The sequence below is a fragment of the Lactuca virosa genome, chromosome 5 (assembly GCF_052849685.1).
Source record: "Lactuca virosa cultivar CGN04683 chromosome 5, Lactuca_virosa_CGN04683_v6, whole genome shotgun sequence".
NCBI lineage: Eukaryota > Viridiplantae > Streptophyta > Magnoliopsida > Asterales > Asteraceae > Lactuca > Lactuca virosa.
Window position 1 is genome coordinate 201,478,914 of NC_136430.1, and position 141,049 is coordinate 201,619,962.

At 39.1% G+C, this 141,049-nt stretch overlaps 1 protein-coding gene and 2 pseudogenes across 2 annotated transcripts; all 3 read left to right on the forward strand.

Annotated features, from left to right (window-relative positions):
• Positions 1–7,124: 7,124 nt before the first annotated feature.
• Positions 7,125–8,090, forward strand: LOC145111108 (G-type lectin S-receptor-like serine/threonine-protein kinase CES101). The gene has a single exon (XM_079047405.1). It carries the CDS (start codon positions 7,151–7,153, stop codon positions 8,075–8,077), a length of 927 nt encoding a protein of 308 aa, XP_078903531.1. The 5' UTR covers positions 7,125–7,150; the 3' UTR covers positions 8,078–8,090.
• A 156-nt stretch (positions 8,091–8,246) lies between these two features.
• LOC145111109 (cysteine-rich receptor-like protein kinase 10) lies at positions 8,247–9,897 on the forward strand (annotated as a pseudogene). The gene is made up of 6 exons (XR_013710171.1): positions 8,247–8,328; positions 8,411–8,613; positions 8,712–8,922; positions 9,018–9,255; positions 9,434–9,584; positions 9,697–9,897. The product of XR_013710171.1 is annotated as a cysteine-rich receptor-like protein kinase 10 (transcript).
• Positions 9,898–38,451: 28,554 nt separating this feature from the next.
• Positions 38,452–95,980, forward strand: LOC145112238 (G-type lectin S-receptor-like serine/threonine-protein kinase At1g67520; annotated as a pseudogene).
• Positions 95,981–141,049: the final 45,069 nt, after the last annotated feature.

Genomic DNA, 141,049 nt, shown 5'->3' on the forward strand with positions numbered 1-141,049 from the left:
CCTACAACCCTTAGATGCAATCCTTGGTACTTATAGTACTTGAATCAAAGTGTTTTCCATGTTCTAGGGTGTCTTAACTTGGTAAATTAGTTTCTAGAAGACTAATTGGATACATATATGTGTTATTATATGTAAATTAGGATCTGTGTGTGTGCTCAAGTCTTCACTTGACACTTAGCATCCTATACCATCCGTTCATCCAAACCACTCACTATAGGTGAGTTCATACCCCTTAATCAACCTTTTAAATGATTTTAAATACTTTTATGGAGGGGGATACAAGTTGAACTATTATAGTTATTATATCAATCACATGTGATTAATAACTACCAAACAAGTAGATTTCTTACTTTTCAAACTGTGTTATCAAACAAACTACTTCAAACTGTTTTACAAACTCTTTTACATGTCAAATACTTTTATTAAACTCTTTTAAACTTATATTCTGTTAAATGTGTATCTATATAGATATAGTTATATAAGTAGGATTGAAAGGACTTAGGACTGATAGCTCACCTTATCTCCTGTTCCTTGTTTGGTTGTGGACTCAGGGTATCGGTTGTTTGTCCGAAGGCCGTTTGAATCCTAGTTATATATTATGTATATGTATATAGATATAAAAGTTCCTTCTTTCAATTCAATACCTTTGGGTAGCAAAGGTATACAAACATGTTCATACATACAAACAACATTGCTAGTAAACTATAATAGGTATAGTTTAGGAAGTTACTAATACTATTACTAGAACAATGAAACATACAAGGAGTCAGTTCATACATACATACTAGCCAGAGAGAGAACATACAATACAGCTAGTACATACTATACATTACAATACAGCTAGTACATACTATACATTACAATACAGCTAGTACATACTATAAATTATACAAGAAAACATACTATTATGAAAAACAGAGAGAACATACATACATACTAGACAGAGAGAGAACACACAATACAGCTAGTACACACAATACATATACAAGAACACTACTACAATTATGTGAGCCACGTAACGGGGCATGGCATCACCTGTCATTGCTCGTTTTGTATCCATAATCTCCTTAAGTGGAGAGCGTTGAGTTTGTGTATAGATCTATACTGGATTGACTATCCTACACCTTGCTGCTCGCTACAGTGGGACTTGCAAGTCTACGGGTGCCAAACGTCATTCCTTCCGACGTCTTTCATCGTCGTGTTTTTAGTCGGTAGTATGGTACAGGCATATCACATGGTACTTTAAATAATAATTGGTTTAAGGTAGTTAGTACAGCAGTAGTTACTTAATACAACACTACAGTACTATTTTATTTCCCCATTGCATTCACTTTGTGATCTTCACACAATGAACAGTAATGTAAAAACTATATTTTTGGTTAATAATAGTCAGATTTGGGAAAATAGATACTCTTACAAGAGACTTACATACACACATTTGATGCCTTGGTAGAAGGTTACTTTTAGTAGAAAACATAGGGTTTTCTAGGAGAGTTCAAACAATTACAAACAATTACAAACATTTGATGCCTTGGTAGAAGGCTACTTTTAGTAGAAAACATAGGGTTTTCTAGGAGAGTTGAAACATTTACAAACATTTACAAACATTTACAAACTTATACATCACATACTTACAAACACTTTCATACAAACACAAAAACACTAAAATACTTATGATCTCACCAGATTTAAAGCTGATAAACTCTTTCAAAATAACTTGTATTCTCAGGTCACCAGTAGACAGGTACCGGTGCCAGGTTTTGAGAAGATGGAGCTCGTTCAAGACTCATCTTTTATTTTGTTTCATATTTTTGGTGTCTATTAAACTTAACAGAACACACTTGTATTAAATTATATTATCAATGCAATGGATGATGTTGTTGCTTGTTTACTACTATGCATTGTTGCGATACTGTACATGACGTCCTCCACCCCGAACGATTCCATCGTTCCAGTTTTGGGGTGTGACAGTAGCACCTGGTTCTTGGTATGTAATTTATTTAAGTGTTTTGCATTTTTGGCCTGGGACTCGGTGAGTTGAAGGACCAACTCGCCGAGTAGAAGCTGGATGGGACGCGGGATTTAAGTAGTGGACTCGTCGAGTCGGGTCCCGGACTCGACGAGTAGGCTCTGACTGGACAAAAACCCTAATCTGAGGGTTTGCACCCTATTTAATCATCTCTTTCAGCAACCAATCGTCCCTAATGCTCCCAGAAACCCTCCATAGCAAACCCTAAGTGTTTTGGTGCAAGATCTAAGGCTTTTGAGTGATTTTTGTGGGTTTTGACCACAAGGAAGAAGGAAGAGCATAGAAGGATCAAGAGGAGACTGAAGGATTCGAGTTTGGTTCATCATTTGCAGTCTTTGAAAGGTATAAAGTTTGTACCTTGCTTGTTCATTTGTTAGATCCCTTTTGGGGAAGATTTAGGGCTTTTTAAGCCATATGAGGTGGCCAACCATGATTGCAAACATGGTTGGGGGTCAAGACTTCAGATCTAAGTCTTGGGAGGAGTCACAAGGCAGATTTGGGTTGCTTTTGCACTCAAGGAAGGTCCAATGCAACATAAGAGCCATTTTAGAGCCTTTTAGGCTCAAAAGTCCCATGCATGCACGTAAAGTTCGTAACTTTACGTGCTAGATCGAGCTTAGGGGCTTGGATCTATCATTTGGTCAAAGGTTGTACATCAGAAATCGAGGATTTAGGGTGTGGACGTTATCGACTCGACGAGTCCAAGGCTTAAAGTCCCATATCTGTTGAGGGTCAAAAGAACTCAGTTGCGTGTTAGAAGGGTTGTAGAAGGTCCGAAGGAGTAACCCAACGTATTGGACTTAGCCTTAGACCTGGAGTTCATGGGACTCGACGAGTGCTAGAACAGACTCGGCGAGTCCAAGGCAATCTCCCAAAACATGAAGACGAGCTCGACAAGTTGTTCATACAACTCGGCGAGTCAAGGACATGACTTGTTCATCAGATGAAGGTGAACTCGACGAGTTATTCATACAACTCGGCGAGTCGGATGAAGGTTCATTCGATGTTCATATAGAAGAGGAACTCGTCGATTCGTTGCCAAACTCAACGAGTCGAGTCGTGGACAAGGACGGGTAAAGGGTTAGGGACTCGACGAGTTGACGGCCCAACTCGGCGAGTCGGGTCAACTGGAAGTTGACTTTGACTTGGACTTGGTTGGGGGTAAAATAGTCATTTTACCCTAAGAGTAGATATCAGATTCTGACTGAGTGTTTTTTGGGGATTATAGCTGGAGGATTTCCGGAGCAGCAGCAGACAGAGGTTTCCCGCACAGATTATCAGCAGATACTCGTACGAGGTGAGTTACCTTCCAGTAGCGGTGGGTCTACGGCCACAATGTCGGCCCATGAGTAGGAGTTGTATGTTAGATGATTGTCTTTGTGATATCATCTAGGTTTGCTACTACCTGATATGTTATATGCTGGCATGATATGTTATATGTGATAGTAGTAGAGTTCGGTTGTTAGGACCGAAGGGTAGGTCAGACACCCCAGATATGTCTGACAGTATGTGATGATATGTTTATATGCTGACATGATATGTTATATGTGATAGTGGTAGTAGGAGGGGAATAGTCCCCAAGTTCGGTTGTTAGGATCGAAGGGTAGTTCGAACACCCCAGATATGTCTGATAATATGTTTATGATATGATATATATGATAGTAGCAGTAGGGGTGGAATAGTCCCTGAGGGTCGGTTGTTAGGACTGACGGGTAGGTCAGCACCCCAGAATGGCTTGACATGGGTAGGTCAGCACCCCAAAATGGCTTGACACGGGTAGGACGGCACCCCAGAATGGCCGTACGGGTAGGTCGGCACCCCAGAATGGTCGTACCGGGTAGGTCGGGCACCCCAGAATTGCCCGATAGTATGTATGCTATGTGATTGTATGGTATGTGGTATGATGGGGGGACTCACTAAGCTTCGTGCTTACAGTTTACAGTTTTGGTTTCAGGTACCTCTTCAGCGAAGGGGAAGGAGCTGGCGCGGTAGCGGCACATCATACACACACTCTTTGTTTTCCGCACTATGGATATTCTGGGATTGTACTCTGACATGTTACTAATTTTATGACTTGGGTTTTCAGACATGATACATTGTTTTATGAGATGATGTGATTTCACAGTATTTTCTTATGAATGTTTTTATGAGTCAGTTAATTAAAATGAAATTTTTGGACTTGAAAGTTGGGTCGTTACAAATACATATAGCCGTACACTATTTTCTTAAACAATGACAATAAATTACTTATATTCACATGTTTTTCCTTTAGCATCAATATCGTTACTTTTCGACACACATAATCAATTAATGTATTTCGATTAGGGATGAGTGTAGGTGGGTACCCGCCTTAATTATCTGGAAACGAAACCAGCGGTTCCTAAAATGTTGGAACCGAAACCGGCGGGTAGCAGTTCCACTAGCGGGTACCCGATTCGTTAAATTTGTTGAATTTTAAAACATTTAAAACTATATCTATGAGTTAGCATTCAAAGAATTGAAGTCCATAACTAAACAAATATTTCTATGAGTTAGAATTTAACTTGAAACTAATAGCAACTTATGTCTACTATCTATAAATTCATTTTAAAAATTGATAGTTCATTTTTAAAGTGAAAATTATATAAGGACATTTAAAGGTTCAAAACAAATTATTTAAAATTCTAGACTTTTAAATGATGTTATTGAGGAGGATATTGTATAATGTATGTGATTGTGATATATATATATATATATATATATATATATATATATATATATATATATATATATATATATATATATATATATATATAGGTCCCGACAGGTACCGAGCTGGTAGCAGTTGCATAAAAATGAAAACCGGAACTAGAACCATTTAAGGCGGTTCTGAGGCGGTTCCGATTCCGAAAGCGGGTACTCAGTTCCGCTGCTCATCCCTACTTTCGACACACATAATTAATTAATGTGTGAACATAAACTACTAATAGTCATACATATTTTGTTTTACCATGACCATTGTTTACTTTTAGACACACATAATAATTTAAATTGTCACCATAAATTACTTATAGCCGTACTTTATTATTATTATTATTATTATTAAACAATGACCATAAATTACTTATAGTCACATGTTGTTTCCTTTAGCATTATTATTGTTTACCTTTCAACACCCATAAACAATTTAAGCGTGACCATAAACTAATAATAGTTATACGTTTTTTTGTTTTAGCATGACCATTGTTTACTTTTAAATACACACAATAACTTAAACTGTCATCATAAATTACTTATAGACATACTTTGTTTATTATTATCAAACAATGACTATAAGTTACTGATAGTCAAACGTTTCCTTCCTTTAACATTAACATTGTTTACTTGTCGACACACATAAGCAATTAAATTGTGACCATAAACTACTAATACTCATTGTTTTGTTTGTTTTCCCGTGACCATTATAAACTTTTAGACACACATTTTAAATTCCGATTAGCGTATATATTAATTCTGATAAGATAAATAATTTTATACCTAATCTATATTAATTGTATTCATGTTTAAAAAACCTTTTTACACCTTTTTTACAAAAACTATTTATAAAGAGCTTTACAAAAATAGTAATTATATAACCTTATCTCTAAAACATAATAATTGTATAATCTTGTCTATGTTATTTAATTAAATATTTGAATAAAAAATAATAATTATATAATCTTATTTATATTAAAAGAACAAAAAAGAAATAGAAAAATATGATTTAACTAAATTATGTTACAAATTATTATTATAGTAGCCATGTAATCTTTAACAAATATAGACAAATAAAATATTAAAAAATATATTCTAAAAAAAACTTCAAAAAAATATAAGCGAAAAAAATGTGAAAAAAAAACATTAAACAATATATTCGAATAAAACATCAAAAATATTTAAATCATAAAAAATATATAAAAACAATAATAAATAATAGATAAAATTAAATAAATGGTCGATGTCACAAGAACAAATTACATAAATGATCTCTTGTCAAATATAACTTAACAAAAATGTTAACCCTTAGGCAAAAGGACCTACAATATTTATTTGAAACGTGAAAAGTATTCTTTGGTGTCCAAACTTCCTAAAAAAACCTGCAATAGTTTTTCTTTACTTTTTATTTTATTTTTTGGTTTTTTGTTTTGTTTTGTTTTTTATTTTTATTTTATGCAAACTTCAAAACAAATATGTGATTTATCTAAGATTTTATGTTAAAAACTTTTTTTGTTTAAAGAAAACTAAAAAGTCTCATTATCCATGTAGTTTTTCTTTTCAATCATTTTTTTTAAATAAAAAACACTCAAAAATTTTGAAAAACTCCATGGGAAACAAGCTCATAGCATGTTTTATTACAATTTATTGTATATTTGATTAAACACCCCCCACAATTCAAAGTTTACGGAGTACCGCGGATAGAAAATCTATAGACTGTGGACATAGAGGTCCAATGGATGGATGGGAATGCTCTTCGCTGTTGCATCAGCCTTTCCGATATCGACAATACTCATTATCGGCGGTTATAGGTGGTACGATTGTTGAGGGTTCTTTCTGCTGCTGTAGAACTCTGCTGGTGAAGGGTACTCCGGTAGTGAAAAAGAACCAGATGGTGTCACGAAGGAACGGTGATCGGCGATGAGGAGCCTAGTCTTTTGACTGTCGTTTTCATGGTATCCAATTTAAAACCATTTCTGACTCTGTCTTTCTTCAAATTCGTTGACAAAAGAGAAATAGTCGTTGCTGGCTCCTGATAGATGAGAACCCTATAATATAATAAAGCGTCAAACTCTCAATATATATTCAAATTCAGGTATCTTTATTTCCATTAAATTACTAAAAATGAATATTGTAATCACCTTCACAATTCTATGTACGATCCTAATCATAAACAGTTTTCCGGCCACCGGTGTTTCAAATATCAAAGCTGGTGACCAACTCAACCTCACTACGTCTCAGCTTGTTTCCCCGGGTGGCAACTTCACGTTAGGGTTCTTTAACACCACAAACTGCAGATATGTAGGAATTTGGTATACCAACGATGAAACATACAAAGTATGGGTAGCCAACCCATCCACACCGATCATATCCAGCTCTGGTGTCCTCATGATCGATCCAGACACCGGAAAATTGATCATCGCCACTGGAGGAACAACACTTGTAAACATATCCGACAATCAATCCAGTCCTGATTCTAATATTACAGCAACTCTCGAAGACACGGGTAATTTCCAGCTGAAAAACGAAACTGACAACCGGACTCTGTGGCAGAGTTTTGATTATCCAACCAACGTTCTTTTACCAGGTATGAAACTTTGGTCGGACCTTAGAACGGGGAAGAACTGGAACTTAACTTCTTGGTTGAGCAATGATATTGCTGATTTCGGTGTTTTTACTTTGAGCTGGGAACCAACTTATGAAGCATCTCAGAGATTAATGATTCGAAGACGAGGTCAACCCTACTGGACTAGTGGGAATATAAATAATCAAACATTTCCATACATGCCAGCTTTGAATAGTCCATTTAGCAAATACCAGTACAATCTCAGTTATGTATACAATGACGAAGAGAGGTACTTTAGTTTCCATGGAATCAATGGCGTTCAACCCATGTGGTTTTTGACTCCAGGTGGCCGAGTTCAAGATGTGGATAACTATGCAGTTTGGACTCCTGAATTCTGTTATGGGTATGATTCGGGTGACGGGTGTGTGGCAGATTCTAATACGATTCAGTGTAGGGATAAGAATGATAAATTTAATTGGTTGAATGGGGATTTTGCACCTATGACGAGCAGCTCGTATGATGACAATTCAAGCCTAAGTATGAGCGATTGTATGGTGAGGTGCTGGAATGATTGCAGCTGTCTCGGGTTTACCACAAGTAGCAATGGAACTGGTTGTATTACATGGACTGGAGCTAAATCAGTCGATAACTTTTCAATCAGTCCAACAGGGAGTGCTGTATTAAAGTATGTTTTAATTTCTCCAATTCCGATAATTTCTCCAAATCCAAGTAAAGGTAAACAGTTGTGATTGATTTAATGGTTTCTGGGTAACTTGTTAATTGTTATGTATTTTCATAGCTTTAAACCAACATATTGTCTAAACTCTTGAGTAACGTGAATATAGTCCACATTTTGATTATTAATATATAGCTTAAATTAATTATACACCAGGAAATGCTAAAAACTGGATCTGGGCACCCATTGTCGCTTCCATTATTTTACTTCTCTTTTCTGCTTGTCTACTGTGGTATCTAAAGAAGAATAAGCTTAGACGAGAAGGTATGCCATTTTATACGCGCTTTTGGTATGCTTGAGTTGTTCAAAACAATTTCACTTTCTAAGCCATGACTTTTTATTGAAGAGGAAAAGAGACAAAAGAGAGACGACGAATATTTCTTGGAGCTAATAGCTTCTGACAGCTTCAAGGATGCAAGTAATCTTGAAAGTAATGGCAGAAAAGGAAGCGACTTGATGGTGTTCAGCTTTGCTACCATAGTGACAGCCACAAACGACTTTGCAAGTGAAAATAAGCTCGGGGAGGGTGGTTTTGGACCTGTTTATAAGGTACTTTTATCTTTAATATTTATTGTGTTTTCAGAAAATGCTAATAGTTTTTTCTCTTCCATCTTACTAAACAAGATCTTATGTGTTTATGAGAAAAGGGGAAACTTAGTGATGAACATGAAATTGCAATTAAAAGGCTTTCAAGAACATCGGGACAAGGGCTTGTTGAATTCAAAAATGAACTCATTCTTATTGCCAAACTTCAACATACAAATCTTGTTCGGGTTCTAGGTTGTTGCATCCGTGGAGAAGAAAAAATATTGATTTATTAGTACATGCCGAACAAGAGCTTGGATTTCTTTCTCTTTGGTAAGAATTTTAAAAAAAATCTAAAATAGATTTCTACAATGATTTTAGCTTCAACAGAACTATGGTTTAAATGACTTGTTAAAACAATTGCAAAGATGAAACAAGAAAGACACAGCTAGACTGGCCGAAACGATGGAATATCATTGAAGGGGTTGCTCAAGGGTTGCTTTACTTACATAAATACTCGAGAATGCGAGTTATTCACAGGGATCTAAAAGCAAGTAATGTTTTGTTGGATGAAAGTATGAATCCCAAAATTTCTGATTTTGGTATGGCGAGAATCTTCAAACAAAATGAGATCGAAGCAATTACCAATAGGGTGGTTGGAACATAGTAAGAAGAAATACAAGCTTATCTTACACCATAGGGTTGGAACATAATTGATTTTAAGTTTCAATATTACATGTAAGAGGTAATAAAATGGGATCATGGAGACATTAATACATACCTCAAAAGTATGAGTGATATTTGGTCTTTAAGGTACTGAATCTACGTGAAATATATTACGCAGTGGTTACATGCCTCCCGAGTATGCAATGGAAGGAACTTTCTCGGTGAAATCTGATGTCTTCAGCTTTGGAGTCTTAACCTTAGAAATTGCCAGCGGAAGAAGAAATACAAGCTTCTCCTATCTTGACAAAACCGTCAATCTTATCGGATACGTAAGTTCACTTGTAATATATCGTTTTTACATCCCCTACGTTAGAATAATATGTTTTTTTACTTGAAAAGTAGAATTACATGTAATAATTCAAGAATTTGGAATGCTTTTAGGCATGGGAGCTATGGCTAAAAGGGGATGCGTTGGTGTTAGAGGACCCAACTCTAGCAGATTCTCATGTCATACACCAATTATTAAGGACTATACATGTGGCACTTCTCTGTGTACAAGAAAACGCATTGGATAGACCAGAGATGTCGGGCGTGATCTCTATGCTTAACAATGACACAGTGTCATTACCTTTCCCAAAGTAGCCAGCATTCTTCATTGGCAGAAGTGCCTCGAAGTCAACTTCAGTTGAAAGAAAGTTAGAGGACTATTCTGTAAACAATATGATCATTACAGTAATGGAGGCTCGATAGTGTATCATAGTCATTGTTGGCGAATCACTATATTATTACTAAATCCTTTCTATTGATTTTTTTCTATAGCTTTAGACGAGTTGTTGAGATAAACACTTGGATTTTCTATTTGGTGTTTTTACTCATGGGTTGGTGCCCAAACTTGTATCCATATTGATTTGAATTTGGGGCAACCAAGATCTTTATCGTCACAGTTGCTTTTGGTGGTGGATATTCGGTTTTGTTGGAAAGTGATGGAATGAAATCTCAGATTCCGCTTGACTGAATTTAAACTTGTTTGGTTGGTCTTGTGAATATTGTGTATACAATTGACTGACACCATGAGGAAATTGTAAAGACAAATTAAAATGATTTAAAACCTAAACTAATAAAGGAATGTAAAAATCTATGAAGGGGTGATATTTATAAATTAGTTATATATTTCCACAAATGCAACCCAATCACATTTCGATGATGCTTCTATTTAGTGACCAATCTTCCCTAATCAGGCTGCATAAACACCAGACTTCCTAGACTGAGAAAACTTTGAAATTGAGCTAATAATGAATCTACTATATCCACAAGCTTGCACAAGATGTTCTTTACTTCTTTATCGACATATATAATATGGATAGACTTATAAAGAGTGTTCTTTATATTCTGATGTGGCAATTCTGCATGCATATAACAATTAACAAGTATAAAAAATGGATTTGCATCTCCTACAAAAGTGAATAAATACAAATTATATTACATAAAAGTTTTTCGCAAAGAATGATATATTTGCTGAAGCTACATTCATACCCTATCGACCCCCAACAACAGAGATGGTCACATTATTCACAAAGAAATCTTCTGCTTTGGTTTCATATGAAGTTGAATTTGAGTCCCCTCCACCTATCAGAAATGTTGGTATGTTTGGAGTGGGTAATGATATGGAATCATTGAGAAGCATGGAGATCATCTCGGATGTTATTGGCCTATCTATTGTATTCTCTTGTACACAGAGAAGGGCAACATGAATAGTCCTCAGGAATTGTTGTTCATCACAAGTATTTCCAAGTGACGGGTCCTTCAGTTCCAATGAATCTCCTTGTTGCCATCGCACCCATGCCTAAATCATCAAGAGATGATTAATGATTTTGATCAATTTTCCATTACTTTCCAACAAAGCGGTAAGGTTAAATTGTCTAATAAAATTCAACTAGTCAAATCCCCTTTGGTTCTATAGCTGTAACATCCGGACACCCAAGTATATTATTTGTTATCAATTTATTTATTTCTTGAGCTACTCGACGACTCGGTGCTCTAACTCGTCGATTAGAGTCGTGTTGTGCCACGTGGTTTAATGACCTACTCGACGAGTCCGAGGAGCCGACTCGCCGAGTAGGCGTTGGGATGAGAAACCCTAAGTCCCCGGGTGTGGGGCCTATTTAAAGACACTTATAGCCTCATTTGCGGCTACCCTTCCTTGAGAGAAAACCCTAATCGACCTTTGAGCTTAGAGAGAGAGTGCCTTGTTAATTGTGAGTGTTTGGTGCATCTTGTGAAGAGAAGATAAGATTTCCAAGCCAAGGGACAAGAGAGTGCTGCTAGATCTGAGGTTGTTTCACTTCAAAGCTTCTGGGAAAGGTATAAAGCTTGCACCTTTCTTATTATTTTGTATAGATCTCATGATTTTGTGAATCTAGGGTTTTTCCACCCAAATATGAGGACCTTGAGTGTTTCATGCTCATTGAGAGGGTTGAACTTCAGATCTGGACGATGTGAGGTCCCTATAGTCCCAAAGTCCCTGCTTTATCCAACCATAATAGTGATCTTGAGTGAAAAACCCTTTTTGGGGTGTGTTTTGGCATTCTAAGCTCAAAATGCCATGCATGAACGTAAAGCCTGTAACTTTACGCGATTGATGAGCCTTAGGAGTGTAGATCCAGAGTTTGGGGAGGTTCGCTGCCTTGAAAAAAACTGAATGAGATATGAGTCTGAATGGAATCACCCAGTCAAGAAGCCGACTCGACGGGTCGGATGGGGTTGTCTCGATGGTTTTTATCGTGCAGCAACTCGGCGAGTTGACGGGTCAACTCGCCGAGTTGAGCCAGACTTTTGAGTGATTCTGTGGATGGCGAGCAGACTCATCGAGTCCTATAAGTGCACTCGACGAGTAGGGTCAACATGGACTGTTGACTCGAGTTTGACTTCTGTTGACTTAGGGTTTGGTCAACCTTGTCATTGGGAAACCATGGAGGGGCAAAATGGTCTTTTTCCCACTTCAAGAGAGAGAGGGAGATAACTTAGTAAAATGTGTAATTTAAAGAGTTAATTAAATATAATTATCTTATGTGATTAGGAGGAGGCTAGACTTGGTGATTCGTGTGCGAGAGTATTCATTCACTTAGCTTACTTACGAGGTGAGTCTCCTCACTATACTTACCAAGAGTGGTATCCTTATGTGATTGAGTTGTCTTATGTGTTTATCTGTGTATTGTAATATTCTGCATTTTGTCTTTGTGATTATTGATGAATATTGTTGCTTTGAGTTTACTGACTTGGGACCAGAGGGTTCCACTGAGACACATTGACTGGAGGGTCTTACTGAGTTATGGCCTAGAGTGGCTAATGAGCTGTGTATGGTATTTTGGGGAACTCACTAAGCTTTATGCTTACCGTGTTATGTGTTATGTGTTTCAGGTACTTCTCAGGATCACGCGAAGGCGCCGACTTGATTGTACACACAGACCGGAGATTGTTTTATGATTTAGGGGATCCTGGAGTTTTTATATACTGATTTCTTTTAAACATGAGTTTTGGTGAATTGACATTGTGGCATTTTATGGTTATTTATTAAAATCAATGTATTTTGAAATTTAAAAATTTGGTTAAAATTTTACGTCGTTACAAGTTAGTATTAGAGCCTTGGTTTGAGGGAATCAGATTCACCTCTTGGTGTGTTTGGACTCAAACCGATGATTTGAGAAGAATTTTCAAAAGAAAATAATTTTTCCAAAACGAGAACGAGTTTAAAGAGAAAACAAGTTGAAGCGGTGTGTACAATCGGTCTGAGCCCGAACAGTGATTTCCCAAAATACCTTTATTTTTGTATTACGTGATATTTATGAGATATTTTACTAAAATTGCATGCTAGTGGGTAAGATAGGTATTTTATATTCTAGGGCTAGAGTTGCCTGATCTATGATGCCTTAGCCCAGGAGATGCCTTGATGAGTGTTATATGTTATTGTTTGAGTATGTGCTGAGTTGTGAGTCGGGAAATGATCTAGGAAGAGATACTTAGATGAGATTAAAAGGAGGTATTCTGAGAAGGTAGTCTGTGATTCGTGAGATATAGAGTATTTGTGAATTAGCATCCTAGGAGGAGGACTTGGGGTGACTACAGGTGGGGTGTGGAAGGTAGTATTGGGCCCGTACTACTGGAATCACCCGATCTGCAGGCAACCCAAGTAAGAATCCTTAGGATGCTAAGGAGCAAGTAGGGATGAGTAGTTGAGTGTGAGTATGCTCGAATGAGTCTCTGATTATTTTGTGTTGTGTTTCAGAGACATCATGGTAGGTACGCGCCACACCCCAGAGAGCAGTGGAGTTAGCGATGATGAGATTCGCCGGATGATTCACGAAGAGGTGGCCGCAGCCATCCGAGAGGCTATTCTGGAGATGTTTGGGTCTATAAAGACCAGTTTGATCGAGACGTTTAATGAGCGATATGCTGCTGTTTCCGAGGCGGCTGCTGCTGCATCCACCGCAGCTGTCGTTGCTGCCAGACCGCCGGGGGGGGGGGGGGGGGTGACTCGTTGCTGTACCGGGAGTTCAGCAACACGAAGCTGCCAGAGTTTGATGGGACTCAGGATCCGATTGCTGCGATGAGATGGATCTCTGATGTTGAGGGATGTTTCTACACTTGCTCATGCCCAGAGCAATTGAGGGTACGGTTAGCGCTAAACCAGCTTCGCTTGGGAGCGAAGGACTGGTGGAAGTTTGTGACGGCTAGTTTCACCCCTGCAGAGCATGCTGCGGTGACTTGGGAGAGATTTGTTGCGATGTTCCGAGATGAGTATGTTCCCCTTGTGGAGAGGGAACGGTTGGCCCAGGAGTTTCTATCTCTTAGACAGAAGACATAGTCGGTGACTGTGATTACGCGGATGTTTCACGAGAGGGCGTTGTTTTGCCCTGAACATGTGGTGACTGAGCAGGCTTGCATGTTTCGGTACTTGATCATTCTGAGGAGGGATATTCGGGAGTTCGTGGTGAACTCGTCTTACCGTACATTTTCTGAGCTACAGGTGAATGCCAGGAGGAGAGAGATCGAGCTGGAGACTCAGGCGAGGGAGGACGCGAAGTCTCAGGGGAGAGACTGACGGCCGGCACAGTCGTAGTCGGCAGCCAAGCGGGCTAAGCCCGCTGATTCGAGACCAGGAGGCCAGAAGGGCCGCACTTGTGGCATGTGCGGCAAGAGTCATGAGTGATCTTGCCGGGCAGGGATTTGCTACAAATATGGAAAGGAGAGGCATATGACGAAGGATTGCCTAAAGGGTTTTACAGTATGTTTCCACTGCAATCAGACCGGCCATCGGAAGGCCGAGTGCCCTTAGCTTGTTCAGGGATCAGCCCAGGGTTCCACTCCTGCTGCATTGCATGTTACTGATGTTAGGCCGGTGAAGGTCGAGGTTCCAAAGGATCGTGGGAGAGCTTTCCAGCTGACAGCGGAGGAGGTCCGTACAACACCTGATTTTGTGGTTGGTATGTATTTCTCTATTTATTCATTTATTTACTTTGCGCTCCACTTTATGATTATCCCGTGCTATATTTAGGTACATTTCTTGTGAGTTCTGTACCTGCTTTAGTGTTATTTGATTCGGGGGTGAGTCGATCCTTCGTATCCATAGCCTTTAGTCATCACATTGGCAACCAGCGTGAGGCGTTGAGTCGAGCTCTGAGGGTTTCTATAGCAGATGAGCATGTGGTTTTTGCTACCGAGGTATTCCGAGGATGCGTGCTGGAGATTTTTGGCGTCGAGTTTCCGATTGACCTGGTACTGATCGCGATGGGTGATGTCTTTGTCATCGTGGGCATGGATTTGTTGAGCCGTCATGGAGCAGTGATCGACTGCGAGCGCCAGTTGGTGACTATACGAGACCCTAGTGGGGGAGTGCTTACAGTGTATGGCGAGGGTACCAGGTCTGGGTCAGCTTTTCGCTCTGCCGCCAGGGCAAGGCAGAGTTTACAGCAGGGTTGTATGGGATTCCTGGTGTATGTGAGGGATTCGCGGACTGTGTCAGAGAGGCCGATTTCTGTATCCGAGGTTCTGATAGTATGCAAGTTCCCTGATGTTTTCCCCGAGGAGTTACCGGGTGTGCCTCCCGAGAGGCAAGTGGAGTTTCAGATTTATTTGGTTCCGGGGGCGGCGCCTATCGCCAAGGCACCTAATTGCCTTGCACTGCCAGAGATGCAAGAGTTATCCTCACTGCTTCAAGAGCTACTGGGGAAGGGATTTATTCGACCGAGTAGCTCGCCATGGGGAACGCCGATCCTTTTTGTCAAGAAAAAGGATGGTTCACACCGGATGTGCATTGATTACTGGGAGTTGAATAACTTGACGGTCAAGAACCGTTACCCACTGCCGAGGATTAATGATCTATTCGACCAACTACAGGGGGCATCCTGGTTCTCCAAGATTGAGTTGAGATCCGGATATCACCATATGAGTGTGTGCGAGGAGGATATTCAGAAGACGACCTTTAGAACTCGTTATGGGCATTACGAGTTCGTGGTGATGCCTTTTGGACTCACCAACGCACCGGCGACGTTCATGGATCTCAAGAACCGGGTGTGTAGGCCTATGTTGGATCGGTCGGTGATTGTGTTCATTGATGATATCCTAGTGTGTTCGAGATCTAGGGAGCAACACGAGGAGCATCAATGAGAGGTTCTTGGGGTTTTGAGGTCGGAGAGGCTGTATGCCAAATTCTCCAAGTGTGATTTCTGGCTACGAGAGGTCCAGTTTCTGGGATTAACGTTTTTGGGACATCTCGTTAATCAGAGTGGGATATTGGTGGATCCGGCCAATATTGAGGCAATTATGCGATGGGAGGTGCCGAGATCCCCATCCGAGATCCGGAGTTTTCTAGGATTGGCCGACTACTATCGGAGATTTATCCGGTATTTCTCCAAGATTGCGGTTCCTCTCACCAAGTTGACCCGGAAGGCGTTACTTTTGTTTGGGGGCCTGAGCAGCAGGCATCTTTCGAGACCCTTCGCCAGAGATTGTGCGAAGCTCCGGTGTTAACCCTTCCGGAGGGAGTAGAGGACTTTGTATTCTATTGTGATGCATCTATCTCATGGATGGGTGTAATGTTGATGCAGAGGGGTCACGTGATTGCATATGCGTCGAGGCAGCTGAAGCCTCACGAGACGAGGTATCCCACATATGATTTGGAGTTAGGGGCGGTGGTGTTTGCCCTCAAGATTTGGCGCCACTATCTTTATGGTGTTAGGTGTACCATCTACACGGACCACAAGAGCCTGAAGTATCTCATGGATCAGCCCAACCTAAATATGAGACAGAGGAGGTGGTTGGATGTGGTGAAAGATTATGACTGTGAGATCTTGTACCATCCGGGCAAGGTTAATGTGGTAGCCGACGCCCTGAGCCGTAGAGCAGAGAGTGCTCCGATCCGAGATGTGTGCATGAGGATGATAGTGATGACTCCAGTTTTAGATACCATTCGAGAGGCCCAGGTGGAGGCCATGAGACCAGAGTATCTCAAAAGGGAACAGGTGATTGGGCAAGTGTCCGAGTTTTTGCCTGATATTCGAGGGCTTATGACTTTCCGGGGGCGGATTTGGGTACCCTACACTGGTGGAGCTCGCCATATTTTGATGGAGGAGGCGCATAGATCGAGATTCTCGATCCATCCGGGAGCCACTAAGATGTACTTGGACCTGAAGAGAGATTATTGGTGGCTCTGTATGAAGAGGGACGTGGCATGGGTAGTTGAGAGGTGCTTGACCTGTCGTCAGGGCAAGGCCGAGCACCAGCGTCCTCATGGTCCATTGCAGCCTCTAGAGATTCCCTAGTGGAAGTGGGAAAAATTTCCATGGACTTTATCACCAAGTTGCTGAGGACTATGCGTGGAGTTGACGCAATTTGGGTGATTGTAGACAGGCTGACGAAGAGCGCTCATTTCATCGCCATTAGCGAGAGCTCTTCTGCAGAGAGATTGGCCGAGATTTATGTGAGGGAGGTGGTAGCTCGGCATGGAGTGCCGACCTCGATAGTCAGATCGAGACGTGCGTTTCACTTCCAGATTCTGGAAGAAATTCCATGAGGAGTTGGGTACCCGGTTACATTTCAATACCGCGTACCATCCGCAGACAGACGGGCAGAGTGAGCGGACGATTTAGACGCTTGAGGACATGCTGCGTGCATGTGTCATGGATTCCGGGGGAAGTTGGGACACTTATTTACCTATGGCTGAGTTTTCTTACAACAACAACTATCATTCGAGTATTGGTATGCCTCCCTTCGAGCTTCTTTATGGGAGAAAGTGTCGGACTCCATTTGTTGGGGAGAGGTGGGTCAGCGAGTGATGGGTGGCACTGAGATAGTGCCAAAGATGACTAAGCAGATACAGCAGGTCAGCCAGAGGTTACTGAAAGCCAAGAGTCGCCAGAAGAGTTATGCAGATAGGCGACAATCCGATTCAGGAAACGGGGCAAGCTTGGGCCCCGATACATCAGACCTTTTAGGGTGACCGCCAGGGTGGGTAGGGTAGCGTACCGTTTGCAGCTACCTACGGAGTTGAGCCAGATACATAACACCATCCATGTGTGTCAGCTGAGGAAGTGTGTAGCCGATGAGACGGCAGTGGTACCACTAGAGGACATTCAAGTAGATGCGAGCCTGAATTACATTGAGCGACTGATTGCGATCATGGATTGAAATATGAAGGTTCTGAGGAACAAGGAGGTTCCCCTGGTTCAGGTCCAGTGGCAACATCGGAGAGGGTCCGAGTTGACGTGAGAGCCGTAGTCTGAGATGCGAGAGCAGTATCCAGAGTTATTTTCAGATCATGACTTCGGGGGTGAAGTCTGATTCTAGTGGGGGAGAATTATAACATCCGGACACCGAGGTATGTTATTTGTTATCAATTTATTTATTTCTTGAGCTACTCGACAAGTCGGTGCCCCAACTCGTCGAGTAGAGTCGCGTTGTGCCACATGGGTTTAATGACCTACTCGTCGAGTCCGAGGAGCCGACTCACCGAGTAGGCGCTGGGATGAGAAACCCTAAATCCCCGGGTTTGGGGCCTATTTAAAGACACTTATAGCCTTATTTGCGGCTACCCTTCCTTGAGAGCAAACCCTAATCGACCTTTGAGCTTAGAGAGAGAGAGAGAGAGAGTGCCTTGCTAATTGTGAGTGTTTGGTGCATCTTGTGAAGAGAAAAGAAGATTTCCAAGCCAAGGGACAAGAGGGTCCTGCTAGATCTGAGGTTATTTCACTTCAAAGCTTCTGGGAAAGGTATAAAGCTTGCACCTTTCTCATTATTTTGTATATATCTCACGATTTTGTTAATCTAGGGTTTTGCCACCCAAATATGAGGACCTTGAGTGTTTCATGCTCATTGAGAGGGTTGAACTTCATATCTGGACCATATGAGGTCCCTAGAGTGCAAAAGTCCCTGCTTTATCCAACCATAATAGTGATCTTGAGTGAAAACCCTTTTTGTGGTGTGTTTTGGCATTTTAAGCTCAAAATGCCATGCATGAACGTAAAGCTTGTGACTTTACGTGATTGATGAGCCTTAGGAGTGTAGATCCAGAGTTTGGGGAGGTTCTCTGCCATGAAAACGACTGAATGAGATATGAGTCTGAATGGATTCGCCGAGTTAAGAAGCCGACTCAATGAGTTGGATGGGGTTGTCCTGATGGTTTTGATCGTGCAGCAACTCGGCGAGTTGACGGGTCAACTCGGCGAGTTGAGCCAGACTTTTGAGTGATTCTGTGGATGGCGAGCAGATTCGTCGAGTCCCATAAGTGCACTTGACGAGTAGGGTCAACATGGACTGTTGACTTGAGTTTGACTTCTGTTGACTTAGGGTTTGGTCAACCTTGTCTTTGGGATACCATGGAGGGGCAAAATGGTCTTTTTCCCACTTCAAGAGAGAGAGGGAGAGAGAGAGAGAGATAACTTAATAAAACATGTAATTTAAAGAGGTAATTAGATATAATTATCTTATGTGATTAGGAGGATGCTAGACTTGGTGATTCGTGTGCGAGAGTATTCATTCACTTAGCTTACTTATGAGGTGAGTCTTGTCACTATACTTACCTAGAGTGGTATCCTTATGTGATTGAGTTGTCTTATGTTTTATCTGTGTATTGTAATATTCTACATTATGTCTTTGTGATTATTGTTGAATATTGTTGCTATGAGTTTACTGAGTTGGGACCAGACGGTTCCACTGAGACACATTGACTGGAGGGTCTTACTGAGTTATGGCCTAGAGTGGCTAATGAGTTGTGTATGGTATTTTGGGGAATTCACTAAGCTTTATGCTTACCGTGATATGTGTTATGTGTTTCAGGTACTTCTCAGGATCACGGGAAGGCGTCGGCTTGATTGTACACACACACCGAAGATTGTTTTATGATTTAGGGGATCGTGGAGTTTTTATATACTGATTTCTTTTGAACATGAGCTTTGGTGAATTGACATTGTGGCATTTTATGGTTATTCATTAAAATCAATGTGTTTTGAAATTTAAAAATTTGGTTAAAATTTTACATCGTTACAATAGCATACGTTAGTTAAGCCATTTTGACATCGTGAATATATAGGTCAGTCGTAATATATAATTGTGGGAGCAAATAAAGTAATATGGTCTCATTTTCATTGAAGATTGTATAGTACGTAAAGATTGTAAAAGGAGATTTTGACTATACTTACGTATCCAATAAGACTGAATGTCTTATCAAGATGAAAGAGACTACTATTTCTTCTTCCGCTGATGATTTCCAGGATCAAGACTCCAAAGTTGAAGATATCGGACTTGATTGAGAAAACCCCCCTCATTGCATACTCAGGAGACATATAACCGCTGAATACAAAATGGTCAACAAGACTTCTTAGAAATAGCTAGATAACATGGAATCAGAAAAACAACAAAGTCATCTAAACACTACTAGATTATCAAGATTTTATAGTATTTTAGAAAGGTATTACTGAGGGATCATCGACGGATTTTCAAGATTTTATCGATAAAAAACCGTCCCTCGCTAAACCGTCGGGAAGTAAAACCTCCTAGCGAGGGAACAACGACCGATTGCAAAAATTAGAGGCCTTTTTTTTCTTGACCCTCGCCAAACCCTCGCAGAAAATCTACGCCTCTTTTTTTTTCATTCCCCACTTTTCTTTCTTTTCTTGTTCCCTCATTTTATTCTCATTCCCTATAAATTCATCACAAAGCGAACAATTTCCTCCCAAAGCCCTAAATGACCGTCAAGTCACTCCTCCGCCTCGTAAATTGCATCCACCATAGTCAACCTGCATCGCGCCTATAACAACCCGATATTTCAAGTCAATGTAATCATCTAAAGTCGAGTATTGTAACCTATTTTTGAAATAATAAAAATAGCGACAAAAATGAAATGTTCAAAACTCTCAATTGGGATGTATGAAGTGATAGATATCGTAACAAGGTTTTCAGAAATATAAAGAACACTAAAATCCGAGTTATAACAAAGAAGTTATGACCAATCAAAGTTTCCGCGTCGGAACCGGTACGACATTATGTGTCATAAAAATTGACTTTTTGATAGAACGCTTTTTAGCCTTAACAATCTAAATAAAAGTCATAGAATACTTTAGACCAAGAGTTTACATAAAAAGAACGTCCAAATCTGACTTCGTATGAGGAAGTTATAATTTTTCTAAAGTTTCGGTATAGCAACAGACAGCTAAAAACTCGAAATGAAGATCGAGCGACTTTTAGTCGACACAACCTAAACGAGAATTGAAGATCTCAACAATAGTAGTACGACTGTAAAAAGACAGACGAAAACGGACGTCGAATGAAGGAGTTATGAATTTTTAACGGACTTTTCCTGTCTCGGCCTGTTAAAAATATAATATTAAAAATAAATTCAAAATTAGCCGACGGAGTCTAAACGAAAGTTGTAGAGCATAATCTCACCTACGCGTGGATATAAAGAACGTAAAAATTGGAACTCGTATGCGAAAGATATGAATTTTTGAAGTTTGGGACACGAATTCCAACAACTGCTAGAGACTCACGACGTGAGCCAGAAGTTCACGACGTGAGCCAGCGATTGATGTGTGCTAGAGTCGGGCTGTCAGACGCTGAGTCTACGGAAGGGATAAGAACAAAGTTCACGACGTGAACTTAAAAAAATGCACCCTATAAATAGAAACTGAGGGCTTCGGTTTTGGCTGCTCAGTTCTATCATCTCTCCTACATTTATTCTGTGATAAGCCTCTCGAGAGTACCCCGATGCCCCGATTACGTATCCCAGCTCTGACGGAAGCCCGAAGCCTCGAAACTCCCGAGAAGCTAACCTCGTTCCAGTCGAAGTGCTGCCCGCGTATAGCCTAGCTTTTCAACAGATCATCACTCTTACCAGGTGAGTTCATACCCCTATCACTACACTTTTAAATGCTTTTTAAACACTTTTAGGGGGGGAATACAAGTAAACACACGGTTAAAATCGTGTAAAAAATGAATCTTTTGCTATGAGTTTCATGCTGTTGTTATAACTATCATATGAAAATGTTAGCATGCAAAACATCTCACGATACCATTCTACCCTCTCGGGATAAAATATGTTTATATATCAAAATATGTTTTATTTATATGTTTGTATAACATATCATAACAAGGGTAACCATTTCACTATAACTTTATTCATTCCGAAAATATGTGACTTAGTTGAGAATCTGTGAGTCATTCGTCTTCCTAGTACCTATCAAGGTATACAAGAAAGCCCTGTTTATAACCAGAGTCTCCGTCCAGAGAACGTGATAAGTGTGTATAGATCTATACGGGACTGATGATCCCGCACCCTGGTTGTTAGCTACAGCCCGACCGACAGGTTAAGGGTGACAAATGTCATAACATTTCGACGCTTGAAGAACGTCGCTACAGGCAAATCCATCTTAGTACGGTTATGAAAACTCACATGATAGACGACTTCTTACAGTATTATGTGTTACGTGAAAAATAGTAATACAATTATTTTTACATGAAAATACAAGCTTTCAAATAGTCTTATTTACTAATAAAACTATATTTTATCAAAATAAGTATGACATATTTACTTACAAATTATGGTCTTGGAGCATTAAGACTACTTTCCAATTTTAGGAAAATATAGGATTTTCCTGGTTTACTACATCCTTTTCATATAACAACAAATCATAAATCATTTTATAGAAAATATCGAGTTTTCTGGAAACAAATGTGAGCTTACGAATGGCATGCATCTATTCAAATAACTGCTTATGAACTCACCAACTTAATTGTTGACACTTGTCCTTTTTCAAATAACGTGTATTCTCAGGGAATCGTTAAATCAGGTTATCAGCTACTTTTGAAGATTGACGCTCAGGCGTTAATATAATCTTTTGGACATCATATTGTAATTGACTTTTAAAACATGTAATACTTACAATCATGTAAACTTTTCAATTATGTATATGATGGTTGTGTGTTCTTTCTTTACTATTCAATTATTATGATACTGTACATGAGGTCCTTCGCCCCTGAATGTTTCCGCTGTTCAGGTTTAGGGGTGTGACAGATTGGTATCAGAGCATTGTTTATAGTGAAGTAAGTATATCAAAACCATTTACGATATACAACTATAAATACAACTAGGCAAAAACACTCTGATTTATTTAAATTAAAACTTTATAAATGTATACATGCATACATTTTGTAACAGGAACAATGTCGTAATAAAAAAACAATGTAGAAGTATTATAGATGAGTTGTGCACTGCAAGTATGCCTTGGAATATGAAATCGGGTCTGCGATGAATATAGCCTGATCAAATATATTTATCTGGGAGCTGACTAACATATGGCAGGGAATAGTTGCAGTGGACAACAAGTCTAAAACTTACCAAACTTATAAACTTTAGAATCACACATAAAATTTAAAATACTATAGGATTATTTTCTAAAAACAATAGTTTAACTTCGTTGTTTAATTTTATATACTTTAGTTTCATACAATTCTCATATCCCTAGTCTCGTACAGACGCAATGGCCAGATTTCATTTACTAGGGGACCCTTACTTCCCGAACCAAGGCACTGGAGGATGGCTAGAAGATGATCCGGAAGAGGATCCAGAAGAAATTGTGGACGAGGAGGAAGAATAAGAGGAACCCATGGAGGAAGAAGAAGATGAAGAGTCAGAGGGTACTGATACAGAACCCGATGTGTACAATCCCCCACCAGCCATCCCACCTACTGCAATCAGGAGAGGTTTTCAAGGACCGACACCAATGTGGGGAAATCTTATACATCACTGGAGCCAACAACAAGGAGTGTGCCCTCCACATGGAATGTGTCGGGACTTTTACAATATTAGTAATGGAGGTTCAGCCGACAGAGCACTCCCTGTCATCGTGGATAAGATAGCTCGCCAAACCGATCAGACGAGAATTTAGATAAACTGAATCTGGGAAGTCAATGCGACGGCACAAAGCAACACTGCAGAAGTATGTCGCATGGACGAACTACATGATGAAACCCGAACCCACACCGAGGCACTACAAGGCCAAATGAATGCAGCCCTCACAGAAATGAGAGAGTTGAGGGAGAATCAAACTGACCTCGAAAGGCAGTTAATGGGAACCAAACACCAAGAAGCAGAGTCTAGTACTCGGCGCAGTATGTGTGGCAAGTAGTACTTGCACTACTCTCAATTTTGTTATGGACTAGGACTTCGGCAAAATGTTTTTACTTTCATTAACTTTGTATATTGTAGACCTTTAGAAAGGTCCAATTTTCCCAACATCATAATGTGTCGAATCTGTATATATATATATATATATATATATATATATATATATATATATATATATATATATATATATATATATATATAAGTATTTGCTTGTACTATACTTCATTATGTACCACTCAAAATTTATGGTTTATCTTTTATATAAACATTCATTATGAATTGAATACAAATCACCTCTTAAGTCGAATCATAACACATGAAGAATCTGAAACGATTAGCCTATTAACACTCGACTTACAATCATTATCAAAGACTTATTGTCTTTTATTGTTAATCCTTTGGCAGAAAGATGCTTCCTCGTAGATCTGGTAGACGCATCAACAACGCAACACCGACACCACCGCCACCACCTCCACAATATGACCCCATGATGGTACAAGCTGCTATAACTGCTGCAGTAGAAGCTGTTTGACACAGATTAAAATTAATGGTGCTGGTGGAGCAGGAAGTAGTACTAACTACCTAAACCAAGGAACTGGTCATGGGCATTCCATAGAATGCACATACAAGGAATTTTCAAATGCTAAGCCGAAGACTTTTAATGCAATTGTAACAACGTAAATTTTCAAAACAATTTTTCATTTCCAAACATAATAAATTTCATAAAAACAATTTCATAACTCATTGTATCAAATGTTATCTCAGAAAACATGTCCCATAATATCACACATAAATCTCTATAAGTGTGTACGGATCATGCCGGTGCCTTCCCGCGATCCTCGCTGGTACCTGAAACACATATCACACAACACGGTAAGCATAAATGCTTAGTGAGTTCCCCAAAATACCACATACGCATACACGCCAGTCAAGGCTATAACTCTACAAGACCTTCCGGTCAATGTGTCTCAGGGGACTTCCATCCCATAATCCTGGTAGACCTTCCGGTCCCACTTCTCTGACCTTCCGGTCCGCATCATCTTGACCTTCCGGCCCATACACTGTTGACCATCCGGTCCATATCATAATACTCATAACATAACATAGCACATACATATCATTTAACAGCATACATCACATAGTCATCATAGCACATAAGACCTTCCGGTCACACATAATTACCACTCTAGGTAAAGTATAGTGAGAAGACTCACCTCGTATGATGTCGGATAACCTCTCATGCTCGATAACCCGACCTAGCCTCCTCCTATCAAAATGATAACACCTCTAATCAATACTTTCACTTGTCCTCATCTTTAACGAATGGGTAGAAGACCATTCTACCCTTCCCTGACCTCTCTTGAATTAGCTTGACCAAAACCCTAAGGTCAATTGAAGTCAACTCTTGTCAACGGTCAAACTTTGACCAGACTTGTTGAGTGCACTCGGGTGACTCGGCAAGTCCATGCGTGTTCTCGGAATCCTCCTAAGGCCTCACTCGACTCGTCGAGTTAGCCTTTCACTCGACGGGTTACCACTGGTCACGAATCGCGGGGCAACCCGGCTCGACTCGTCGAGTCCCCTTATGAACTCGCCGAGTTCCCTCCATGGCAACACTCAAATGACCTTCTGAGGTCAGATCTGCTTCTCTAACTTATAGATCTGACCTCCTAACACCCAACAATCACGTAAAGGTTCAATCTTTAAGCTTATGCAACACTCATACGTCCTTATTTGATGAAATAGCTCCTAAAATGGCAACCAAGGTCCACAACTCCAAAGGGACTGCATAAAGCTAGAAGGTTGGGACTCTCTGGACCTCTTAAGGTCCAGATCTAATGCTTATTCCACATTGGGACTTCATATACTCCATAATCCTTTGAAGACAAGGGTCAAGAAACCGTAGATTCATGAAATCTACACCATACAGAAAGAGAGGGCCGATTTGTTACCTCAAGGTGAAGCTCCTTGCTCCAAAACCTCAGAATGACAACCTCCTTTGGTCCTTCTTGCTGAAACCCTTCTTTTCCTTTGCAAAATCACACCAATAAGACTCAAGATGGCTCTCCTCTCACTCTCTATGCTCTCTAGTTTGTAGGCATCTCTCATGGGTGAAGGTGGCTGCCAATGAAGGCCATAAGGACCCTTAAACCGGGCACATGCCCAAAGATTTAGGGTTTCTGTCCACAGCATGGATTGGTCGAGTCGTCTTGCCGACTCGTCGAGTCCATTCATTAATCCGAGTCATCAGTCGTGTTCCTACTCGATGATTTTAGGCGTCAACTCGTCGAGTCCCTCTTCTTAATTCAAAAATAAATACTTAAATTATGATACCTGGAAATCCGGATGATACAGCAATAGGAGGAGTCATTGCACTTATGCAGTGGTTCGAGAAGACCGAAACGGTCTTCGAGATCTGTGTATGTATGGGAGGATCTAAAAATCTTGATGCTGGAGGAATATTGCCCAAGGGGCGAAATTCAGAAGTTAGAGCAGGAGTTGTGGAATTTAAGGATGACTGGATCTGATCTTGCCGCATACACGGCCAGGTTCGGTGATTTGGCAGCCTAATGCCCAGGGATGGTGAACCCGTAACCGATGAAGGTGGAGAGGTACATATGGGGATTTTCACCCCAGATCGAAGGGCATGTCCTAGCATCTAACCCGGTCACGTTTGACAGCGCGAAGCGCTTGGCTCAACGACTGGTTGACCATGGGGTTCGCCAGGGCATGATCACAATTACTCCTGATCAACCAAAGGAAAAGGAAGACCGAAGGAAACTGTGGAACAAAAGGAAGGGGCAAACAACACAGGAAAACCCTAAGAAACAACAAATAGTGACAGCCCACGCTTTTACTGTCCCAACCACCCCAGCACCAACAAAGTCGTACTCCGAAAACCTGCCGAAGTGCAATAAATGCAATTATCATCGTCACGGAACCTGCCGTGAAATGCAGTGTACGAGGTGCAACAAAAAGGGACATACTGTCCGCTTCTGCAAAGAACCGATCCAACCGGTTGCTCCAAACGCAAATAACGGAGTGGGCCGCACTTGTTATGAATGCGGTGAAGTGGGGCACTTCAGGAGGGACTGCCCGAAGGCAAGCAATAGGAATGCTGGTGGAGGAGGCAGAGTTTTTGCAATGGGACAAGAGGAAGCCATTGCGGATCCCACGGTGGTTACGGGTACGTTTCTCATCGATAACTCTTATGCATGCATTCTATTTGATAGTGGAGCGGAGAGGAGTTTTGTGAGTCACAAGTTTAAAACTCTACTCAAACAAACACCCCAACCATTAAGTGAAACATTCATAGTAGAAATGGCTAACGGAAAAACAAAAGGCGCTAAAGAAACATACCTAAACTGTACCCTCACACTAAACAACAATTCTTTTTCAATCAACCTCATGCCGGTATCAATTAAAAGTTTCGACGTCATTATCGGCATGGATTGGTTGAGTCTTCATCGTGCTGACATCATGTGCTATGAGAAGGCCATTCGCCTTAATCTACCATCTAAAGAAATTGTTAGGGTCGAAATGTTGTAAAGAGTCGAAGTGTTTGTTTTGTAATTTCGTATGTATTTACTAAGGCACATGTTCAGTCGAAACTTAATGTTTAGTCCTTAGTATTTTTTTGTAGTTTCAGTATCCTATAAATAGGGTCTGAACTTGAGTGTAGGTAAGAGAGTTTTTCCAATTCTTCTATCTGTTTTGTACTCAAGTTTTGAAAGTAATTGAAGCTGAAAACCAGATCATATTTACATTGTGTGTTCATTCTAGATCATTACTTGAATTACTCTGATTTACTTTCGATTACTCATTTCAATTCTTCTACAGTTGGTATCAGAGCAGGATTCAAACTGCAATGATCTGATTTTCATTCGAATCGTTCGTTTTTGAGTAAAAAGTTTGTCTCAAAAGGTTCCGCACATTTCGATTATGAAAATCGTCTTAGATCTACAATTTTGTTTAGATTCTGTGTTCGATTTGTATAACCGAGTGATCGATTTCAAGTTTCTGATCAATTCATTCTATCAATCTTCAAAGTTTCTCAAAGTTTTCTAAAAATTCTCATCCGTACAACAATGGCGAACTTCAAATTGAACACGATGACATCGTATTATCATTTGCTTGGATCATCAACAAAAGTTCCAATGCTGATTCCAGATTACTACGATCAATGGGCGGATCGTATGGAAGACTATCTCAATGGATTGGATGAAGAGTTATGGAATTGCATCAAAGGAAATGTTCAACCACCATCGAATGCTCAAATTTTAGGAACATCTGGATCAACTTCTGCCGTTGAAGAACAAGCAACAAGACTGAAAAACAATGAGAAGCGTTGTATGAGAGAACTGAGAGGTGCTTTGCCACCTGTTGTTTACGACTACATCCGTGGTTGTAAAACTGCAAAAGAGATCTGGAATACTCTCAAAGAGAAATATCAGGGGAGTGAGAAAATGAAAATCAACTCTGTTAAACAATGCTTGGTTGCGCTGAAGGAATTCAGACAGAAAGAGAATGAAACAATTGAAGTTTATTATGATTGTCTGAATGAGTTGATTTACAGGTGTAATCGCTATGGGATTACAAGGTCTTCCATGGAGTTCAATCTTACATTCGTGATGGGACTTCATAAGGAATGGAGGAGTATAAGCATGATGGTGAAGAATCAACAAAGCTTCGATACTTCATCGTTGAATGATGTGTATAATCAGTTGAAAACTCACGAAAGTGAAGTAAATGAAATGGTGGAAGAGTCGAAACAATGATTGGGAGGTCCATTGGCCTTGTTTCGAAAGTATATGAGGTTGAGACTGTTGAGAAAAAGGATTCGGACGAAGAAGGTTTTATCATGAACTCTGATGATGAGGCAATTGCTTTTTACTCAAACAATCGAGTGAAAAAGTTTTTCAAGAAACCATTTAATCCGAAGATGAAGCAGAGTGAAGTAAAGGGAAACTATGTGAGCAAGTCTAGTACTGATGAAAAGAAAAAGTTTGAGAAAAATGATGAGAAGGTAAAAGAGTCAAAGATTGAAAAGAAGCTTAAGGGAGACTCAGGTGTTGATTGTCATTATTGCAACGGAGCTAATAATTTAGCTAATGATTTTATGCTTCGTAAGAAAGAGGAGAAAAAGAATAGGGTCAAGGACGAAGCTTATTATGTTGAAAGATTGGAAGAAGTCCGTGCGAAGACGAAGGGGTTATCTTTGGTTGCTCAAGGCGAAGGTGAGGAGGATGGAACTTATCAGATCTGGTCTTCAGGATCTGATGATGAAGAAATGCGAAATCCAACTCATGGAGCTATGTTTGTACAGTTTTAGGAGGAAAAAAATGAAAAGGTGACTGGTCATTGTTTCATGACTAAATCTGGAGACAAATCACCAATGACCACAAATGTACGTTCTATTCTTCAATCTTTTAATATTCCTCTACAAGCTTATGATTCTGAGATAGTTGCATTTGACGACACTGTTGCTTATTTCGATACTATTGTTGTGTCAGCTAGTAACGAAGCCAAGAAATTAAGTACTCAACTGCTAGAGACTCAAAAACTTCTAGATTCGAAACGTAGCAGGGTAGAGTATTTAGAATTACAAATAAAAAATGTCAATAATGATAGAGAGAATTTGGATAGAGATGTAAGGATGTTGCTTGCACAAAGAAACATATATTGTAATTCAGCTAAACGTCTTTATGCTAAATTGACTGCTTTGCAGCATTCGAGTGATATTAGTATAGAACAACATAGGAAATTATTACCTTTTCTTACTTTTGAGAGAGAGAAGGTTGATATTTTGTCCTATGATTGTGAACAAACCATAGCAGACTTTAACAAAGTGCCTGATGACAGATTTGCTTTTGGTATTGTTAAGATAGATGATTTTCTGAATGCTGATGAACTTGTTGAGATTGCGAATGAAAGTTTGACAAAAAGTGAACAACTCAAAATTTTAAAAAGAACTGAGAATTTGAAACTTGACTCTCAATCTAATTTTGCTGATATCGAAGACAATTCTGATTGTTTTAGCGAAATCAGTGAAATTGAGGAGGAGGAAAGTGTCAATTGTTCTCAGTTATCAATCATTAATGTCACATCTAAGTCAAAAGGTAATGAAATTTATAATGATTCGATGGTTGAGGATGACACTGATAGACCCTCTACTTCAAAAGTCTTTGATTTTGATGATGTGGAGGTAAGAGACAGTCAAACTGATGATAGTGAAGACGAGAATGAAAATGATGTATCGAACAATTTGGAAAAAGAAAAGACTATTTCTAACGAAACAAAAATTACATGAATTGTTGTTGATCAAGTGTTTAGAGACACTGAAAATTTCGATAAAGTGATGTCTGACAAAGGTGCTCACTATTTGGAAACCAACACAGTATCGGAATTTCAAGTGCACAGATGATGTTGTATTTCCGAATAAAGTGTTTGTCACTACTGGGAATGTTGAAAACATAAAACCAGAGTTCAACAAAATGGTTGAAGAAGATAACAAGAAAACATCAGACGAAGGATTCTTTTTCAAATCAAAGCACTATCGAAAATAATCTAACAAAGAATTCGTATATTTTTCAAAGACAAAAACCACAACGAAAATGGATTGAAAAACGAGAAGTTGCAAAAGAAATTTTGAAACAAGAATCAAGTAAACCAAATGAGAATGTGAAACTTAATTCACAAGAATTTAAAGATCTTGTTGAAAAATTTTCAAAAGAAAAAGGATTTCAAAAAGACAAGCAAGAAAAAGAATGTTTTGGTATGTTGTGACAAATGAAAAGCAATCAAATGAACCAACAAAGAAAAATCCCGCTCTCTCAATTTCGCATGAAAATCAAAAATCAAATTCAAAGGATTTTCCAAGAAAGTTTTCAAAATTTTCAAACTCAATATCACCAAAGATTTTTCAAACAAATATTTCACATTCATCTTTCACAAAATCAACAAATGTGAACAATAGATTTTCTTCAAAAAGAACAAATCAAAAGTTTTAGAATATTCGAAAATATGAAATTGTTCGAAAGTCTGAAAATCATCAAACATTTGTTAAAGGAATTTCCAAACCAACTTCAAAGTTCATTCCATAAAAACCAAGTTTTCCAAATCCATCTGCACAAAAAGATACCAAAGTTTCATACACGAAAGGCACATCTGAAGTGGAAACCATGAATCAGTGGCTTGAAAACAATGGGAAAAAGTATCAATCGGGGAAGTTTTCGCAAAATCAAATCAAAAAGGCATATGAACAATATTTGAATGATACTTCAGTTGGAAGTTCATCTTCGAAAGAATCAAATACTCCAGTTCAAAGATGGCAACCAATATCAAAAGAAAGACAATCTTCGAAACATGAGAAGAAAATTAGTGAAAATCCAAAACTATCGAAAAATTATATTTCGATATCTTTAACTGATGATGTCGACTTGATTGATTCTTTCAAAACTAAAGTTCGAAGCTGGGCTTTAAATTCTAAAATTCATTCTCTTTTTCAAGCTAATAACCAAGGACCCAAACAGCCTTGGGTACCTAAATTATTTCAATGATTGCAGGTGCTATGTGATGAGCAATATGATGAGAAATGGTATATTGATAGTGGTTGCTCACGTCACATGACTGGAAGGAAGGAGAATTTGCATGATTTTCGAAGTGTAGAAAATGCTGGTGTAGTAAAGTTTGGAAATAATCATAAATGTCAAGTTAAAGGTTATGGCAAAGTAACGAATGATCAATTTACAGTGAATCGAGTTGCTTATGTGGAAGGTCTTCAACATAATTTGATAAGTGTTTCACAACTTGTTGTGGGCACTGGCAATCAAGTTGTGTTTAACAAAGAAAGAAGCATCATTTCAAAAGTTGAGACGAACGAAGTATTGTTGAAATCAAAAAGATATGGAGATATGTTTACCCTCGACATCAAACCCATAGTTGGATAATCCTCAGTTTGTGTACTTTCGAAAGCTCCCATAGATGTTAGTTGGTTATGGCATCAACGTTTATCTCATTTAAACTTTCGAAATTTAAATAAATTGGTTACAGAAGATCTTGTTAGAGGTTTACCTGTGCTAAAGTTTGACAATAATACTTTATGTGCAGCTTGCGAACAAGGAAAACAACATCGTAAAGGGCATCCAATTGTCATTGATTCGAAAATTGTTGAACCATTGCAACTTCTTCACATTGACCTTTGTAGACCATCAGCTGTTGAAACTCTCAACAAGAAACGGTACATTTTGGTTATTATTGATGATTTTTCACGATTTACATGGGTGTATTTTCTCAGGTTAAAATCTGAAGTCGCTCAAACAATGATCGAATTTATCAAGAAAATTGAGATAAGTCTGAAGAAGAAAGTACGAAAAATCAAAAGTGATAATGGGTCTGAGTTTAAGAACAAAGTGTTGGATTCGTACTTAACGGAAAAAGGAATTTCGCATAATTTTTCTTCGCCCTATACTCCTCAACAAAATGGAGTGGTCAAAAGGAGAAATATGTCTCTTTGCGAAGCGGCGAGGACAATGTTGACATATGCGAATCTTCCTCAATACTTATGGGCAGAAGCAATTTCGATAGCATGTTTTACTCAGAATAGAACTTTCATTCATAGACGTTTCAATATAACTCCGTATGAAATAATCAATAATCGAAAACCTAATGTCAAATTCTTTCATGTTTTTGGTTGCAGGTGTTTTATAATGAATCTCAAAGATAATCTTTCAAAATTTCAAGCTAAGGATGATGAAGGAATAATTTTGGGATATTCGAACAATTCGGTTGCATATAGAGTGTTAAACAAACAAACTCGTAAAGTTGAAGAAATGTTTAATCTCACTTTTGATGATTACTTCGTGAAACAAGTTGAAAAACAATTTGAACAAAAACCAATTCTTAATGAATCAAATGATGAAGTTGACGAATCTAATTCATCTGAATTTGATTATGATTTAATTTTTGGTGTTCCAGACAGGGCTGTTGATGCTGAAGTTCATGTTGCTGATAATCAAATTCCTGAATCTTCGAAACATTCTGATGATTCGACTATAACATCAGAGACATCTGCTAATGGTGAAAGTATGCAAGATACTAATGTGGAAGGCGAGTATTTACATAATCCTTCGCATGTTGAGGGGGAGCATCCTTTCGAGGGGGAGAATAGCAGAGTAAATGAAAGCTTTGAGGAGGAGCATCAGAATGAGAATTATGTCAAGGGGGAGCATGATGATACTGAAACTATATATCTTGGTCAAAATGATGAATTTCATCATCTAAATGTTAATTTTTCTATTGTAGGATCCGAAAATGAAGAGATGTACGAAGATGCACCTTTGGACTTTGATCCAGCATATCCACCATTGGAAAAGTGGACAAGAAATCATCCGAAAGAACAAGTCATTGGAAATCCACAAGATGGAGTTTTGACAAGAGCTCAAATTCGTGCAAAGAATGAGGTACTGAATACTCCTCAAGAATTTTGCATGTTTAATGTTTTCATCTCCAAAATATAACCAAAGACAGTTAAGGATGCAATGGAACACTCTGATTGGGTTGTTGCAATGCAATCTGAATTGGCTGAATTTGAACGAAACAAGGTTTGGAGATTAATTCCTAAACCTGATGACGTTTCTATTGTCGGATTAAAAAGTATTTTCAAAAACAAAACCAAAAAAGATGGGAATATTGTTCGAAACAAAGCACTATTAGTTGTTAAAGGTTATTCACAACAATATGGTATTGATTATGAAGAAACCTTTGCGCCTATCGCAAGACTCGAGGCTGTTCGGATATTTTTGGCTTATGCAGCTCATAGAGATTTCGATGTTTATCAAATGGATGTAAAGTGTGCATTTCTTAATGGTGAACTCGAAGAAACGGTGTATGTAGAAAAACCTCCAGGTTTTGTTAACGAAAAACATCCTGATCATGTTTATATTGTAGATAAAGATGTATATGGGTTAAAACAAGCACCAAGAGCATGGTATGCAACTCTTACCAGTTTCTTAAAACAGTCGAAATTTAAACAAGGATCAATTGACCCCACATTATTTCGAAAGAAAGTTGGGAATCATCTAATGCTTGTTCAAATTTATGTTGATGATATTATTTTTGGCTCTACTGACCCTGCATTGTCTAGTGAATTTGAAAGTCTGATGAAAAGCCAATTCGAAATGAGCATGATGGGTAAAATCAATAATTTTCTTGGTTTAAACATTCATCAAAGCAAAGAAGGAATTTTCATCAATCAAGAAAAATATACAAGGAATTTGCTCGAAAAATTTGGAATGACAAATAGCACGAAGTTAAGAGTACCAATGGCGGTTGGAACAAGGCTAACACCTTCGTTAGAAACATCAGCTGTTGATCTTACTTTATACAGGAGTATGATAGGTTCATTGCTTTATCTTACAACAAGTAGACCTGATATGATGTTTTCTGTATGTAATTGCGCTAGGTACAAAGAAAATCCAAGAGAACCACACTTGACTGCAGTGAAAAATATTTTTCGTTATCTCAAGGGCACTATTTCGTTAGGATTATGGTATCCTTCGAAATCAGGATTTTTCATACAAGATTTTTCGGATTTGGATCTTGGAGGATGTACTCTTGATAGGAAGAGTACAAGTGGCGGATGTCAATTGCTGGATGAGAAGCTTGTAAGTTGGCAATCGAAAAAGCAAACATGTGTTGCAATTTCAACTGCAGAAGCTGAGTATGTTGCAGCTGCCGCTTGCACTTCGCAACTCATATGGATCCAGAGCCAATTGCGTGATTATGAAATTAACATGAAGAAGATTCCATTGTATTGTGATTCACAAAGTGCTATACACATTTGTCATAATCCAATACAACATTCGAAAACTAAACACATTGCACTTCGTTATCATTTTATTAAGGATCATGTGGAAGATGGAAATATTGAAAGTAATTTTGTGAAAACAACTTATCAGCTTGCTGATATTTTCACAAAACCATTGGATGAAAAATCATTTGTTAGAATTCTGACAGGTTTGGGCATGATTGAATCAAGTTCGGTTCCCGACCTAATTTCGAAAGAGTGATAAAGAAGGAAATTGAAAATATGTCGATTCAAAGGCGGTACAGGATGATTCAAAGCCTTACAGTATTAATCGTTCAGAGGTTATTGTTCACGTTAAACGCTTCGACACACTTCGTTTTCGTAAATTGGAGCTGACAATTTCGTGTGTTTGGTACATTCTCAATATTTTCGTTAGTTTGTCTTTATTTTCCAAAAGTTGAAAAACACAAAAATATTTTCGTTAGTTTGTCTTTATTTTCGAAAAGTTGAAAAACACAAAAATATTTTCGTTAGTTTGTCTTTATTTTCGAAAAGTTGAAAAACACAAAAATATTTTCGTTAGTTTGTCTTTATTTTCGAAAAGTAGAAAAACACAAAAATATTTTCGTTTGTTCATATTTCTTCTCGAAAAATCAAAAATATTAAATTTTATTTTTGTTATTTCTTTTAATTTTTGAAAAACATAAAATCCCAAAAATATTTTTCTTTCTTTTCAAAAATATAAAATTCCAAAAAGATTTTTGTTATTTTGTATTTTGTCTTTTCTTTACAAATTTCACGAAAGTTTTAAAAGGGTCATGCTTTCGCTTCAAGGGAAAGGTAAAATTTCGACAACTTTATACTAGTTAGTATGTTCCTATAAACATGCTGATGCATGTCGACCTAAGCCTCCATTGACTCAATGTGTGTTTTCGAAAGCCTTAATGAAATGTTTTCGAAAGCCGTGATGAAAGTGAAACCCGATTTTCTAACCAATTAAGGAATTGATGGGGAACTATATTCCAGATTTTCACGAAACATTTGTTTCAGTACAAAAATTTCGATACTCCAAATCATATTCTTTCGTTCTAAGTGGTCTTGATCAAATGTTCGAAGCCTACAACATTTGTTTCCCAACAGGATCCAGTTACAAACTTTATTTTCTGAATATGATTTCTGTATGAGTATCAGTTCTTATCCTTTGTCACTTTCAAATATTTTTGAAAGCATACTTGTCACTGACTTCACTAGTCAAACAAGTGATTTCTGTTGCAATTACTCACCTTATGTTAAGGATGAAATGTAACAAAAATTTTTAAGCCACCCACGAAGCCTTGAAAAAGAAGCCCTTCGAAACTTCCCTATAAGTTTTCGATTGTAATTCACGGGACACCACACAAGCAGTTGATTATCTCTTTTGATAATTAACAAAGTCACCTTTTCCTGGGGTTTAACTGCTTTCGTGTCAAAATTTTATTTTTGACATTACAGATCCAAATTTTTTCGTTAAAATTGATTCTTATCTTTTTTCGGCACACTGCACTCACGAAATCCTTGAGGTTCTGAGTAATACCAACTCAGGCTGAAGATTTCACAAGACTGGCAAATGACATCGTTTATAAGCCCAAAAACGAAAGAGCCCAACCTCCATGCCGAAGGTTTTCGATCTTATCCACTTAGTACTCACGAACAGTTTTGATGTGATTGTTTGGCAACTAATTCCGATTTTCAAGGCACTTTATCTGACATGGCGTGTATTACGGCTAGTAGTGCGATTTTCAAGGAAGGACGTGGCAAACCCATTAATGAAAACGTTTGCAATTCTTTTGGGGTTACATATAAAAGGAATTTTTTTTTCCTTTGATCATTACGCTTTCAAAAACTCTCTGACAAACAAAAGCCCTAATTCTCAACTTCTTCAAATTCTCTTCAAGATTTCAACAATGGCTGCTACTCAAAACACCTCTACTGATGAAGTTCTTTCACAACCAATCATAAAGATCCAAAGTACTTATTGCCAGGTTGAGGGTAATGTTTCTTTATACCCTGAGGAATTGAAGATGCTGATCGTTGCTCTTCAAAATTCTGGTCTTGCTACTTTAATGTTCAACTCCTTTGCAGTTCCGATAACAAGGTTATCCGTGGCTGCTTCAACTGCTTCTTACAGCAAGGCTACAGATGTGATTACCTTCAATCTTATGAATGAGAAACAGATTCGTCTGACCAAGAAGATGTTTACTCAATTCTTGAATATCCCCAATTCTCCACCATTTTTCAAACCCAACAATGATCAAATCATGTTTATGTTCAACGAGATGGGACATCAACCTTCACTCACAAAAATCAGTGATTTCAAAAAGTCCGGATTACCCTGTATGTGGAATTTCTTCTTTGGCATTTATCTTAGGTGTCTAACTGGAAGAAGTGTTGGTCTTGACAAAGGAAGACTTGAAGTATATGCAATGGTGATGGGATTATACTATGATATCAATGTCGATTGTGCGACTCAATTGTGGAAGGAGTTTGTGAAAAGCTTGGAGAATACGAATATGGTGAAGGGTATTTCATGTGCGAGATATTGGAGTCTCATTCTTGAGAAGATTTACGAAAAAGAGGGAATTCAAGTTCCTGATAATGAGGAAAAGGTGGAATTTACAAAGTATCACTTTCCGAAGTCAGTTGAGGCTGATTCAGAAGCTTTCCCAACAATTGCCAGAATTCCAGATGGCATGTTAAAGAAGGTTGATCCAACTAATCCAGTGTTGGTAAATTATTTGAAGACCATCAACCCTGATGTCGAAACTGGGGTGTTGCTTGCATTTGATGCAGGGACTTCAAAACAATCAAAGAAATCGAAGAAGAATGATGATGTTGCTCTTGTTTCTGAAAGCCCTAAAAAGCCTAACTTTCCAAAGAAAACTGATTCTGATAAAGTAAAGGGTCCGAAGAAAGATGGAAGAGAAAAGGAGTTGATTATAGCTGATTCATCGAAGGAATTAGTACATTCAAAATCTGGTATTTTGAAAAGATTGAGGAAGTCATCTGATGATTCTTATTCATTCGTACAAAAGGCTCAGTTAAGCAATAAAGGGTTAAAGATTCGTGAAATACCAGCTCCTGTCTCTCCAGAATCGAAAAAGAGAAGAGCTGAGGATGTCGTCAAACACATTTCCAAGAAAAGCAAGAAACGAAAACTAGTGGTTCGTGACGAGTCGTCTGACAGTGAAGTTGTACCCGATACTCCTTTGGGATCAACTTCTCCAAAGGTATCTACTCCTATCATTTCTTCATTAGCTTCACCCACCACCACCATTTTTTCTACTATTTCTACTCCACTCGAAATTGGTGTTACCCAGTCAGTTTCTGAGGTGGTACCCATTTCAGACTTTCGTACAAACGTATCTGATACGGATGTCAAAGTCATTATAAGTGTCGACAATACGAATCTTGTTTCTAAACCCTTCCTTTTATCACTTCATCTATAGTTTCTTCGACTGTAGATACTTCCTTACCTCCTTTCTTCACTCAAACTTAAACTATCACCACATCACCAACGTTTGACAACATCCTTAACCAACCTATCACAACCCTTTTCCAATCACAATCCACTGATCCACCAAAGCCAAATTCCGATGATGAAACAGACGAAGGAGGTTTCGGAGGAACATTTGATGATCTTCATTTTGATTCTGAAGAAGAAGATGTTCCTGATCACATGCTGATGTTAGGAAAACAATTCAAGATCCTAAATCGAAAGCTTAATTCGATTTTGCAATCACAAGCCGATTCAGGAGCCAAGAATTCAGTTTCTGGGATCGAGGTCGATGTTATGTTAAAAGCTGCTGAGCTTCGGTTGCAAAGGAAGTTAGATACAAATGATGAGAACAATGCAAGACGGATGAAAGATCAAGGAGATTTGATTGATTCTGAAATCAAAGAACTTCACAACATTGCAAAAGAACGTCATGTGATGTTCGTACAAGACGTTAAAAAGGTTAGTGAAGATGTAAATCTCAAGATGGAAGAACTAAAGAAGGAAGTTTCTCAGGAAATTCGTGAAGGTAATGATCGTTATAATTCTATTCAAGAGAAGGTGGATATTATTGTTGGGGCAGTGACGAATTTCATTCAAACTTTTCAAGCCACAGTTCCAACAGTCGAAGCCAAGGCCTCAGAAGATAAAGAACAATTTGCTAAGCTGAAGGGGTTGCTTGGTGAACTCAAAAGCATTGTTTCAAAGCCAACCCCACAATCCTTTTTAACTCCTGAGTTTCTTACTCAGAAATTAAATGTTCTTGATCAAGTCATTCAGAGGGCTGTTGCTCCTATAACGAAATTTGCTCAAATGCTGCCTTCGAATACCCCACCTACTATCACAGGGGTGCAATGGGGAGAAAAGAAGGTCAATGAAGGCAAAAGTAAAGTTTCGAATGTGAATGTCTCAAACGCTGCTGATAAAGTGAAAGTTGTAACTTCGGGAATTCCATCCAAAATTGTTTCTACTCAAATCTCAACTCCTATTGTTATGAAGGTCATAACAGAAGCAATCAAAAAAACAACAAAACCTATTAAGGGAATTGTTATTGGTTCTTCTACAGAAGGAGGAAGTTCAAGCTCAACTAAGCCAAAGCCTTCGGATGATGATAAAGGGAAATGTGTTGCTTTTGAAAATACCAAGGAAGAAAAGAAGGCAGAGGTGGAAGAAGAAATTGAGAAGCAGAGAAAAATACAAAGCATGATGAGGCTAAGAGCAAGTGATCCTCCTGGTATGGATAAGGGAGATCCAAAAAAGCTATACAACTATGAGAGCATTGAATCCAGGGTAGCATTCAATCGAATGTATGCTTTTGAGAAGAAGCCAAAGAAAAGCTATTCGATTGCAAACACTGACATGAGCCAACTGGATTTTCCTGTAAATGAGATGATGTTCATCATGGCTCAATACAAGATTGTTGAAAAGTTTGATAAGGAAGATGACTTCATTTACATGAAGATCAGATTTCACGCAGTTCTTGGGAAGGAGCCAGATGAGGTTTGGTCATTGATTAAGATCAAGAAAGTTGTGAGCATAACGAAGGATGTTTTTTTCGAAGGCTTGATTCAAAACTTCAGATATCATGTTATTCGTGCAAATAATCAAAGATGTGATTTTTCCATTGCTGATTTCCCTTTGATGAACCTGAATGACTTGATTGAAGTAGCATTGATCCTTAAAGATATGGAAGCTATCAACTTAAAGGAACTGATAAAGATGTTTTTGTTGGGTTTTGAGCATTCTAACACTTCCTAAGTGTACATGGAACCCTATTAAACCTTGGATCTATGTTTGTCTAAGATACATGCAAAATATTATTTTCCAAGGTTTATAACCTATCTAGCATGGCATGGGGTACTTTTAACCAAAAAAGAATTAGATGAATTACATACCTTTTGTTGATTGTTGATTCCTTGGAGTTTGAGAGCCAAGCACCAATAATGTGAATGCCTCAAATGGAAGTCACAAATCACCACAAACTTGGAAAATGTATGAGAGAGTATACTAACTCTTGATTTTGGCCATCACACTATTACACACACACTTAGGGTATTTTTCATGCAACATAAGCTTGTTTATATAGTGTACATGGTTAGGGTGAAACCCTAATAACCCATGTCTTTTCCTCTTCCAAGGATCCATGGGTAAAAGCTCCATGGATCATCCATGGACTTCCATATAAGCTTAGCCCATTCCTAAATGAGTGTTAGCCCACACCATATAAATATAATAGCCCATGATTTAATTAGTCTTCCTTTTAATCACTAAATTAATTCATAATTAATTCAAGATTAAAACTAATTAAGTAACATGACTTTATATTAATATATTATAACTTATAATATATTAATAAATCGTAAGTATACAACTCTCATAAAATTATCCATAACTAGTTTGGGTGAAGTGCAACCCAAATGGACCATGCCGGGTCGGGTCAAGTATATACCAAATAAGTTATGGACTTAGACATCTTATCCAACAGACTCCCACTTGGATATGTCTAATAACTGTATTTGCCTATATTACTTCAGGAACCAACCGGCAATCGTAGCTCTCGAAAACTCTTGTGAACTATGAAGCGCCATTTTAGATAACTGATCATATAATCCTCTGCTCTCATGATATCAGCCGGACAAATACATGGAACAATGTCTTACTTATTGTCTAGCAGTTGTTTCTCGATTTCCGATTTGTTTGACAAAGAACATAACTGAACACATCAATTTAGTTCTGACCGGGCCCGGTACATAGGTCAAAACAAAATCATCGAGGGGCCCAGATGCGTTTACATGCAATCAATGCACAACCAATTCATATGCTTGTTCTACTACTTGTTGAATTGTACACAAATGCACGTTTTATAACATCAAGTTACTGATGCGTTTACGTGCAATCAATGCACAACCAATTCATAGGTAACAACTCATATCTCTAGGTTTGAAGACTTATATGATATTATCGTCTCACGATCACTCGAGATAAATTCCATGAAGTGATACAAGTGAGCGTAGGTTTATTCCAATACTCATAACTTATGAGCACTCATGAACGTTGTAGCAACCATTGCTATGTCTAAACACCTTTAGCCATCTACAAACCCAATTCATGACAATCTTGATTCATACCTACTTCCGACGTATGAATGATTGTGGAGGTTTGAATAAATTAATTATTCTGGAAGTCAAAACATGCAAAACTGAAACAATAGTAAATAATTGACAAAGATAGTAACACTTTACTCATAAATAAATCACACATTTTATTCATCATCAAACGTCGATTACATTTTACAAGTTTCAGAAAATTTATCTAATCTGTAAAACTAATATCGTCCCTCAGCCCGATGCGCTTCGCAGGCTGCAAATGCTTAACCCTCGTCAGTCCCTTCGTAAGGGGATCCGCAGGGTTCTCATCTGACGATACCCTCTTTGCCACGAGGAGTCCCTCTTCTATCTTGTGCCTTATGAAGTGATATTTTCTGTCAATGTGTCGGGATCTGCCATGATCTCTTGGTTCCTTGGCTAAGGCAACCGCACTATTGCTGTCACAGAAAATCTCCATAGGCTCCTTAATAGCTGGTACAACTCCAAGGTCTTCGATGAAGTTCCTCAGCCATATCGCCTCCTTTGCCGCTTCACTCGCTGCTATGTACTCTAATTCACAAGTCGAATCAGCTACAGTCTCCTGTTTGGAACTCTTCCAAGTGATTGTCCCTCCATTTAAGGTAAAGACCCAGCCCGACTGAGAGCGGAAGTTATCCCTATCAGTCTGAAAGCTAGCATCACTATACCCTACTACTCTCAAGTCATTACTCCCACCAAGGGTAAGGATCCAATCCTTAGTCCTCCGCAGGTACTTGAGAATATTCTTTACCGCAGTCCAATGAGCCTTGCCAGGGTTCCCCTGATATCTGCTGACCATGCTCAAAGCAAAGGCCACATCAGGACGAGTACACGTCATAGCATACATGATCGAACCAACAGCGGAAGCATAAGGTAATCGACTCATCTCAGCTATCTCATCTTCTGTACTCGGGCTCTGAGCCTTGCTCAGTTTGGCATTGCTTTGGATCGGTAATTCTTCTTTCTTGGAATTCTGCATGTTGAACCTTTTCAACACCTTATCCAAGTAGATACTCTGAATAAGTCCAATTAGTCTTTTACTCCTTTCTCTTAATATCCTTATCCCTAGGATATAGGTAGCTTCTCCAAGGTCCTTCATAGCAAAGCACTTCCCAAGCCAGGACTTAACCTCCTGCAAGGTTGGGATGTCATTTCCTATGAGTAGTATGTCATCCACATACAGTACCAAAAAGCTAACTATACTCCCACTAGCTCTGACATACACGCAGGACTCATCTTCACTTCTTGAGAAACCAAACTCTTTGACCTTCTCATCGAAACAAAGATTCCAACTTCGAGATGCTTGTTTCAATCCATAAATGGATTTCTCAAGCTTGCACACTCTATTAGGGTATTCTGCACTTACAAAACCCTCTGACTGATTCATGTACACATCCTCAGCCAACTTTCCATTAAGAAAAGCGGTTTTGACATCCATTTGCCATATTTCATAATCATGAAATGCAGCAATGGCTAGCATAACCCTAATAGACTTAATCTTTGCTACTGGTGAAAAGGTTTCATCATAATCAATACCCTGAGTATGAGTAAACCCCTTCGCAACCAGTCGAGCCTTATAAGTGTGCACCTTCCCATCCATGTCGGTCTTCTTCTTGAAGATCCATTTGCACCCGACTGTTTTACGACCTGGTACATTGTCAACCAAGTTCCAAACTTGATTGTCATACATGGACTGTATCTCGCTGTCCATAGCCTCCTTCCATTTAGCAGACTCCGGGCCTGCCATGGCTTCCTTAACACTGTTAGGTTCATCCAGATTTACCAGTGTACTGTCACTGATAAATGTATCACCTTCCGTAGTAATATGAAATCCATAATAAAACTCAGGTGTGTTCCTAACCCTTGTGGAACGCCTCGGAGGTACAGACTCATCAGCTGGATCAACAGGAGTTTCCTCCTCGGGTTGATTGCTAGTATTTGAGGTTCCTTCACCAATTGACTCTTGAATTTCTTCAAGGTCAATTTGCCTCCCACTGTCTCCTTGGTTTATAAATTCTCTCTCTCGAAAGACCCCTCTCCTAGCCACAAAGACCACATTCTCGTTGGGTCTGTAGAAGAGGTAACCAAAGGATTTTTGTGGATAGCCGATGAAAATACACCTTTCACTTCGAGGTTCGAGCTTGTCATGAGTTTCGCGCCTCACGAAAGCCTCGCAACCCCAAATCTTGATATGGTCTAGATTGGGAACTTTCCCTGTCCACATTTCATGAGGTGTTTTGGCAACCTTCTTTGTAGGGACTAGATTAAGGATGTGGGCGGCAGTCTCTAAGGCATACCCCCAAAAAGAGATTGGTAGCGAAGCTCGACTCATCATAGAGCGAACCATGTCCAACAAAGTTCGATTGCGCCTCTCAGCTACACCATTCAGCTGTGGTGTCCTGGGAGGTGTCAAATGTGAGACAATCCCACACTCCTTAAGATAGTCGAGGAACTCAGTACTAAGATACTCACCACCTCGATCGGATCGAAGCATCTTAATGTTCCTGCCCAATTGATTTTCTACTTCCTGTTTAAACTCTTTAAATCTTTCAAAAGTTTCTGACTTATGTTTGATTAAGTAGACATAACCATATCTACTAAAATCATCAATAAAAGTCACATAATAGCGATTAGCATCCCTTGTGGCGGTTTTGAATGGTCCACATACATCAGTATGTATAAGGTCCAACAAACCCTCACCCCTTGCACAAGTACCAGTGAAGGGTGATTTTGTCATTTTTCCAAGTAGACAAGACTCACAACTATCATCCGACTTGAGGTCGAATGACTCCAAGACTCCATCGTTTTGGAGCTGGCCTATGCGTTTCTTGCTTACATGTCCAAGATGACAATGCCACAAAGATGCTTTATCCAAGCTAGTAGAAGAATCAATACACAATACATTATTCCCTAAATTATCTACAACCGATACATCTTCATACACACCATCACAAGGTAATGCTTTAAAATAAAGAATATTATTAAAGAAAGCATTAATACTACCAACTTCATTATCAAAAGAAAAGGTAAAACCTTGTTTATACAAAGCATAAAAGGAAATAATATTCCTCGCCATTTCAGACGAGTAAACACATTTATTCAAATCCAACTTTAACCCACTATCTAGGAACAAAGTATAAACTCCAATCTTGGTAACAGGTGAAACCTTCTTGTTCCCCATGATTAAGTTTATCTTTTCGTGCTCCACATCCTCACTTCTTCTTAGGCCCTGCAAGTCACAACATATGTGAATACCACAACCTGTATCAAGAACCCAAGAATTAGAATATGGTGAGTTATTAGACAATATAGTGTAAATACCTGCATGGGATGGTTTCACTTTCCCATCCTTGACATCCTGCAAGTACTTTGGGCAGTTTCGCTTCCAGTGCCCCTTATTTTGACAGTAGAAGCATTCAGCATCCTTAGGGATGGCAGAAGGAGTGATAGAACCACCTTTGGTTCCAGATGAGGAGCCTTCAAGGGACTTTCCCTTGGTACCCTTCGAAGGGTGCTTCCTCTTCTTCCCTTTGCCTTGCCCGATAGCCAAAACAGGGGTAGTAGTAGGAGTAGGAGTAGCAACCGACTTACTCTTAAGACCACTTTCGGCAGTCTTCAGAAGTCCTTGAAGCTTACTGAGTGTGACTTCCTCCTTGTTCATGTGGTATGTCATACGAAATTGATCATAACACGATGGCAAGGAGTGCAAAATGATATCAATTGCCAACTCCTCAGGGAAGTTCACATTCAGTTTCATTAGACGGTCCACATACCTTTGCATTTTTTGTATGTGGCTCGTGATTGGTTCGCTATCCTTCATACGGGTAGTGATCATGGAGGAGATTATTTCATACCGCTCTTGACGAGCACTCTGATGGTACCTTTCCATCAGATCCTGATGCATATCAAAAGGGTAATAGTCCTCATAGGACTTTTGGAGTTCAGCTGTCATGGTGGCCATCATGATGCATGCCACCTTGGTGGCATCTCTTTCATGTGCCTGATACTCAGCGACCTCCTCAGGAGTAGCAGTGGACTCATCAAGCTCCTTTAGCTCCTTATCGAGGACATATTCCTTGTCCTCGTAACGAGTAACCATCCTGATGTTCCGGATCCAATCCATGAAGTTGGAACCATCAAAGATGACCCTCCCACAAAGGTTCATGAGGGAAAAGGAGCCAGTAGGGTTAGAGCCCGAAGCTTTGTTGTTGGAAGACATCTGAAAAGAAGAAAACAAGTTTAGATTAGATATATCGAATCCTTAATAATACAGCCAAATGTAATATTAAGGCTAGGATCCAACACAATATATTATAACTTAGAAGAGGGATGTCGTAATCTAAGCTATAATATATTTGAAGGTAGGTGAATGACGATTCACCAATTTCCACCATGAAAACGAAATGAATTATTAGGTTTAATTGGTTTTTTGAAATTCCTAGATTCTTTTGAGATTCATTGAACTTTTCAATGGCATGTTTCAATCTCGATTGTGCCCTTCAAGTTTTGTGACTGGGATGCCGAGGATCACAAAACAAGGTGTGAATAACCATGCAAATTCACTTGGTACCCTTAATATTATCACCTAATCAATGTGCCGGTTAACCACACACGCTCCACCGATCTATGATAAACATTAAGTCACCCTTCGTGATCCTTACTAGTCCAAGTTAGTGTGCCGGTTAACCACACACGCTCCACCAACGACTTAGTAAGGTACAAAGTGTGAATTTCATGGGTTAGCACCATATTCACATTTTCCTAAAGTAACTAAGATTGGGAATTTATATAAGGTTTAGTTACTTTATAATATTCATCATACTTTTAATGAGAATTTATAAGTCCTTGTCCTACCCGTTCGGCTAACGACCCTCCACCAGTCAAGCAAGCGGTGGGTGAGAGTGGACACCCATTAAGTTGCCATTTTATAGGCAACAACCTTATACCCACCTTATAGACTGGCTTCGTGAATGAGGCGTACTAGCGGTAAGACGACTTTGATCTTATACATATATATAATAATTAACCATTAATGTTATAAATAGTATAAGGGTTGAATTTTAACTTTTAAAACTCTAAGGATTTGGAATTAAAGTATATTAAAGTGTGTGTAACTTTACAAATTCCAAAACTTGAGGACAAGTTTTGAAACTATTCAAAACTTTTCATTTCATAACTTATGAATTAAAGGTTCATAAAATGAAGACTCTTCATTTCCATGTAACTTATGTGTTTTAAGTGTGTGTTTAAAAGAAGTGACCTTTGGATATCCATAACTTGAGGACAAATTATGGACTCCATTAAAACACATAAATGATCAAGAATTAATCCTAAACAATTCAGCAAATAATTCCTATCATCTTCTAAATTCATAAGAACATGAACATGATCATCGAACTTTCAAGAATTATATGAACACATACAAAGCATGAAATTTTGATATAAGCTATTGTAAATGGATTAGAACAACCATTACACCAACTAAAACAAGTTTTAAAACACCAAAACAGTTTAGGGTAATGTTTCTAGTCCATTTCCAGCAGCAAAAGTCGGAAATCTGCATTCTGAGGCTCCTACTCGCCGAGTGCACGAACCTACTCGCCGAGTAGGATGAGTTTACTCATGAACTCGGCGAGTCCCCCCATGGACTCGGCGAGTTCATCAGGCAGACAGCAAAAAATTCGACTTTTTTCACTATTTTGCATCAAGTATCAAACAAACAAGCCTAGGCTCTGATACCACTGTTGGGTTTTGAGCATTCTAACACTTCCTAAGTGTACATGCAACCCTATTAAACCTTGGATCTATGTTTGTCTAAGATACATGCAAAATATTATTTTCCAAGGTTTATAACCTATGTAGCATGACATGGGGTACTTTTAACCAAAAAAGAATTAGATGAATTACATACCTTTTGTTGATTGTTGATTCCTTGGAGTTTGAGAGCCAAGCACCAATAATGTGAATGCCTCAAATGGAAATCACAAATCACCACAAACTTGGAAAATGTATGAGAGAGTATACTAACTCTTGATTTTGGCCACCACACTATTACACACACACTTAGGGTGTTTTTCATGCAACATAAGCTTGTTTATATAGTGTACATGGTTAGGGTGAAACCCTAATAACCCATGTCTTTTCCTCTTCCAAGGATCCATGGGTAAAAGCTCCATGGATCATCCATGGACTTCCATATAAGCTTAGCCCATTCCCAAATGAGTGTTAGCCCACACCATATAAATATAATAGCCCATGATTTAATTAGTCTTCCTTTTAATCACTAAATTAATTCATAATTAATTCAAGATTAAAACTAATTAAGTAACATGACTTTATATTAATATATTATAACTTATAATATATTAATAAATCGTAAGTATACAACTCTCATAAAATTATCCATAACTAGTTTGGGTGAAGTGCAACCCAAATGGACCATGCCGGGTCGGGTCAAGTATATACCAAATAAGTTATGGACTTAGACATCTTATCCAACAGTTTTAAAACTGGGTCTAGCACACATCAAGATTTTCATACAAAATTATTATGATTGTCTAGCATTAACTGATGAAGAGTTAGCTTCTGGAATGAGAAGAGAAGCGAAGGTTGCAATAGAATTGTCGAAAACTTAAGCTGAGTTAAAGAAATATGTTGATGGAGAAATCTACTTAAAACCTTTTGGATTGGTCTTTGCAGGAAAAGATGAAAATGGCAAAGCTAAAATGTTTTTGTTTCAAGTAAACGAAGTGGAACGGTATACTATAGCTCATTATACGAACTTTATTGTTCGTACGAACAATTGTACGAAGAATAATGAAGGAGACAAGACTGAGTTAAAGAAGGTGTTAACTTGGTACTCAGAATTTCGAAGGATGATGCACTTCGCTGCTTAGATTGTCACGAATTGACTAGTTCGACTCGTTTACAAAGGGGGAGATTGTTAGGGTCGAAATGTTGTAAAGAATCGAAGTGTTTGTTTTGTAATTTCGTATGTATTTACTAAGGCACGTGTTCAGTTGAAACTTAATGTTTAGTCCTTAGTATTTTTTTGTACTTTCAATATCCTATAAATAGGGTCTGAAATTGAGTGTTGGTAAGAGAGTTTTTCCAATTCTTCTATCTGTTTTGTACTCCAGTTTTGAAAGTAATTGAAGCTGAAAACCAGATAATATTTACATCGTGTGTTCATTCTAGATCATTACTTGAATTACTCTGATTTACTTTCGATTACTCATTTCAATTCTTCTACAGAAACTCTAATTATCTATGGCAACAAACTCGACACGAACCTTCGTATCATCTCGAGTATTCAAGCCCAGAAATACTTACGAAAGGAATGTCATGCATTCCTTGCTCATGTGGTTGATATGAGCCAAGAGACGAAAGACATCAAAAGCATCCCAGAAGTACGCGACTTTCCTGACATCTTTCCAGAAGAACTACCAGGATTACCACCACAACGTCAAGTCGAGTTCAGAATCGACTTAGTTCCAGGGGCTACCCCAGTAGCCAAATCGCCCTATCGTCTAGCACCAGCTGAGATGTAGGAGTTATCCGGTTAACTTAACGAACTGCTCAGCAAGAGCTTTATTAGACCAAGCCTCTCACCCTAGGGAGCACCAATGTTGTTCGTGAAGAAAAAGGATGGATCTTCCTGTATGTGCATCGACTACAGAGAACTGAACAAACTTACCGTCAAGAATCGTTACCCTCTACCTCGCATAGACGACTTGTTCGACCAACTGCAAGGGGCGGATTACTTTTCAAAAATTGATCTGAGATCCGGGTATCACCAGTTACGAGTGCTAGAGGAGGATTTTCCCAACACAGCCTTCCGAACTCGTTACAGACACTACGAGTTTGTAGTGATGTCATTCGGATTGACCAATGCGCCCGCAGTATTCATGGACTTAATGAATAGGGTGTGCCGTCCTTACTTGGATCATTTCGTCATTGTGTTCATCGACGACATACTTATCTACTCTCAAAGTAAGGAGGAGCATATTCAACATCTACGTCAAGTCTTAGAAACGTTACGATCAGAGAATCTCTACGCGAAGTTCTCTAAGTGTGAATTTTGGATTCGAAGAGTCGAATTCTTGGGTCACGTTGTTAGTGAAGAGGGAATTCACGTGGACCCTTCCAAAATAAAGGCCATTGAGAACTGGTCAGCACCGAAGACCTACAGAAATTCGTCAATTTCTAGGCCTCGCTGGCTACTATCGTAGGTTCATTCAGAACTTCTCCAGTATCGCCAAACCGCGTACCACCCTGACCCAAAATTGCGTAACCTTCAACTGGGGAGAAAAACAACATGCTGCATTTCAAACCCTAAAGCAAGCCCTGTGCAGCGCACCCATTTTGTCTCTTCCAGAAGGGACAGAAGACTTCGTAGAATACTGCGATGCGTCCAATCAAGGGCAAGGTTGTGTGCTGATGCAACGAGGGAAGGTTATTGCTTATGCCTCACGACAATTAAAAACCCACGAGGTAAACTACACCACCCACGACCTGGAGCTTGGAGCTGTAGTGTTTGCTCTAAAAAGTTGGAGGCACTACCTATACGGTACAAAATGCACCATCTTCATTGACCACAAGAGCCTTCAGCATATATTCGATCAGAAGGAGCTAAATATGAGGCAACGACGATAGGTAGAACTACTCAGTGACTACGAATGCGAAATTCGTTATCATCCCGGAAAAGCCAATGTAATGGCAGATGCCTTCAGTCGAAAGGAGTACTCTGGTCGAAGAGTAAAAGCGTTAACCATGACGATCCATTCACGCCTGTCAACACAAATCAAGGAAGCTCAGCTAGAAGCCTTCAAACCAGAAAACGTGACAGGGGAATCCCTTAGAGGAATTGACAAAAATCTTGAAATCAAAAGTGACGGAGTTCGTTATCTCATGAATCGAATCTGGACACCGAAATTTGATGGATTCAGAGAATTGGTTATGAATGAAGCACACAAGACTCGATACTCCGTACATCCAGGTTAAGATAAGATGTATCTGGATCTTAAACAACTCTATTGGTGGCCAAACATGAAAGCAGAAATTGCTACCGACGTGAGCAAATGCCTAACTTGTGCCAAGATTAAAGTAGAACATTAAAAACCCTCAGGTCTACTACAACAGCCCGAAATACCTGAGTGGAAGTGGGAGCAGATTGCCATGGATTACGTAACCAAACTACCTAAGACGCAAGGTGGTCACGATACCATCTGGGTGATCGTTGACAGATTAACCAAGTCTGCCCACTTCTTGCCAATCAAGGAGACCGATAAAATGGAGAAACTGGCAAGAACTTACATCCGGGAAATCGTGCGACTTCATGGAGTGCCAATATCTATTATCTCGGACAGAGATAGCAAGTTCACTTCACGGTTCTAGCAATCACTACAGAAATCCTTGGGAACTAAGCTAGACATGAGTACAGCCTACCACCCTCAAACTGACGGACAGAGTGAGAGAAGTATTCAAACCCTAGAAGACATCTTGTGAGCTTGTGTAATAGACTTTGGTAAGGCATGAGACACCCACTTACCATTAGTTGAATTCTCATATAACAACAGTTATCACACTAGCATCAAGACTGCTCCTTTTGGAGCCCTCTACGGCTGCAAGTGTAGATCACCCATATGCTGGGCGAAAGTGGGTGACACGCAGCAAGAGGTCTAGTCCCTGATAGCACTCTCACTGGCCCAAAAATTATTAGGGAAATGACTGAGAAGATTGTTCAAATCCGCGAATGACTGAAAGCCTCAAGAGATAGACAAAAGAGCTACGTCGACAAGAGGCGAAAACCCTTGGAATTTCAGGTTGAAAAAGTGTCTATCTGATGAAACTCTTGTAATTCCACTCGAGGAGATTGAATTGAACGAAAATCTTAACTTTGTGGAAGAACCCGTCGAAATCATGGATAGGGAAGTCAAACGAACAAAGCAAAATCGCATACCAATAGTGAAGGTTCGATGGAATGCCAAGCGGGGACCTGAATTCACTTGGGAGCAAGAAGATCAGATGCAACAGAAGTACCCGCATCTCTTCCCTAGTCCATAGATACTTATTTTTAGAAATAATTTCGGGAAAAAATTCCCTCTAACGGGGGGATGATGTAACAATCCGATATTTCAAGTCAATATAATGATCTAAAATCAAGTATTGTAACCTATTTTTGAAATAATAAAAATAGCATCAAAAATGAAATGTTCAAAAATATCAATTGGGATGTATGAAGTGATAAATATCGTAACAAGGTTTTCAGAAATATAAAGTACACTAAAATCCGAGTTATAACGAAGAAGTTATGAGCAATCGAAGTTTCCGCGTCGGAACCGGTACGGCATTATGTGTCATAAAAACTGACTTTTTGATAGAACGCTTTTTAGCCTTAACAATCTAAATGAAAGTCGTAGAATACTTTAGACTAAGAGTTTACATAAAAAGAACGTCGAAAGTTATGAAATTTCTAAAGTTTCGGTGTAGCAGTAGACAGCTAAAAAATCGAAATGAAGATCGAGCGACTTTTAGTCGATGAAACCTAAATCGTGTAAAAAATCAATCTTTTGCTATGACTTTCTTGCTGTTGTTATAACTATCATACGAAAATGTTAGCATGCAAAACATCTCACGATACCATTCTACCCCCTCGGGATAAAATATGTTTATATATCAAAATATGTTTTATTTATATGTTTGTATAACTTATCATAACAAGGGTAACCATTTCACTATAACTTTATTCATTCCAAAAATATGTGACTTAGTTGAGAATCTGTGAGTCATTCGTCTTCCTAGTACCTATCAAGGTATACAAGAAAGCCCTGTTTTATAACCAGAGTCTTCGTCCGGAGAACGTGATAAGTGTGTATAGATCTATATGGGACTGATGATCCCGCACCCTGGCTGTTAGCTACAGCCCGACCGACAGGTTAAGGGTGACAAATGTCATAACATTTCGACGCCTGAAGAACGTCGCTACAGGCAAATCCATCTTAGTACAGTTATGAACTCACATGATAGACGACTTCTTATGGTATTATGTGTTACGTGAAAAGTAGTAATAGAATTATTTTTACGTGAAAATACAAGCTTTCAAATAGTCTTATTTACTAATATAAAACTATATTTTATCAAAATAAGTATGGCATATTTACTTACAAATTATGGTCTTGGAGCATTAAGACTACTTTCCAAATTTAGGAAAATATAGTATTTTCCTGGTTTACTACATCCTTTTCATATAACAACAAATCATAAATCATTTTATAGAAAATATCGGATTTTCTGGAAACAAATGTGAACTTACGAATGACATGCATCTATTCAAATAACTGCTTATGAACTCACCAACTTAATTGTTGACACTTGTCCTTTTTCAAATAACTTGTATTCTCAGGGAATCGTTAAATCAGGTTATCAGCTACTTTTGAAGATTGACGCTCAGGCGTTAATATAATCTTTTGGACATCATATTGTAATTGACTTTTGAAACATGTAATACTTACAATCATGTAAACTTTTCAATTATGTATATGATGGTTGTGTGTACTTTCTTTACCATTCAATTGTTATGATACTTTACATGACGTCCTCCGCCCTTGAATGTTTCCTCCATTCAGGTTTGGGGGTGTGACAGCTCCTCTTTGAAGTCTCTGAAAGGAAAACCTAATTAGAAATCACATGCTCATTGGCTTTCCTCTCGGTCCGTCTCTCTTCCTTGTTGACTCGCCACTTAATTCTGAGCTAACGCCTTTCGATCTATTGGTTCATTATATAATGTTGATTTAGATCGTACAACTACTCAGCAGCAACATCGACGTCGATCACCGGCGGTGTTGATCACCTGATAGGTAGCGACAACGGTTATGTTGGCGGTCTGGAACACTTTGGTGGTCATCCCATTCAAGCTCTTGTTTGTAAAAATTCAATTAACCTTGAGGTAATTTTGAAGTTTATTGATGATATGCATAATTTTAGGTCACTGTATTGCGTTAGATGATAGGATTAGCTATGAATTGATGTTTTAGACTATTGATGAAGTAACTAGCATGTACCTAGTGTGATAATTGAAAGGGACACCTCACCAGTATGGGAGCATTCGAATATATATTAACAAAATAAAGTTATTACAGGAAGATATACAGAGAATAATTTACAAGATAAAATAAATCAACTATTTAATGTAATTGATTATGTTGATTTATTCCTAATATCCCCCCCACAAGCGAGACGGTGGTGGTCCAAGACGAAGCACAGCTCGAAAGAATTCAAATTGTGGACGTGAAAGACTTTTTGTGAAGATGTCAACCACCTGAAGCTTGGTAGGAACAAATTTAGTATACAATCTACTAGATGAAACAAGCTCACAAATAAAGTGATAATCAAGATCAATATGTTTTGCCCGTTTATGAGACACCGGATTTTGGCTTAGGAATAGAGCACTACGGTTTTCACATAATAAAGTTGGGCGATCTGGCGGTAAAGCATGAAGTTCACGAAACAAGTGAGTGATCCATATGATTTCAGCAGCGGTGTTTGTAACGCCCGTAGATCAGGGCTAGTCAAATAAGAGACAATAAGTGTCGAAAACGACTTTTTGATAGAAGATTATTTAGAATGAATAGTCTTAATAAAAGTTGTAGTATATGTTACAAGGATTCCGGATATATAAAGAATGCTGAAATCCGATTTATAACAAAGAAGTTATGACCTGTCGAAGTTTCGCGACAGAACCGGTACGACACTGCGTGATGTAAACAGCGAATTTATGATAGAGCGATATTTAACCTTAGTGATCTAAACGAAAGTCATAGAATACGTTAAACCGAGAGCGTGCATAAGAAGAACGTCTAGATCTGACTTCGTATGAGGAAGTTATGATTTTTCTAAGTTTCGACTTAGCAGTATGCAGCCCAAAGTTCGAATATGAGATCAAGTGATTTCTAGCCGAAACAATTTAAACGAGAATCGAAGATCTCGTCGATAGTTGTGAATTTCTAACGAAGTTTTCCTATCCCGGCCTACTAAAAATAATATAATAAAAATAAAGTCAAAATTAGCCGACGGAGTCTAAACGAGAGTTATAGAGCATAATCTCACCTACGCGTGCATATAAAGAACATCGAAAACGGAGGTCGTATACGAAAGATATGAATTTTTGATGTTCGGGGCACGAACCCCGACACTGTGTCAGAGTTCACGACGTGAACTCAGAGATGACGTCTCGTGGAGCCTGACAGACCCAAGTTGTGATGATGCACCTGATGACGACCGAACTCACGACGTGAATCCATAAAATCAGCTCTATAAATAGAAATTGAAGGGCAATCGATTTTGGTTGCTATTTCCTTCACTCTCTCACTCCCTATACCCTCTCTAGCTATCTTGAAGTACCCCCGAAGCCCCGGTATCAACCCGACACCCGAAGCAAGTCCCAAAGCCCCGAAGATCCAGAGAAGAAAAGATTTTTCGAGCCGAAGCTCTGCCCGCGAGAAGCCCGATTTTCTGGAAGATATCCCGGTTACATCAAAAGATTAGTACTTGAAGAGTCGTAGTGATGTCCGAGCATCGTCTAATCAAGTGAATGTGTAGTTACTTTCTTCTAACACATAGATATGAAGTATTTGCTATGAAATACGTGTTATGTGTTTATATATTGTTTGTTTACTTGAGATGGATGTTGAATGAATGTTTTATACATGTTTTTTTAAATGGTTTAAACTTTATATGTAATTTTTATCTACAAATATGTTGGGTAGAACATGGGTAGACGAAATAGTTGGTGTGTGATGACGGATGAGTTTAAGGATGAGACGAAATATGATATAGATCATGAGATGAGAGTGTAACATCCCAAATTTCGAGGCAAAAAATTTCATTTTTTTTGAATTAATATTTTATAAAACATTTTACCAAAACAGTGTCAATATTACATCAAGTTATAACAACCACAATGTCGTGTCCCAAACCATAACATTAGAAGTAATGAAAATCAGGGTACAATCCCAGAAACTCAATGCGGAAACCATGTGTGTGATGCGCTGCTACACCGCCAGCTCCTTCCCCTTAGACGAAGAGGTACCTGAAACCAAAACTACAACTGTAAGCACAAAGCTTAGTGAGTCCCCCCCCCCCATCATACCCATACCAAATAATGCATAATCATCGGTATCTTTCAACCGGTAACTGGGAACTACCCTCCCCTTCGGTATCTTTCAACCAGTAACTGGGAGCTAACCTCCCCTTCGGTATCTTTCATGATAATTATCACGAAGACAATTAACTAAAAATTACTCTTGTTGGTGGGCCGGCATTGTGGCCTTAGACCCACCCCTACTAGAAGGTAACTCACCTCAATATCGTGTAGTGTCTGAACTGTCCTCGGAGTGAAAGTCGGCTCTCCTCGACTCCTCAATCCCTACACGACAACGTTGCTAAGTTATCAATTTGCACTCACAACCCCTACAAGGGTCAATCTTGAATCCAAGTCAAAGTCAAAGTCAAACCTGGGTCAGGTCAACTCGCCGAGCCCCTTCGTACACATAATACTACAAACCCGACCCCACTCGTCGAGTCTAGCAAGAGCTCGACGAGTTCGCCTTTAACAACACTTCAGTAAATCTTCAACCGACTCGACGAGTTCTTCCTTCAACTCGTCGAGTTTATCTTCAACATATGAATGCGTCTAGTCTATGACTCACCGAGTTGTATGAACAACTCGTCGAGTTCATCTTCAAAGATTGGGAGATTGCCTTGGACTCGCCGAGCGTGTTCTAGCACTCGTCGAGTTCCATGATTTCCAGGTCCAAGGCAAACCCCTAGCAGGCTGAGCGTTCCTTCCCCTCAACCAAAACCACTTCAAGAAGATGTTTTTGGGGAAAAGCGTCTCGACTCGCTGAGTCACCCAAGTGACTCGCCGAGTCCCTCCTTATCCAAAACTATACAGTCGATTTCAGTGGGACTTAATGCATCCAAATCGTAGATCTGACCTCCTAATGTCCATTTTACACATAAAGTTCCAAGCTTAGTGCACATGCAATGGGTCTTTGGCTCAAAAAGCCATAAAAGATGTTCTACAAAGTGCATGAGGCTCTCATGGCCATAGAGTTGGCACCTTTATGCCATGAGACCCCTCCAATGACCCAGATCTGAAGTCAAAACCACAAATAACCCTTCACAATTCCGAAAATGGCTTAGAAATCCCTAAAGATACTCAAAACCCAAGCCCTAAGGATAAATAAACACATGGAAGACCAAGACAAGGGCATTTTACCTTGAATGAGCTGGAAATGGAACAAAATCTCTGGATCTCCAAGCCCCAACTCGAACTCCCAAGCTTCCTTCCTCTTTTCAAGCTTCACAATCCACCAAAATGCACCAAAATGGCCTTAGGACACTCACACAAGGCTAGGGTTTCTAGATAATGCTTTCTGGGAGTAATAGGGACGATGGAGGCTGAGATAAGGTGTTTAAATAGGGTGCAAACCCTCAATTCAGGGTTTTACCCAAACAGCACATACTCGCCGAGTCAGTCTTTCGACTCGTCGAGTAGGCCACTTAAACTGTCCATGGATCTCGACTCTACTCGACGAGTTGGGCCTCCAACTCATCGAGTCCCATAGAAAAACACAAGAAATGCTTGAATTAACTGTGTTCCAGGAATCGGGTGTTACAAATCTCCCCCACTTATCTTAGACTTCGTCCTCGAAGTCTGCTGCTCGATCCTGAAAAAGCTCGGGGTAATGGTCCCTCATATCGTCCTCCAGCTCCCACGTCCATTCTGAGCCCTTTCGGTGCTGCCACTGCACCTTTACCAGCTCCACTCTCTTGTTCCTCAGATCCTTTAACTTCCTGTCAAGGATTGCCACTGGCCGCTCGATGTAGTTCAGGCTGTCATCAACCTGAATATCCTCCAAAGGCACCACCGTCGAATCGTCTACCAGGCATTTCCGCAACTGGGAGACATGAAAAGTGCTATGAATCTGACTGATTTCGACTGGCAGATCCAACCTATATGCCACCTTGCCCACCCGGGCCATAACCCTGAAGGGTCCAATATACCTGGGGCCCAGCTTGCCCCGCTTCCTGAATCGAATGACGCCCTTCCATGGCGACACCTTCAGGAGCACCACATCCCCGACCTGACACTCCAGGTCTGACCGACGCTTGTCGACATAACTTTTCTGCCGACTCTGAGCAGTCTGAAGCCTGCTCCGAACCTGCTGGATCCTCTCCGTAGTCTTGATTACCACTTCGGTACTCCCCATGAATCTCTGCCCAACCTCTCCCCAGCATATCGGGGTCCTACACTTCCTCCCATACAACATATCGAAAGGAGGACGGTCGATACTCGCATGATAGCTATTGTTATAGGAGAACTCCGCCAACGGAAGGTAAGTATCGCAACTACCTCCGAAGTCTAAAACGCACGCTCGAAGCATATCCTCTAGTGTTTGGATGGTCCGCTCGCTCTGACCATCCGTCTGCGGGTGATAGGCGGTGCTAAAATGCAGTCGAGTACCCAGCTCATCATGAAACTTCTTCCAAAACCTGGAAGTGAACCGCACATCCCTGTCTGAAATCACTGAAACTGGCACCCCGTGCCGCGCAACTACCTCCTGGATATAGATATCGGCCAACTTTTCGGCCGAAATACTCTCCTGAATCGGAATAAAATGGGCGCTCTTGGTCAATCGATCAACGATGACCCGTATCGAATCCACTCCTCGCGCGGTCCTCAGAAGCTTCCTAATGAAGTCCATAGTAATATCCTCCCACTTCCACAGCGGGATATCCAACGGCTGGACCTTGCCATGTGGTCTCTGGTGCTCAGCCTTGATCTTTCTACAGGCCAGGCACCTTTCCACAAACCAAGCTATGTCGCTCTTCATACAGGGCCACCAATAATTGAGCCGAAGATCCCTGTACATCTTCGTCGCCCCGGGATGAATAGAGAACATGGATTTATGCGCCTCTTCCATCAATACCTGGTGCACATCCCCATGATAAGGAACCCACACCCTTTGGTGAAGAGTCAACAATCCTTGGCTATCATAGTCGAAGGAGGAAACTTGACCCACAATTCGCTCGCTCTTCCGATGTTCCTCCTTCATGGCCTCCTGTTGGGCCTCCCGAATCTACTCCAATAACGGAGTCATAATTGTCATCCTCATACAGATATCCCTGATCGGCGCTGTCTTGCGGCTAAGCGCGTCGACCACGACATTGGCCTTCCCTGGATGGTAGAGGATCTCGCAATCGTAATCCTTTACCACATCAAGCCACCGACGCTTCCTCATATTCAGATTTGGCTGGTCCATGAGATACCTCAGGCTCTTGTGGTCCGTTTAAATGGTACAACGAACCCCGTAGAGGTAATGACGCCAAATCTTGAGTGTGAAAACAACAGCCCCCAACTCCAAATCATGCGTCGGATAATTCGCCTCGTGAGGCTTCAGCTGCCTCGAAGCGTAAGCAATAACATGCCCCCTCTGCATCAATACCGCGCCCAAGCCGGAGATGGACGCATCACAATATACCACAAAGTCCTCCATGCCCTCTGGCAGGGCTAAGATTGGCGCCTCGCACAATCTCTGTCTCAACGTCTCAAATGCGGCATGCTGATCAGGCCCCCAACGAAAGACCACGGCGTTCCTTATCAACCGGGTCAGGGGCACGGCTATCTTGGAGAAGTCTTGAATGAATCTCCGATAGTAGCCTGCCAGTCCCAGAAAGCTCCGAATCTCGGATGGAGACCTCGGAACCTCCCATCTCATCACGGCCTCCATTTTGGCCGGATCAACCGAAATCCCGTCCTGGTTGACAAGGTGCCCAAGAAACTGCACCTCGCGCAACCAAAACTCACACTTGGAGAACTTAGCATACAAGCTCTCCCTCCTCAAAGTATCCAAAACCTCTCGCAAGTGCTCTTCATGCTGCTCTCGCGTCTTGGAATAAATCAAGATGTCATCGATGAAAACTATCACAGACCTATCCAACATCGGTCTGCACACGCGGTTCATGAGGTCCATGAACGCGGCAGGAGCATTGGTGAGCCTGAAGGGCATCACCACGAACTCATAGTGGCCATAACACGTCCAAAACGTAGTCTTCTGCACATCCTCCTCTCTGACCCTCATCTGATGATATCCTGAACGCAGATCAATCTTGGAGAACCAAGACGCTCCCTGTAGCTGGTCAAAGAGGCCATCAATCCTCGGGAGTGGGTAACGGTTCTTCACCGTTACCTTATTCAGCTCCCTGTAGTCTATACACATCCGATGCGACCCGTCCTTCTTTTTTACGAACAGAATCGGGGCTCCCCAGGGTGAACTGATCGGTCTAATGAATCCCTTGTCTAACAGCTCCTGCAGCTGTGTAGACAACTCCTGCATCTCAGGAGGAGCCAACCCATACGGTGCCTTGGCTATCGGAGCCGCACCAGGGACTAGGTCGATCCTGAACTCTACCTGCCTCTCCGGAGGTATCCCAGGAAACTCCTCGGGGAATACATCCACAAACTCTCGTACCACTGGCACATTGCCCACCGTCGCCTTACCCGCCTCCCGGGTATCCATAACATAGGCGACCAATCCTGCGCAACCCTGCTGAAGGTAGCGCCTAACTCTTGCTGCCGAACATAAGGTTGGTCCTCGCTGTGGCCTCTCGCCCTGAATCGCTAGCTCTCCCTCACTTGGGGTCCTGATCCTCACCAACTGATGTGCGCAGTCGATCACTGCCCCATTGGGGCTTAGCCAATCCATACCAATAATAACCTTGTTCCCCCGCAAAGGTATGGGAACCAAGTCTACCAGGTAACACTCCTCGAACAGCCTTAAAACACAATCTCGGTAGACCTCTGCTGTTCGCACTGACCGGTCGTCCGCAATCTCGACCTCTAGAGGGCAACCCAACATGCCCGAAGACTCAGGAAACTTCTTGCTAAGCGCAAGAGAGACAAACGATCGGGTAGCACCCGAGTCAAACAATACCTGAACTGGGATACCGTTCACATGGAAAGACCCTAAACCAATCATACATATATCAAAATCATAGCGACATAACATAAAGAGTAAAGATAAGAAATCATACCCGTCACTACATCGGGTGCAGCGCGTGCCTCCTCGGCTGACAACTGAAATGCTCGGCTCCGCACCATCGGAGTCTCTGCATTGACCTTCTGGCCATCCGCAACTCGCGTTGTCGTCAGAGTCGGCGCCACCACTGGCGCTGCTGCTATCGCTGCTGTCAATCTAGGGAAGTTGGCATTTTTATGGCCCCTTTGATTGCAATGAAAGCAAATGAGGTCTGATATCTGAACCGTGGGAGCAGGGGCAGTACAATCCCTGCCAAAACACCCAGTCTTTCCGCACTTATAGCAGCCGGAACCTGACCCAGTACGGCAAACTCCCTCATGTGACCGACCGCACTTCCCACAGCGGTCCCGCCCCTACTGGCCCTTCGACCTCGCGTCAAATCCTTTGGGTTTCTTCCCTGAAACCCCCGCAACCTGCACAGTATCTGACTTCCTCTTCCTGAGGTGCTCCAAATCTATCTCCCTCTCTCGCGCCCTGGAAATCATGGACTCTAGGGTCGGGCAGGCCGAATAGCTGACATGCTCCCGAATGTCGGCTCTCAACATATCATGATAGCGGGTCTTCCACATCTCCTCATCCCCCGGATACTGGGGTACCAAAAAAGCCCTCTCCCGGAACTTGGTGGTGATCTCCGCCATAGTCTCCGTAGTCTGTCTCATATCCAAAAACTCTCTGGCCAGCTGTTGAAGCTCCACAGCTGGTGCAAACTCAGCCCTGAATCGGGTCACGAAATCTGACCAAGTCATAGCCTCGATGGATGGGGCTCCCAACGAATCACCAACTGACTCCCACCAGTCTCTAGCTCTATCCCTCAAACATCCCACGGCAAAGCAGACCTTCGACCCTTCTGGGCAGAAGCTCGTCAACTGCGCAGACTCAATGTCTGCGATCCATCTCCTGGAAGCAATAGGGTCCTTCGACTTGTGAAAGTTCGGTGCCCCACTCCCCCTGAAGTCCTTGAAGGACAGTGTGCGCGTACCCGACTGGCTGGACGCCAAGTCACTCCTGAATGCTCGGAGGCGATCCTCCATCAGCTCAACAATCCCTTCCTTGATCGACCCGGAAATAACCGGGGTCACCTCAAGGATACCTTTCGTGATCTCAGACACGATAAACTCGCGTAGCCCGTCATCGACCTGCTCGGACCCTGCACCCGAGCCTGATCCTGATCTTGAGCCTCCTGCTCCATGTCGTGTGACCACCATACTGAAAATAAACACGTAAACGTCAAGATCATACATACTTTTGAGAGGTCTCACACACTCTCCTAGTTTCCTGGTTCCATCTCGACCCTCCTTGGCTCGAGTACGGATCCTCTGCTTTCAGTAGTATGGGCCCATACTACCTTCCACATCTATCCATACTTTCCTCAAGGATTGCCACAACTTCACCAAGTCCCCTTACCAATATCCCTCTCCAACTGATCTCATCCTAGGCTTTCCTAGGGCACCCTTTGACCTACTCTCCGCCATCAGCTGCACTAGGGGTCCCTACCATCTTTCCCTAACTAGCTTGCAAATACTATTACATATGCGCTCACTAGTTAGTTAAAGTTAGCGAGAACCCCTATAGCACAAAGCAAGCAGCATTCGTGCATAGAGTAACTGAATCAAGCATAACCTAATCAGGCTATCTAACTGCTAACTACAGCTCTACATACGGCTCGATGAGCTCCTATAACAGGCATACAAGGCATCCTTCCTAGACCCTTATCCCTATTCTAGCATGTAGTTCTCATAAACACATAACAGGCATATAATGCATCCTCCTAGATCCTTAGCCCTAATCTAGCATGCAGTTCTCATAGTCATATCATATAATATAACAAGTATAGGTATCTTGGGGAAAACTTACTTGAGCTCGGCCAATCGCACGCATCACACACCTCGTTCTTCCTCAAAACTCATTTGTTTAGATTTTAGAAAAACCATTTCCTTGTAAAAAAATCTTTCAATCCCTCGGTTTGAGTTCAGACACTCCTAAGGGTGTGTCTGAATCCCTCAAACCAAGGCTCTGATACCAACTTGTAACATCCCAAATTTCGAGGCCAAAAATTTCATTTTTTTGAATTAATATTTTATAAAACATTTTACCAAAACAGTGTCAATATTAAATCAAGTTATAACAACCACAATGTCGTGTCCCAAACCATAACATCAGAAGTAATGAAAATCATAGTACAATTCCAGAAATTCAATGCGGAAACCATGCGTGTGTGATGTGCTGCTACACCTCCGGCTCCTTCCCCTTAGACGAAGAGGTACCTCAAACCAAAACTACAACTGTAAGCACAAAGCTTAGTGAGTCCCCCCATCATACCCATACCAAATAATGCATAATCGTCGGTATCTTTCAACCGGTAACTGGGAACTACCCTCCCCTTCGGTATCTTTCAACCGGTAACTGGGAGCTACCCTCCCCTTCGGTATCTTTCAACCGGTAACTGAGAACTACCCTCCCCTTCGGTATCTTTCAACCGGTAACCGGGAGCTAACCTCCCCTTCGGTATCTTTCAACCGGTATCCGGGGACTATTCCGCCCCATGCTAATACATATCAAGCACAACAAGCATATCAGATACGATAACAAAATATAACCATACGGTCAGGCATATATGGGGTACTGACCTACCCTTTGGTCCTAACGACCGAGTCAGGGAAAAGCTATTCCATGCTACTACCACTAACTCACATAGCATATCACATAATCATATCTCATAAGCCTAACACATAAGCATATCTCATAAGCATACCAAGATAATTATCACGATGACAATTAACTAACAATTACTCTTGTTGGTGGGCCGACATTGTGGCCTTAGACCCACCCCTACTGGAAGGTAAATCACCTCGATGTCGTGTAGTGTCTGAATTGTCCTTGTTGTGAAAGTCGGCTCTCCTCGACTCCTCAATCCCAACACGACAGCCTTGCTAAGTTATCAATTTGCACTCACAACCCCTACAAAGGTCAATCTTGAATCCAAGTCAAAGTCAAAGTCAAACCCCGGTCAGGTCAACTCTTTGGTTGACCAGGCTCGCCGAGTTGGCCCACCAACTCGCTGAGTCCCTTCGTCAAATATAATACTACAAATCCGACCCCACTCGTCGAGTGTAGCAAGAGCTCGACGAGTTCTCCTTCAACAACACTTCAGTAAATCTTCAACCAACTCGGTGAGTTCTTCCTTGAACTCATCGAGTTTATCTTCAGAATATGAATACGTCCAGTCTACCATGGAATGACCGGTTCATCTTCTCTTCATGCTCCAAAGCTCCATGCATCCAAGCTCTACACTCCATAATGCCTGCAAAATAAATCAAAAATAGTGAAGTACCAGACATTCTTAATGAAATATGCTATTGCCCAAATAATTAACTAAATGGAAGAATTATGAAGTAGAATGCTATGAAAGGACGTAAATAAACATGAAAAATAGGTGCATAAAATGCGCCTATCAGCCGTACTCTGTTGGATTCGAATATGAGGTACTAGTGAACGTGAATATCTCATGGGAGGCTAGAGGTATGCCTAACGGTTTAGCATGGATAGGATTTGCTCGGTCTAGAATGTCATGCACGTATTTAGACTAACTAAGAAATAAGCCATCATCCGTATATGAAACTTTAAGACCCAAGAAGTAGTTTAGGTCACCAAGATCCTTAACTGCAAATTCTCGATGAAGTTTAGTAATAAACGAAGAGATAACTTGTTCGTTGTTACCGGTTAAAATGAGATCATAAACATACACAAGAAGATAAATAATGCATGCTTCCCATTTAAAAACAAAAAGCAAAGTGTTGGTGTAACATCGTGTTTCGGATTTGCTTTACAATTCCAGGCTCGGGGGTCGTAATCTGAGTATGAGAAGGTTATGAGATTTTGAAGGAGAAAGGTTTAGGCCTTCTTGGATATGGATAAGGTGGATCGTGTGTGAGAAAAGGGTCCGGGTTGGACGTTAGGTCCCAAGATTATCGGCAAAGGTGTTGATATGGGCTTTTCATGAATTTTGGATCTGAGCTCGAGTGGGCTCTAGGATATAAAGTTGATAGAAGGGTAGAGCTTCTCGTTACCTTTTCGTAGATATAAAGTTCGTCGAAAAGGGACATCGGGTGAGGAAGATATGACGCTTGGAAGTTTTTGGCATAAATGGTCTCTTAAGGAGAAAAGTTGGCATGGAAGGCCATGCATGTGAAATGGAAGCGCGTGGGTACGCGCAGCGTAAGGCTGGGTTACGCCCAGTGTATGTAGGAAATGGTCGCGGGTGCTCCTTGGCGTACGCCCAGCGTACGTCCAGAGTCCAGAAACCCTAAATTTAGGGTGTGCCACTATTTATAGAACATTATAGTTCAAACCCTAGCCTCCATCTTTGTTCCCCAACCTCAGAGAAGCCCTGGAACGTCTCATATCTTCAACCTTGGGTGATTTGGTCTTCAAGAGGGTTATTTTGGTGATGTAAGCTTGGGTTTTTCAAAAGAAGAAGTTGGAAAGGAAGAACTTGGGAGTTTTGAGCTCATGAATCTGGAATATCATCATCATTTGGAGCTCTTATGAGGTATAAAGTTGATAACTTTACTTAAGAATGCATAGATCTTGTGTAGTGAAGTTTTGGAGTTGTTTTGGTCCCAAGTTTGGACCTTTATGTTGGAATCTCGTTTTTGAGCTTAGGGTTGCCACCCTCGGAGCTAAAAGGGTCCCATAAGCAGTAAAGTTTCAATCTTGATGGTCCTAATGAGTTCATGCATGATATCTAGCCCTTGTTAAGGAGGTATGTTGTTGCCTTTTGAGTTTGAGCTTATTTGGTGGATTGCAAGTCACCAAGATTATGACTATAAGGATTAAGAGGATAATAAGGACCTGGATCTGAATTTGTAGCCTTTGGAATGAAGTAATAAGCACTTAATGGAAAAGGGCTTAACAGGAAGGTTACGCTGAGCGTACGTGCAGGTACGCCCAGCGTACTTGCCATCGAGTCGATACGCTTAGCGTACATAGGTGTACGCCCCACGTAACTTGTCCGTGTTGGACTTTGTGTTTTGGGCCATGCTTTGGGCTGTTGGGCCATCAATAGTCTGAAGTTATGGACCAAGGATATATTTGGACTTGGGGTGAGGCCCATTGGAGGGAGTGGGCCCAGTTTAGCAATGTGGGCCTTTAGTGGGCTTGGGGAGTTTATCTAATGTTGGGCCTTCCATTTAGATTGAGAATTGGGCCTTCGTGGGCCCAATGGGTTTTACGTCATCAATGGGCTGGTCAGTGGGCTACCTCTAGACCTAAAGAGTGAGAGTTGGACTTAATTCCTAATTGGGATAACTGTGGGCTTTGGCATAGAGTTAGAGGCCAGTGTATAGCAGCAGCATTACTAGAGGTTATTCATCATACAAGGTGAGTCTTCTCACTATACTTTACCTTGAGTGGTAGTTATGTGTGATCGGAAGGTCTTATGTGCTTACATTGAGTATTATGTTATCCTGACTTATGTGTTATGTTGTGCATTATTTCTTTATGATTTATGCCATGCAGAGCTTTACAGACCAGACCAGAGGGTCCAACGATTTATGAGGCCAGAGGGTCCTCAACCAGACCGGACCAGAGGGTCCAACGAGCTAGATCAGACCAGAGGGTCCAACGAGCTATGGGACAGGAGGGTCCCGCTGAGAAACATTGACCGGAGGGTCTTACAGAGCATAGCCTCGAGTGGCGAATTTGTTATATGTGGTATTTTGGGGAACTCACTAAGCTTCGTGCTTACTGTATTATGCGTTATGTGTTTCAGGTTTTCTCAGGATCGCGGGAGGGCACCGACTTGATTATACACACTAGAGAAGGAATTATGTTTCGAGGATGTCGGATTAGTAATTAATTAAACATGGAGTGCGTTTTGTAAATTAAACAAATGAGATGTTATGAAATGAGTTATGAAGATTATATGATTTAAAATGAAAATTTTGTTTTGAAAATTTACGTCGTTACAAGTTGGTATCAGAGCCTTGGTTTGAGGGATTCGGATGCACCTTCGGGTAAATCTGGACTCAAACTGAGGATTTGAGAAAGATTTTCAAAGAAATGATTTTTAAAGCAAACAAGAGTTTCTAAGAGAAAACGATAAAGAGCAGTGTGTACTATCAACCAGAGCCCGAACAGTGATTTCCCAAAATACCCTTACTTATGTATTATGTGATATTTATGAGATATTATGCATGCCAGAGATAGGTTAGGTATTTCGTATTTTAGGACTAGAGTGGCCTGATTTGTGATGCCTTAGCCTAGGAGTTGCTGTTATATGTGATGTGCTTTCGAGTATGTGTTGAGTAAGAGTATCCAGCAGGAATCCTTTTTAGGGAAGGATTTTAGTAGAGGAGTAATCTAGGAGAGATACCAAGATGAGCACTTATGGAGTCTACTGAGAGGGTAGTCAGATGCCCGCGTGGGGTGAAGTTGCTTGAGTTCGGTGATATCCTTCGGGTATGAGGAGAGCAAGTAGGATAATAGCCCAGAGGGGTTTTATGTGCTAGAAGAGATTATTCGATGCCCGAATGCTGCTTGCTTCGTGCTTTGTGGAACTCTCGATGATGGGAGTCATCTACCAAGTGAATATGACAATATTCAGGGGGTAGATGGCTGGCATCGTTAGGAGTTCTTTGGCAACTAATGGTAGAGAAGTGTGAGGACCTAGGAAGAGCCTAGGGGGTGACTATGGTCAGACGAGCGCGCTGACGGAGTAGAGCACTTCGCTGGGGGAGCGAACGCGCGTGACGGGATGGGTAATCGAGAAGGTTGAGCAGCTACTTAGGAACTCGGGGATGATCCATGTAGAAAGTATGGGTAGATATGGCAGGTAGTGTGGGCCCGTACTACTGAAAGCAGAGGACCTATACTCGATGCAGGGAGTATTCCGGAGGATCTAAGTAGCAGATTGAGAGGTGATGTCATGGTTCGAGTACCATGGTTTGTAGCAGATTGGGAGGTGATGTCATGGTTCGAGTACCTTGGTTTGTAGCAGGTTGAGAGGTGATGTCATGGTTCGAGTACCATGGTTTGTAGCAGATTGAGAGGTGATGTCATGGTTCGAGTACCATGGTTTGTAGCAGATTGAGAGGTGATGTCATGGTTCGAGTACCATGACTTGAGGCGGATTGAGAAGAGAGAACATGGTTCGAGTACCATGATTCGTAATAGATTAAGGGGAAATAACATGGTTTGGGTACCATGATCCATAGCAGATCGAGAGGTGGTCACATGGTTTGAGTACCAAGACTTGTGATGGTTAGTGCTTCAGGTTTACCAATTATGCTGATGTGGTAGGTCAGACTGAGATCAGATATGAAAGAGTATGGGGCCAAAGGGCCATGTTGAATGAGTTTCGGCGGAGCATACCGTGAGTGGGAAATCGAGTTAGTTTCTGAGGGATTTTTGGCGAGATGCCTTTTGGAGTCGCAAGACTCAGGGATGAGTAGAAGATGGTGATCTATGGAGGAGTACGGTCTGAATTGAGCAATCGGCCGATGGAGGAGATGTCACTTTCTGTGAACAAAGGTGTGCTATTCCGTATTCTATGAGAAGCATAAGAGATATTGAGACTTTTGGTTTTTGAGCTTGATAGTAAGCCTTGTAAGATAGCATTGATGGCAATCTTCCACCAGAGAATTCGGGCAGTATGTCTGCCGCGAGGTAATGATATAGCATGAGCAGGTTGTCAGTGGGGACTGAGATGGTCAAGGACCAGGATGCACCCTATTTGAGTATCATAGTGCATGTGTTAGCTGCAGCGACGGACGATCAAGAGGAGTATATCAGGGCGGTGACTCTTAATGTTTATGATGGGTATCGAGTGTGGAAATGAGGTCTCTGCTCTTATGATAATTCACGTGATGGAACGTTGGTTGAGGAGTCGAGGATGAGGAGTATGATAGTTTATTATTTCCAGACTGAGAGTCATGGTTAATACTGGACAGTTGGGATGTCCGGTGGTGGGACGGTATGAGATTTTCAATGACTAGAGGCAGTTATGATGAGAAGTTATGAGGATTTCATCTGTGATTCGAAGTATTTGGTGTTGCTTGATCTCTATCGGGGAGATCATCGAGCGTTGCGTAGCACATTCCAAGGGTACGTGCGATTTTACTGGTGGAAACAGTCTGTGGGATAGATTGTTAGTGCGCCATTTGGCGATGGTTCGAACCCTAAGTGGGGGAGAACCGGGTATATTACTGAGGGGATCCGAGATTTGTTCAAGAGCGGTTAGAGGACTGGATATAGAAACATGTGGTACGGATTCATGAGACCAGGGTTATTGATGGTCGAGGCGAGGTGCAGAGCGAGATAATGCATGTGGTACGTGTTTGAGAAAAGAGGAGAGTCTCCACGGCAAGCGGCCGTTGGTCGGAGACCTCGTGATGGTTAGGAATTCTTCGAGGTATAATGGTGAAATCAAGGTGGTTGACTCGTAAGGTTATTTCGGCGGTTGATAAATTCTGGTTCAATGTATAGGATATTATGAAGTTAGGAAGGGCATAAGTTGTTTAGGCAACCAACTTCCAGGGATGATGTTCTGAATTTTGAATTATTTTAAGTTTTGAGTTAGGAGATGGCAAGTGGTGTAGCAAGTATCTATGGTTCCAGTGGGAGCCCTTCGGCTAACTGATATCAAGCGAGATTATTTAAGAATGCGAATTGCAGCAAGAAAAGGAGTTTATTTATGGCGGTTGGTGTCAGGAGTAATGATGCTTATTTGGATAAGTGCGAGCACCTATCTATGTTGGTCTGCGGAGCATGAGTTAGTGGACGCAGTGAGAGGTTGTTGTGATGCTATGGGGAGCCGGAGTACTCACTAGTCAGCGAGATGTTGATGTGATGCTATGGGGAGCCGTAGTACTCACTAGTCATCGGGAGGTTGTTGTGATGCTACGGGGAGCCGTAGTACTCACTAGTCAGCGAGAGGGTGTTGTGATGAAGTACTCTCCGATCAGAACATGACGCAGAAGAGTTTTAGGCTTGGGCAGCCCTAATATTTGAGTTCTTGGGAGCCTGATGGTCGAACTAGGGGTGAGACTGGGGTCTCCATATTTATCGGGAATCGTTATACTGTGAAGTGAGTTGTGGCTGTCGCAACCTAAGGGAATTGTAGAAGTGGTATACGCGTGGGTTGCGAGTCATGGGTCATAACTTGAGCGCTTTAGTCGGACGAATGATTCTAATTATGTGTCGGACCAGCCGCTTGAGTTGAGTTTGGCTCTAGTGGGGTATTGAGTAGGCGAGATGAGATTCCGGAATTTCAGATGGATTTCATTTGAGTGGTAATGATTTCCATCTGCTGTTTTTAGACCTAGGAGGGTTGGTTCGTTGGTTGTGGAGGACCACGAGGCACATGGGTCAGATAAGTGATAGACGACAGAGGTCGAAAGTGGGGCGACATCAGATGGACTGTAGTACTCGCTTGAGGTAAAGCGCACATTGTGATTTTGGGTGCCATATGATTGGTTGAGATAGCGAGTGTGATTTGGAAGACTTTAATTCCGTTTTATCGGGTGTGCAAGGAGTAGCCTTGGAGGTTCAACTGTGGAATCGGGAACTGATCTGGTACTCAATGATGGAAGGGACTTTTGAGAAGAAGCTGGAGCTTATGATGGTTAGTATCAGAGAGTAGTTTCGACCGGGTTTGGTCAATCTTCTGTGTCTGAGGACAGTGTAGTGAGGTTCATTTTTCAAAGGGTTCTAATTGGTTTCAGTTGCCTTGGGGAGATCGTCTATTGTTATGATTTTCGGTTACACTTCTTGGGTTGTTGAATTGATCTGAGTAATGACAAGGAGTGATTTCGAGGGCAAAATCAAATTTAAGTGGGGGAGAATTCTAACATCTTGTTTCGGATTTGCTTTACAATTCCAGGCTCGGGGGTCGTAATCTGAGAATGAGAAGGTTATGAGATTTTAAAGGAGAAAGGTTTAGGCCTTCTTGGATATGGATAAGGTGGATCGTGTGTGAGAAAAGGGTCCGGATTGGACGTTAGGTCCCAAGATTATCGGCAAAGGTGGTGGTAAGGGCTTTCCATGAATTTTGGATCTGAGCTCCAGTGGGCTCTAGGATATAAAGCTGATAGAAGGGAGAGCTTCTCGTTACCTTTTCGTGGATATAAAGTTCGTCGAAAACGGACATCGGGTGAGGAATATATGACGCTTGGAAGTTTTTGGCATAAATGGTCCCTTAAGGAGAAAAGTTGGCATGGAAGGCCATGCATGTGAAATGGAAGCGCGTGGGTACGCCCAACGTAAGGCTGGGTAACGCCCAGCGTATAAGGGAAATGGTCGTGGGTGCTCCTTGGCGTACGCCCAGCGTACGTCCAGAGTCCAGAAACCCTAAATTTAGGGTGTGCCACTATTTATAGAACATTATAGTTCAAACCCTAGCCTCCATGTTTGTTCCCCAATCTCAGAGAAGCCCTGGAACATCTCATATCTTCAACCTTGGATGATTTGGTCTTCAAGAGGGTTATTTTGTTAATGTAAGCTTGGGTTTTTCAAAAGAAGAAGTTGGCAAGGAAGAACTTGGGAGTTTGGAGCTCATGGATCTGGAATATCATCATCATTTGGAGCTCTTCTGAGGTATAAAGTTCATAACTTTACGTAAGAATGCATAGATCTTGTGTAGTAAAGTTTAGGAGTTGTTTTGGTCCCAAGTTTGGACCTTTATGTTGGAATCTCGTTTTTGAGCTTAGGGTTGCCACCCTCGGAGCTAAAAGGGTCCCATAAGCAGTAAAGTTTCAATCTTGATGGTCCTAATGAGTTCATGCATGATATCTAGCCCTTGTTAAGGCGGTATGTTGTTGCCTTTTGAGTTTGAGCTTATTTGATGGATTGCAAGTCACCAAGATTATGACTTTAAGGATTAAGAGGATAATAAGGACCTGGATCTGAATTTGTAGCCTTTGGAATGAAGTAATAAGCACTTAATGGAAAAGGGCTTAACAGGAAGGTTACGCTGAGCGAACGTGCAGGTACGCCCAGCGTACTTGCCATCGAGTCGGTACGCTTAGCGTACATAGGTGTACGCCCCGCGTAACTTGTCTGTGTTGGACTTTGTGTTTTGGGCCATGCTTTGGGCTGTTGGGCCATCAATAGTCTAAAGTTATGGGCCAAGGATATATTTGGACTTGGGGTGAGGCGCATTGGAGGGAGTGGGCCCAATTTAGAAAAGTGGGCCTTTAGTGGGCTTGGGGAGTTTATCTAATGTTGGGCCTGCCATTTAGATTGAGAATTGGGCCTTGGTCGGCCCAATGGGTTTTAGGTCATCAATGGGCTGGTCAGTGGGCTACCTATAGACCTAAAGAGTGAGAGCTGGACTTAGTTCCTAATTGGGATAATTGTGGGCTTTGGTACAGAGTTAGAGGCCAGTGTATAGCAACATCATTGCTAGAGGTTGTTCATCATACGAGGTGAGTCTTCTCACTATACTTTACCTTGAGTGGTAGTTATGTGTGACCGGAAGGTCTTATGTGCTTACATTGAGTATTATGTTATCCTGCTTTATGTGTTATGTTGTGCATTATTTCTTTGTGATTTATGCCATGCGGAGCTTTACAGACCGAACCAGAGGGTCCAACGATTTATGAGGCCAGAGGGTCCTCAACCAGACCGGACCAGAGGGTCCAACGATCTAGATCGGACCAGAGGGTCCAACGAGCTATGGGACTGGAGGGTACCGCTGAGACACATTGACCGGAGGGTCTTACATAGCATAGCCTCGAGTGGCGAATTTGTTGTATGTGGTATTTTGGGGAACTCACTAAGCTTTATGGTTACCGTGTTATGCGTTATGTGTTTCAGGTTTTCTCAGGATCGCGGGACGGCACCGGCTTGATTGTACACACCAGAGAAAAAATTATGTTTCGAGGATCCTGGATTACTAATTAATTAAACATGGAGTGCATTTTGTAAATTAAACAAATGAGATGTTATGAAATGAGTTATAAAGATTATATGATTTAAAATGAAAAATTTGTTTTGAAAATTTACGTCGTTACAGTTGGACCGAGCACACGTGAAACCGTTTGCAATAAGAAATGAACTAAGACGATGAAACCATGCTCGCAAAGCTTGTTTTAGCCCATATGATGCTTTCTTTAACTTGCATTCATGATTAGGAAAACGAGGGTCGACAAAACCAGGTGGTTCTTCCATAAATACAGTTTCATTCAAATAACCATTTGGAAAAGCATTTTTGACATCGAGTTGATGAAGAAGCCATTTGTTGATAACTGCAAGAGACAAGACAATACGTACAGTGGCTACCTTAACTACGGGAGTAAATGTAAGAGAATAATCATGACCGGGAACTTGAGTAAATCCTTGAGCCACAAGTCGTGCTTTGAGACGTTCAATCGACCCATCTGAATGATACTTTGTGCGAAACACCCATTTGGAACCGCCGACATTTCCAGTAGTAGGGCGCGGTACTAAAACCTAAGAGGAGCCTACGGTCCATCATTAGGCTGCGGTTGGGCTATTGGGTGCAAAAAAGAAGGCTGCTCCGTAATAGAACAAGAGGAACAAGGCTGCCTGGAGGGCATAGCCGGTTCTATTGATACTTTTGCAACAACAGGTAAGGATGCCACAGTAGAACTGTTATAAAAAAAAGTTATTAAGTCCAACAAGGTTTGATCCTTAGTAGTGAGGTTTCCCGAAAAAGGGAAACAATCTTCATCAAAACGAGCATGACTTTCACATAAATACGAGAAGTGACTGGGTCCAAACAACGAAAGCCCTTGTATTGAGAAGAATAGCCAATAAAGATACACATGATGCTTCGAGGAGCAAGCTGGTTAGGAGAGTAATCCCGAAGATAAGGATAACCCAAACACCCATAGGTTCGAAAATTGTTGTACGTGGGTGGCCGAAGAAAAAGGAGCTCAAATGCAGACTTGTTATCAGCATCACGCCATACAGAGTAAGCAGGGTTGGGAGATTCTTTACCTTCTATAACAATAATAGGAGAATGTGAGGGAGAAGACCCATCAATGTGTCCCATGAGTTTCTAAACAGTGAAAATTGGAATCATATGATTTTTCCAAAGAAGATAGTTATTGGAGGAGAGTTTAAAAGAAATCATGTGCAAAATAGTGGCCATTGGGAGGGTGCTATCGGTGGTTAAAGAGGAAGAAGACATGGCAGATTAGTCAGATTAATGGGTTTAGCTCAAACCCTAACTCTTTAGGACCTAGATCTTGGTCCACAAGCCATCCATCCTCCAAACTAAAGCATACAAACTGAGATCTAGACCCCCACTTCTTCAAGCCACCATGCCTCCTCTCCTATTAACTTATGTGTTTACTTTTTGACACACATAAACTATTAAATTGACTAACTTGGTGAATTTAACATCTAACCACTAATCGGTTATTCAAAAAAAAACATAAGCAATTATAATGTGACCATCAACTACTAATAGCCATATGTCTTTTCTTTTGCCATGACCGTTGTTTACTTTAAGACGCATAAAAACTTAATCCTTCACCATAAAAGACTTATAGTTCAAGGTTTTTTCCATTAAACCGCAACCATAAAATACTTATAGGCATACATTTTTTTATTAAATTGTGATCGTAAATAATATTTAGTCACATGTGTTTTCCATTTATCTTTAGTATTATTTACATTTCGACGCACATAACCAATTAAACTATGACCATAAACTGCTTATAGTGATATATTTTTTGTTTTAGTATGAACATTGTTTGCTTTTAGTCACACATAAAAATTTAAACCATTACCGTAAAATACTTATAGTCGTATGTTTTTTTAATCTTAAAATGTGCCAATAAATTACTTATAGTCATATGTTTTTATTTCTATCCTTTGTATTGTTTAATGTTTGACACATATAAGTAGTTAAGGCGTAACCATAAACTACTGATAGTCATACATTTTTTTCTTTTAACATGACCATTATTTATTTTTAGACACACATAAAAACTTAAATCGTTGCCATAAATTATTTATTGTCATACTTTTTTATTATTAAACAATGACCATAAATTACCTATAGTCATATGTTTTTCTTTTAACATTAGTATTGTTTACTTTTTAACACACATAAGCAATTAAAAATGTGACCATAAACTACTAACAATAATATGTTTTTTGGTTTACCCTAACCATTATATACTTTTGGTCGACACACATAATAACTTAAACCGTCACCATAAAAATACTTATATTACAAGATTTTCCCCTAAAAACTGTGACCATAAAATATATATAGTCGTACGTTGTTTTTTCTTAAAAATGATTGTAGCTTATTTATAGTCATATGTTTTTTCCTTTACGGTTAGTATTGTTTACTTTTCGACACATAAGCAATTAATATGACCATAACATCATATGTTTTTTTATTTTACCGTGAGCATTGTATACTTTTAGACATACATAAGAACTTATACTGTCACCATAAAAATACTTATGCTACAAGATTTTTTCCTTTTAACCGTGACTATAAAATACATATAGTCGTACATTTTTTTTCTTAAACAATGACAATAAATTACTTATATTCACATGCTTTTCCTTTAACATCAATATTGTTACTTTTCTACACACATAATCAATTAATGTATTTCGATTAGGGATGAGCGTAGGTGGGTACCCGCCTTAATTATCTAGAACCAAAACCGGCGGGTAGCAGTTCCACTAGCGGATACCCGGTTCGTTAAATTTGTTGAATTTTAAAACATTTAAAACTATATCTATGAGTTAGCATTCAAAGAATTGAAGTCCATAGCTAAATAAATATTTCTATGAGTTAGAATTTAACTTGAAACTAATAGCAACTTATGTCTATTATCTATAAATTCATCTTAAAAATTAATAGTTTATTTTTAAAGTGAAAATTATATAAGGACATTTAAAGGTTCAAAACAAATTATTTAAAAATCTAGAATTTTAAATGATGTTATTTAGGAGGATATTGTATAATGTATGTGATTGTGATATATATATATATATATATATATATATATATATATATATATATTATTCAAATGTTTCTCACATTTATTGGGTGTTAGAATGCACCAATAAGAATTTAACAAAAATTATATATATATATATATATATATATATATATATATATATATATATATATATATATATTAAATGATATCCATACTTATAATTCTTTTTTATGAAAACAAATTAAATTCGTCATTAATGTCAACAATAATATTCTTTCAGAATGAATTCGTATCTATAAGAATGAAAGTGTATTCTAGCAAAATGAGAGTCGTTCTTCATATTCCATGCAACTATATTTTATTTTAAGTGAGTGAGTCCTTAAATAAAAAACGAACTCATATATAAAAAGTAGATGCGAATTCATTCTGAAAGAATGTTATTGCTGACATTAATAATAAATTTAACTAGTTTCCATCAAAAAGAATTATAATTATGGATTTCAATTAAGATACACATAATTATAAAATCATTTAATATCTATCTTTAGTTAATTAAATAATTATTTAATTTTACTAAATTCTGATTGGTGCAGTCTAGCACACATTTATTAATAAATGTAAGAAACACATTAACCTATATATATATATATATATATATATATATATATATATATATATGTATGTATAGGTTCAAATGTGGATTGACATCTCTTCTGTGGACGTGTGGATAATGCTATTTTGTTAGAATTACAAAGAAAATATGTTGTTTGATAATATGAATACGTTCAATGTTATATAATTATTTTAATTATTAAGCATTTTCACTAATTAAATCGTCTATAAGGTTATTATACACTTTTTTTAATTATTCTCATTCTGTCAGAATGTTATCAGGATGTTTATTGAGTCGTATTCTGTAAGAATTAAAAGAAATAAAAAAACGATGAATGAGAACAAAAATTAATTAGAATTGGTGAGAATCCATTAAAATAACAATAGTTCTGCGAGATTGAATGTATTCACATTACTAAACAACATATTCTCTTAGTAATTTTCCTAAAATAGCATTATCCATACGTCCACATAATAGTTGTCCATCCACATTATAACCTAGCCATATATATATATATATATATATATATATATATATATATATATATATATATATATATATATATATATATATATATATATATATATATATATATATATATGTAGCGATTCAGAGTTGGTTTTGCAATATATACTCTCATTCTGCTAGAACAAAATAAGTTTCCAAAATGGCACATTAACCCCTGGATCTATTATTATTATTATTATTATTATTATAACCCCTTACACATCTATATAAAGTCTTTTATTTATATAATTATTCATTATTATGCATCGGCTGTATTTAGAAATCGGTAAAAGGAAACGGACGTTACAATATATATATATATATATATATATATATATATATATATATATATATATATATATATATATATATATATATATATATATATATATAGGTTCCGACGGGTTCCCAACAGTTAGCGGTTCCGTAAAAATGAAAACCGGAATCGGAACCATTTAAGGCGGCTCCGATTCCGAAACTGACGGTTCCGAGGCGGTTTCGGTTCTGAAAGCGGGTACTCAGTTCCGCTGCTCATCCCTACTTTCGACACACATAATCAATTAATGTGTGAATATAAACTACAAATAGTCATACATATTTTGTTTTGCCATGACCGTTGTTTACTTTTAGACCCACATAATAATTTAAATTGTCATACTTATAGCCGTACTTTATTATTATTATTATTATTATTAAACAATGACCTTAAATTACTTATAGTCACATGTTGTTTCCTTTAGCATTATTATTGTTTACCTTTCAACACCCATAAGCAATTTAAGCATAACCATAAACTAATAATAGTCATATGTTTTTTGTTTTAGCATGTCTATTGTTTACTTTTAAAGACACACAGTAACTTAAACTGTCACCTTAAATTACTTATAGATATACTTTGTTTTTTATTATTAAACAATGACTATAAATTATTAATATTCACATGTTTCTTTCCTTTAACATTAACATTGTTTACTTGTCGACACACATAAACAATTAAAGTGTGACCGTAAACTATTAATAGTAATTGTTTTGTTTGTTTTCCCGTGACAATTATAAACTTTTAGACACACATTTCAAATTCCGATTAGCCTATATATTAATTCTGATAAGATAAGTAATTTCATACCTAATCTACATTAATTCTATTCATGTTTAAAAAACCATTTTACACTTTTTTTACAAAAAAATATTTATAAAAAGCTTTACAAAAATAGTAAATATATAACCTTATCTGTAAAACATAATAATTGTATAATCTTGTCCATGTTATTTCTTTAAATATTTGAATAAAAAATAATAATTATACAATCTTATTTATATTAAAAGAACAAAAAAGAAAAAGAAAAACATGATTTAAGTAAATTATGTTACAATTATTATTATAGTAGCTATGTAATCTTTAACAAATATAGACAAATAAAATATTAAAAAATATATTCTAAAAAAACTTCAAAAAAATATAAGCGAAAAAAATGTAAAAGAAAAACATTAAACAATATATTCGAACAAAACATCAAAAAAAATTTAAATCATAAAAAATATATAAAAAACAATAATAAATAAATAAAATTACATAAATGGTCCATGACACAAGAACAAATTACATAAATGGTCTTTCAGCAAATATAACTTAGCATAAACTGTTAACCATTAGGCAAAAAGAACCTGCCATATTTATTTGAAACGTTGAAAAGTACTCTTGGTGTCCAAACTTGCTAAAAAACCTCCAATAGTTTTTATTTATTTATTTTATTTTATTTTTTGTTTTGTTTTTTTTTAATTTTTTGTTTTGTTTTGTTTATGCAAACTTCAAAACAAATATGTGATTTATCTAAGATTTTATGTTAAAAAGTTTTTTGTTTAAAGAAAACTAAAAAGTCTCAATGTCTCATTGTCCAATGTAGTTTTCTTTTCAATCATTTTTTTAAGTAAAAAACACTCAAAATTTTTGAAAAACTCCATGGGAAACAAGCTCATAGCACGTTTTATTACAATTTATTGTATATTTGATTAAACACCCCAACAATTCAAAGTTTACCGAGTACCGCGGATAGAAAACGTGTAGACTATGGACATAGAGGTCCAATGGATGGATGGGAATGCTCTTCGCAGTTGCATCAGCCTTTCCGGCCCCGATGGACCGGTAATCCGATATCGACAATACTCATTATCGGCGGTTATAGGTGGTCCGATTGTTGAGGGTCCTTTCCTACTGCTGTAGAACTCTGCTGGTGAAGGGTACTCCGGTAGTGAAAAAGAACCAGATGGTGTCACGAAGGAACGGTGATCGACGATGAGGAGCCCAGTCTTTTGACTGTCGCTTTCATGGTATCCAATTTAAAACTATTTCTGACTCCGTCTTTCTTCAAATTCGTTGACAAAAGAGAAATAGTCGTTGCTGGCTCTTGATAGATGAGAACCCTATAATATAATAAAGCGTCAAACTCTCAATATTCAAATTCAGGTATCTTTATTTCCATTAAATTACTAAAAATCAATATTGTAATCACCTTCACAATTCTATGTACGATCCTAATCATAAACAGTTTTCCGGCCACTGGTGCTTCAACTATCAAAGCTGGTGACCAACTCAACCTCACTACGTCTCAGCTTGTTTCCCCGGGTGGCAACTTCACGTTAGGGTTCTTTAACACCACAAACTACAGATATGTAGGAATTTGGTATACCAACGATGAAACTTACAAAGTATGGGTAGCCAACCCATCCACACCGATCATATCCAGCTCTGGTGTCCTCATGATCGATCCAGACACCGGAAAATTGATCATCACCACTGGAGGAACAACACTTGTAAACATATCCGACAATCAATCCAGTCCTGATTCTAATATTACAACAACTCTCGAAGACACCGGTAATTTCCAGCTAAAAAACGAAACTGACAACCGGACTCTCTGGCAGAGTTTTGATTATCCAACCAACGTTCTTTTACCAGGTATGAAATTGGTTCGGACCTTAGAACGAGAAAGAACTGGAATTTAACTTCTTGGTTGAGCAATGATATTGCTGATTTCGGTGTTTTTACTTTGAACTGGGAACCAACTGATGAAGCATCTCAGAGTTAGTGATTCGAAGACGAGGTCAACCCTACTGGACTAGTGGGAATCTAAATAATCAAACATTTCCATACATGCCAGTGTTGAATAGTCCCTTTAGCAAATACCAGTACAATTTCAGTTATGTATACAATGACGAAGAGAGGTACTTTAGTTTCCATGGAATCAATGGCGTTCAACGCATGTGGTTTTTGACTCCAAGTGGCCGAGTTCAAGATGCGGATAACTTTGCAGTTTGGACTCCTAAATTCTGTTATGGGTATGATTCGGGTGACGGGTGTGTGGCAGATTCTAATACGATTCAGTGTAGGGATGAGAATGATAAATTTAATTGGTTGAATGGGGATTTTGCACCTATGACCACTACAAGAATACGGACCTATGCAGACGACACCTATGCCGACGACGAGTGTCGTCGCTAAAAGAACCCCTATGCCGATGACTCTGGTGGGATCACAGGTACCGTTGCATTATCATACTTGACGTCGTGTTCTTACCAAGTACAAAGATAATTTATATCCCGAGCTAGAGGTAAGTATACAATATATTTTATATGTATTGAATTTTACACTTATTAAATATTTTTTTACTAATCAAATATGTTTTTTCCTTTTGCAGACTTATTTTGATGTTAATAGGTATCGGGGCACAAGCTTGTAGGAACCCCTTCGAGCGGGTATCCAAGCAGATATGCAAAGAGCTTATCGAGAGCGCAAGTATCAGATAAAAAAACATTTTGAAAGAGTTTGTGGATATCATAATGTGGAAAGGGCAAGAAGATATCTACCGACTGATTGGACAGCCGAAGCTTGGAACGATATGATTGATTTGTTGTTTTTGACCGAGGAATACAGACGCACGTCGGACAAAAATAAAGTTACTAGGTCGAAACTTCCGCACACAAGTGCTCACGGATGTAGACCCTATGCTCAACGACGTCATTTAGAGGTAATAAAATACATTAGTATTATTTAAAATTGTTATTAACATTTGTACAAATATATTTATTGTTTTTTCACTTATTATAGGAAAAAATGGGAATCAAGCCGCAATATATTGAGGGTTGGAGACAAATGCGCTACAAAGAAGGTTCGGGTTGGTGTACAAGTCTAGCAGAAGAAGACTGGGTAAGTGATAAACGAAATAAATGTGTTGTTTAAATATATTATTATTAATTATAGTTTCTTGTTTAAGAAATATTATTAATATTTGAATGTTTAAGTTTAGTTGTTTGTTTTAATTAACGTATGTTAATTGTTTTCTTTATTTTAGGAGAAAATTCAAAATGAATATGAGAAAATGCAAAACGAGGTTGGGGAAGGAGGAGAAGTAAACGAGGAAGAATGTTTAGAACGTGCCCTTGGGACGAGACGTGGACATGCTCGCGGGGTGGGTAGGAGACCAACCGCCAACTTCGGTTTAATTCCAAATGAACGGCCTTCCACTTCCAAATCGTCTCAATCTCAACCCCAATCTCAATCCCAATTCGATGCACAATAAATGCAAGAATATTTGCAACAATATAATGCATCATTGGCGGCATGTATTCCAAACTTCCAACCACCACCATTTCCTAACTTTCTATTCAACTATAACACACAAGCAAGTACCTCTCAACAATTTGCCGAAAGGATGGAAGAAGAAGGAGAAGGAGAAGAAGAAGAAGGAGAAGAAGAAGAAGAAGAAGAAGAAGGAGGAGGAGAAGAAGAAGGAGAAGACGATTATGACAATGATGATTGATGTTTTTTTTAGTGTTATGAACAATGTTAGTTAACTACGTATTGTAATATTAAACTTGAATTTGATGTTTTGAATTTGAACAATGGTACCTAGTTAATGTATTTCAATTGATATATGCTGCAATGTTTTTTGGATTTGTTAAAAATGCAGGAATGGTAATGTACAAAACCTGTAAAGCTAAAAAAACCAACCAGTAGCTATCCCAATGACAAGTCGTCGCTATAGGTCCATAACCGACAACTGTTAAAAACCCTGTCGTCTCCATAGGGTCCGATTGTTGTAGTGGACGAGCAGCTCCTATGATGACAATTCAAGCCTAAGTGTGAGCGATTGTAAGGTGAGGTGCTGGAATGATTGCAGCTGTCTTGGGTTTACCACAAGTAGCAATGGAACTGGTTGTATTACATGGACTGGAACTAAATCAGTCGATAACTTTTCAATCAGCCCAACAGGGAGTGCTGTATTAAAGTATGTTTTAATTTCTCCAATTCCGATAATTTCTCCAAATCCAAGTAAAGGTAAACAGTTGTTATTGATTTAATGGTTTCTAGGTTACTTGTTAATTGCTATGTATTTTCATAGCTTTAAACCAACATATTGTCTAAACTCTTGAGTAACGTGAATATAGTCTATAGTTTGATTATTAATATATAGCTTAAATTAATTATACACCAGGAAATGCTAAAAACTGGATCTGGGCACCCATTGTTGCTTCCATTATATTACTTCTTTTTTTTGCTGGTCTACTTTGGTATCTAAAGAAGAATAAGCTTAGACGAGAAGGTATGACACTTTACACGTTCTTTTGGTATGCTTGAGCTGTTTAAAACAATTTCACTTTCTAAGCCATGATTTTTTATTGAAGAAGAAAAGAGACAAAAGAGAGACGACGAATATTTCTTGGAGCTAATAGCTTCTGACAGCTTCAAGGATGCAAGTAATCTTGAAAGTAATGGCAGAAAAGGAAGCGACTTGATGGTGTTCAGCTTTGCTGCCATAGTGACAGCCGCAAATGACTTCACAAGTGAAAATAAGCTCGGAGAGGATGGTTTTGGACCTGTTTATAAGGTACTTTTATCTTTTATCTTTATTGTGTTTTCAGAAAATGCTAATATTTTTTTTCTCTTCCATCTTACTAAACAAGATCTTATGTGTTTATGAGAAAAGGGGAAACTTAGTGATGAACAGGAAATTGCAATTAAAAGGCTTTCAATAACATCGGGACAAGGGCTTGTTGAATTCAAAAATGAACTCATTCTTATTGCCAAACTTCAACATACAAATCTTGTTTGGGTTCTAGGCTGTTGTATTCGTGGAGAAGAAAAAATGTTGATTTATGAGTACACGCCGAACAAGAGCTTGGATTTCTTTTTCTTTGGTAAGATAAAAAATAAAAAAGTATAAAATAGATTTATTTGATGATTTTAGCTTCAATAGAACTATGATTTAAATGACTTGTTAAAACACTTGCATAGATGAAACAAGAAAGACACTACTAGACTGGCTGAAACGATGGAACATCATTGAAGGGATTGCTCAAGGGTTGCTTTACTTACATAAATATTCAAGAATGCGAGTTATTCACAGGGATTTGAAAGCAAGTAATGTTTTGTTGGATGAAAGCATGAATCATAAGATTTTTGATTTTGGTATGGCGAGAATCTTCAAACAAAATGAGACCGAAGCAATTACCAATAGGGTGGTTGGAACATAGTAAGAATGCTCTTTCTCTTTTACTTCTCTATGTTGGATATTTGTCAAATAGTCCTGTTTAGCTTACATGAGTTACATCATCGGGTTGGAACATAATCACTTTTAAGTTTCAGTAATATATGTAAGAGGTACTGTAACGCCCGTAGATCAGGGCTAGTCAATTTAGAGACAATGAGCGTCAAAAATGACTTTTTGATGGAAGATTATTTTGAAGGAATAATCTTAACTAAGTTGTAGTATATGTTACAAGGATTATGTACATATAAAGAACGCCGAAATCCGAGTTATAACGAAGAAGTTATGACATGTCGAAGTTTCGCGACAGAACCGGCACGACACAGCGCAACGTAAATAGTGAATTTACGATAGAGCAAGATTTGGCCTTAGCGATCTAATCGAAAGTCGTAGAATACGTTAAACCGAGAACGTGCATAAAAAGAATGTCCAAATCTGACTTCGTATGAGGAAGTTATGATTTTTCTAAGTTTCGACTTAGCGGTATGCAGCCCGAATACTCGATTTGAGATCGAGCGGTTTTTAGCCGAAACAATCTAAACAAGAATCAAAGATCTTGTTGATAGTAGTGCAACGGTAAAAAGACAGACGAAAACGGACGTCGGATGAAGAAGTTATGAATTTATAACGGAGTTTTCCTCTCCCGGCCTACTAAAAATAAATAATAAAAATAAATCAAAATTAGCCGATGGAGTCTAAATGAAATTTGTAGAACGTAGTCTCACCAACGCGTGGATATAAAGAACGTCGAAAACGGAGTTCGTATGAGGAAGATATGAATTTTTGAAGTTTATTAAATAATTAAAGTTTAAATTTAATTATAAATTCCGATATTATCCAAAAGGCGGGGAGTCACCGGCCTTATCCACATTACGCCCAGCGTAACTTTAATTACGCCAAGCGTAATTCGGGGTTTCAGCCCCTATAAATAGATGTCGAGTGCAGCCGAGTTCTATTGCTCATTTCTTTCCTTCTCTCGCGTTTTTGCCTCGTTTTTCGTGCAAGAAATATCCCGAAGCCCCGGTATTAATCCCGAGCCCCGAAGCAAGTCCCAAAGCCCCGAAGATCCCGAGGAGTAAAATTCCCGAGCCGAAGCTCTGCCCGCATGAAGCCCGGTTTTGGAGGAAACATCCCGATTTCGTCGGAAAAGATTATTTTAAACGTCGTAGCGCTGTCCGATCATCTTCTAATCAAGTGAGTGTATAGTCACTTTCTTCTAACACATAAGTACGAAGTATTTGCTATGAAACACGTGCTATGTGTTTATATAGTTTTGTTTATTTGAGATGTTGGTGGAATGGATGAACTATATAGGTTTTAATGAGTTAAACTGTATATGTATTTTGTAACTACAAATATGTTGGGTAGGACATGGGTAGATGAGATCCGTGAGTACGGATCAGATCAAGAGGTTAGTTAGATCCATGAGTAGGGATCAGATCAAGAGGCTAGTTTTAGATCCGTGAGTATGGATTAGACCAAGAGGTTAGTTTTAGATCCGGGAGTATGGATCAGGTAAAGAGATAAAACTTGTTATTAGTCCGGGAGTATGGATTAAGACTAAGTTAATTGTCCCTAGTCCGGGAGTATGGATTGGGCACAGTTATTGATCCGGGAGTATGGATCAGATCAGGATTAAGGTATAATTAATTGTCCCTATTCCGGGAGTATGGATTGGGTACAATTATTGATCCGGGAGTATGGATCAGATCAGGAGGTTAGTTTTAGATCTGTGAGTATGGATCAGGCAGTTTTAGATCTGTGAATATGGATCAGGTAGTTTTAGATCCGCGAGTATGGATCAGGGGAAAAGGTTAGTTTTAGATCCGTGAGTATGGATCAGGTGAAAAGGTTAGTTTTAGATCTGTGAGTATGGATCGGGTGAAGAGGATAGTTTTAGATCCGTGAGTAGGGATCAGGTAAAGAGGAAAATTTTAGATACGAGAGTTTAGATCGTGTCATTGTGAGGATCGATGGGGTGGGATAAAAGTTGCTTGTATATAGTGAAATTGTATATGTTTGTGAGTTCTAATATATATATATATATATATATATATATATATATATATATATATATATATATATATATATATATATATATGATATAACATTGTTGGTTGAAAACCCTATATGCTCACCAGGCTCTCAAGCCTAACCCACTCAGTTTTCTTTGTATTCCAGGTAATGGCACAAGAGTATAAGTTGGAGGACTTGATGAGAGATTTTGGATAATAGACTAGTAGTTGTAAATAACTGCTGTAAGGTCAAATTGTTCTGTTTATGCTTTTGGTCTGTATTGAACATCATCCCGAGATTTTGTTATATAATGAAAATACGTTTCTTTAAAGAAATGCTTTGATAAATTCTTATCATATTTTGTTTTGGGAACAAATTCCGCAACTGTTTTCTTTAAAACATTACTCTTATTTTAAAAACAAAGCATAAACAAATCGGTCTTTTCTGGCCGTGAAATTGGGGATGTCACAGTTGGTATCAGAGCATTAGTTTAAGCGAACTAGGAATTTGTAGGAAATTTCTAGACTTAAACTTAGAATGCTAAGTAATGATCGTGAGGAGTGTGTCTAAAATATGTTAGGTAGTACACCTAAATTGACACAAGCACTAGTTTATTTTAGGAATGATGCCTAAAATGTTTTTATGTGCTAAATGTTTTGTGTGATAGCTATATCGATGCTATTATTTGTTCGGATCCATGGTCTGTTGCCGACCGGATCTGGAAACCTTATGTGTGTAGGATTCTAAGCGTATGATTACGATATAAGAACTAGCATGTAAACGTTTCGGAGTGATAAGGATGATTTAAATATCTACCGTGAATGAGGATCTAAATTCACCTTATTCGGTGTATAGATCAAAAATGGCAAGAACCAGAAGTGGAGCTGGAAATGCAAATGAAAACAGGAATCAACCACCTGTGATTGAGCGAGTGGCTGTTGTAGCAGCATCACCTGAGCGAATAACAATGGCCGGTGTACAAATGATGATTCAAACAATGTTGGATCGTCAGATGGAAGAAACAAGACGTCTACTTAGGCAGAATCGTGAAGAACTGTCAATTCAAATGGAAGAGCCCGAAGTGAATGGAGGGGATTCGGAGGGAGGTAACTTCAGTGGGACTATTGGTCAAGCCAACCCACCGTTAGTTAGACAAAACCATCAGGAGGGAGGAATTGATGGACTTGGATGCAAGTACAAAGACTTTTTGACTTGCAAACCATCGAACTTCACTGGGAAGGAGGATCCTATTGGAGTCATGGATTGGATTTCGGAAATGGAATTAGCCTTTATGACATGTGGTTGCAAGGGCAAGTTACAAACCATATTTGTAGTGCGTCAGTTTAGAGGTGGCGCTGTTCGCTGGTGGAACACTCTAGGGAAGACCCTAAGCCGTAATGAGCCACTGCAACTGACTTGGGCAAAGTTCATGGTGCAATTCAAGCGCAAGTTCTGCTCGGCCCAAAATCTGCTAGAGTAGGAGAACAAGTTTCTGACATTGACAAAAGGCAGCATGTCAGTTGATGAATACACTAATTCCTTCACAGACAAGATGGAGTTTGCTTTGCGCATCGTCCCAGGCGATCTGACTAAAGTTGACCGGTTCGCAAAGGGACTCCCATGGGAGTATGCGGTGCCAGTGCGTCAGGCACTTACTCTGGAGGCAGCTATCTGGGCTGCCAAGTCTGTTGAAGATATGATTAAGGGAAGAACCGCCAGCAAGGTTGAAGTTGGCGAGAAAAGAAAGTTTGAAGGATCCTCAAGGTCCGATGAGAATAGAAAATTTTCGAAGTCTGGTTCGAAAAAGTTCGAAGAAGAAGCACAATGGTGTGATAAGTGAAAGAGGAAGCACATTGGGAGATGCACTAAATAAATGACCTGCTTCAAATGCGGGAAGACTGGTCATTATGCCAGCGAATGCACAAACAAAAGAGAAGCCTGCTTTAAGTGTGGTGAAGAAGGACACTTCAAACAAAACTGCCCAGGAAGGGAAGAGATTACAAAGCCAAATGTGCTGCCAAAGCCAAAGGCAAGAGCATTTCAAATGATCCTTGATGAAGCAGATGACAACGCGAGGAATCAAGGATGAGGATTTTATATCCAAAGATCAAGTTATGAAGTAGCAATGTGAATAGTAACTTATGGTGTAGCCTATTAGAGGCATAGTATAGGGTGAACTTGAACTTTTGTGTAATAGTTTCAAGGAATTAATATAAACCCTAGTTTTGTTATTTGGTGTGTTGAATGATTGTATGATTTTCTTGTATGGTGACTTCGTCGACTGCGGGACAATACTTGGGACGAGTACGAGTAGGTGTGAAAGGTAGTAGATGCATATACTACCGGAAGAACAGGACTCGCACTTGGATCAGGAAAAGTCACATGGTTACCAAGAAGCTAGTAAGTGATTCCGTTTTATTCGAGTATGTCATTACCCTTGTTTCGGTAATGACTAGTGAGATGGTTGTTATTCCGACCCTAGTGGTCATATAAATTTGAGTTCGACTGCGATGAGTTGTTACAAGGTTCAGAGAACCAAGTTCGAGGTAACATCTGACGTAAGTCAGAAGGTTGAAATTTATGCGATCGTTGGTATCGTGCTCGTTGTTAAATAGGTTCATAGCTAGAAATGCTACAAGTTAAGATGTGATTATATCACATTAGAATATGAAGGAAGGTATATTCCATTTCGGAATTTGACTCTAAGAGACTTGGGTCTAAGCGTTGTATTATATGATGAAAGGTCATTAGAACATGACCCATCGGTCTGTTACAATAGATAAAGGAAAGTATTTATCCTAAGAAGAATAAGGAGTCCTCAATAAGGAGTTGCTTTGTCCTCGAAAGTTACGATTGAAAAATTCAACATAGTACGAAGAGCAGGTGCAGGATTGAGCATCAAGGTTATTACTTAGGATGGAGAGGTAACGTATGGAGTCAATATACGAGTCCTATTTCGTTGATGATTCCTGGACGTAATCATCCTAAGAGGGAGATAATTGTAACGCCCGTAGATCAGGGCTAGTCAATTTAGAGACAATGAGCGTCAAAAATGACTTTTTCATGGAAGATTATTTTGAAGGAATAATCTTAACTAAGTTGTAGTATATGTTACAAGGATTTTGTACATATAAAGAACGCCGAAATCCGAGTTATAACGAAGAAGGTATGACCTGTCGAAGTTTCGTAACAGAACCGGCACGACACAGCGCGACTTAATAGTGAATTTACGATAGAGCAAGATTTGGCCTTAGCGATCTAATCGAAAGTCGTAGAATACGTTAAACCGAGAACGTACATAAAAAGAATGTCCAAATCTGACTTCGTATGAGGAAGTTATGATTTTTCTAAGTTTCGACTTAGCGGTATGCAGCCCGAATACTCGATTTGAGATCGAGCGGTTTTTAGCCGAAACAATCTAAACAAGAATCAAAGATCTTGTTGATAGTAGTGCAACGGTAAAAAGACAGACGAAAACGGACGTCGGATGAAAAAATTATGAATTTATAACGGAGTTTTCCTGTCCTGGCCTACTAAAAATAAATAATAAAAATAAATTCAAAATTAGCCGCCGGAGTCTAAACGAAAGTTGTAGAGCGTAGTCTCACCTACGTGTGGATATAAAGAACGTCGAAAACGGAGTTTGTAAGAGGAAGATATGAATTTTTGAAGTTTATTAAATAATTAAAGTATTAAATTTAATTATAAATTCCGATATTATCCAAAAGGGGGGGAGTCACCGGCCTTATCCACATTACGCCCAGCGTAACTTTAATTACGCCCAAGGTAATTCGGGGTTTCAGCCCCTATAAATAGATGTCGAGTGCAGCCGAGTTATATTGCTCATTTCTTTCCTTCTCTCGCGTTTTTGCCTCGTTTTTCGTGCAAGAAATATCCCGAAGCCCCGATATTAATCCCGAGCCCCGAAGCAAGTCCCAAAGCCCCGAAGATCCCGAGGAGTAAAATTCCCGAGCCGAAGCTCTACCCGCGTGAAGCCCGGTTTTGGAGGAAACATCCCGGTTTCGTCGGAAAAGATTATTTTAAGCGTCGTAGCGCTGTCCGATCATCTTCTAATCAAGTGAGTGTATAGTCACTTTCTTCTAACACATAAATACGAAGTATTTGCTATGAAACACGTGCTATGTGTTTATATATTTTTGTTTATTTGAGATGTTGGTGGAATGGATGAACTATATAGGTTTTAATGAGTTAAACTGTATATGTATTTTGTAACTACAAATATGTTGGGTAGGACATGGGTAGATGAGATCCGTGAGTACGGATCAGATCAAGAGGTTAGTTAGATCCATGAGTAGGGATCAGATCAAGAGGCTAGTTTTAGATCCGTGAGTATGGATTAGACCAAGAGGTTAGTTTTAGATCTGGGAGTATGGATCAGGTAAAGAGATAAAACTTGTTATTAATCCGGGAGTATGGATTAAGACTAAGTTAATTGTCCCTAGTCCGGGAGTATGGATTGGGCACAGTTATTGATCCGGGAGTATGGATCAGATCAGGATTAAGGTATAATTAATTGTCCCTATTCCGGGAGTATGGATTGGGTACAATTATCGATCCGGGAGTATGGATCAGATCAGGAGGTTAATTTTAGATCCGTGAGTATGGATCAGGCAGTTTTAGATCTGTGAGTATGGATTAGGTAGTTTTAGATCCGCGAGTATGGATCAGGGGAAAAGGTTAGTTTTAGATCCGTGAGTATGGATCAGGTGAAAAGGTTAGTTTTAGATCTGTGAGTATGGATCGGGTGAAGAGGATAGTTTTAGATCCGTGAGTAGGGATCAGGTAAAGAGGAAAATTTTAGATACGAGAGTTTAGATCGTGTCATTGTGAGGATCGATGGGGTGGGATAAAAGTTGCTTGTATATAGTGAAATTGTATATGTTTGTGAGTTCTAATATATATATATATATATATATATATATATATATATATATATATATATGATATAACATTGTGGGTTGAAAACCCTATATGCTCACCAGGCTCCCAAGCCTAACCCACTTAGTTTTCTTTGTATTACAGGTAATGGCACAAGAGTATAAGTTGGAGGACTGGACGAGAGATTTTGGATAATAGACTAGTAGTTGTAAATAACTGCTGTAATGTCAAATTGTTCTGTTTATGGTTTTGGTCTGTATTGAACATGACATCCCGAGATTTTGTTATATAATGAAAATACTTTTCTTTAAAGAAATGTTTTGATAAATTCTTATCATATTTTGTTTTGGGAACAAATTCCGCAATTGTTTTCTTTAAAAGATTACTCTTATTTTAAAAACAAAGCATAAACAAATCGGTCTTTTCTGGCCGTGAAATTGGGGATGTCACAGTTGGTATCAGAGCATTAGTTTAAGCAAACTAGGAATTTGTAGGAAATTTCTAGACTTAAACTTAGAATGCTAAGTAATGATTGTGAGGAGTGTGTCTAAAATATGTTAGGTAGTACACCTAAATTGACACAAGCACTAGTTTATTTTAGGAATGATGCCTAAAATGTTTTTATGTGCTAAATGTTTTGTGTGATAGCTATATCGATGCTATTATTTGTTCAGATCCATGGTCTGTTGCCGACCGGATCTGGAAACCTTATGTGTGTAGGATTCTAAGCGTATGATTACGATATTAGAACTAGCATGTAAACGTTTCGGAGTGATAAGGATGATTTAAATATCTACCGTGAATGAGGATCTAAATTCACCTTATTCGGTGTATAGATTAAAAATGGCAAGAACCAGAAGTGGAGCTGGAAATGCAAATGAAAACAGGAATCAACCACCTGTGATTGAGCGAGTGGCTGTTGTAGCAGCATCACCTGAGCGAATAACAATGGTCGGTGTACAAATGATGATTCAAACAATGTTGGATCGTCAGATGGAAGAAACAAGACGTCTACTTAGGCAGAATCGTGAAGAACTGTCAATTCAAATGGAAGAGCCCGAAGTGAATGGAGGGGATTCGGAGGGAGGTAGCTTCAGTGGGACTATTGGTCAAGCCAACCCACCGTTAGTTAGACAAAACCATCAGGAGGGAGGAATTGATGGACTTGGATGCAAGTACAAAGACTTTTTGACTTGCAAACCATCGAACTTCACTGGGAAGGAGGATCCTATTGGAGTCATGGATTGGATTTCGGAAATGGAATTAGCCTTTATGACATGTGGTTGCAAGGGCAAGTTACAAACCATATTTGTAGTGCGTCAGTTTAGAGGTGGCGCTGTTCGCTGGTGGAACACTCTAGGGAAGACCCTAAGCCGTAATGAGCCACTGCAACTGACTTGGGCAAAGTTCATGGTGCAATTCAAGCGCAAGTTCTGCTCGGCCCAAAATCTGCTAGAGTAGGAGAACAAGTTTCTGACATTGACAAAAGGCAGCATGTCAGTTGATGAATACACTAATGCCTTCACAGACAAGATGGAGTTTGCTTTGCGCATCGTCCCAGGCGCTCTGACTAAAGTTGACCGGTTCGCAAAGGGACTCCCATGGGAGTATGCGGTGCCAGTGCGTCAGGCACTTACTCTGGAGGCAGCTATCTGGGCTGCCAAGTCTGTTGAAGATATGATTAAGGGAAGAACCGCCAACAAGGTTGAAGTTGGCGAGAAAAGAAAGTTTGAAGGATCCTCAAGGTCCGATGAGAATAGAAATTTTCGAAGTCTGGTTCGAAAAAGTTCGAAGAAGAAGCACAATGGTGTGATAAGTGAAAGAGGAAGCACATTGGGAGATGCACTAAAGAAATGACCTGCTTCAAATGCGGGAAGACTGGTCATTATGCCAGCGAATGCACAAACAAAAGAGAAGCCTGCTTTAAGTGTGGTGAAGAAGGACACTTCAAACAAAACTGCCCAGGAAGGGAAGAGATTACAAAGCCAAATGTGCTGCCAAAGCCAAAGGCAAGAGCATTTCAAATGATCTTTGATGAAGCAGATGACAACACGAGGAATCAAGGATGAGGATTTTATATCCAAAGATCAATTTATGAAGTAGCAATGTGAATAGTAAGTTATGGTGTAGCCTATTAGAGGCATAGTATAGGGTGAACTTGAACTTTTGTGTAATAGTTTCAGGGAATTAATATAAACCCTAGTTTTGTTATTTGGTGTGTTGAATGATTGTATGATTTTCTTGTATGGTGACTTGGTCGACTGCGGGATAATACTTGGGACGAGTACGAGTAGGTGTGAAAGGTAGTAGATGCATATACTACCGGAAGCACAGGACTCGCACTTGGATCAGGAAAAGTCACAAGGTTACCAAGAAGCTAGTAAGTGATTCCGTTTTATTCGAGTATGTCATTACCCTTGTTTCGGTAATGACTAGTGAGATGTTGTTATTCCGACCGTAGTGGTCATATAAATTTGAGTTCGACTGCGATGAGTTGTTACAAGGTTCAGAGAACCAAGTTCGAGGTAACATCTGACGTAAGTCAGAAGGTTGAAATTTATGCGATCGTTGGTATCGTGCTCGTTGTTAAATAGGTTCATAGCTAGAAATGCTACAAGTTAAGATGTGATTATATCACATTAGAATATGAAGGAAGGTATATTCCATTTTGGAATTTGACTCTAAGAGACTTAGGTCTAAGCGTTGTATTATATGATGAAAGGTCATTAGAACATGACCCATCGGTCTGTTACAATAGATAAAGGAAAGTATTTATCCTAAGAAGAAGAAGGAGTCCTCAATAAGGAGTTGCTTTGTCCTCGAAAGTTACGATTGAAAAATTCAACATAGTACGAAGAGCAGGTGCAGGATTGAGCATCAAGGTTATTACTTAGGATGGAGAGGTAACGTATGGAGTCAATATACGAGTCCTATTTCGTTGATGATTCCAGGACGTAATCATCCTAAGGGGGAGATAATTGTAACGCCCGTAGATCAGGGCTAGTCAATTTAGAGACAATGAGCGTCAAAAATGACTTTTTCATGGAAGATTATTTTGAAGGAATAATCTTAACTAAGTTGTAGTATATGTTACAAGGATTTTGTACATATAAAGAACGCCGAAATCCGAGTTATAACGAAGAAGGTATGACCTGTCGAAGTTTCGCGACAGAATCGGCACGACACAGCGCGACGTAAATAGTGAATTTACGATAGAGCAAGATTTGGCCTTAGCGATCTAATCGAAAGTCGTAGAATACGTTAAACCGAGAACGTGCATAAAAAGAATGTCCAAATCTGACTTCGTATGAGGAAGTTATGATTTTTCTAAGTTTCGACTTAGCGGTATGCAGCCCGAATACTCGATTTGAGATCGAGTGGTTTTTAGCCGAAACAATCTAAACAAGAATCAAAGATCTTGTTGATAGTAGTGCAACGGTAAAAAGACAGACGAAAACGGACGTCAGATGAAGAAATTATGAATTTATAACGGAGTTTTCCTGTCCTGGCCTACTAAAAATAAATAATAAAAATAAATTCAAAATTAGCCGCCGGAGTCTAAACGAAAGTTGTAGAGCGTAGTCTCACCTACGTGTGGATATAAAGAACGTCGAAAACGGAGTTCGTATGAGGAAGATATGAGTTTTTGAAGTTTATTAAATAATTAAAGTTTAAATTTAATTATAAATTCCGATATTATCCAAAAGGGGGGGAGTCACCGGCCTTATCCACATTACGCCCAGCGTAACTTTAATTACGCCCAGCGTAATTCGGGGTTTCAACCCTTATAAATAGATGTCGAGTGCAGCCGAGTTCTATTGCTCATTTCTTTCCTTCTCTCGCGTTTTTGCCTCGTTTTTCGTGCAAGAAATATCCCGAAGCCCCGGTATTAATCCCGAGCCCCGAAGCAAGTCCCAAAGCCCCGAAGATCCCGAGGAGTAAAATTCCCGAGCCGAAGCTCTGCCCGCGTGAAGCCCGGTTTTGGAGGAAACATCCCGGTTTCGTCGGAAAAGATTATTTTAAGCGTCGTAGCGCTGTCCGATCATCTTCTAATCAAGTGAGTGTATAGTCACTTTCTTCTAACACATAAATATGAAGTATTTGCTATGAAATACGTGCTATGTGTTTATATATTTTTGTTTATTTGAGATGTTGGTGGAATGGATGAACTATATAGGTTTTAATGAGTTAAACTGTATATGTATTTTGTAACTACAAATATGTTGGGTAGGACATGGGTAGATGAGATCCGTGAGTATGGATCAGATCAAGAGGTTAGTTAGATCCGTGAGTAGGGATCAGATCAAGAGGCTAGTTTTAGATCCGTGAGTATGGATTAGACCAAGAGGTTAGTTTTAGATCCGGGAGTATGGATCAGGTAAAGAGATAAAACTTGTTATTAATCCGGGAGTATGGATTAAGACTAAGTTAATTGTCCCTAGTCCGGGAGTATGGATTGGGCACAGTTATTGATCCGGGAGTATGGATCAGATCAGGATTAAGGTATAATTAATTGTCCCTATTCCGGGAGTATGGATTGGGTACAATTATCGATCCGGGAGTATGGATCAGATCAGGAGGTTAGTTTTAGATCCGTGAGTATGGATCAGGCAGTTTTAGATCTGTGAGTATGGATTAGGTAGTTTTAGATTCGCGAGTATGGATCAGGGGAAAAGGTTAGTTTTAGATCCGTGAGTATGGATCAGGTGAAAAGGTTAGTTTTAGATCTGTGAGTATGGATCGGGTGAAGAGGATAGTTTTAGATCCGTGAGTAGGGATCAGGTAAAGAGGAAAATTTTAGATATGAGAGTTTAGATCGTGTCATTGTGAGGATCGATGGGGTGGGATAAAAGTTGCTTGTATATAGTGAAATTGTATATGTTTGTGAGTTCTAACATATATATATGATAGAGCATTGTGGGTTGAAAACCCTATATGCTCACCAGGCTCCCAAGCCTGACCCACTCAGTTTTCTTTGTATTACAGGTAATGGCACAAGAGTATAAGTTGGTGGACTTGACGAGAGATTTTGGATAATAGACTAGTAGTTGTAAATAACTGCTGTAATGTCAAATTGTTCTGTTTATGCTTTTGGTCTGTATTGAACATGACATCCCGAGATTTTGTTATATAATGAAAATACGTTTCTTTAAAGAAATGCTATGATAAATTCATATCATATTTTGTTTTGGGAACAAATTCCGCAACTGTTTTCTTTAAAAGATTACTCTGATTTTAAAAACAAAGCATAAACAAATCGGTCTTTTCTGGCCGTGAAATTGGAGATGTCACAGGTACTAAGATGGGATCATGGAGATATTAATATATACCCTGAAGTATGAATGATATTTGGTCTTTGAGGTACTGAATCTATGTGAAATACATCACGTAGTGGTTACATGTCTCCTGAGTATGCAATGGCAGGGACTTTCTCGGTGAAATCTGACGTCTTCAGCTTTGGAGTCTTGAACTTAGAAATTGTCAGTGGAAGAAGAAATGAAAGCTTTTCCTATCTTAACAAAATTGTCAATATAATCGGATACGTAAGTTTCACTTGAAATATACCTGGTTTTTACATCCAATGCATTAGAATAATATGTAGTTTTGACTTGAAAAGTCGAATTACATGTAATTATTGGAGAATGTGAAATGTTTTTAGGCATGGGTGCTATGGCTAAAAGGGGATGCATTGATGTTAGAAGACCCAACTCTAGCAGATACTCATGGCATACCCCAATTATTAAGGACTATCCATGTGGCACTTCTTTGCGTACAAGAAAACGCATTGGATAGACCAAAGATGTCGGACGTGATCTCTATGCTTAACAATGACACCATGTCATTACCTTTCCTAAAGTAGCCAACATTCTTCATTGGCAGAACTGCCTCGAAGTCGACTTCGGTTGAAAGAAAGCTAGAGGCCTATTCTGTAAACAATATGACCATTACAATAATGGAAGCTCGATAGCATATCATAGTCTTTATTGGTCAATCACAGTTTTATTACTAAAATCTTATTGATTTTTTCTGAAATTTTAGACAAGTGATTTAATTAAACAATTAGATTTTTTTCTTGGTGCTTTTGATTGTCGGTTCGTGACCAAACTTGAGAGAGACTATGGATCATGATGCAAGATAAAAAAATTCATTCTTTCATTCATTTACTATTTTGAACAACAGTTACATATACACGAAGAAAGAGAATCAACAACCAACTAACAAACTAATAGAATTACTATAAAAAGACTAAAATACCCTTTAACTAATTCTAACTATATTAACTGAAAATGTAACTGTCTAACATCCCCCCTCAAGATGGAGAGTAGGGCATGAATCCTAACTTGGAAACAACTTGTAAATGCATTGTTGGTTGTAATGACTTGGTAAAAATGTCAGCTTGTTGAAGAGATGTAGGAACATGAGACAACGAAATCAAGCTTTCATTTAATTTCTCTCGAACAAAGTGGGTTGAATAGGTCACCGACTCGGAATAGGGAATATTGGCCCTTGATGGCGGGTTGGTTTGGCTCTTGGTAGTCAATGGTCATATGGACAATCTGCCTTTCTTATTCACGAGCCATACTGGTGTTCTTCGAGAGGAGAGGCTCAGTCTGCTAATTTCCTTACCTATTAGGTCGTTTCATCGACTGGACGATTTTTGTATTTATGTTGGTGCTAAGTGGTATTGGGGATTTGGCTATGGGAATGGCTTCAAGAGTCGAGTCGAACTCGAACTCAACTTGGCACATGGGTGGTATTTCCGAAAGGACTTCTGGGAACACCTTGGCAAGGTTATAAACCTCTGGAATACCCTTGATGTCTTTTGCTTCTTGTTTCCTATTTCTATTGTGGGCTAGGAAAGAGCGTGGTACCCCTCGCATGGGTACTCCTGGGTTTTGAAGCGAGAGACGATTCCGAGTTTTATGTCAAGTTTGTCGTTATAGATTGAATGGGTTTTGTTAGTCGGTCAGTTAAGGCAAAAGGTATCCTCGTACCATATGAAATTGGTATGGTGGGGACCAAGCCAATTCATGTCATAAGACGACGTCGGAACTTCTTATTGAAACAGGTGTTAAGTCGATTTGGAAGAAGTGATTGTTAGAGCAATAGTGCATTTTATGCGTACGTCTTTAGTGTTTTCACTTTTATCATTGTTGTTACTACTGCAAAAATTTTGTACCGCATTAAGCAAGTACTAGCAATACGAGTGCTTTGATACATATTGACGAAATTTCGTAGTATGATCCTTACCATATCCCTTTATAATCAATTGGTGTAAAATAGTCGCATATAATTAAGATTGAGAGGACGGTCGACTGAGTGACTCTGCCCAAAGTCCACAACCAGACAAGGAACATGAAATAAGGCGGAGTCACGCACTCTAAGTCTGTAAAGTCTTAATTATATATGACTCTAAAGTTTACTCTAAGCCATCATAGTTCACCTGCAAGGATCCTTAGTTTTTATATGAATAATGTGATTTGTTCGGATGAGGAAGCAAATTTATGATTATGCTTTAATTGGCAAAAGTTTTAGTAAAAGTTTTAAGCATTGAAATATTTTTATTAGGAAACGTACCATGATTTGTAGGTGGTTCCGGGACAATCTCTCCTGTGGTGATCCTCAGTATCCTTCCATCTCCCCCAGCATTCCTTGCTAGTGGACAGTCCCTCTTGAAGTGTCCCGTTTCACCACACCCATAACAAGCCTGACTTACTCCGATACCGGGGACCTGCGAGATTGGTTGCGCCGGTGCCCTACAAAAACGGGCGGTGTCCCCCTTCCTGTTGTAGTTGTTGCAGTGCATTTCTCGACAAACTCCCGTGTGATGAAAGTTGCATTTGTTACACTTTGGAAGGTTTCCAGCATATCAATTGGTGGGTGCTGGAGTAGCAGGAACAATAGCAGCGTGAACTACCACGGTTTGTTGTTTCTTTGAGGACTCTTGTGATGATTTGCCCTTCCTTTTGTTCAAAAACTTCTTTTTGTTACTACCTTCCTTGGGTTGCTCAGGAATGGCCGTCATGAAGCCTTGGCGAACTCCATGATCCATGACTGTTTGTGCCAGACGCTTGGCGCTATCGAAAGTAAGTGGGTTCGCAGCTATCCCGTTTTCTTGGATCTGAGGAGATAGCCCTAGATGTACCTTTCCACTTTCTTACTTTCCGGTGTGACCATCCCGGGGCATAGAATAGCTAGGTCACTAAATCTGGCAGTGTAGGATGAAATGTCAGAGTCCTTCATCGTCAGATTCTAGAGTTCTTGCTCTAGCTTTTGCACCTCGCCCCTCGGGCAGTATTCTGCTAGCATTAGGTCCTTTAAGTCTTCCTAACTCATGGCATTGACTACCGGAAGAGTCAATGATTTGACATAGTTGTTCCACCAGGAGAGGGCTCTATCCATGAAAGTACAGGCTGCAAATTTGACTTTGCTTTCTTTGGGATACACACAGATTTCAAATATTGATTCTGTCTTTTCGAACCAGCATGTTAGAGCAATGACGCCTCCTGTGTCATCAAAGGATTTGGGTTTGGTATTCGTGAAGTCTTTATAGGAACCTCCCTTGGGTGTCCGTGGCTTTCTCCGTGGTTAGAATGGTTGGCACCACTACCCGCTCCACTGGCACCACTTGCGTGGATTTGAGTCTTGGCAGCTGTCACTACAACCTGAAAGACAGCAGGGTCGTAATGTGGTGGAGGCGGTGGTGGTGGATTTGTTGACGTGTTGTTGACGACGCGCCTGATTGGTCTACGTGGAGGCATCTTTCTCTCATAGAGTTTAAAGATGTAACGTTGGTAAGTCTTCGCTAATGGTTCTAAATCTAATGTCATAAGAACTAGGTTATCTTAGTTTTGTGAGTATCATGTTCTAATTTTATAGTGTCTTGTAAACAGTTCATCACCAAAGTCTATGTAAAATAAACTTATGAATAATAGTCACCCTCAAATGAAATTTCGTGACCTGATTTTATAGTTACTAGTTACGACGAAAGAGGTAATAAACCTAACACGTAGTGTGAGTAGTGTAGTCACCGACTTACGGGTGACAAATGTCATAAAGGATATCAGCGTCCGTTTCACGTCATGTCAAGTTTAAGTATGGTCATAAAACTCGCCAATAATACGACACTTTTACGTAATAATACACTGCTTACGAACAATTTCTTTAATAACATAAGTGTGATACTTATGCCTTACAGTTTCAGTACTATTAAAGCAACAAACACACGTACACCAGGGAAAATAAGGGATTTTCCCAGACTAAACTTCATTAGTTTACATGCTGGCGGTAGCCAAGGTTTCCAAAACAGAACATACATTACTTACCGATAATAACTATGGTTTTCAAAAACGATTCATACTTCACTTAATGTGTCGAACAAATATGTTAGAAAATATTAGATTTTTTGGAAAACATATACACATTATACAGATCTCCTTACAAATTTTCATTACAAAAACATGCTTATGAACTCACCAGCTTTATGCTGATATGTTTTCAAAATCGCTTGTATTCTCAGGTGATCAATAGACAGGTACTTCTTGGAGTTTTGAGAAGATGGAATATGTATAGAGCCACGTCTTTTACTTTTGTTATATTTTTGATGTATACAAACTATGTTTTCAAACAGATGTAAATATTCAGATGTAATGTAATGGTTGTGTTTACTTTGATTACTATGATGCAATTGTTATGATACTACGAATGACGTCATCCACCCCCAGACGTTTCCGTCGTTTGTTTTACGGTTCGGGGGTGTGACAGATTGGTATCAGACTATTCTTTATGGTGAACTAAGTATACCGAACCTTACATGGTATACAACTGTAAACACTAAGGGGCCGAAGCACTCTGAATTAAAATTATACTTTAAAATATAAGTATTTTACAAGAAGTATACAAGTAGACATACGTACCAGAAACAATATCATGAGTAGAACAAAACATAAGTAATTGGATATTGGAAACTGCGGTTAAACCTGGGCAGTTATGTAATCATGTCTAGGGTCAATATAGCCTGATCAACTATATTTATTCGAGACATGGCCAACATGTGCTTGGGAGTGACGGTGATGTTGTAGTAGACCTAAAACTTACCAAGTATTCATACAATAAGATATCAGTATAACAAGCATATAACATAAAATATTATAGGAGTATTTTTACTAGAGTCAAATACATTGCAGAGATTCATTTCCAAGTGTCGCTACTCATTCCCTCTAGCGATAGTTTACTTACTTTAGTAACTTTTCCTTGTTTATCGCTTAGTAGAACACTCTATCTATCAGGCTGAAATATATCTTGTTTCGTATATCTTGATTTAAAAATCTAGGGGACTTACCATCCTCTTCTTCCTGATTATTTTTAGAACAAGATGCCTCCCAGAAAGAGACCCAACAGAAAGAACAACAATCCCCCGACGGATCCAACACCACCACTACCTCCTCAGTTCGATCCTGCCATGTTCCAGGCAGCAGTTTCAGCCGCCGCGAATGAGGTATTGGCACAAGTTAACCCGGGCGGCTCGGGTGGATCAGGAGGTGGACCAGAACCCCAAAACCTTGGTGGAGGCCAGGGACACCAGAAGGAGTGTTCCTACAAGGAATTCATGAACGCAAAACCCAAATCCTTCGACGGCAATGGAGGTGTTATTGCCCTAACTCGATGGATCAAGAAGATCGAATCAGTCTTCGAGATCTGTGAATGCTCCGAAGCAAACAAAGTGAAGTTCGCTGCTTGTACCTTCACCGACAAAGCATTGACCTGGTGGAATGGTCGAGTCAAATCCCTAACCTTGTCGATAGCCAATGCCATGGGTTGGGAGAGTCTGAAAGAACTCATGCTTGCTGAATACTGCCCAAGGGGCGAGATGCAGAAACTGGAGCACGAGCTTTGGAACCTGAAGATGAAGGGTTCCGATGTTGCCTCCTATACAGCTAGATTCTATGATCTGGCTCTCCTCTGTCCGGGAATGGTCACCCCGGAAAGCAAGAAAATAGAGCGGTACATATGGGGATTGACACCCCCAACCCAAGGAAACGTCTTGGCTGCTAGGCCTACCACTTTCGACAGCACCAAGTGCCTGGCGCACACCTTGATAGATCACAGGGTTGATCTTGATAAAGTGGCAGCCGCTCCCAAACCAGCAAAGGCACGTGCTAGGAAGAGAAATTTCTGGAAGCAACGAAAGGGCCAGCCTTCGCAGGAGCCCTCCAAGAAACAGCAAACGGTAGCAGTCCACGCTGCTACTACTCCTGTCGCTGTTCCTACAACTCAAGCACGTACCAATAGGTATGCTGGTACCCTTCCTCGGTGCGACAAGTGTAACTATCATCATAATCCCAGCCCATGCCATGAAATGCTCTGCAACAGTTGTGGCAAGAAAGGGCACACAACTCGAGGTTGCAAAACACCAGCCCAACCAACCAATCATGCTTCTGGAGCAGGTGTCGGTCAAGCCTGTTATGGCTGTGGTGAAGTTGGGCATTACAAAAGAAATTGCCCCAAGGCAACAACAACTGGAAACACTGGGAGAGTACTAGCAATGGGCCAGGAGGAGGCAGTTGCAGATCCCACCATTGTTTCGGGTACGTTCCTCCTTGATGACGTTTATGCATGCATTCTTTTCGATTCTGGTGCGGAGAGAAGTTTTGTTAGTCATGCATTCAAACATCTTCTCAAGCATAAACCTCAACCTTTGACCGAAACATTTTACCGTTGATATGGCTAACGGAAAGAAAGAGAGCACTAACGACGTATTCATAGGCTGTACCCTTACCCTAAACGATAATTCCTTTTTCATCGACCTTATGCCAGTTTCCTTAAAAAGCTTCGATGTCATCATCAGTATGGATTGGTTGAGCCCCAATCGTGCTGATATCCTTTGCTATGAAAAAGCTATTCGTCTCAATCTTCCCTCTGGTGAAGCCCTCATGATCTATGGTGATAAACTCAATTCGAGCCTTCGCATAATTTCTGATGAGATAAAATCTCTTTGATCGTTTAGATCTTTCACAGGTATATTAACAAAGAACAAACTATTAAATCGAACAAGACAACGAACACAATATAGAATCAATATAAAGCTTATGATTCAAACGTAGCCACGCCTCAGCAGAGCTCGATTAAGAACTTCCACTGTAGAGGCGAGCTAGGGTTTACAATACTATAATGAGAATTATCAAAAGAGTTTCCAACTAAGGATGCATGCATGCACCTTAAATACTAAAATCCTAGAATAAAATAATGCACGGTTGGACAGGCCCAAACCAGCTACAAAACTGGGCTAAAAGGAACGAGCCCAGGACGCAACAAAATGATCCCAACAATCTCCCCCTTTACGTCAACTGGGGCGAGACCTTCACTTCGGTTGATTAGCAGCAGTTCGCTTCACCACCTTGAATAAGCATGGAATTACAGCAAGAAGAACATGACGAAAGTGGATATACCATCTTATCATATCAGTGAAGTACTTCTTGTCGCTTTCACTATTCTACTTGCATCTGTGAATAATTCCCAGTACATACTCCAGGCACGAAGTAGTAAAGAGATGTTTATCAGTTAAAGCGAACAGGCATTTCTTACCATCCTGTTTGGTAAACATCACAGAGTTTAAGACCGGATCAATCTTTACCATCTTCATCTTGTTGACATCACTTGCAGAACCAACAGGCAAAATAGTGGGCTTCTTCCTGAGAACCGAAGCGATCTCTTGATCCATCTTAGCTACCTCCAGAATGTAGCAGAATAGTAATCTTTTAAGATGATCAATAATTGGCTCATACTCAACTGGGTTGGAGAGTAGAATGTTGTGCACGACAATCCAATCATGAGGATTGAGATTGGGTAGATCAGCAAGAGAGAAGGTATGCTCAGACAAAGCCGAACCTCTAGTAACTTTGAACTTGACATTGATGTACTTCCCTGCTGCTTGAGGCTTAAGGACCCGAACTGTGATGATCTTCTGAGCACTCCAAGTGAGATATTGAGGTTGAGCGAACTCCAAGTAGTAATCAATGATCTCACGATCAACCTTTGGGTCTGGATGTGGGACTTCTGCAATAGGAAGAAAGCATTGAAACACAAACGCCTTTCAGGTGATAGGCATATCAAATTGGGAGTCCTTTGTGTTTTCACAGTCCAAGGACACTACTGGCTCAAGCCAATGAGTGCTAGGAGAATCAATGGCTTCTTTGATCAACTTCTCCAGAGTCCAAAAGGGAAAGAGGGTTTTCTTGCTTTCTAGGAGATCCTGAGCCTCCTTTAATATTCTTTCTTTTTCTTCATCCTCTTTTACAATCTTGGCGTTAAGATCGATTTCCCTTTCCCTTGCCTTTCGCTTCAAAGCCTCAGCGATTGTCTCCTCTTCCTCATCACTGTCATCCACAGTACCCTTGCCTTTATCCTTAAAGCCCGAACCCGAGGCATGCTCAGTCTTCTTTTGTTCTGGCTGGGAAGTAGGAGGAGGTTGAGACTTAGGTGGAGGTTGAGACAAAGATGTTAGTCCTTCTCCCCCTTGTTTCGGAGGGACCATAGTCTCGGAAACACCTTCAATGCGACTCAACATCCCAAGGGCAGGACGGAATTTGTCAGCAAGATGGCGTCGAACAGAGATAGTCAGAATTGGATCGTGAGACTCCAGGACGTTTGATAGAATGGCGTGTACGTATGAGACACAGCTTTTGACGACAGCCCTTTCAGAGCGAAGTTGATTGACCTCGTTGTTCGCCTGAGAAAGTTGGAGATTCTTGGTTTTCAGCTGAGTTGTCTTGAGAGCAAGCTCAACCATGACTGAGTTCTCCATGGCTAGATCTGCTTGAAGCTTCGTGAAACGCTCATTGAGAGAGGATAAAAGAGCAGCATTGTCCTTTTGAATATCTTGGCGAAGAGTGACAAAATTTTGCTTCTCAGCAGTAAATACCTCTTCGAGCTTGGTAATTGAGTTGGTCACTTTAGAAGCGTTCAGCTCAGCTGCTCCCTGTAAAGACTCAAGAAAAATGTTAGCATCTTGAATTAGTTTATCGACTTTTTCGGTTGCGTCTGTGCAAACTTTGGTTGAAGCAGCAATAGCTGCTGTGGCGTTAGAAATAGAAGCTTCATGAGCCTTGACAAAGGAGTCAAGCATGCCCTAAATAGCAGCTTCAGAATATGGATGATGAGAGGAAGAAGAGGCCATGAGAGTGTCGAGTTTGGCATTCAGCTCCTTAATGTGCGTTTTGGTAATAGGAGCATCATCCTCTTCATCACTTTGAACACGGTAAGGGATGTAGTAGAAGGAATCAAATTCCATGTCTTCACCACCAAGGACAGTGTTGGTTTCGGTTGAAGGTGTGGGAGATAGTGGTTTGGTTGTTTCTGGAACTGAAGACTGAACCCCCGTATCAGATACGTTGGTTTGAACTCCGGTGGTGGTCGTTTTTGTGGCTTCAGAAAATAGAGGAGTGGGAATAGGAATGGTAGAGGTAGGTTGTGAGGTGATAACCGGGAAGGTTGTTGGTAAGGAAATAGGAATAGAAACATGTGGAGAGGAAGGTACTGGGGAGCGAACAGGTACCTCGGGTGTGGGTGACCTTGGTGGAGTATCACCACGAACCGAAACCTCCTCATCAGAGCTTTCGCTCTCGGATGAAGTAAGAGTAGGTTGTTTGTTGCCTGTAGGAAGATACTCAGAATCTGAATCACTAGAAGATTGAAGGATAAGCCTCCGAGCTGGCTTTTTGATCTTCTTCTGCTTAGGCTGGGAAGGAGCAGCCTTGTCTGACTTTCGCTTCCTTGGAGTTTGCCCCTTAGCTGCTTTAAGAACCCTCACATCCTTTTGTTTTTCTGGTTTCTTTCCCCTCTTTGCAGGCTTGTCTGCTTCCTCTATAGAGCGAATCATAGCAGGAGTGAGTTTCCTTGGACCCGAAGAAGGAAGCTTCTTGTATTCTTGAATGACATTACTTGCCTCAGACACACAGGCATACATGGCTTCTGGAATCGATCCAATAAAGAAAAACTTGGAAGGATTAATGACAATAATCTTTGTTGTGTGGAATGTTGCGATGGATGAGAGAAGGGAGTCCGCCATGATTGGTACATGAAGACGATCCATTGCCCACTTTGTGACAATCGACCAGTATCTGCCACACGAGATTTCAGAATGGCGAGAAGAAGAGTATAAACTCTGAACAAGTTGTTGCCATATGACCGCCCCAAAGTCCAGATGTACACCATTGTACAACCCATAAAGCATAGTCATAAATGACTTGCTTGCCCCATCTGATCCAGCGCTTCGCTCTGAGAGGCCCTTGAATAAGAGAGTAAAGAGGCCGTTCCATTGTGGGGGAAGGCAGGACTTCTTGAACTTCGTGACAGTGGTTAGGGTTTCAGTATACCCCATTTGGTAGAACATCGAGAACAGTTGACCAGTGGTGATGGAGTCAAGGTTTACCAGAGTGGGTTCGTGAGCAAGACCAAGTAGGGCACAGAAGCGATTCTTGGAAATCGAGGTATTCTCATTGTGAATGTCAAAGTGAATCCTCTCAGCAACCTTGTCATAGTAAGCGGTTGAATAGATGTGAGAGAGGCAAGACATGGGGACAACTTCCACCTTTGTAAGAGCATCGACAAGTGGAGAGTATTTGTGGCATTCCACCACGTACATCATGTAGGGTTCATAGATGAATTAAGCTTGAGAAGGTTGGAGTGAACAGAGGTATCTTGAACAGAAGAGGATCCCGCCATGGATTAAGCTTGAGAAGAAGATGATGAATAGTGAGAGAAATCGCCTTTTGCTTTTTAGAAGATTTGAGAGTGGTAAAAGAGTAAAGTTGATCGTGAGAAACCTTTTTATACTTGAGAGTAGGAGAGAGAAAGATCCGCCTAAAATCTCGTCTTTTTGTGAAACGTTTCCTGATGCGATGGGGAGTAGACAGTTGGCAACCCCGATGATGACGCAGGAGAGAGAAAAGACGTTTCACTTTTTACGCGCCTTTCTATATAAAGTACCTTTTTCAAATCGACGAAACGATTGGATAATTGCTGACTCATCCATTGTGCTTTATCTGAAACGTCACCCACATAAATAACATGAACCATCGTCACCCTTATTGAAAATCACCATAATGCTTTTTAGAACCCAAGCTATAAAATTAGCTCATATAAAATAGAACCAGACTTTTGGAAAATCAAAGATTTTCGTGCATAGAGTGTGAATGATAAGTAAATAAATCAAATTTTGTGGGATAGTCTGATGTCGATTAGGACATAAAACAGTAGATCTCGGGCATGAATCTCTTCCTTTCAAGTCAAGAGAGACTTCAAAGTGTCTGTGTGGTTTCCCGTTAAAATACGATCAAATACTTTTGAAGAAGCAATGAAAGGCATCTTTTAGATATGAGGCTTGTAAGGGTGGCTTTCGCTTCAATTCAAGTTTTCGTTCTTGATATAAGATCAAAACAGAATGAAGTACTTGTGAGACCAATGTGGCCTGTTGAACAAGTAGGTTAGATACATATTCAGTAACTTGTTGAATTTTCAGTAAGAAATCTCAAAAAAAAATGTAAAATTGGATCCTTGGGGAAGAAAAGCCTTGGTAATAGACAATTTCAAAAGGATCTCTCAAAATGAAAAGAGATTTCATGGTGACTCCACATAGAGTGGATTCGTTAATTCCTTGGTGAAAACTAGAACATGTTAATTGTTCACCGTCAATTCATTAGTGGTATTGAATTTTTGGGTTTCACTTAGTACGTAGTAGCACGAAACTAAGATCATAAACGCAGATGTTGTGTAACCATAAACCTCAGTGGTAAGTGCTGAGAGTCTCAAGGGTTACAAGAATGATGTGAAGTGAGATGGAGAAGAATTGTATAGGTGGTTAAGGAGCCAAATGTACCTCTGCTATAAGAGATGACCAAGCAAAAAACTCTAAGCTCAATATAAGAAGAGTAAGGTAGCTCACGATTATAGTGAAAGTAACAGCCTAATTGGGAAAACATGATTTGCGTATATCACATTATTAAGGCTCCACTCAAAATCTTTTAGAGGCTTTTGTCAACATGCAGCAGCATGCATCTAGGGACACTTAACTAGTCTATTGAAAAGAATTTATACCTGCTGCAGCTCCACCATTGAGAGTAACTTTTATACAAAGAAAAACATTAGAAAAATAAAATAAAATAATAAATAAAAATATTTTTGGATTTTGTGAAGAATTTCTAAAGAGAAATAAGAACAAAAAGAAAATTATTTTTGGATTTTATATAAAAAATTTTTTGAAAAGAAAACCATAAAAAATAAGTATGGAAAAGAGTGTACAAAAGAATACAACCAAAATTCCTTTTAATGAAAAAGAAGCGAACGAGTTCAGAAGGACCGAACCCGAAATAGACCGAGCGTTCGGTTCATTTCGGTTCCCGGGTGAACCGAACCCGAAATAGACCGAGCGTTCGCTCTATTTCGCTTCTAACCTTTAGTGAAGCGAAAGCGATTTTGGTACTGATTCTGCTTCCTTCATTCCTAGGCCTTGTAGGATCTTATTGAAACTTGGTTCAGGTAAGGCCTTAGTGAATATATCTGCTAATTGATCAGTGGTCCTAACGAAATGAATCTCTACGTTACCATCTTCCACATGATCTTTGATAAAGTGATACCGCAGTGCTATGTGCTTTGTCTTCGAGTGTTGCACTGGGTTATGACAAATCCTAATTGCACTTTCTGAGTCGCAATATAGTGGGATTTTCTTCATGTTCAACCCATAGTCCCTAAGCTGACTTTGTATCCAAACGACCTGAGATGTGCATGATGTTGCGGATATATATTCAGCTTCAGCCGTGGAGAGAGAAACACAGGTTTGTTTCTTTGATTGCCAGCTAACTAATTTGCCATCAAGAAATTGGCAGCCTCCAGTAGTGCTTTTACGATCCAATCCACAACCCCTTAGGTCAGCATCTGAGAATGCTTGGACAAAAAATCCTGAGTTGGCTGGATACCATAGACCGAGAGAGGAGGTTCGCTTTAGATAGCGAAAGATGTTCTTCACTGCCAGCATGTGAGGTTCACGTGGGTTGGCTTGAAATCGAGAACAATAGTAGACTGAGAACATAATGTCCGGCATGTTGGATGTAAGATACATCAGTGATCCAATCATCTGACGATAAAGCGTCATGTCAGCAGCCGGTTTGTCCAATGATGGTGTCAGCTTGGTGCCAAACGCCATAGGAACCTTCACCCTTGAATCGCCTAACATCCCAAACTTGGAAAGTAATGTCTTTGTGTATGCCTCCTGATTGATAAAAATGCCTTCGGGTCCCTGTCTAATATTTAAGCCAAGGAAAAAGTTAATTGGACCCATTGAACTCATCTCAAATTTAGTTTCCATCAACTTCCTGAATTCAGCTGTTAGGCTGGGATTCGTGGAGCCGAAGATGATGTCATCAACATAAATTTGGACTATCATAAGGTGGTTACCCTCTCTCTTACGAAAGAAGTTTGGGTCAACCGAACCTTGTTTAAATTTGGACATTTTTAAGAATCGAGTGAGGGTTTCATACCATGCTCTGGGAGCCTGCTTCAGGCCATATACTGCTTTGTCCAGAATATAGCAGTGATCTGGATGCTTCTCGTTCACGAAGCCTGGCGGTTGCTCTACGTACACATTTTCTTCAAGTTCTCCATTGAGAAAGGCACACTTCACGTCCATTTGATAGACTTCAAAATTCTTATGTGCAGCATAAGCAAGAAAGATTCGAACCGACTCTAATCTTGCAACAGGAGCGAAGGTCTCTTCATAATCTATACCTTCGTCTTGACAGTATCCTTTCACCACCAACCGGGCCTTGTTGCGAATCACATTCCCTTCCTTGTCCATCTTATTTCTGAATACCCATTTGAGACTGACAACCGAAGCATCCTTTGGAGTTGGAATTAGACGCCATACTTTGTTTCTTTCAAACTTGTTCAGCTCGTCTTGCATGGCTTGAACCCAATCAGAATGATCAAGAGATGAATTCACTGTCTTCGGTTCAACTTTGGAGACGAAGGAGTTGAACATGCAAAATTCTACTTGAGAGAATAATGCAGCTTGCTTCACTTTCAGCTGTGATCGAGTTAATACCTTTTCAAAAGATTCCCCAATGATTTGACTTTGAGGATGGTCTTTGGTCCATTTAATGAGAGGAGGGTAATTTGGATCACAAGAGGGATCCAGTTATGCATTGATTTCTTCTTCAAATTCTGATTGTGTATCATCATCATTGACATTCGAATTCTCCCCCTCGAATGATGACACAAGTTCAATTTCTGGATCAGAACGCTCCCCTTCGTTTGGACTTTCGGTTGAACTTGATGACTGTGATGATGGATTCTCCCCCTGGAATGATGAACCCTGATTATTTGGTAGAGGCGAACCCTCCCCCTGGATATAAGGACAATCACCCGACGGTTCGCTTGAGTCTGGCCTTTCAGTTGCCTTCGGTTGTTCAGCTGCCATCTTCTTTGCAGCATCGTCAATAATATGCTTCAAATTATCGACTCGGTTATCTTCAGCCTTGGATTCAGAATCAATAGCTTTTTCTGGTTCATCGAAGAGTAGCATATATTGCTCGAAAAGATTTGAAATCGGCACAGTGACTTGACTAGACTTTGGAAAGATTTCCTGCATTGCATCTTCAGTTGTCTTCAACTTCTTCACATAACTGTCATCGAAAGTGACATAGTATGTTTCGTCAATCTTCTTTGAGCGTTTATTCAGAACTCTATACACCTTAGAGTTTAAGGAGTAGCCCAGAAAGATCCCTTCATCGGCCTTAACATCAAACTTGTTTCGATTCTCCTTTGAGTTGAAGATGAAGCATCTTGAACCGAACACGTGAAAGAACTTCACATTAGGCTTGCGGTTGCTCAAGATCTCATAAGGAGTGATTGAGAAGCGTTTGTTTAGATACGATCTATTCTGAGTGTAACAAGCAGCAGAAATAGCATCAGCCCAGAAATATAAAGGCAAGGAAGCGAAGCTCAACATAGTTCGAGCCGCTTCGCATAGAGAACTGTCGGATTAATGTCTAAGTCCATAACTATAATTGGTAAGACTTGACCCGACCCGGCATGGTCCATTTGGGTTGCATGGCATCATGCATTTGGATAGACTATAATGAGAGAAATAACACTTAAGGTTGGTTAATATATTATAAGTTCTAATATATTAATAAGGTTATTTAATTAGTATTGATCAAGAATTAATTTGGAATTAATTAAGTGATCAAAAGGAGACTAATTAAATATATGGGTTGATTGTGTAAATCATTCATTCTTATATATGTGGGCTTGTGATCCAAGATTCCTTATGTTGGACTAAGTCCATGGGGTGACCCATGGATACTCCATGGAGGTTAAAATCCATGGAGCATAAGGAATGGGTAAAGTTATGAGTTACATGGTGTAACCCTAATAGCCACCATATAAAAGAATCCCATGGCTCAAGAAATCGTGCACTAATGTGTGAGTGTGAGGGCTAGACGATTTGAAGGAGTGTTCAAGTTTCTCTCAAGTTATTCCAAGTGTATTTGGTGTTGTGTGAACCATTTGAGGTGTCACACTTGGGGCACTAGGCACTCAAGCTTCATGAAGACATTCTACATCAAAGAGGTATGTATTATATCTTGTTATATTTATTATTTTGTATGCTAGATTAGGATAATACCTTGGATGTTCATAATTGTATGTATAATAGAGAAAACATAGATCCAAGGTATTTAGGGTTGCATGTACACTTAGGAGTGTTAGAATGCTCATAACCCAACAGTGGTATCAGAGCCTAGGCTTGTTTTCTTGTTATACTTGCAAAAGTAGCTGAAAAATCGAGTTGGATGCATATATTCGATTGTTTTGGCTGGAATTGGACTAGGAACATTACCCTAAGATGTTTTTGGACTTATAAACTTGTTTTTGATGTGGTAATGTTCATGCTAATCCAATTTCTAAGATAATTGTCATAATTTCAAGATTTGTATTAGTTTGTATGTTCATGCTAATTTCTTGAAGATTGATGATTTGAATTATCTTGTTCTTATGAGGTTCTTAGATTAATAGAAAAGTTGTGTGAAATAGTTGTTTTCAATCCATTTTAATCTAAGAGTTGATTCCAAAGTGTGTTTTTGTAACTTGTCCTCAAGTTATATGAAAAGTCACATTTAAGAATCATAAAACTCATAAAAGTAGGCAAAGGTTACAAAATGAAGAGTCTAGTTCTAATTAAATGGTTTTATGACTCCATAACTTGTCATCAAGTTATGGAGGTTCAAGAGTCTCTTCATTAAATTAAAAAAAAATGTAACCTTAATTAGTTCCATAAGTTACAATAAAAAAAAGTTATTTTTTTTTATTAATTAGTTTAAAGTCTTCCATAACTTGTCCTCAAGTTATGGAACTTGAAGAGTTTTTTTTTTTTTTTAATTAAAACTACTTTAAACTCATAAGTTATGGAATTAATTAGTTTTGAATAGTTTCAAAACTTGCCCTCAAGTTTTGGAATTTGAAAAGTTTTCACTTATGAATACTTTAATTCCAAGTTAGCCCTTAGAATTTTAAAAGTTAAAATTCAACCCTTATACTTTATAATATTATAAGTTAATAATATTTATATATATGTATAAGAGTAAAGTCAGTCTTACCGTTAGTAGGCCTCATTCACGAAGCCGGTCTATAAGGGGGTATAAGGTTACTGCCTATAAAATGGCAGTTTAATGGATGTCCACTCTCACCCACCGCTTCCTTGACTGGTGGAGGGTCGTTAGCCGAACGGGTAGGACAAGGACTATAATTCTCCTTTCATTAAAAGTATTAATGATAAATACTAAGTAACTAAACTCTTATTAATACCCAATCTTAGTTACTTAGGAAAATGTGAATTTTGTGCTAACCCATGAAATTACACTTTGCACTTTGCTTAAGTCGTTAGTGGAGCGTGTGTGGTTAACCGGCACACTAACCTGGACTTAACAAGGTAGGCAAAGGGTAACTTAATATTTATCATAGTATCGGTGGAGCGTGTGTGGTTAACCGGCACACTGACTAAGGGGTAAATATTAAGGGTACCAAGTATATTTGCATGGTTATTCACACCTTTTTTTGTGATCCTCGGCATCCCAGTCACAAAACCTGAAGGGCACACTCGAGATTGAAACATGCCTTTGAACAGTTCAATGAATCTCAAAGATCTAGGACTTTCAAATCCAATTAAAACCTAATAAATTATTTCGTTTTTCATGGTGGAAATTGGTGAATCGTCATTCACCTACCTTCAAATATTTTATAGCTTGGATTACGGCATCCCTCTTCTAAGTTATAAAATAGTTTGTTGGGTCCTAGCCTTAATATTTCATATTGGGCGTCATATTAAGGACTTTAAATCAACTATCTTGAATATCTCCCAAAAAGATGTCTGGTCTAGACATTTATGATCTTCCCAAATCTCTTGAAACAAGCTTTCCTAAATGAAGATGATGTCCCATGGATATCATACTTCTTTCACCTCCTCCAATTATTCTCCCTAACCCACAAGTTCCTAAAAAGTTTAAGGTCACTCAAGCCCTATTGGCAAGGCAAGGTCTAGGTGTGATCACATATTGGAGATGTAGTCACATATTGACAAGCCGGGAGAGTTGGGTGTCAAAGTCTTGAGAAAGTTGGTGGCTCAACTACTTTCTAAGTCACATAGTGAGTTCTTTTGGGAATCCTATGAAACAGACTAAGACAAGACCCTTAATGATCTTATCTATTTGCTAAGATCAACTTCCTAAAACGCTATGGACATTGACAATGATGACATTGGATATCCAGTAAAGCTCTCTCTTCCCAATGGAAAGGGATCGGCCATAGTCAACTCGGTTGACCCAATGGTAAAGAGAGAGGCGAAGTCTGAGATAGTCCCATTATCAAGGGTCCATAGGTAACTATTGCCAAAGGAAGGGGCATTGGTTACGAAGCTGCCAAATTTACCTAAGGATGTTAAAGTCAATAAGTTTGGCTCTACTTCAGGTAAAGTCCATTGTCTAACTCTATTAAGTACATGCTGATTCTGATCGCGAAGATGGATTTCAATCGCATGGTTCGGTGATCAGAATTTTGGGCTATTACTTAAGAGTTATGATATTTATATTGCTTAGGAATAGATAACAACAAGGTTTTCATATGGATTGTAAGGATAAGTTTTTCCGCAAAGTTTTAAAATAAAAGAAAAAGGTTTTGATTTTATTTATTTTAAGTATTCTTACAATGGCATTTGTGAAAAGTTGTTGCTTATAAGATTCCATTGATAGCAATAATGGAAAAATGGATTTGATTCTTTCGGTTGTGGTAGTGTCTAATATTACCAAATAAGGAAAGATTCTCATCACCCAAGGTTCAATTGGACCGAAACTTGGAATCATGCAAGTTGTATAGTATGATGAATGAGAACTTTCAGCTTGGAAAATTAAGACTAATTCCTTATGTGAATAAGGAAAGGACTAAGGGATCGAGTACACATTCTTGTGCACTGGTCAAGTCCACCACAAAAGATCAAGAAGACTATTCGTCATGATTTACTTAAGTTCAGTAAATATGGTTATACTTATAAGTTTAAGTATAAGTATGTAACATTGGAGAAGTTTCAATGTGAGACAGAACGAATAAGAAGAATCAAAGTATGGCAGAAAGATAAAAGTTTCTCAAATCTAAAAAGATGGGAGAGTACTTTAGTATCATGTTTATGATCATCTTAATGATTAAGATACCATATCACAATTGGTCCTCTAAAGTCATCTCTTATGACTAAGAAGAGGAGTCATGAATGGTTGAAATGGTTAAATCAAAAAGATGAGTCATACTTCGTTCCAAAACAATTCTTAGAGTCATACTCCAAGATTGTAACTTGAGTGACATATCTTAAAGAGGGTGTGTTAACACTAGTCAAATGTAAGAGTAAAAGGTTATCTACTCTTGTACATTTGAAATTGGTAAGTTGTGATGTTTTGGATAAAACAGAGACCAACTCAGGCCAATTGTGTAAATTGTTAGTCTTGATAAAGAATCCGCACTATCTCTTGAATATTTGACAAGGGAGTCTTATATGTCAAGAGGACGGTGGGAGTCTTAAAGCTCTTGAAAGTTTCAAGACTTAATCAACAATAAAACCTAAAGTCCTTCACTAGCACACGACTTGAGGTTTATAACCTATCGTGTTGAAATTTTTGTGCCTATTCAAGTTGGCTTTGCATAGGAGTTCTGAGAGTTCTCAATTGGTTGCACAACTACTTGGAAGCAATGGCAGGCACCTGAGCTGCCAAATGGCAAGAATTTAAGATTGCACAAGTTTAATCAATATGAGTTTGGATTTGTCACTAACCTTGTCTTGTGATTATGGTTTTGACAAATTCACATGGATAAGAACACATACACTATTAAATCTAAGTGTCATAAGGTTTCTCTCCGATTCATGAAAATGATGGTGAGGAAACACTTTCACTAAGTAGATTTTAGCTAGATAGCAATTGTGATATTTGCATTCTCAAAGTCGTTAGTGGAGCGTGTGTGGTTTACCGGCACACTAACATGGACTTGTGAGAAGTGGCAAAGGTCTAAACAATTGATACTATGATTACGGCATCCATTTTCATAGTTCTAAAATTGTTTAGACACACATGTGAGCTATCTAAGAGAGGTGTATGATTTTGATAAAGTTTTATCAAAGCAATCTAGTATCAGAAATCTGAACTTTGGTAAGAAAGTCAGCTGATTTCTGAGTACATGTCAAAGCTAGTGGGACCATAAGTGTTATGCTAATAATCATCATGTTAGTGGGAGCATGATAATTATGACAAAGGTTGCAAGTTAGCAATGTTAATTATAGAAAACAAAAGTTTCAATTCGTGAGGTTGCAGGGGTTGAAAAAGTTGTTTTGCTATAATTAAGGGAGAGGAAATTATACTTCATTTTAATTCTAAAAGCTTAGATTGAGATTTTAATCGTATTTAATCAAGGATATATATATGAATTTCATGTTGGAATGGCTCAACATAAGGAAATTCTATATATGGGTCCATTATTTGCGTTCTAAAATTCGATTATGATTACGGCATCCCTTTTCATAATCTGAATTTTGAGAACTTGGCAAATTGAAATGGAAATATTATAGCAAAAGACTGGTTTAGTCTTTATGTGAGACATCATGAATCGTGTCCCATATGCTTCGGATATAGGATCGATTACATGTGCTATATTCATCCTTTCTAAAATTTTCCAAATGCCTGGGGCATTATGAAGGGAAAAGGTCTAGAATTGGATATGACTAAAATGATTAAGCAATTGTCGAGGACAATCTAAGGTTTACCAAAGATTGGTTGCTCAAGGACAGTTGGAAGTATAATGTTAATTCTGGAAGGACCATATTGACATAATCTGTAAGGAGGCAACTCTTGTTCAGAAGTGATAGTCAAAATGGAATATGGAAATGTTTCAAAGTTAGAAATTATTCAATCTGTGTAAGATTACGAAACTTAATGAAAGAAGGATGTTTCCAAGGAGCTGATCTCCTTTGGAATGCTCTGTAATGATCGTTGTCAAGTCTTTCTGACTTCGTGCATAATCATTAAGAGGATCAATGCATATAAGTTTAGAATCTAACAGATTTCAGTAAATGGCATGAATTTGGAATTCTTGCATTTGCAGTAAAGATTTGGGACTGTGAAAAGAGGATCATTGGAGTGATGTTCAATTGATCTATTTTACAAAGTAAAGATCATAGACAAACATAGTATGCATACTTGGTGTATGGCATGACTAGTGTTTAGAAAACATAGTGTACATGCTTGGAGCATGGGACAACTATCGTTTTAAATTCAAGTATAAAGTTGATAAAACCGAAACAATGAATAATGAGTAATCAGTATGGTGATAAATAAAAGTGATTATTTATATTCATAGGGTTTGATACCATATTTGATTCATTTATTCTTGTGTTTCACTTTGCATGTTTTGACTTCCAGAATAACTAAGTCGCTCTTCCTGAATGATTAAGTTATTCAAACCATCCACAATCGGTCATATGTTGGAAGTAGATATGAATCAAGACTGTCATGGGTTGGTTTGTAGAGGTCCAAGTTGGTGGACAAAGTGGTGCTACAACACTCATGAGTGCTCATAAGTTCTGAGTATTGGATTCAACCCGCGCTCATTTGAATCACTTCATGGATTTTATGATCATGAGACGATAATATCTTATATTCTTCAAACCTAGAGATATGAGTTGTTACTATGAGTTGGTTATACATTGATTGCACGACAACGCATTGGTAACTCGATGTTATAAAACGTGCCTTTGTGTATGATTCAACAAGTAGTAGAACAAGCCATATGAGTCGAAGTTTATCCATTCCTTTTACCTTCGGGATAAAAGCGATATATGTGGGCCCCTCGATGATTTAAAGATGATACATGTGAGTGCTTGGCCAAGCCAGGACTGATTTGATTTGTTCAATCAGTCAGTCATCATGAATCGAAAATCGGGAAACAACAAATTGACAGAGAGAATGATTGATAATCCATGTCTCAGTCCATATGATATCTAGAATGGAGGAATATATGATCCCTTATCTAATGGACAAGTCATTGACAAAGGTCAGAGTTCATCGACAAGGTCAGAGTTCGACAGAAGCTTTTGAGAGCTACGATTGTTGATCGGTTCCTGAAGTCATACGCAATAATAGTTTTAGACTTATCCAAGTGGGAGACTGTTGGATTAATGTCTAAGTCCATAACTATAATTGGTAAGACTTGACCCGACCCGACATGGTCCATTTGGGTTGCATGGCATCATGCATTTGGATAGACTATAATGAGAGAAATAACACTTAAGGTTGGTTAATATATTATAAGTTCTAATATATTAATAAGGTTATTTAATTAGTATTGATCAAGAATTAATTTGGAATTAATTAAGTGATCAAAAGGAGACTAATTAAATATATGGGTTGATTGTGTAAATCATTCATTCTTATATATGTGGGCTTGTGATCCAAGATTCCTTATGTTGGACTAAGTCCATGGGGTGACCCATGGATACTCCACGGAGGTTAAAGCCATGGAGCATAAGGAATAGGTAAAGTTATGAGTTACATGGTGTAACCCTAATAGCCACCATATAAAAGAATCCCATGGCTAAAGAAATTGTGCACTAATGTGTGAGTGTGAGGGCTAGACGATTTCAAGGAGTGTTCAAGTTTCTCTCAAGTTATTCCAAGTGTATTTGGTGTTGTGTGAACCATTTGAGGTGTCACACTTGGGGCACTAGGCACTCAAGCTTCATGAAGACATTCTACATCAAAGAGGTATGTATTCTATCTTGTTATATTTATTATTTTGTATGCTAGATTAGGATAATACCTTGGATGTTCATAATTGTATGTATAATAGAGAAAACATAGATCCAAGGTATTTAGGGTTGCATGTACACTTAGGAGTGTTAGAATGCTCATAACCCAACAAGAATGATTTCGCCTTTCGACGATTCCATTCTACTGTGGAGTATATGGAGCGGAAAAATTGTGAGTCGTTCCCTTCTCAGCAAGAAAATCTTCGAAATCCTTGTTCTTGAATTCCAAGACGTTGTCGCTTCTCACGTTACGAACCACTTTTCGTAGTTGAACCTCTACTTGCTTTATGAAGAGTTTGAGCTTGGGAGTTGCCTCTGATTTTTGCTTCAAGAAAAATACCCATGTGAAGAGAGAGAAGTCGTCTACGATAACAATTATGTACTTGTTTCCACCAATGCTTTCGACAGAGGAAGGACCACATAGATCGATATGCAGCAGCTCTAATGGTTCTATCACCTTTGTGTTGATAATAGAAGGATGACTTTGTCGACTTTGCTTTCCCATTTCACAAGCTGCACATAGATGTTCTTTGTCAAATTTAAGAACTGGAAGGCCTCGAACGTGATCTCCAAGTACCAGCTTGTTGATATCTTTGAAATTGAGATGAGAGAGCCTTCGATGCCATAACCAGCTTTCGTCTGAGTGTGCCTTCGTTAGCAAGCAAACAGCCGGTTTCCCTCGAATTGGATTGAGATTTAAAGGGTACATTTCCCCCTTTCGCTTCGACTTCAGTAGAATATTATTTGACTTCTTCTCGACAATCTCTGAGCCTTCGTCATCAAAGGAGACCTTCAATCCGGTGGCAACCACCAGCTATGAGACACTGATGAGGTTGTGTTACAATCCTTCAATGTATGCTACCTTTCTGATCGAGAAGTCGCCATTTGTAATCATTCCATAGCCTTTGATAGTTCCAAATGAATTATTGCCATACTTCACCGTTCCACCATCCTTGAGAGAACGAAACTCCCTCAGTTCTTCCCTCCTTCCTGTCATGTGACGCGAGCAGCCACTATCAATGTACCATTCTTCGTCAAACTGCTCGTCATGAATAACCTGCAAAATATCAAGCAGATTAAGGAACCCAAAGTTTCTTGGGTCCTTCTGAGCCTTTTACAGGACAGGGAATAGTAAGAGAAACATCAACCAGATAAGTTCTTTTTATTAGAGTTGTTTCATCTTTTCTTTTTATTGTAAAAACTTTGATTTTATTTGACTTGGACTCATTTGTTTTAGACGTAGGATTTGTGGTTTTGACGTCTGCAGTTTTTAGAGTCTCTTTAGGGCGTCTATCATCTTCTGGAAAGAGATTTCCTTTCCCCTTTGAATCTTTAGAAGAATGAGAATTAGAATAAGAATGAGAAGAATAAGGTTTAGAAGCAAGATTAGATCATCGATTATTGCTCTTCCTAGGTTGAGTATTAAAACTTTCTTCCCTTCGGTTCTTCTGATAACTGGATCTGGGACCGAACACATCCTTTCGGTTGCTAATATGTTGAGGACCGAAACCTTCCTTTCGGTTGCTTACATTCTGAGGACCGAAACCTTCCTTTCGGTTGCTATTCCTATGAGGATCGAAGTTACTATTTCGGTTGCTTACATTCTGATGCCTGAAACTCTCCTTTCGGTTGGCTCTTGGTTCTTCTCGTGACTTATTTGTCTTTTCATACCTAACGTAATGAGGATTCTGGGATTTCCAAAACTGTTTTCTTTCTGAGAGATTCTTCTTGTATCTCAGGTTACGTTGGTGTTTTCGTTCTGCCACCTGTTTTGGATTTTTATGAATATTGGCCTTTTTCTTCAGTACTTGAGCATGGCTTTCGCTCTTTGATGAACATGTCTCACTAGATGCCATAATTGGTTCGCCTGATGATGTTTTGGTGCCGCTTGTCCTTGGCACATCATATCGTGTAGGTTCATTAAGTGGTTCTGCCACATACCTACTCTTCACTCTCCATGAGGTTTTCTGAGATAGACCTTATGTTTCATCAGCGTTATCTATCGGTGCTGACCAGAAAAACTCATCACATCCATTAGCATTATCTTCTTCTACCAATGCTGTCAGTTCGGCTGTTTGTTGAGGCGTGACTCCTTGAACTGTGTAAACTTGATTTGGAGTTGTTTGAACCTTTTGATATACAACAGCTTTTGCCTTGAGGACTTTGGTCTTGTCTATAGATGAGAGAGCGAACTCAACAGAGTTTTCAGAAATGAGATTTTTACTAGTTTCGGGTTCGCTCTTGACAAATTCAGAACAGTCCACCACATCCTCTACAGAGATTTCACTCATGTCATCATCCTCATTAAGTTCAGATGCATTTTCAACATCAATTTTATTTTCTGAACTTAATTTGGCATTCAACGAGTCAAATTTATGTACAGTTTCGGTTCTCAGTTTCAGTTTATCGTTTTCATCTAACAGATTTTTAAGCATGTCCTTATGGTCCTTTGACTTTATGTAGGACTCTATTTTGTCAAGACCAATTTTGTAGGCAGGAGATATTTCATCAGAAGATACAACATTTTCACAATTGTAAGCTTCGGCATCGACTTCATCCTCCTTCAACTCAAGGAAGGGTAAAATCATGCGATGTATCTTCTTTCCTATTTCACAATCGAGATGTAATTTAGTGATATTAAAATATAATCTTTTCGCAATCAAACAAAAAATGTTTCGTTGTTTCAAAAGCTTAAGATTGTCTCGTTGCAAATAGATTGACTCATCCCTAGACCTAATTAATTCCTTCTCCTTCTGCTCAATCCAGATTCTCCTCTCCTCACTCTTCAACGATATCCTGCTAATTTGATCAGTCAGGTTAGAGTTTGTGACACGAGTTTGGGTAAGACTACTACTTAAACTAGAAAATTTAGATTTTAAGCCATTCAGTTCCTTTTCATAGTTAGTACTAGGAATTTTCAAAGAAGTGAGAATATTTTGTACCTTCTTGATCAACTCATGACATTCGTTGATCTGTGCACTGACAGGTTTCGCAGCGAAACATCTGTCCTCTCGCTCCTTCTCGTCATCCAGTCCACCATCTGTTGTGTATCCTCGCATCTGTGATACACCTTCTGTCACCATCAAACATCTTCCCTCAACCTTTTCTTCTTTCACCAGCAGAGCCTTGCCATGAGTGGGCTTTCTTACTTCTTCGTCCTCTGAATCTGTGGACCACACCTGCACTCCACCAAATTCATCATTATCACCTGTATCCTGTACAATCAAAGCATTCATGGTGTTATTGTTAGCTGCTGATTTCTTTTTCTTGATCTCCTCCAATCGTCTCAGGAGGTTCGCTTCCTCATCGTCTTCATCAACTCTTTCAGACTTCTTCTTCAGCATGCAGTCTTTGGCAAAGTGGTTCTTGCCTCCACAATAATGACAGTCAAAACCTGAATCACCACCAATCTTTGTTTCCTTCTTAGATTCTTCAGACTTTAAACCCATCTTTGGTTCCTCCTTCACTTTTTCAGAACTATAACTTCCCTGCCAGTTTCAGTTCTTGTTGGCGGGGAACTTCCTTTTGATAAACTTTCTTGGATTGGAAACCATCAGGGCATACTCTTCACCAATTAGATCATAGTCAGCAAGATCTAATTCTTCTTCTTCTTCAACAGCACTCTTTCCTTTGGAGACAAGAGCTAACGAACCCAAGCTGGAAACCACATTTGTTTCCTTTGTCACCGCACTTTCATGGGACTTCAGTATTCCCACCAGCTTCGCCAGAGAGTAGGATTTGAATTATTCGTGTGCCTTTACTGTGGACACAACTGCCATCCATTCAGGTCTAAGACCGTTCATGAAGGTAACCTTCTGCTCAATAACCTTCCTTTCGATCCCATGCTTTATCATCTTACTGAGGAGATGATTGAATCCATCAAAGGCCTGAATGAGTTTCTCTTCGGGCTTCTGTTTGAAATCACCAAATTCAGAAAGCAACAAGGTTTGAATCGAATGTTCCAGATCTTCATCAGTAGAATACAATTCCTTTAACCTATCCCATATCTCTTTTGCTGTAGCACATGAACTTACCAATCGAAACGTGTCCGATTGTAAAGCAAACCTAATCATTCTTAAGACTTTAATGTTGCACTGAAACTTCTCTTTCTCGTCTTGAGGAATGTCTTTCACATCATTCACGAGCTGATTGTACTCATTTTCAGTTTTGACAATCTTTGAAGTGCTTGAGTGAGCAAACGGACCAACTGTGATTGCTTCCCAGATCAAATACCCATTATCTTCTGAACCGATTATATAATCTTCGAAGTGGTACGTCCAGACTTCATAATCCTGAGTATATAGGATTGGAATCCTTGTTGTTGATCCAATACTGTTGGAGATGTTGATTGGATTGGATTGCGAATCGTCCATAGACATTGTGATTATGGTTGATCGATAACCTGTTTAAGATCAGACTTGTAATTTATCAATAGGGCAAGATCAACAATTAATGAGATACGCCAATTAGGAATGACGGCTCAATTAATATCAATCAATGCGGAAAACCCTAATAACTTCTTCAACAGAAGAGATGTGTATGAATTACACAGCCTCCTGTTCTGATACCAATTGATGAGATAAAATCTCTTTGATCGTTTAGATCTTTCACAAGTATATTAACAAAGAACAAACTATTAAATCGAACAAGACAACGAACACAATATATAATCAATATAAAGCTTATGATTCAAACGTAGTCACGCCTCAGCAGAGCTCGATTAAGAACTTCCACTGTAGAGGCGAGCTAGGGTTTACAATACTATAATGAGAATTATCAAAAGCGTTTCCAACTAAGGATGCATGCATACACCTTAAATACTAAAACCCTAGAATAAAATAATGCACGGTTGGATAGGCCCAAACCAGCTACAAAACTGGGCTAAAAGGAACGAGCCAAAGACGCAACAACATGATCCCAACAATTTCGTGCATTAAAGCCTAAATTTTTTTTCGAAAGGAGTGCTATGCATTCCTAGCCCATGTGGTTAACGAGAAACAGGAAGTTAAAGACCTCGAGAGCATCCCCGAAGTCTGCAATTTTCCTGACGTCTTTCCCGAAGAACTTCCGTGAATCCCTCCCGAGCGCCAAGTCAAATTCCGTATCGATCAAATCTCTGGAGCTACCCCCGTAGCTAAATCCCCTTACCGTCTAGCACCAGCAGAAATACAAGAATTATCCGGCCAGCTCAATGAGCTCCTCAACAAAGGATTCATCAGACCGAGTTCCTCACCCTGGGGAGCTCCAATCTTATTTGTGAAAAAGAAGGATGGATCTTTTCGGATGTGCATTGACTATCGCGAACTGAACAAGCTCACTATCAAAAATCGTTATCCCCTTCCCCGAATCGACGACCTCTTCGACCAACTTCAAGGAGCCAGCTACTTCTCAAAAATAGACCTAAGATCAGGGTACCATCAGCTACGAGTCCATGAGAATGACGTTCCTAAGACAGCATTTTGGACTCGATATGGTCACTACGAGTTTGTAGTAATGCCCTTTGGTCTAACCAATGCACCGGTGGTATTCATGGATCTGATGAATCGGGTGTGCCGCCCTTTCCTAGACAAGTTCGTGATAGTATTCATCGATGATATACTTGTCTATTCCAGGAGCGAGGAAGATCACAAACAGCACTTGAGGTTAGTACTGGAAACTCTAAGGGCGGAAAAGCTATACGCGAAATTCTCCAAGTGCGAATTCTGGATTCGAAAAGTAATTTTCCTAGGTAACGTGGTAAGCGAGGAAGGCATACACATGGACCCTTCCAAGATCAAAGCGATTGAGAATTGGTCAGCACCGAAGACGCCCACGGAAATTCGTCAATTCTTGGGTCTCACTGGCTATTATCGCAGGTTTATTCAAAATTTTCCCAGGATTGCCGAACCCTTAACCACTCTGACTCAGAAAGGTGTACCCTTTTGTTGGAGTGAAAAGCAAGACACTGCGTTCCAAACATTAAAACAAGCCTTATGCAGCGCACCTATCCTGTCTCTGCCCGAAGGAACGGAGGACTTCGTTGTCTATTGTGATGCATCTAATCAGGGCCTAGGTTGTATGCTCATGCAACGAGGAAAAGTCATTGCTTACGCCTCAAGACAGCTGAAACACACACGAAGTCAACTATACAACTCACGATTTCGAGTTGGGAGCAGTGGTCTTCGCATTAAAGATATGAAGACATTATCTCTACGGAACCAAGTGCACCGTCTTCACTGACCATAAAATCCTGCAGCACATTTTTGACCAGAAGGAGTTGAACATGAGACAACGGCGATGGGTAGAGCTACTCAGCGATTATGAGCATGAAATACGCTACCATCCCAGCAAAGGCCAATGTGGTGGCGGATGCCCTCAGCCGGAAAGAGTACTCGGGTAGCAGTATGAAAGCACTAACCATGACCATTCATTCCCACTTATCCGCACAAATCCGAGAGGCTCAGCTGGAAGCCCTAAAACCAGAGAACGTGGCGGATGAAGACTTGAGAGGAATGGAGAAGAACTTAGAGGTCAAGGGAGACAGAGTCTATTATTTCATGAACCTAATCTGGACCCCAAAGTTCGGTGGTTACAGAGAGGTTGTCATGAACGAAGCTCACAAGACTAGATACTCTGTTCACCCAGGTTCGGATAAGATGTACCTCGATATCAAGAAGTTGTATTGGTGGCCAAACATGAAAGTGAAGATTGCTACCTTCGTGGGCAAGTGCTTGACTTGCGCCAAGGTGAAGGTTGAATATCAGAAGCCCTCGGGTCTGCTCCAGCAGCCGAAGATACCTGAGTGGAAGTGGGAGAGGATTACTATGGATTTTATCACAAAATTACCCAAATCTCCGAGTGGGTACGACACCATATGGGTAATAGTCGACCGATTGACAAAATCCGCTCACTTCCTGCCAATCATAGAAACTTTCAAGATGAAAAGACTTTCACGGATCTATATCAAGAGATAGTTCGTCTGCACGGTGTGCCTGTGTCCATTATCTCCGATCGAGACAGCAGATTCACCTCGAGATTTTGGCAGTCACTACAGAAGGCTCTTGGAACTAAGCTGGATATGAGCCCAACTTACCATCCTCAGACAGACGGGCAGAGTGAGAGGACCATTCAGACATTGGAAGACATGTTGGGAGCATGTGTCATAGATTTTGGTAAGTCATGGGACACCCATTTGCCCTTGGTTGAGTTCTCCTACAACAACAGTTATCATACCAGTATCAAGGTTGTGCCTTTTGAAGCCCTTTATGGTCGTAAGCGCAGATCCCCTCTATGCTGGGCTGAGGTGGGCGACACGCAGCTTGCCAAGGGACAAGTCCCCGACAACACTCTCACCGGCCCAGAGATCATCCGTGAAACTACAAAAAAGATCGTACAAATCTGGGAACGACTAAAAGCTTCACGAGACAGACAAAAGAGCTACGCCGATAAGAGACGAAAACCCTTGGAGTTCCAAGTTGGAGACCGTGTTCTGTTGAAAGTCTCGCCTTGGAAAGGCATGATACGTTTTGGAAAGCATGGAAAGCTAAATCCAAGATACATAGGACCATTCGAGATCCTTGCTAGGATCGGTCCCATAGCATACAAACTTCGTTTACCACAAGAGCTTAGCAACATCCATCCCGTCTTCCACGTCTCGAACATTAAAAAGTGTTTAGCCGACAAGACCCTTATGATCCCTCTCGATGAGATTGAAATCAACGAGAACCTTAATTTCGTGGAAGAACCAGTCGAAATCATGGACCGAGAGATCAAACGAACGAAACAAAGCCGCATACCAATAATGAAGATTCGCTGGAATGCCAGGCGGGGACCTGAATTCACTTGGGAGCGTGAAGATTCAATGAAACAGAAATATCTGCATCTTTTTCCGAGTCCATGATTTGTTTTCTATGTTCGAATTTCGGGACGAAATTCCCTCTAACGGGGGAATGATGTGACAACCCGAAATTTCTTTTGTTCAAATCGTTTAAAAATTAATCAATTCAAATTCATTTCTGCTCTCGTTAGCATTATTTTTGAGTCTAATTAAATATTCTAAGCTCAGTATAATCAAGTTTTGGGTCCAAGAACGAGTTTTTCTAAGTCATGACATAGCATCTGGGCCGAACACCCCTTCGAGAGGAGTGTACGACCGCAAACTCGAGTTTACGGCCGTACACCCCCACCCACCCCTTGGCCGAAAACTCAACCCTATATAAGGGATGCTTGGCCTTCATTTCACACTTTACTCACTCCAAAGGCTTTCTCTCTCTACTCTCTCTCTCTACATCCATCGATTTTGCTCAAGGATCGTCAAAATGTAAGTAATCCTCCATCTTGATTGTGTTTTAATCTCTTATCTAGTGATGAGTCCATGTTCCTACCTCATCTATCTCATCTTTGTCTTGATCTCCTCTCTCACCAAGAACACCAAGAACACACACTAGTTCTTGGTGGCTAAAAACCTCATTCCAAGCTTCCTTATAGTAAGTAACTGCTTCCTATGCTTGTTATCTACTAGAAATGCTTGTTATACACCTTAAAATCGACCCAAAAGACATGATCATGGAGGGTTTACGGCCGTAAACCCATGTGTACGGCCGTACACCCCTCATTGGCCGCAAACTCTGGTTTTTGGTCGATTATTGGCCTTAAACTCTTCCTTAAGCCATGCATGTGACTTAGAACACTTCCAGGAGGCTAGAAAGGACCTTGAAACACCGCAAATCCCACCTTTCATCAAGTGTTTACGACCGCAAACTTATGGGCCGTAAACTCATGGGCCGTAAACTCCAGGGCCGCAAACTCTTGGGCCGAATACCCCATTGGGCCGCAAACCCATGACCGTACACCCCTTGTTGGACCGCACACTCCCCTCTGTCAACCACATATGATTCTAACACTTAATTTCAAGTGTTTCCTATTCCCTAAGGTGGTTTCCTTCCATAAATAATGGTGTATACCCCCATCTAATGCATATATATTCCTCTATATGTTAAATATGATCCGTTTGTGTCCAAGGCTTCATTTGACACTCAGCAATTCCTATCGACTTACACTCGAATCCCACGTCAAACAGTGAGTTCATACCCCTATGCTTTTATGATTTTAAACGTTTTCAGAGGGGAATACAAGCCAAACACAAAAGTTTTCAACAAGTCAAACTTATGCAATTTATACAAATTAATGGTTTTCATAAAACATTTAGATACTTAATCCCTTTTGTATTATGCGGAGCATAAGGGATGTTTTCTAAATTTAATTGTATAGTTTTCCGAACGTTTCACGAACATAATATTACAGTCAAACTATAATAGGTATAGTTTGGGGAATTTCGTTACCAGTTTTACAGATGCAAACTACTTACACAATGGAACAAATAAACTATGTCAGATTTAGTTTATGACACACATTACAAAAGAATAACAGAAAATAATTATTTTTACTCTACAAAACATACGTTGAATTCACATACGAAAGAACATTACGTTTTACATATTATTACTTGTAAAGTCGTTAATATAATTGGGAGAGAAGTCCTTGGGCGCATACAACATTAACTAAGTGGAGGACTACCCTTATGAACCAGAGTTTCCTGGAGGGAAAGCGTGGCTTATGTGTATAGATCTATACAAGACTGACTATCCCACACCTTGCTGCTAGCTACAGTCGGACCGACAGGTCTACGGGTGACAAATGTCATAAAGGATATCGGCGTCTGTTTCACGTCATGTCAAGTTTAAGTATGGTCATAAAACTCACCAATAGTACGAAACTTTTACGTAATAATACACTGCTTACGAACAATTTCTTTAACAACATAAGTGTGATACTTATGCCTTACAGTTTCAGTACTATTAAAGCAACAAACACACGTACACCAGGGAAAATAAGGGATTTTCCCAGACTAAACTTCAGTACTTTAAATGCTGGCGGTAGCTAGGGTTTCGAAAACAGAACATACATTACTTACCGATGATAACTATGGTTTTCAAAAACGATTCATACTTCACTTAATGTGTCAAACAAATATGTTAGAAAATATTAGATTTTCTTGGAAAACATATACACATTATACAGATCTCCTTACAAATTTTCATTACAAAAACATGCTTATGAACTCACCAGCTTTATGCTAATATGTTTTCAAAATCGCTTGTATTCTCAGGTGATCAATAGACAGGTACTTCTTGGAGTTTTGAGAAGATGGAATATGTATAGAGCCACGTCTTTTACTTTTGTTATATTTTTGATGTATACAAACTATGTTTTCAAACAGATGTAAGTATTCAGATGTAATGTAATGGTTGTGTTTACTTTGATTACTATGATGCAATTGTTATGATACTACGAATGACGTCATCTACCCCCGGACGTTTCCGCCGTTTGTTTTACGATCCGGGGGTGTGACAAAATTGATATTTCCAAATTATTTATATCATACCAGAATCACTTGATTATATGCATATGTTAGCCAGTTGGTTATGTTTGCATATTCGACTCCTAACTTTATGGAATCCCATGTAGCATTAGTGTTATCGATGTACTAACTGTACTTGATAGTTGCTCCTATATATAGCTAAAGGTACGATCTTTATTTTCATCTATGAGAGCTATTCTCAAACCACAAAAAAATTGATCAATCCTTCTATCTTATCCTTTTAGAGGATTCTATAGTAGTTAACCTTTAGCGGATACTTTTCAGACATCATTCAATTAACATTTCATCCTAGTTGGTTTTATTGATCCTTAATGAATAATTACCTAATTAACAAATTATTTCAAACAAGGCTAGGATCCATATTTCAAATGATGATGTGAAGTGGATTAGCCGAAAATCACACCAAGAAGCTATTTAGGTAGACAAACGATTGTCAATATCAATCTTTATGAGATTCCTAGATCTTTCGAGATTTATTGACATTATGTAAATAGCATGTTAATCTCTTCTTATGCTCATTTAACATTCATGACTGGATTAGCCGAGGATCATGAATCCAAATGGTGAATCAACCATGCGAAATTTCATGATATTCGACTCAAGTAGTTCTTGAGAATCGTGATTACTATATACCTTACTTCGTGAGGTCTCATTTGACGTGCCGGTAAACCACCCATGCATAACACCAAAAAGAATACACGACAAGGCGTAATTTCCATGGAAGCATAAGATTGACATTTTTATATAAAATGGAATTTTGTTTTAATACTTATGATGTTAATAATTTTAGCAAGCCAAGTGTCATATCAAATACTTTTGGTAACTCTACTCACAAAACGCAAGATGGCGGTGAGGATGGCGAGCACTAAATGCCACTTAAAAGCCAACATCATTAGGAATCGAAGAGACCTCCTTAAATCTTAGCATTTAGAGTAAGTGAGCCTAGTTGTGGTGAGACTGGCCATGCTTTAGAACATGCGAGGATGCAATGTTCGTATTTTATGTCTTATATGTAAATACAATTTTACCATATATATATAGCGTAATTTAAACCATTTAAATTTTAATGCCTATTAATTCTAGCTGGACATGTGAGGACGTAATGTCAATAATTAATACATTCAATCAAGATGTAATTCTTTGAATTTTAATTATTTAATTAAACAATTAATTGACTAATTAAACCAATAAGCATAATGTTTTCTAACGGGAAATCTCCGAAAAAGTCCCAAAGTTTTGGCCCAGTTTATGACTTAGTCCCAAATTAATTTTTGTTAACGAAAAAGGACTGAGTACCAGCTAATATAATCAGTTTGACCCTTTTTTACCTATTGAGCTGGTAATTGCTGAGTTGGCATCTGACTTGGCATGCCACGTGAGCTTCTTATGTTTAAGATAAAAATCTTGGCACATTGGAACAAAAGGTTTCAATGAGGATCGAACTCGCGACGTTGAATACGAAAGACAAAGCATTAACCACCAAACCAAGACGCAACTGTTGACAATAGTTCTTCAAATATATTTATAAATCTTAATACCCCTCTGGCCCCTTCAACGACACATTGAATCTGGAATCCTCCCTCTATCATCTCTAATCTAACCCACTTAAAACCCTAATTCATTTACAACCTTGAGAGAGACAGCCGACAGATAACCTCCTTCATCGTTCAAACAATCACATATGCGTCACAAAGCAACAAATTAAGTGATTCAAACCTAGAATTTCAACATCTGAATCTGTAAATCTTATTTCTAAGGTGAGGGTCAATGAGAGTGAGACTGATTTTCGGGGTAGAGAGGGAAAGAGGGTTTGTAATGCTGATATTGACTCTAGGTTGTTTATGATGAGCGATTCTGTTCAAGTTATGCTAAAATGATGACATTTGCATTCTTTCTCCGCCTCCATCGACGCCATCTGTATTCTTTCTTTTTTTGTTTTATGAGTTTAAGGTTTGATGTTAATGGTTAGTGGTGGTTAGGTAGTCAACCTTTGTACCAGAACAAATTTTTCGATGGTGAAGATGTAGTGGTGGTTGCCGGATTTGTCGTCGGAGTTGACTACAGAGTTGAGATTAAAGAATCGGATGTTGGAGAAAAACTGAGGGAAGAAGAAAGGTTAGAGGGGAATATTGCAGGCCATTTAAAAATAATTTCTTAAGACTTTATAAATATGTTAAAGAAATAATATCAACAAATGTTTCTTGTTCACATGGTAAGGTGTGGTTTGTGAGTGGGTAGTCAAGGGTTCGATTCCCCTTACCATTTTTCCCCAAAAAATCCATTTTTTTACTTTGTAAATGAAAGGCATCCCCCTCAGATGCCACGTCAGCCCAACAATCCAATTGGCAAGCCACCTCACCAGGTAACCTGCTGAAATGGTAAAAAGGGATAAAAGTGAATACAATAGCCGGTTTTCTGTCCCTTTTCATTAACGAAATTTAATTTAGGACTAAATCATAAACTGGTCCAAAATTTTAGGACGTTTCTGGAGATTTCCTGTTTTCTAATTTTAGTAAAATTGAAAATTTTGCATATTGAACTAAATCAAGGCATATAACTTAAGGGGAAAACAATGAGGAAACTAATATGTTTGAAACGAAATCTGTGAACAGCATAACCACGTTGTGGCAAAGAGATCATCACATTGTGGCACAAAAGCCACCATGTTGTCGTGCGACACAAAAACGCATTTTCTGATCAGATCCCCACATCACGGAGGTGAACCTCCCACATCGTGGCGAGAAAACAAATTCATGTAAAATCATTTTTTTTTCAAACAGTTCAATTTCCAAAACAATTAAAAACAATTAACATTCAGAAACTAGATCATATATAAGCATGCGAACTCAATTAAACCTACAAGAATGGAAAACATAAAGGTAATAGACATGTACAAACCAGGCTCTGATACCACTAATGGGTTTTAAGGATCTTAAAACAACATTATAGAGACAACGGAAGCAACAATTTTAATCCTCAATAGTTCCAAAATCCAGATCTCTATACAATCTATCTAATGCAACTAGATTAGGCAAGAAAACATAACTTTTAGGGTTTGTCAAAACCCTAGTAGATCTTCAATTGATTTACGAGAGCTAAGAGTCAAATGTAGAACTCCTCTTTTGTATTCCCACTCAATGCAATCAGATGATCAACATCTGACAACAATCCAAGCAACGAACACCATGAACGGGGATTCCCAAATCCAAATCTATTGGAACAATAGGTTTCACGACGTGGCATTTAGGGATGTCAACGAGACCCAACGAGAGCGGAAATAGCTGCCCCCGCCCCCGCCCCCGAAATCAGTTGTTGCCCCCGGCCCCGGTTACCTCCATCGGCCCCAGTCCCACCCTAGTTCCCCCGGTTCCCCTAGTTTATAGGCTTAAAATTTGATTTTTTTTACTAAAAAGCTGCTTTGTTTTAAGCTAAAAAGTCTATTTTTAATAACTTTAAAAGCTTAAAACCTACTCTTTTAGAAACTAAAAAAATTAAAAATCCAACATACGAATCCAACATTACAAAACGAAAATTCCAACAATCTTACAAAGACAAATCCGACATTACAAATATAAAATACTGACATGTCGAAAAATATATGACCAATTCAGTACATATTCAATATCCATTAATTGCCTTCAACTCTTCATTCATTGACATTTGAATATCTTCCTAAACTTAACCTAAACTTCAACTTAAAATTAGAAAATCTATTTTGTATATGTATTTTGTATTAAATATATATTTTTTACATAAATGTACAATCGGGGCCCCCGCGGGAGTGCGGGATGGAAATACTGACTCCCGACCCCGGTCCCGAAAATAAACGGGGTTTCATTTTACCCCCGCCCCCGCACCCACTCCAGTTTTTTTTTTAAATTTAGTCTCGTACGGTATCGGGGTCCCATGGGGGTTTTTGACATCCCCAGTGACATTGAAGCCATCACGAAGTGATATCGAGACTTAAGGGTTTCAGGAAAGAGAAAGTACGATCAAATTTTCTCTAGGGTTTTGAGATTTCTCATCATGTAAATTCATCCATATACCTCTCTATTTATAGGGAATGATAGAAAAAAAACAGAGAATATAATTATCCAGTCAACTAATAATTATCCATATAAATGGTAATTATCTAACTACTTAATTATCCTCTTTTATCCTCAATAATATTCCAAAACGTTTAGATTTCATTTAGTTAATTAAATACTATTAATTAATTAACAAATCAAGTTCCTAGAAAATTCCCATTGTCATTTATTGTTTCTTTTTGTCCTTGCGTGTAACCCAAAAAGACCCTACTATTAATAGCAATATTACCAACTGTTCTAACCGTGTTGGGAGTAAGAGCACCATTTTCCATCAACTATGCCTTAGAACTAGATGGTATGCAATAATTGGTGATTGTATGACAACAAACACGAGTGTTATTGTATACATAGTCTTTTAGGTAAGAATGGGGTCTAGGGATGAGCAAAGGAACCGAATCGGCTGGAACCGGCCCGAATCGGAGCCGGCCCGAGAATCGAATTTAATGGAAAATAGGAACCGAACCGGACCGCCGGTTCTACCGGTTCTTGTCGTGTCTTCAATGCTGGAATCGGTCCTCGAAAAATATCAACATACGGTTCCGGTTTTTGCCGGTTTTACAGGTTTTTGCCGGTTCTACCGGGTTCTATCGTTTCCGATTCCTACCGGTTCCCGGTTCCAAAAATCCACAAAAATATTGTCCCGGTCCCGGCCCGACCGTTCCATTGGGTTCCGGTTCCGGTTCCGATACCGGTTTCGGCCGGTTCCCCGGTCCATATGCTCATCCCTAATGGGGGCTGTCTAGCTCTAGAGGATCCTGAAATAGGAAGTAAAGGATTGTTGATTGATGAAACGGGTACATGGATAATTTTTCAAAATTAGCAAAACTTGTGTTATTTGGCACAAAGTCCACAAGGGAAGTAGATATTGATGGGTTTTGTTACAAAATATAAGTGTTTTTTCATAAAAACCACAACGAAAGCTATTTAAAAATAACAAGTTTATAACAAAACCAAACCATCTAGGATCCATTTATAGAGGTTATAATGATTTAAAAAACAACCATAAAGTGTTTTAGAATGACAACCTTTGGAGCCTTTAAACCCACTTGGAATTGGGGTGTTGATGAAGATATAAAGATCAAAGAGGATAATCTTCTCTACAAGTATCCACCATCAAGATAAGGCACTTGAAATGCTAGTTCCTTCCTGTATAAGGTACTTTTGAAGCCTTTAAGTGCTTAACTGAAATAAGAACTAAAGGAGAAGTACTTTTAAGCACCAGTTCTTCAATACACTTCAAAAGACAAGAAAAAGAGGTAGAAGAAGAGAGGTTTCAGCAATAGGAAGAAAGTGAGAGAATTCACAAAAACCAACAGCTTTTGCAAGCCTCTACACACTTTTATATACTTCAATAAAGGTCAAAAGCAATCCCATCTTATAATGTAAAGTAATAACCTTACTTTAGGGCATGGGGAACCAAGGAGGCAGTTTGACAAGCAATCTCCCGGACCTTCTTTATACTTTCGGCCGTGCCTTCAAGAAGAATACAAATTTTGTTTGCTAGTTTATTAACCATGATACATTAACTCATTAACTTAGAGGGTGTTTGGGATTACTTTTCAAAAGCACTTTTTGAACTTTTAGCTTTTCTAAAAAGTTAAAAGCTTGAAAAGGTGTTTGGCAATTCTAGAAATCCTTTTAGAATGACTTTTTGGCAAGAAGAAAAAGGAGTGATTTTAAAAGCTAGAAATTGTGACTTTTGACTTTTTTGCCTTTGCTCCCTCAAAAGATAATCCAAACACATTTTAAAACCTTCTTTTGCAAAATGCTATAAGACAAAAAGTCCTTTTGTTGAAAAGGACTTTTTAGGTTAAAAAGCAATCCCAAACACCCCCTTAATCATGGTTAACCAAAGTGTCCAAAACTTTGTACATGACCTATTATATCATACCATATGATATAATAACTAGTTAAACTCTCCTTAATTATTATTTTCACAAAAACAATAATCATTCCCTATTTAGATAATAAATGTACAAAGTATCCCAGCTTGATAAAGGTGTGACCCTATAGGATCATCTGTTATTATCAATATCAGTCAATAATGATTATTGAGCATATAGATCTAAAAGATATGTCTTGTGAAGCTAATGGTATATAAGATTTTGGACAAAAAGCTTGAACTTGTGAAAGTGAATGCAATGGAAACACACTTTCAAAGAATTTGATGTCTCGGGTAATTTGAACAATTATGGTTACCAAATTGAGCACCTTTTAAGCTTTTTGATGTAAAGGATATCTAATGAGAATACAAGGGTGAGCTCTTAAACATTGAAGTCAAGAATCAAAAAATTCAAATCTGATTCTTCTATAGGACTAAATGAATAAAGTTTCAAACTTTATCCATTTCCCACCTAACTAATTGTCAAAACTCAAGCCCTAACTTCTCATAACTCTAAAAAATGGCTTGAATCCTCTTCATGGCAACGAAGGAGTTCAAATAAGCACTTATCAGACCCTATTAAGGTCTAGAAATCATCTAAGATCAAGCATATAGTCTTGGAGTTCACCAAACTCCAAGAACTTCAAAGGAAAGTGTTGGAATAGTATCTAAGATCATTAACTATTTGGTAATATTTCTAATAATAGAAATGTCATTTTGGTTTGGCCTCGTAACACAACTAGCTATAAGGAAATGAAGCAATAATAGTTATTAATTTATTAAGTAATGAATAAATTAATTAGAAATTATTTTCGAATTAATTAAATAGTTTTAATTAGTTAAAGAGCTTGAATATTAGTTAATTTATAAAGATTAACTGGAATATTACAGAAGATCCTGGAGATTAGCTGGGGACGGTTCTTCTTATCCCTTGGTAAGGATAAGGAATGTTTTGAATAAGGTAAGGATAAATCCTAAGAGTTTGAATCCCTTAAGGATTTATCCCCTTCCTATATATAGACTGCTAGGGATAAAACCCTAGTTGCCGATTTCTCTCAGAATATCGTCCACCTCTCTCTCACTCTCTCCTTGTGTGAAAATTATAATCCCTTGAATTAATTGGAATATTCTAGAAGCTCTTGGAGACAAGGTGGGGACGATTTTGCTTATCCCTTGATAAGGATAAAAAAGGTTTTGAATAAGGTAAGGATAAAACGCAAGAGTTTGAATCACTTAAGGATTTATTTGTTGTTTATAAATAGACTGCTATGGATCAAACCTAGTTGTTGATTTCTCTCAGAAAATCGTCCAACTCTCTGTCCCTCTCTCATTCTACAAAAATTATAACCCTTTCCCTATAGAATTTTCGATAAACCCTAGACGAGGGTTAATCCTTATTAGCTTTTTGGAGTTTTTGGGTCTGACTACATTAAATGGATTCTACTTTCTGTCCTTTATCCATTGCAAGAGCTAGTAGTTACGAGATCACAATCAAATCTACAAGAGGTTAATATTCTTTCTTTTGGTTTGATTTTAAAGTAAGTTGCTATAACTAGTAAAACCTAGAGCTTAGGGTGCATGTAAACATAAGTTTTGTTTTCGTTTCTACTGCCTTGATCATGTGAATAGATGCATAGAAAACCCAACTGAAAGAACCAAAACAAACCAGAATCTCTCTTCAAACATAGATCTATGCATGGAAATGGGTAAAGCAAGGAACTTTTGACTTGCAGAGTAAATAAAGGGTCTAGAAGGCGGAAAGTTTACCAAAGGGCTTCTAGCCCAACGGTATCAGGTGGTACCCTCCCTCATTGAGGTCGTGGGTTCAAGTCCCGTCGTGGACATATGTGGATTTAGGTGTTAGTTTAGGAGTAGATTATATATTATATTTTCCAGTTAAAAAAAAAAGGTGGAAACTTCAATTATAAACCACTCCTTCAAGATTCTCAAGCTTCTTCTTCTTCACAAATCTCATAAATGCAACAAGATTCCTCAAAATCACAAGGGAGAGGGTTTTGTTTTAGAGGTTTGGAGGCCGAGAATAAAGAAGACCTTAATCATCGCATTCCTTAATTAAGGATCAAGTCCAGAGATTTAGGGTTTTGGGTTGTGATAGCTTCGCGCAATGACTAGTCTATATGAGGCCGCGTCACTACTTAATGATGTGGCCCGTGCTGCGGTCATCAAGTAGCCATGTCACGATCACCTAAAACCTTAACTCCAACTTAGATTAAAGAAGTTAAAGAGATAAACCATATATCAGAAACTGGGTGTTACATTATAGAACTCAAAATAATTTTCACCATTTCAACATAAGGACATTCACATGAAAAATGCCCAATTGTTTTGCAATGGGTAATATTTGATGGTATTTTTATTGAAGTTAGACCTTATTCCTCGTCTTTCTCCTCTCGAATAACTATCATCTCCTTTCATGTAGTTACTTATGCTTCTGCCACATCCAGTCGTTGGGTCAGGTACGCTCTTGAACACTTATCATTCACCTCCCATACGATTCACCTTTTGTTCATACACAAGAAGTGAAGTTTGTAATTCATTGATAATACCATTGTTTCAATGTCCTTTGATAGTTCAATCGAACATAAAACAAAATCAATTTTTTTGTTAATGTTTGTATTATCTTCTCAACAATATTAACATCCGTTATGTCTTCTCCATAAGTTTACAATGCTTTTTCATTAACCATTATTTTTCCAATGTAACAAATTATTGATTCTCATGTCTTTATTAAAGGGTTTCGAACTCCCTTCAAAACCTCTACAATTGAGCCTGCTTTATCCTTGCATTCCCTTGATACTTTACCTTCATGGAATCCCATAGTTTCTTTGCAGTTTCCTTATGAGTAATTGTCTTCAAAATCGACTTATCAATGGTATTGAATAGATAATTCTTTTGGCTACTCCATTCATTTTTAATTTTGAGTACTTCAATAGTTTTTTCATAAATGAAATATTTGTTTCATTTTCATCTTTAAAGTGTTGGATTAATGTCTAAGTCCATAACTATAATTGGTAAGACTTGACCCGACCCGGCATGGTCCATTTGGGTTGCATGGCATCATGCATTTGGATAGACTATAATGAGAGAAATAACACTTAAGGTTGGTTAATATATTGTAAGTTCTAATATATTAATAAGGTTATTTAATTAGTATTGATCAAGAATTAATTTGGAATTAATTAAGTGATCAAAAGGAGACTAATTAAATATATGGGTTGATTGTGTAAATCATTCATTCTTATATATGTGGGCTTGTGATCCAAGATTCCTTATGTTGAACTAAGTCCATGGGGTGACCCATGGATACTCCATGGAGGTTAAAATCCATGGAGCATAAGGAATGGGTAAAGTTATGAGTTACATGGTGTAACCCTAATAGCCACCATATAAAAGAATCCCATGGCTCAAGAAATCGTGCACTAATGTGTGAGTGTGAGGGCTAGACGATTTGAAGGAGTGTTCAAGTTTCTCTCAAGTTATTCCAAGTGTATTTGGTGTTGTGTGAACCATTTGAGGTGTCACACTTGGGGCACTAGGCACTCAAGCTTAATTAAGACATTCTACATCAAAGAGGTATGTATTCTATCTTGTTATATTTATTATTTTGTATGCTAGATTAGGATAATACCTTGGATGTTCATAATTGTATGTATAATAGAGAAAACATAGATCCAAGGTATTTAGGGTTGCATGTACACTTAGGAGTGTTATAATGCTCATAACCCAACAGTGGTATCAGAGCCTAGGCTTGTTTTCTTGTTATACTTGCAAAACTAGCTGAAAAATCGATTTGGATGCATATATTCGATTGTTTTGGCTGGAATTGGACTAGGAACATTACCCTAAGATGTTTTTGGACTTATAAACTTGTTTTTGATGTGGTAATGTTCATGCTAATCCAATTTCTAAGATAATTGTCATAATTTCAAGATTTGTATTAGTTTGTATGTTCATGCTAATTTCTTGAAGATTGATGATTTGAATTATCTTGTTCTTATGAGGTTCTTAGATTAATAGAAAAGTTGTGTGAAATAGTTGTTTTCAATCCATTTTAATCTAAGAGTTGATTCCAAAGTGTGTTTTTGTAACTTGTCCTCAAGTTATATGAAAAGTCACATTTAAGAATCATAAAACTCATAAAAGTTGGCAAAGGTTACAAAATGAAGAGTCTAGTTCTAATTAAATGGTTTTATGACTCCATAACTTGTCCTCAAGTTATGGAGGTTCAAGAGTCTCTTCATTAACCTAAAAAAAAAAAAAAGTGTAACCTTAATTAGTTCCATAAGTTACAATAAAAAAAGTTATTTTTTTTATTAATTAGTTTAAAGTCTTCCATAACTTGTCCTCAAGTTATGGAACTTGAAGAGTTTTTTATTTTTTTAATTAAAACTACTTTAAACTCATAAGTTATGGAATTAATTAGTTTTGAATAGTTTCAAAACTTGCCCTCAAGTTTTGGAATTTGAAAAGTTTTCACTTATGAATACTTTAATTCCAAGTTAGCCCTTAGAATTTTAAAAGTTAAAATTCAACCCTTATACTTTATAATATTATAAGTTAATAATATATATATGTGTATAAGAGTAAAGTCAGTCTTACCGTTAGTAGGCCTCATTCACGAAGCCGGTCTATAAGGGGGTATAAGGTTACTGCCTATAAAATGGCAGTTTAATGGGTGTCCACTCTCACCCACCGCTTCCTTGACTGGTGGAGGGTCGTTAGCCGAACGGGTAGGACAAGGACTATAATTCTCCTTTCATTAAAAGTATTAATGATAAATACTAAGTAACTAAACTCTTATTAATACCCAATCTTAGTTACTTAGGAAAATGTGAATTTGGTGCTAACCCATGAAATTACACTTTGCACTTTGCTTAAGTCGTTAGTGGAGCGTGTGTGGTTAACCGGCACAGTAACCTGGACTTAACAAGGTAGGCAAAGGGTAGCTTAATATTTATCATAGTATCGGTGGAGCGTGTGTGGTTAACCGGCACACTGATTAAGGGGTAAATATTAAGGGTACCAAGTATATTTGCATGGTTATTCACACCTTGTTTTGTGATCCTCGGCATCCCAGTCACAAAACCTGAAGGGCACACTCGAGATTGAAACATGCCTTTGAACAGTTCAATGAATCTCAAAGATCTAGGACTTTCAAATCCAATTAAAACCTAATAAATTATTTCGTTTTTAATGGTGGAAATTGGTGAATCGTCATTCACCTACCTTTAAATATTTTATAGCTTGGATTACGGCATCCCTCTTCTAAGTTATAAAATAGTTTGTTGGGTCCTAGCCTTAATATTTCATATTGGGTGTCATATTAAGGACTTTAAATCAACTATCTTGAATATCTCCCAAAAAGATGTCTGGTCTAGACATTTATGATCTTCCCAAATCTCTTGAAACAAGCTTTCCTAAATGAAGATGATGTCCCATGGATATCATACTTCTTTCACCTCCTCCAATTATTCTCCCTAACCCACAAGTTCCTAAAAAGTTTAAGGTCACTCAAGCCCTATTGGCAAGGCAAGGTCTAGGTGTGATCACATCTTGGAGATGTAGTCACATATTGACAAGCCGGGAGAGTTGGGTGTCAAAGTCTTGAGAAAGTTGGTGGCTCAACTACTTTCTAAGTCACATAGTGAGTTCTTTTGGGAATCCTATGAAACAGACTAAGACAAGACCCTTAATGATCTTATCTATTTGCTAAGATCAACTTCTTAAAACGCTATGGACATTGACAATGATGACATTGGATATCCAGTAAAGCTCTCTTTTCCCAATGGAAATGGATCGGCCATAGTCAACTCGGTTGACCCAATGGTAAAGAGAGAGGCGAAGTCTGAGATAGTCCCATTATCAAGGGTCCATAGGTAACTATTGCCAAAGGAAGGGGCATTGGGTACGAAACTGCCAAATTTACCTAAGGATGTTAAAGTCAATAAGTTTGGCTCTACTTCAGGTAAAGTCCATTGTCTAACTCTATTAAGTACATGCTGATTCTGATCGCGAAGATGGATTTCAATCGCATGGTTCGGTGATCAGAATTTTGGGCTATTACTTAAGAGTTATGATATTTATATTGCTTATGAATAGATAACAACAAGGTTTTCATATGGATTGTAAGGATAAGTTTTTCCGCAAAGTTTTAAAATAAAAGAAAAAGGTTTTCATTTTATTTATTTTAAGTATCTTTACAATGGCATTTGTGAAAAGTTGTTGCTTATAAGATTCCATTGATAGCAATATTGGAAAAATGGATTTGATTCTTTCGGTTGTGGTAGTGTCTAATATTACCAAATAAGGAAAGATTCTCATCACCCAAGGTTCAATTGGACCGAAACTTGGAATCATGCAAGTTGTATAGTATGATGAATGAGAACTTTCAGCTTGGAAAATTAAGACTAATTCCTTATGTGAATAAGGAAAGGACTAAGGGATCGAGTACACATTCTTGTGCACTGGTCAAGTCCACCACAAAAGATCAAGAAGACTATTCGTCATGATTTACTTAAGTTCAGTAAATATGGTTATACTTATAAGTTTAAGTATAAGTCTGTAGCATTGGAGAAGTTTCAATGTGAGACAGAACGAATAAGAAGAATCAAAGTATGGCAGAAAGATAAAAGTTTCTCAAATCTGAAAAGATGGGAGAGTACTTTAGTATCATGTTTATGATTATCTTAATGATTAAGATACCATATCACAATTGGTCCTCTAAAGTCATCTCTTATGACTAAGAAGAGGAGTCATGAATTGTTGAAATGGTTAAATCAAAAAGATGAGTCATACTTCGTTCCAAAACAATTCTTAGAGTCATACTCCAAGATTGTAACTTGAGTGACATATCTTAAAGAGGGTGTGTTAACACTAGTCAAATGTAAGAGTAAAAGGTTATCTACTCTTGTACATTTGAAATTGGTAAGTTGTGATGTTTTGGATAAAACAGAGACCAACTCAGGCCAATTGTGTAAAGTGTTAGTCTTGATAAAGAATCCGCACTATCTCTTGAATATTTGACAAGGGAGTCTTATATGTCAAGAGGACGGTGGGAGTCTTAAAGCTCTTGAAAGTTTCAAGACTTAATCAAGAATAAAACCTAAAGTCCTTCACTAGCACACGACTTGAGGTTTATAACCTATCGTGTTGAAATTTTTGTGCCTATTCAAGTTGGCTTTGCATAGGAGTTCTGAGAGTTCTCAATTGGTTGCACAACTACTTGGAAGCAATGGCAG

What these genes read in the sequence shown, in the direction of transcription:
- LOC145111108 (XM_079047405.1), top strand. Translation starts at nt 7,151, where the DNA reads ATGATCGATCCAGACACCGGAAAATTGATCATCGCCACTGGAGGAACA.